Source organism: Dermacentor variabilis, chromosome 7 (genome assembly GCF_050947875.1).
Source record: "Dermacentor variabilis isolate Ectoservices chromosome 7, ASM5094787v1, whole genome shotgun sequence".
Classification (NCBI taxonomy): Eukaryota; Metazoa; Arthropoda; class Arachnida; order Ixodida; family Ixodidae; genus Dermacentor; species Dermacentor variabilis.
Genome location: NC_134574.1, coordinates 104,063,666 through 104,207,844, shown reverse-complemented (window position 1 = coordinate 104,207,844; position 144,179 = coordinate 104,063,666). Strand labels below are relative to the sequence as shown.

The following is a 144,179-nucleotide window of genomic DNA, read 5'->3' as shown; positions in this document are numbered from 1 at the left end:
TAACAATCAACATAGTGCCAGCAGAAACCACGTCCCTTCACTGAAAGCCAGGTTTGGTATCGAGACGCCCTCGATTGTGCTAGCTTTTATTGTATATGCTCACAATAAGCAAGGGCACCATAGCTGCAGCTCAACTGACATGTTTTTGTTTTGCATCGCTGGTAAGGACGCGTGCTTCTGATTAATTTTGGAGGAAACAGGATGTTTGAGGGGTAGTAATGAACTCAAGCGTGGTATCCAGCAACATGCATGGCATGTTGAACCTAGAGCGCTAATTATCGAGTGATTTTGACGGCAAAAATTCAAGTGCAGTTGAGCGGGGCACAATGAATATCAGCGCAATATGCATAATTTTGTACTTACCACTCCCTATATTCTAACTGCAGTACCAGTTTGCTTACAGCTGTCACTGCATTACTACTGTGCTTGATCAGAAATCATTCGTGATTGCGAAATGGAAATTAGAGGGAGAAATGCGCGCTGGGTGCTCGTGTGTTGTAACCCTCACAAAAATAGCCAGAAATCAGTTCATCTTATTTTCGAAGCGAAGTCAACACAGTCCCGGTACAGTTCTCAATCAACAATTTTTTTTTCTCTTCACTAGCTACGCCTCGCAGAAGTTTTAGCTCGCTGCTTCTTAATATTCACAGTGGCAACATTATTTGAGCAACACTATCTATTAAAAATCTTAATTGCTTGTAGCTGCTTCATACTATTTACCTCTTCTCCTATAGAACGGTTCGGGCATACAAGAGAGAGATATCCCATGCGGCTACCGCCCAAAATAGCAGGCAATGAGCACACCACGGTTAAATGCCAGCGCTAGCAACACGCCCGCACATTGCCGTGCCCTATCTCTCACTTACTCAACTCCTTCTCCTCAATCCACTATCTAAACCTCTTTGGGAACTATGACTACTCCTTGTAATGGCTGCTATGAATAGACTATTACCCACACGTGCGGAGTCGTGGTGCTAACTGCGTCAACCCGTGACACGACTCCTGACCGTATTCCGTATCCGCCGCCTTTAACTGTCCTTCGGGTCGTACCTACACCTGGGCCCTCCAAGACGCATAAATCTGCGGCGACCGGTTTAACATGAACCGACTTTCGCGCTTCTCTGCCACGTCCGCTGTTCCGTGCAGTTCGTCGTCGGGTGTCTTCAGCACCACTAGTTTCCAGGGGCCGTTTCCTCCTCGGCACGAGCCAGGCAGCCAACCGTGCCCTTCGAGTGTTCCACTTTAACTGTTGAGATGTGACACACTGAAAGAGCAGACTTCTATGACGTCACACGCCCTCAGCGCCAAAGACAAGAGGGGCCTCGCACGGCAGCTGGCTTCGTTGGCTTCTTCAGCTTACGGCTACGTGATCAATCAATCGCACCATCCCAATCTCACCAAGGGCATCGCGACATTGCCCTGTGCGTTATGACACTGTGTAAACCTGTTGGGAGGGTGGCGTCTGCCTGTTTCGCACACTTCTTGCAACCATACCTTGCATCACCCGTCCGCAGTGCCACTTTCAGCCTCGACACCAGACAACTTCGTTCTTCCCCTTCGCTTCTAGACCGACTTTATGCGGGATGCCTAAATGGACACCGATAACTGCCGGTTCTGTGCAGATTCTTTCTTTTTGTTGGGCTTGTTTTCTATTTACGTTTCAATCGTATTATGCCTTAGGGAGGGGTGGCGGGAGCTGGCGAGCCTCTACGGCAGCGTTACAGCTAGATACAGCAGCATTGAGGAAAACTACCACCACTTGTAGATTTGTTATGCGGATAAGAGCACGATTACTCGCCCGATCCGAACGGTCGCGTCTACTTACTACTCCCGAAACTATCGCTACTATGGCTGACCGGTTTCGTTAATGTGTTGCTGTGGCCGCTGTCTAGGACTTCGGCCTTAAAATACTCAAACTAAAACAAAATAAAACGCTGAACCAAAAACAATGGGCTATAAACAAGTCCCATATATCAAATACTATTAAACCTTACGAGTAGAAAATTAGCACAAAGAATGATCAGGGCACCGCAACATTACGGTGCCTAAAACCGATAATGTGACTGTCAAACACATAAGTAAAAAAGCCACCTTGCTGCTCATATTCTCCGTATATGCATAGGGTTCTTTACCCAATAAGTAAGCTACCCATGGTACCGTTTGCTGTGTAATACGCGAGATATCAAGCATATATTGTATGCTTTATACAATATATGTGTGTACAAAGTAGGTACAAAATATCAACTCGAATTATTGTAACTATCATTTCTCACGATTTATGCTTCATGTCAGCACTGTTGAAACAAATCTCAAATTTTTGATAAAATGCCGTCTTGATAACTGTACATCATAAAAATGCACCTAATCTCTAACTAGTCCACACATATTCAATATAGCCACAATGTTCACCATATTATGTGCAACTTGTTTTTCTTTCATTCCAATAATTATCATTTCTCTCGAGGAGATGAGCAAGTATTGCTTGTTCATATATATAGTCAGCGTTATACCGAGAAAATGATCGGTATTTATCTTCAGAGTTTCTTTCTCTTGCGTTTTTCTGCGTGTGTGTGCGTGTTTTTCTCCTAGCTATTTCTATACGCCTTTGTATGTTGATGACCACATATATTTTCCTACCTGGCATCATTTCTACAAAGAAAATTACAAATGACACCTGAACGTAAAATTTGGTCGAACCATGGACAACAACCACAAATAAAGCAACCCGCGTCGCTTAGGATGGTAGGATATCTACGCATACATGAACTTCTAATATTTATAAGATTTAACTTTCGAAACTTCAAGAAATTTTTTATCACGAACAGAACTACAACGGTGAGAACTTACCGCATAAAATTGCAAGAAAGATCACAAAAATCACCAGTAAAAGGCGCATTCTTCCTGATGGGAACCGCAATATCTTCTGTGCTTTGACCAGTCGAAATGTACAACCTGTCTTGTGAGGAAGACTATATAAAGGATACAAGAACGTCTCTTGGCCAGCGACATACGAATAAATGATATTAAAGGAATAAAGCAAAAACAAACGAGCATCATGGAGCACGGTCCCGTAAAAATGACAGCTGCACCGCTGCATTTATTTTTTTTATTGGGTATTGACCTGGTGTCTTTGACGTTATCACATTGAGAAAAAAAGAACATCGCTGACGTTGTCCAACCGTAAGGGTAATTAGGAGGACATTGCTCTTAAAAAATAACAAATACGCGCGCGTTACTTCTGGCTGCGCCTGCATGTGGTCGCAAAGACGGGAGCGAGCTGATATTTAGTGACGTCGTGAAGCACCCACCTTTTGAAAACAAAACTTACTCGAAGAAACAAGTATTTGCGTAAATTACTGAGGATCCTCTGACCATTTACAAGAAATTTCCTACGCGGTATATTACACGCCAGTACTCCGTTTAAATTTGTTTAAACACATTTACGCTAGGAGTTAGGAGGATTATATTGTGGACCAATCATCTTCCGCAGTTATAGACTGCTTGCTGCATTTATTTAATGCACGGATCACGGTAGTGCCACCAGGGCTATGACCAGTTTGGTGATTTTTTTTAAATCATTGGTGACATGTCGGCCTCTTAGATACGACCTCCATTTGTCAACTTGTGAAAATAGTTTTGACATTGATACGTGCTGTTACAGGAGTATCTGTTACTAACACTCAAAGGAATCTCGGTAATGATGCCATTGCATTTACTTGTAATATTGCTCCTCAGCAAATGCTTTCTCGATGTTTGGTTAAGGTTCTAGAAACCGATTCCTTACGTAATAGTTCAAGATTAGCTGCCTCAAAGTATGGTCTAAAGAAGGTTACCGCTCTGCTACTATTTTAAAATATCCGAGTGCTGTTGGTGGCGAGGCATCCGCAGACAGCTCAGTAAAACGAGAACCTCGTTCTGACCTAACGAAGGTGGGATCCACAGCGGAAAACAGAAATGCAAGACGAACAAAATCTGCGGCAGCTGGTTTCTTAAAGCAGCTAAACTTATATCTGCAATATGTTGTACATCGAAAATCAGAATAAACCCTCCTACTGCCGAACAATCCTGCATCAAACTGTTCTTCCTTACTCTATAACAGTTGATCGCTGTTTATTGAATGGGACAATAAATCGAAAAATATTTTTCCCTGTTTTATTAAAAACCAAATGATAATACCAAAACGCAAATCTAGGGAGATGTGTTCATGTTTGCTTGTGCATGCGTGACAGCACGCTTGTTAATTTAGATGGTATTGCTATGCTTACGGGTTTATACGGCCGATAAATCTACTATCATTACGTCATACAGATGTCTGATAATTTGCTATCGCAATCGATGCTTGGCCTTTAGGGGAGAAACTACGACTTCTTTTCGCTCCAACCGTTTTTCTGCACACCAGGGTCTCGAGGTAGTCCCGGAATGAATGGAGAGCACGTTGGACTCATGTTGCAACGGAACGGTGTTCGAAACCAACCAACCGAACAATGCGGGTTGCCGTGTATGTAGCAATGGGTATACGCCACTGTACCAATGACTTTTTATAGCTAAAGATTTACTACACACGTCGAGCCACGTTTCGACGTCGCCGCGAATTTCTCCTTCACTTTACTGCTGCTGCGCCGTAGCCTTGGCAACGCATCACGTGACTCGCCGCGCCGAGCTCCGCCGCCCCCGCCGCCGGTTTGGCGCATGCCCTCTCCGCAGCCGGGTTGCGGCTTGACCACCTGACTCGCCGCGCGCCTAGCCAATAGGAGCGCCGCGCTTACCTAGTCAGTGCGAAATTGGTCATAGATGAGAGCGAGGCCGGGCCGTCCTCTCAGCGTTGCGCGAGAGCTGGAGGCTTTGAGCCGACGTCGCCATGCGGCATCTTAGCACTCCGCGGATGTTGCCTGGATGTTGCCGGATGCTTGCTTCACTGGAAAAGGTCCGGAATGCAACAAGCGCCGCACCGTCGAGATCAGTCTAGCGACCGCGTTCGCGCCCTATCCGTCTGTGCTTCGACGCTGCGCATATTCGCACCATCTCTTTGCATGTCTAACACTTGCGCTTTCTCTGCAGCACAACAGGCGTCGCACCATAGAACGACACGCGTATACCCAAACCAAATGACCCCTTAGGCGCCTAGGCACCTAGGTACCTAGGCACCTAGGCAACCGACCTAGGCACCGCCGTCATACCTGGCTTAATTATGATTGTATACCTAAGATAATAATTACAGCTAAATCAAAGGTTAACAAAGTGAAAACAAGTCTTAACAAGGCTAAACCAAGCTTTCGCTTTGCATATCCGGGGTTAGCTGAGTTAAGCGCAGGAACATTTTAGGTCAACTTGGCAAAGGGCAACAATGTGCTGCTGGTGCCTATTCTGCCTCAGCGTACATGTGCCTAAGACTAAGGACCTCTGAAGATGTCGTTTTCCACGTAGAACCCGCGCCTTTCAGGAAGAGAGTGCAACGACTGCTGATTGCCTTTATGCGAGACACGGAGTTCTTCGACACCTGGTGATCCACATAGTGACACTCACATTAGGCTGAGGCTAACGAATTGTCGGCTATGTATGCCAGGCTAAGCCCCCTGTTGAAACACCGCTACCACCAGAACCACCAGACTAAGGCAATAAAATTCATATATTGAGAGAGAAATATAAGGGGTGTCAATGTAAGGGGTACTGAAACAGTGTCGCATTGTTGGCATTGTCAAATGATAATTCATTAATAGAGTTGAAATTATTTCTCCCTTCATTGTTCCAATAAATAAACGGTAATCAGCTGTTCTACGTTAAGGAATAAAAGTTTATGTCGTCGGGCTCCATAGTGGGACTGTTTATATGGGTTCTTGCTAGACGAAATTTTCCAGGTATGTGTTTAGCTGTTTTTAGCAACCATTTGTCGCGGATTTTTCTTCGAATTGCGCTGCTACTTTCCATTGTGGATACAAACGTGGTTACATCGAAATGAGATTCTCGGTTTGCTTTGATGTCTGACGTGATGCCTAAATGTCATTTGATGTCTGATGACTATTAACGACTAAGAATTAGTACTAATGATTTGTAATGACTACTCATGACTCCGAAATGACCAATATGTCTAACGACGGCTTGTAATGACCACAATTGATTAAAAATGACCAGAAACGTCTAGTAATGAGTAGTGATGACTGAAATGACTACTAATGAATTGTAATAACTACTAATGACTATGAACTGACCATTACGTCTAATGAAGGCTTGTAATGCCCATAATTGATTACAAATGGCTGAAAATTCTTACTAGTGAGCAGTAATGATTAATAATGACTGAAATGACGGAGTAATGACTACAAATGGCTAAAGATGCTCAGTAATGAGCAGTAATGACTAATAATGACTGAAATGACTTGTAATGACTAGTAATGACTACGAAATGACTAACATGTCTAACGACAAATTGTGACGACTACAATTGATTTCTAATGACTAAAAATGCTTAGTAGTGAGCAGTAATGACTAAAGAAAGAAGATAAATACAAGAGGCAAAGAGAATGAGGCGAATGATAAGACGAAGAAGAGTAGGCTTTCGCCGTTCACCTTTTAAGAGAGATATTAAAACAGCCTGTAATTTTTTAAGAGCAATGTCGTCCTAACTATCCTGACGGCTGGACCACGTCAGTGATCTTTTTTTGTCAGTGTCGAGATGTCAGGATAACGTCAAAGACACCAGGTCAGCCATTTGAAGTTCAGCTTATATATGAAACTCAAATATCCATTATCTGTTTTCTAACCGTCATTTCTGCTAGCTTTGCTCCGTTTACATGAGAACGAGCGTGTAGTTAGATTTCTACTCTTAATAAATTAAGTACCAATACCCCATTGAAAAATAATGCTTACCCTTCACTTTGATGTTCGTTTGTTCTTGCCCCATTTTTTTAATATCATTTACATGTCATTGGCCAAGAAACGTTCCTCATCATTTATATAATCTCTATAAGCCAGGTTTTACGTTTCGAGTGGAGTTCAAAGCACTCTACATTCTTCGGTTCTTACGAAGGAGAATACGCCTTTCACTCATATTTTTCTTGCAAATTTAGCGGTCTTAGAGTTGTTTCTATGTCCATGATAAAGAAATTGCTTGATTGCTGAGAGTTAAACCGGATAACTAGTTCAAGTACACCTGGCCACAAAATATCACGGACCACGAAATCTGAGAAACAGGTTAACATCTCCAACGCCATTGACTCGCTCTCTGTGACACGTCTCAAGAATCAGAGTCGAGCACCGGGAAGGCACTGTCTGCCGCCTGGCCTGCGCCGACGAAATTGTCCGTGGAAACTAGTGCCGCTGAAGATACCGACGACGAACAATCGCCACAAGAGTACTCTGACAACTTAATCCGCAGATGCCATCGACCTACTCCTCTCTTCTAGCTTACCGCGGCGCAGGTGGGTATACCTGCGGTGGCTGAGTGCATCGGAAGTTCTGCAGCTGAACTCCAGGTCGTGGGTATGAATCACTGCCGCGTGGGTGACATTCTTGCAGCGAAGCTGTTAAGTGCTACTTCCCCCAGGCTCCTGTCCATGTGTCGACAAATAACACCGAGCCTTCTCATCCGCGTCAGACACCAGCTGCGTTTTTCTAAAGTTTCTCGCGAACGCTCTGTAGCTCTCAATCTAATGCAGGTATCTTGTGAAAAATTATACTTAAATTGGCCGCTGAGGCCACTTCATACTTTTGCCGAGTTTCATTTACTTGTCATAATTTGTTAGTACATAGTGAAATTGTAAACATTAGAGAATTCCTGTCTTCTACCAATGCATGGCCGTCTACAGAGGGAGCATGGCTACAGAAAAAAATGTAACTCGTTTTAACAAAGCTGTCCCGAAATAAATTATATAAAAATTAGCCGCTAAGACAACTCGAACATCAGGCTGAGTTTAATACACTTTTAACGATTACGCAGGTCACACTGAAGTTGTAAATATTGTAGAATTCCCGTGTGTCATGCAGCGGTACTTGCACACGTCACTGCTTCATAAAAGCATAAGAATAAATCACTCCATTGTCAAAAGATCTTTTCGTTGCTATTCTCATTCAACAATCATAATGATGATAATAATTTTAATAATACCCGCATATACATAGATGCGTCGATTGAGGTAACACACGCCACAGCTTCGCTGCTCCTCCTTCTCCATAGAGTGGAAGGGCTGAAGAATTTTTTTTTATGGAGGGTACATGTAACAACTCTCATCTGGTTATATTGGAGTCTACGCTAAAGAAAACCAGGTGATCTAAATTAATCCGGTGCTTACAACTATAAGGCGTCAGTGTTAGCATGAATGTTGCATAGAGACATTGAAGGGACACAAAGGAGAAAAAAATGCTCAGCTGTTGTGGTTAATTAGCCTTCTGCAATGATAAACAAGCCACTCTTACAGTGAGCCAGACAGGGAGCGAGAAAGAAAGGCACCTGGCGACGCCACCATTGGGAAGTTTCGGCACTGGCTCACTGTGGTATCATGGAATTGCGACCGCGTCTGCTCTAAGGCCTAGAGGAGAAGGGGAAATAAATATTTACTGCGTGAACCACCGAGAAAGTATTCTTTTTTCGCCCTAGGAGGGCGGCTCTTTCAGTCTAGAACGCCGTTCGCTAATGCCGCGGCCCGGGCCCGGTCCACCAGACTATGCTGACCCTCCCGGCTCTGTGCTATAAACATTGCCTCCCCCGTTTCTTCGACGTCTTGTAGCGGTTCTAAATCTTCATCATCATTGTTGTTCTCGTGGGGTGAGCAAACCAACACAGTGTGCTAAAGGGTGTCTTTTTAAATCACAAAATCGGCATAGGTATGAGAATTTTTTGGGCTGCATCCGGTGCATGATAATTCCATGGATATGTGCTCTCGGTTGTAGTCTGCTTAGGGCGCTGGCTTCTTCCTTGCTAAATTTTGGATGTTGGAGTGGATATTGTCTGTATTCCAGTCAGTAAGGTTGCAATATTACGGCGTAATTGATGGGAATGCCCTCCACCCTGTCGCTTTGCGGAAAACATGCTGCAGGAAACCCATACTTGTATGCCCTCGGTTGACATGTGCTCCTTCGTTTCCTACCAGATGTTCATGCCCTGGAGTCCATGAGACGTAGGTTTCGGGGAGTTGTCTTGTTATGTCTTTTAGAATCTTCACTGCTCTCACAGAGATTCCGTCTTTTTGTAGTTATTATGGATGTGTCTTTCCATATAGCAACGCCTAGGACGATGGCCACAACCTCTGTAGTTTCTGGATTTCTGGCCGGTAGGGTGGCAACGACTAGCTCATTTTCGTCATGGTAGATCACGCTAATTACGTGTGCTCTTCTGCGTGGGTACTTCGCTGCATTCGTATATTTCGTGTTGCGGTTCTTTGAGAGTTTCTTGCTTAACACTCGAACTCTTGCTTGTCCTGCGTCTTTGTGGCGCGTTGTTTTCGTGTTGCGAAGTATTGGAGCTACTGAGATAAGATCTCCGAGAAGTGGTGCTAATCCTGCTTTCACATCTGATTCTGCTATGAAGTTTTCGGTCTATGCGAATTTTCGATGTACTGCTCTGCCTGTTTGAGTATGCTTAAGGCGTTCCAGATGGATGGCACTGTGAGCTTCATTCATTTCTTCCCAGGTCTTATGCAGGCCAAGGTTGAGGAGTGTCGTGGTTGAATTCTTACTACGAAGTCCTCGTGTGCTCTGGAGTTTTTCTGATGATAATGCTGAGTTTTTCAAGTTCAGCTTTCATGAGGAGTAGAAACGGGGTGCCATATGGGATCCGGTTTAGGAGAAGAGTTCCGATTATTTGGACGGTTTATTGCTTTTAGGTCCTCTTCTTTCGCCTTGTCTACGACAAGTTTGCTCTTGATTTTTTGCGAACCTTTTTGCCCAGTTCCTGAATGGGAGTGAATGATTTTATTGAGGTCACGCCTTTATTCGGCCTCGCTTTTAGTGGTAACTAGAAGAGTTTGCCATATATGCCAGGTCTTTGTGCTGAGTGTGCCACGAAGTTGGTCGCACAGCTTTTGCGAGATCTGACTGCTGAGCGGATCTTCGTATTCTTTCGCTTCCTTTGCCATGTGGATGATTCGTTTTTATTACGATTGTGTTTAATATTTTTCCTCCTTCTCGGTAGTTGTGGCCTCCCAAAGATGCAGGAGGTGAGAGCCTACTGCCGGTGTGTTCATTGTGAGTTGGATGTATTTAGCGTGCTTCTCCGCCGTCGTGAGCACTTCCATGAGCCACTCTTCAATATTTTCGATGTTCTCTTGTATGTCATCTTCTGGGAAGGTCTTCCAGTCCATCACCCTTGCCTTTCCGGCTCTGCTTGCGGCTGCTTATGATGCAGGATTTCAAGCTGCAGGAGGCGGAGTTCACTACCGAGATTCTCTTTCAGTCTTGTCCAATCATCTTTAAAGATTCCCGCTGTAAAAGTCAGGTTGGGATTTGTATCCCTATATACACGGTTGCCTATTCGAGTCGTTATTTTAGGATTATTGCAGAAGATTAGGTGACTCTGCTGAACGTATTGTGGACTCTTGCTCCTTTCTTTGACGTGGGCTGGTGACCTCATGCTGTGTGGGGCCGATTAAAATCTCCCAGTATTACGAGTTTACGGCCTTTAGGCAGTGTTCTTCCGTTATGAAGTTGCCAAAGCCTCTATAGGCATAAGACTCATAGACTTTGGTGTGTCTTGTTCTCAGGTTGCACTTCCACAAGGGCGTGTTCTACGATTGTTCGCAGGATTGCGTGGTTTTGCGTGATGAGATTTTTCTTCGTTAGGATGACTGTTCTCTGGGATACGGTGTATGTATCGTATGCCTGTATGCGGAGATTGGTGTATTAAGTTTCTTGGATAGCGATGGTGTCTGTTATTTCTGCTTGGTCAGTTCCTGGAAATTTCTTCTTTTTCCAGAATTCCATTGTCACAGCTTCATTGTGAGTAGTAGGAATCTGTTCTTGATAATGATGAACGATATTTAATTCGCTATCTTGTTCAATATCGTTCTTTTCGCTCCGGGTCATGGATTGCGGTGTGGCCGCGTTGTGGAGGTCCTTACATGATTTCTTGCGAGTCGTGTCGTTGTTGAGTAGATTTTCTCATGTGGCTTCTGTTACGGGGCCCTGCTTGGCATAGGACATGAAGCTGCTGAGTTCTTGGAGGGTAGCATGGATAGGGGCCAGCTAAGCAGCGATGTGTTGTTGGAGCTGCTGAGTTATCTCCTTTGCAAAAGTGGTCATGGCCTCCTGTGTCTGCTTTCGCACCTCCGTTGTTATTATTTCCTTGATTTGTTCTTACGTAAGGGGTGGTGGGATGTTTAGTGTTCCTTGAGGTTTTGAGAGTTGATTGGCGGTGTCTTGTTCTTTGCACTTTTCTCTGAGCTTGTCATTAGGGTTTGCTGATTTTGTAATTGTGCTCGCGGATCTCGTTTGGTTTCCCTGAGCTCTTGTGCTTCCTTCTGCAGCGTCTGGATACATCACTTGCTTTTGTAGATTGGGTGTACAGGATCCAGACCGTGACCTTGACCGGGGATTGACCATGGATTGACTGGGGACTGTATCTTGATTTGCAGACGCTTCTGGATCTTTGTGGACGTCATAGTGACGTACTGCTTGATCCTGATAGTACCTGGAAATTGGAGTATGAATTTGAGTTCCATCTGGCGCTGCTGCTTGTGGATCTTGTTTTCCTACTGCAGTCTTATCTTGTACGGTGTTCTATTTGTTTTCAGTTTATGTTGTCACTCTTTCCTGCTGTTCCATGGTGTTGTTTACAGATTTTACATCTTGCTTGCCAGTAATCGCCTTCTGGTTGATTTTCTATCACGCATATAGGCAGAAGTTGAAAAGGGGTTTCGGGGAAATTTCTTGCCGGTGCCCTAGTTCTGCACAGGTTCGGCAGTATTGCACTGATTTTTAATACGGATTGCTGCAGTAGTCAAATCACTGATATATGATGTTGTTATGGGGCGCGTGATCCATCGAAGTAGATGACTGTTGTTGAACATCTTCCCAGCATGCACGCTGCCAGGGCTGCGTATATTGCGGATACTCGTAGCTATTGTAGTATTAGTTCTTCCCTCGTGCCTGGCGCGATGTTGTAGGTTACGCCTTTGCTGATGCCCTCTAGTGTCTTAACATTGGCAGTAACTTCGTAAATGGACCCTCCAATCTGGATACTGGTAATATTGAGGAGCATGTTGAACGCTATGTCTTTGTTTGGTGTACTTGCGATGATTAAATTCTCGACATGTTGCACTTGAACCCAAATGTTCTGACAGAAGTCTTTCGGGGACAACTTGCTAGCTAGGCCGCTGGCACGGGTCAGTGCCACCTCTGTCTACTTGGAAAGTTGTAGTCCCGCCTTTGGTGTGTGGACGATCTTCGTGTCGTCCCTTGGCAAAAGCGGCAGTCTCGGTTTTTATCATGTGGCATGTTTCCCGCGGTGGGATTTGTTCCTCTGTCTTTATGCGTACATTGGTGGTCTGCTACCTTTGTTTTGCGTTTTATATGCGCCTCTCCTTTCATCTCCTCTGTCATGTGTGCCATTTTTCATCAATGTTGATTGCCTTCCCGCTGCTTTACTCATACGTCCGCTCCGCTTGCAGTTGTTGCTGCTCTTGTGGCGTCGCGACATGCATGTTATTATCGTTGTTTTCCTGGCTCTGTTCTCGTGCAGTTTTTGCTGCGTCGGATGGGCCAGTCATTAGTACTTAGCGATGGTGCCGAGCCGCCCTCAACGAAATCGAAGGGTGGCTCATGAGCACTCACGAGCCACGAGCCACGGGTCACGTGCCACGGGTCACGCGCGAACAGCCGGCCACTTACATTAGATCCGTTAGGGTGGCGTAAAACCTTCAAGCGACAAAGAAGGACGGCAACTTCATGTACCGCTCAAAAGCTTGGCATCCTCCGGTTCCACTTTCCTGGCCAATTCTGCCGATGCCACATTTTCGATCAATAAAGGCACGCATCCGGAAAATTGCCGAATAATGCAGGATCCCATGCGAAGCGCGTTCACAATCATTAAACCCCTCTATAGGACCCAGAGAAATATCTTCCTGCTAAATCTGGGACTACACTATATTCTAAAAGCACGAATTACTGAACTTATAAGAGTGACATGAACGTTTACTGAGTCATTTCTATAGCGCTGCTGATACTCTTGATAAAGTTTAAAGGTATAAGATCTCGACAATGCGTCGTTATGCCCTCATCTTGCTCCATATAACTCGCCCACTATAACATCTGATGGTGACACGCACAGCCAAACACGCAGACACACACGCACGAAAGAATATAAAAAAATATTGCAGCCGCTCCAAGTTGCAACTATCGCCCCTTCCACCGAGAGACATTTGTTGTCTTTTTGCGACAGGTGTCGATCCTTTGTTGTTATGGAATGAGTTGCTACGGTTAAAGTACAGATGGCGTGCCAACAACACACTGTCTGCGCCTGGCCTTGCGGCACGTCTGCGCTTGCCCCTATTCCTTGACATCATTTATATATGTGTCGTTAACCCATCGACGCTTCCCACTGTTCAGTTTTAATTTGCTCTTTTTAAAGAAGATTCGACGTGCCGCGGCCATGGATTGTATCGCAAAAAGATTTTCCCGACACGCTAGAAGAACACTATCCTTTACTCATGGTCGTTGTTGCAAATGCGTGCAGTTAAGTATACAGACGAATTTTTGCGTTGCTTCACAAGGACTGACTTTAGCTTGTGAACATGTTTTTATTATATGTGGGTAGGAAATACGGCCATCTGCCATCGAGAGTGGTCGCAGAGACTGTTTTTCACTTGTAGCGCATGATTTGAGTGATCGTCATTTTGAAGTAAAAGTGGCAAGAATTTTACTATAAGTCATTGAAGTGCTCAAAATATTGCATTTGTTTGAATAACTTTTCCAACAGCGAAGTGTCACGTAAAATCAGCCAAAGGCAAAATATACTTCATCAAAAGAACTGTGAAGGGAGATGTGCACGATGCTCTCGGTAAAATACTTAATGCTCTCTATCTTAATAGCTGAGGAATCAATGCTGACTGGTTGGCCCAGAATATAAGCTGACGTTCAGAATAAAACAAAAATTAATAGGAGCCGCTGTGATTAAAAGAGGCCATATCTGAAATCCGCACATGATGCACCGTCATATACTATAGCACGCGAGGGAGCAAGCAAGCAGACAATCGTGATATTTCGCACTTTGGGAGGAGGATATCTATTGCATATTATATCGCCAAAAAACAATAATGTTCAATTATTCCATATGGTGATGAACTGGCCACAAGAATCAAACTGCAATCTTCAGATGAAATATGTTGACATTCATTTCAGTTGTTCAACCTAATTAACAATCGGGTGACATAACTGCCTCAGGAAATACGTACGTGTTCTAGAGCAAGTGGTATAATGAACATGTAGAAGCCCGAAATGGATACATCGTTTTGCTTGAAAACAACAACTTTTTGCATTTAATTAGCACAGAGGGACATTTTTTCAGGCGGATTTCACAGGCATATTTTGTCATTTAAAACTGTAATGCGCTGATAGCCTTTACTTTCTGCATGGTAATTTTGTAGCGACATGCTTGAGCACCATTTATAGCCACTTTGCTTGTCTATACCAAAATGAGTGATCATGCCAATTTCAGAGATCCACCGTTCAGAGGTGATACAAAGTCTTCAAAAGTACCCATGCAGCGCGTTCAAACCCAACATTTTGCTGTGTCTTGGCGTAACTTTTGTAGGCTACCATACACATTTTATAACAATAGCATATCATTGCCACAGGTGCTTCATCAGACCTTTCCAATAGCGCTAAGGTGAATATTCGTGTCTGTCACAGTTACCATCGCATTCACTTGCCAAAAACTTCGCTAAAAAAAGAAAAGTTCATTTTTTATAATCAAGCATTTGGTATGAGCTTTTAATGGTAAGCGTGTTAACACTGAGCTGGGTGAACAAGCCCCCTTAGGTGCAAGCATTTTCTCTGTGCATTTCACTCGCATATAATTGTTTACAGACCGGGACCGCTTGCCTATCGCGCTAAAAAATCGTTTCACTGTTGTTTTATTGCACAAACGGATGCATGGACGACAAGTATTTCTCTTTATGAATCAAAAGCTGCACGAATAGCACAACTACGTGTATACAAGTAACGCTTTCCGACTAAATCGCTGGCTCAATTAGGCTAAAGTTTCTCACACAGCTACGATTTCACATTGCACGCAGTTTTATTGCAGATTTGTTTGCATTAGTTTCCTCATTTGTTCAAAATAAAGTCAAGGTGCGTTTTGCGTTTTACCTGTGGCGATCCTCTATACAAAACCGTTTCGAATTCGCTGCAAGTAGAGAACCTTCATGCAGCTTCAAGATGAGGGCGCTCCGGCTGCAACATAGAGTTAACCCAGACAACACAATGACATCCTCAAGACATCCTCAGGACGTATTACTGAGTAGGTTTGAGACTACATGAGCCTCAAGACATCCCATCAGGTTTATTTATCCAGCCTCAGCCCCTCCTCACGATGTTCTTGCAGGAGCATTTGAGGATATTTTTAGTAGGCGTTCAGGACATTTTGAAGATTATACATAGCTGTGCCCAGTGCAAATCCCTTATTTTATGAAATGAACTCCTCTGTTTTCCGTCTAGGAAGTGAAAATTTTGGCTTCAAGCTAAAGCATGTACTTACTGCTTGACAGAGCATACTTTTGACCCTTGTTGCAGAGGGCTCAATCTAACGTGGTCAGCGGAAGTTTTGCTACGACGCCTTTTAATGACCACCAAGAGCACAAAAACTGCTTTTTGCATCGTGCAATCTATGTTTTGTTAACAGAAATCCCAACTGTGCATAAATTATCAGGCTAGGTCGCTACTAGCTGGCACTAAAATTATGCACAGGAGTGGCTTTTCGCATTGCATGATAATAAATACAACTTCTAGGCGTATTCAACTATCTTACTCAAAATTTGAATAGCATACAACGCTTTGCGCCATGAAATTGGTAGCGATGAAGTTGCTTAAGCTCGTTTTATGTGAGTGTGTTCGATACCATTCGTGTACAGAGACAATAGTTCGTGACTGTGCTACCTCGCGCCTTCATGATAGACCATGGTCCGAGCAAGCCATTTTGAAAGGCCATGTGCATCAGCCGTCGCAGCAAAAGGCGAGAAAGGCAATGCTACCATACTTACGGACAAAAATACCGCAGAAACAAATTCACCACAAATTGTTATTCAGTTCTGTGAGCGTGTACTCTAAATGGGTGTCATCGTATGTATCTGTTCTTTGCATCTCGCTTTGTTTTTGGATTTTCAGCTCCCCCGCCCTCCGGTGTAGGGGATCATAGCTGATTTTCCGTTCTGGTTAACTGATATTTCGCCTTTCATACATCTGCCTCTCTCTCTCTCTCTCTCTCTCTATCAAGAAATTGTAAAATGCTTTTGTGAATGATACTGCTGCAGAAATGCAGAAGTGAAACTGTGGCGCCATCTTTCACATTAAGCATGAAACAACGTTTCCCGTGGCGTTTCGTCCAAATGTTGACAGATGGCGTGACATCGCCCTTTACAGTCAGAGCCCCTTTACGCTAAAGTTTCATAAAGGCTCTCAAGTTGCAGAGAATTCGAAACGCTTTTGTCTAGCGTCGCCGCAGACGAAACATACTATCAATTTATTCTGAACGGATCGGGACAACAAGACACCCAAATGTGCCATTGCACTGCGTACAACGGGATATTGTAGCTCTCTGAAAAAGTTGAGCGCTTATGAGCCAACTACTTCGCCGGAAAGCGCTACTTCTATACACCTGGCCTTACTATACATAACTACACAACCCATAAACATAAATACTTTTATGTAACATAAACTCTACATAAACATAAATATAGAGAAGCATATACATAAACGGAAATAATTTGCACCCGTGCCCGCATTTGTGCATTGAAAGATCTCTGAAGCGCTTTTTTTAACACCTTAGGCAAACGGTTCCTGTCTGTAAACAACGCTGTGCGAGTCAAAAACACAGTAAACATGTTTGCATCTATATGTGGCTTGTTCCTCCTATTCAGGGCTAATATCTTTGCCCATTAAAGACTAAGATCGTATGGTAGATTATACATATAGAGTTTTATTTTTTGGCGGCATTTTGTGGCCAGTAAACGTGATGGCAATTACGACAGGCACTCAAATTCGCCTTCCAGTTATTCGAAAGGCCTAATGAAACACATGTGACAATGGCAGCCTAATGTTATAAAAACTGCATGACTGCCTGTAAAAGTTTCGCTAAGTCACAGCAAAATGTAAAGTTCGGACGCGCAGCACGTGGACGATTCACGACTTCTTATGACCTCCGAATGATGGACCTCTGACATTTACATCATGAATTATTTTGGTATGAGCAAGCAATGCGTTCTTCAAGTGGAGCAGTCATACTCAAGCGAGACGCTACACAGAGACCATGAAGAAAGTGAGCGCATTACAGTTTTAAATGCCATAATATGTCACATGAGATCCACACGAAGAAATGCCACTGTGTAGTAATCATAATCTCGATGTCCTTCTCTCTAAGTGCGAACCAGCTTGCTTGCATGCTTGCCTGCTTGCTTGCTGTAGTATACGACGATGTATGTATAGTATACGATGTATCCAGATATACTTCACATATGACCTCTTTTAACCAGTGCAGCTCCCATTTATTTTTGTTTCATTATAAACGTCAGCTTCTGTTCTGAGTCGACCAAGCATTAATTGTTCATCTCTTTGAACCGACGCCATCAAGTAAGACACCTAGAGCATCACAAGCATCTCTCTGCACATTTGTTTTGAGGAAATACGTTTTGCCTTTAGCTGTTTTCACGTGACACTGCCTGCTGGGAAAATAGTTTCAACAATGCAAAATTTTAGTTAGTTGAATAACTTATAGCAAAGACCTTGCGACTTTCGCTTCCAAATGACAATTTGCCAAACCATGTGCTACAAGGGAGCAAGAGTCGCTGACGCCACTCTCGACGACATTGCTTCCTGCCCAAATGTAATAGAATCATTTTCGCAAGCTAAACCTTGTTCTTGATAAGCAACGTGGAAATTAGACTCTTAACCTACTGCGTGCACTTGCAACAACTCCCACCAGTAAAGGATAGAGTGTTTTTCCTGCGTGTCGAGAAAATCTTTTTGCGATACAATGGACGGCCGCGGCAAGTTGACCGCGGCAAGTCCAAGCCGCTGGCGTTAGTGGGTTAATGACATGTATCTAATTGATATCAACGAATAGAGGCACGCACAAACACACCGCAAGGCAAAACGTAAACAGCGTCTTGTAGGCATGCCATCTGCACTTGAGCCGTCGCAACTATCTTCATTAAAAAAAGGAGCTGCACCTGCTGTAAATAAACAACAAAGCGTGCCATTGTAAGCACTGTGCCGGACTCTCGGTGAAATTCCCGATTGTTGCAAATTGGAGCGGCTGCAAGATTTTTTTTATTTTCCTTTGTGTGCAGGCGTGTGTGTGTGTTTTTGGCTGAGTGTGTCGCCATCAGATGTTCTAGGGAGCGAGTTATATGGAGCAAGATCATGACATAACGAAGCCTTCTCGTGATCTCACACCTTTAAAATTTATCAGCAGTATCAACAGCGTTACAAAAATGACAGCCATGTGGCAGTAGAATCAATCTGCACAAAGTCCGCTACCCGAACATCGAGATAGATACCTTGTTGTAATTAACGGGAACTTATCGAAAACCGGCACAATTGCCAGGAAGCCTTATCTTTGCAATATTTGTGTAAAACCATATGGACGAACCTTTATTAAGCGTTGTCGAACAGAGCAACAAGAAATTGTCGCTTCAGTATTGTCGCGCCAATATTTCAGTGACTGAAAGGCAGATGAACGAAACAATACTATTGAGTGGGCACTCTTCCTTCCGCCGAGGTGTGCAGCACTAAGCAGGAGATGCGCTTGCGGGTTTTCTTTTTCAATATTTTTCAGTGACCCCATCATCAAAAACACTACACGACAAACAATTTTATATTGTCGTGCTCAGAAGCGCAATGGCGAAATGCCACATGTCAAGAAAACTAGCTATGTCGTAGCTGTAGTGCGATATGTACACGTTGTGCTGCTTCAGTTAAAGGATGCGATAAATGCGAAACACACGCTGTTATTTTTGTACGAGCCGTGAACACATTATTTGAGGGCGAAAACAGTATACGTTCTCGTACAACTTTAACGCATTCCTCATGTCTATTAGTAACTAAATCGTTAAATTTGTTTTGGCAGTGGCAGAAGGTTGTCTTTGATAACAACGACTTTTCATAATTAACACTAAATAATGTAATTATATGACACAGGAATACATTTATTTAACCTTGCTTATCTCTAGAAGTGCATATGGTTAAGTTAGTGGGCGTCAATTAGATCAAAGTTCGAGGATAAAGTTGGAAGTTCATAGTTAAAGTTTAATTGTTTTTATTTCGCCCCGAGCACAGAGTTCTGGCAGGTCAACGTGACGTCACGGATATGAAAGCATCTGAGCCGTTGTGGCTGAGTAAAAGTTCTTACGACCTTTTCAGTTCAGACTTTCGCCGTTTTATAATAATATGCGTAGTGTACCTTCAGTGTTTAAAAAATTAGCTAGACTTATATGTCGTTAAAGTCCATAACGTCATTTCGAATTGGGGAATGGACTTCAAGCTGGCGCGTCCTTCTTTCGTCTCAGCTCTTTTTTGTGGCATACCAAGCTTTTAGCTCATTGTACGAGTGTTTTTTTTTATTATTATAGAAAGTATCCCCTTCGGGGGAAGCGCATAGCGTGTCAAGCCCGGCTGCAGATTACATAATTCTACGAGTACCTTATTGTAACCCTGCTGCAGCGATTTGCAAAGCCAACGAATGGTGCTTAGGTCAGGTAACGAAACGCACCTGCGTCAATGTACATATAACGTAAGACCTCCTACATGCTAAGCTCCTGATACGCTGTTGTACATTCCTCAGTCGTTACACCACCAATTCTGAGAAGTCAGCCAACTCCCTGATCCGAGAAGCAGCCCCCACGCCGTCACATTTCCTCATACTTTCTTTGAAGCTGGAACTATGTAGCGGCGATCAAACATAGCTACTTTGGGACGTCGCATGTAACGAATACCGTCGCTCTCGAAGAGAGAACTACTCGAGCTCATCTGAGCAGGGGCATTTTCTCAGTGCTTATGAGTGCGCTTTACTGAGGTATCTATTTGGACCTGCTGCCACGGAATAATTATGTGCAGAGATGCACATAAGGGACACGGACACAAGAAAGAACGATCGGACACGCGATGCGCTACACTTACAACAATTTTATTTGGCAAAGAACGCGACCCTTTCCTACACTTGGTAAAACACAGAGCATGTCCAGAGAAATGCCTTTCTACACATTTCCATCCATTCAAAAAAAGCTATCATTTTCGCTGATAGTGCAACAGACGCCTCACTGACGCACCTATCTCCTTTTTTATAAATATTATGTGCTTCTATTATCAAAGGAGCCATTCTTGTTTTTGCTTCTTGCTATTATTGTGCACCGGTCAAGCCTCATTTTGCAACTGCAATCTCCGAAGTAAAGGTCTAACCAGCCCCCTGTCTTATATTTAATATTATTCGCATGCTCACGCAGTCTGTCATTAATGCACCGACCTGATTGTCCTATGAAAAATCGTTTACAGGATAGTGGTATACTGTAGACTACGCCTTTATTACACGCTATATAATTGGTGTGATGCTGGGTGTTGTACAATTTCATTGCCCTATTTTTTGTCTCCGTCATTTTGCATAACTTTGCCAGTTTATCGGGGGCAGAGAACAACAGCTTCATGTCAGCACGTTGGGCTACCTTCTTTAAATCGTGCGGCAACCTATGAATATGAATATGAATGAATATCTTTCATTTTTCTTTGTGCGCTGGACGTGCAGCATTACTGGCAGTACTTATGGCCTTGAAAAGGTTTTCGGCTACAGAAATTAACATCTGTTTCGTGTGCTCTATCTCTGGGAGACGAGGGCATTGTTGGTTCCAAGTGGTAGTCATTACGTGGGTGCATGATTTTTCGAAAGCATTCTTGAGGCAGAGATTTAAAATCGCCCTCTTAATTAGTTTTGAATGTGCGGAGTTAAGTGCGAGCATGGGCTTGTTAGCTCGGGGCTCGAAGCTCTAACACAGTGATCATCGTTAAAAATGAACTTCAAAGAACCGGATGCTTTCGTTACTGGGTACTTCGGGCGTCATTTGTAGGAGCTTCAGACGTTTTCCTGCGATGGACAGAACTCGTGCAACTTCTCGGTTAAAATCTGATGGGTTGCATTCTAAAAGAAACAAAAAAATCGTCGACGTATCTAAAACCCTATACACACCATTGTTGTTTATAGTTCGGCGGCGAGTGTTCTGTTGCGGTGTGTGCAATACATGACCCAATGCATATTCCCGCCTCTGTTGAATGTCGACGTAAAGTAAAATTTATCAAGCTCTAAAAAAGTTCCCGCACGCAAGTCCGGACTCGGATTCGAAGGCTATCCCTCCGAATTCGTCAGTAGCTCCTTCTAAGCAGAGAAGAATAACGTCGTGAGGTAAAGAGTATTAAAGATTGATAATGCCGATTGAAAAGGCTTTAATATTCTTGTCTGGATGTGAGCTTACGAAGTGCAAAACGTTGTATGAATTCTTTATAAGAAATGGGTCATTTACAGGTAGGACTGTTAGTTTTTTCGGTAAAAACGAGGCTATTGGCTTCTGCCAAGTGTCGCGCTCTGGAACTATAATCCTCAGGGGTGCGTGAATTTTATGCATTTCCACTTTAAGAAGCCCATTTAGATGATCATTAGTACTCTTTCCTATACTTTGCCGGAGTCTAGGACGATTCGGTCGCGTGCATATCTTCTTTGCCTCGCATTTCAATTTCTGCAAGAACATGCCCTCGTGGCTATTGAGCAATTTAGAAATAGCCTGTCTGACCTTATTGCCAAGCGTGCCGGATTTACAAATTGCGAAACCGCCCTCTTAATCAAACAAAACACATAAGGCATGGTGCGCTAGGTATCGCGTGACACGTTTAGCAGAAAACAATGAACTCGGCTGCTTACAGCATGAAAGAATGTCCCCTCCTTAACAAATTCAGGGCTGTGCTTCGTCGCTGGGAGAAAGACGCGAAACCTGCCGAACGTGGGAAAGCGATTCCATAATTCTTTCTTGTGTCCGTACATGCTTATGAGTGCGGATGAAATACAGTATTGTCCCCATTCTGGTTGCAGCAATCGTTGTTGCTTTCAAATGTTTTTTTGTGTGTGTGTGCGTACGTTACGACCGAGAGATCCCTGTCGACGTGTGACGGTCATTGCAGAGAGAGAGCAGTCATGTCCAAAGGTTATAATCCGTAAATACTTTCACCAGCTGCTAGCGTAGATTCGTACTGCTTGCTCTAACAATCATGCTGTCGATAGCCAGATACGCCTATTATGTCGTCCGTCAGAAGCACGTGTGGAAACACTTCCCCTCAGATTGTTTCTTTGACACTCGGGGAAATTATACATTGGTCCGAGATGTCCGGCAATGGATTCTTCACAGAAAACCATGAATATGATCTCTTTGTTCACGCCCGAGCAGGACCGTCCACACATATGGTCAGTTGCAGAAAGAATGGTCAAAGATATTCGAAACAGTCGCCGACAATTTGCTGACATCCTTGCTTCATAACTGCGCAGTTGTAATCGAGACAAATGGCATCTTTACATAATACTAAAAATGTTTCTTCTCATTCTTCCTTTTTTGGAGTGGGGGGGGGGGGGAGTTCTGTTTTGTCCTACGTTTATTCCCTTTGTGATCAGGGCTTAGTCACTAACATGTGTCAAGTACTAATAGGCACGTATGTTTTTCTTTCTCAAAAAAAAGCTATTGAGAAACAGGGCAACTTTTTATTCGTTAAAATATCCACGTCTCTCATGAAAACACACTTCTGTATTCACCTTCTAATTTGTTTACTTATATTAGGGTTCTACTGCTTTGTAAGACCAAAAATGAAAAACAACTTACCCTTTTTGTTCACTACGTAGAGTTCATAAACAAAAACACTCACATGGCGCCCTTCGCAGCAGTACAAAATGCTTGGCACTTAAACACTTGCAACAATACAAAAAACAATCATGTCTCCTCCTGAGCTGAAGGATATTAGGCTTTAGCGGTTTTTGTCGAGAAACTGGGGCTAAAAGCAAATGCGTAAAGACACATCTGTGTTCTTCTGTGCCATTGGAACGCAGGCTATACTTAAAACAGTGAACTTCACATGCAAAAAAAAAGTAAGCAGAAACAAGATGAGTCAACTATGCAGAAAATTATCATGGATACGTAGGCTTTATAGAAAAATGGGAAATTCACCTCGCATGTCAGCGTAGGGCCACGTCGCTTTGACGACGTCTAGATGTGTGGAAATTAGAAGGCCTATGGAGCAGGCAGAGGAGGGGAAGGAGGAAGGAAAGATCGAAAGGCAGAGAGATCAACCACGCATGCGTCCAGTTTGCTACCCTACAGACTTCAAAGAGAGAAAAAAATTCATTGAGGGAGGCGGTAAGGAATGGAATCAACAGCACTGCGCACGCGTGAGGCTACCCAACTCACCTACGATCACTCAGGGAAGCCAGTCTATTTCAGAAATTGTAGCGATGACCACGTTACTTTGTCAGCATGGGACAGATGAGGCCTTTTTCTAAAGAAATATTTCCCTCTATAAGTTTCCCACAGTCCAGCTCGCTCAACAGAGTACAAAAAAATATTGCGCTTGGTGGTATAACGTGCACAAAAACAATGTGCGTTCTACTGCATTTTCACAGCTGCATGAGTCGGATATGGGTGTGTGCCATGCCATTTCAATCATGGATAAGTAGGTTTGCGCAAATCGGGTAGCATCATCAGCAAGGTCGTTACCTATGATGCCACAGTCATCAGGCAGCCATTGAAATATGGCGCATCCTTTAAACGAAGCTTCATGAAGAATTTCCCTAATCTCTGTTATCTACCCACGCGTCCTGCGTGGTAGGGCTTATTGTAAACTCTAAAGGGGCGCCTTCCAATCCCGAATGACAACCCAGAATGTAGACTGAGCTTGCAGGATGTAATTGACAGCAGCAAGTAAGCGCCAAGTGTTGGTACTGTAGAAGGCGTGACACATGATAACTTGATTTGATTCTGACAAGTTTGGGTGGTATGACTACGGCAGGAACCTGGAAGGAGATTGATTGGAGGAGGCTAAGTGGGGGGAGACTGATTCATCGGTGTAGATTTAACATCCTCTTCACATATAATTCGTTCAATAACAAAAGCGGCATCACTTGTAGGTCCACCCATGAATAATCAGCCTTCGCAATCCCCAAACTCGTGAGGCATTCTTGTGGTTGCCGAAGGCCCGACAGGGCGGATCTATGTCTTACTACTGGCGTAAAATTAGACGAAAGACCGCTTTAATGACATACTCGTACGCAGACAGGTGTCCCAGAATGCATAGCGAGCATAGTGCTTTAGCGTGTCACACCAGCCCAGCTTAGTGAGACCATGTGAATTGTAGCTTTTCCTGGTCGGGGACTCTGGGGTTCGTGCTCTGTATCACATATGTCATTCCTTATTTTTTCGAGTTCGTGACAGTTAGTTCGAAGCGTAACCTGCGTGATGCCAGATTAATCTAAATCTTTGTACTGACGAGTGGGGTACGCTCGATTCATTAAGCTTGAGTAAGATAAGGATATGAGGCTTGAAGGAGGGCATGGGGTTGAGTTTAAGTTCGGAAACAAGAATCAGCGCAGTGCGCTTTGCACTGTTTATTTTCGGAATAGCTCGAGAGTCGACGTGAAGGCCCCCTCACCCAACTTTCAATACTACTACAGTCTCAATGTTTCTTGCCAAGTCGGCAATATAAGCGGAACGCGCTCAGAGATTAACTTACAAAATATATTCTTTCTTAGGGCTAACTAGAAGTCAACTTACCAAAATTGTACTCAGCGGGTTTCAGTGAGAAACAGACTCGTTAGAATTCTACTAAGCCAGGCTCACTTGGACCGAGACTCAAGGATCGGTTTCACTCGAAGTGAGTCCACTCATCAGTGCCTTTGCCGACCTATGCACAGCCACTGATAAACAAAAAGTCAAGGCGAATGCATGACTCCTATTTTTTTCTCATTAGTTCGTCTCGATGAGATCTCTCCATGGCCTATGTTGTAGTGAGAAAAAGTCAAAAAGGGTAGTGAGATGAGAGGTCGGGAAAACTTTATACTGGGGCGCTATAACGTAAAGCTATTCCAAACTTTTCTATTCCAATTCTGCAATCAGCCTTCCGCGATTGGTCAAAAACTTTTTGAACCACCCCCCCCCCCTTCACCCGTCTGTCATGCGACGTCACGAGAACCGTAGCCATCTGATATGAAGCGTACACACTGATTATGCAACATTGGAGGGAACAAAAAAAGAACAAAAAAAGAGAAAGTTTCTATCTCTTATGATGCATGGTCCACAACACCATTTTAGATACAAAAAGGGATCATGCGGACGCCGGTCGTGAGATTCGGGGTGTGACTTCTTGACTATAAAACGTGGGAGACCAAGCCAGGCAAGGATTGTAGTGCGTATATGGCTTGAAGTTTCAAATTACTAACGGCAACTTACCGACATCCTGAAAAGAAAAGTAAATAATGCGTTCCATCAATATTAACATATGTAACTAACATTACGATGATAAATGAACGTTAGAGCGCTCGAAGAAATGTGCAGCGAGCGATGCAACGAAAAATAGAAGGCGTAACAACGATACTCAAGAATCCAGTGTACGGCTTAGATAGCATAACGGAGGTAGATATTACAGTTAAGATTATAAGGAAGAAATCGAATAAGGTAGGCTGTGTTTGCTTTTCCTTGCGCACTTGTACACTTGCTTGCTTCCTTGTTGCACAATTTGAACCTTCCAATAGTGGTCGTACAGACATCTTTATTCATATCTTCGCCTGCGTATCTGCCCTTCACCCACCGTGGTTGCTTAGTGACTGTGGCGCAACGGTGCTAAGGACGAGTACGCGGGATCAAATCGCGGCCGTGGCGGCCCCATTTAGAAGGAGGCGACATGCATAAGCGCCAGTGTACCCTGCGTTGGATGCACGCTAAAGAACCCCGGGTGATTAAAACTAACGCGCAGACCCCCACTAAGGCGTGCCTCAAAATGAGATCGTGCTTTTGGCACGTAAAACGCTAGAATCCGATTCAACCAAACACTTGTCTCCATCTCCTGTAACATGGAATTCAGGAAAAACAAGACACCCGGAAGTAAGGGAACAGCGAATTGTGATGACGGTCGTGCGCCCTTGATGCGAGGTCATCGGGGTCACTGCGAGAGACGCGCGGTCGTGGAAGGTTACTTCTCGCGACATCTTCCGCTGAAGGTGCACTTCGAGTGCTGGGTCAGCTATGTCGACATTGCATTCTGCGCCACGACAGAGGGACAAGCTTGCATTCTGGCAGGTTAATCACCATATCGCGGTAGTCCCTGCCGCTGTACTTCAACAATGGCAGGTGCGAGCTTGTTTTGGAGGCGAAGGTACCTTAAAAGCAGCTCTCCTTTTCTCTGCGTGCAGTGCGGAGTAATAGCAACACTGCACGGACGTATACGATATGCCTTCTGTCGATCTTTCTTGTGTACTTCCAGTAATAAAAATATGCGACGTACTAAAATATTCGACGTACTATAAGCTCAAAGTCTAAGAGAAACAGGTCGAAGACAAGGATAATGAGTGTTTGCGTGTCCAGGTTAGGGTGTATTTGTAGCAGCAGAATGGTTTTAGTATTAGGAAAAGGGTTTCATTACTTTATTCTTTGCAAATTTTTTGTGCTACTTGTCACGCTGAAATATGTCAAAATAAATATATTACTGAACATTTCAAATAGTGTCCCACGTTGTTATCGCCTCGGCAGTATTGGTGTCCTAACCCATAACAAAGATGTCCACTGTAGAATGGAGAACAATGATTTATATTTTCTGGTGTGGGAACATTGTGAAAAGAGGCGCATATAATGCTTCTTTTCAGGAATTCGAAAGATGTGAAAGAATTCAAGGATTGGGGGAGGGAGACGAAATATCTGCTCATGCCGTGAAATAACGTTATCTTCTTTGCCGGCCACAGTAACTAATGCGAAAAAACTAGTAATAATGAATCACTGCAGGATCGGCACAAATTCAATCCCAAGCAAGTCACAACCTACTGCAAGACGCCCTCGATTTTCGAATCTTGCTGCGTTTTTAGCCATGACCGAATCTTAAGCTTAAATCGTAGATTCGTGAGAAACATCACGGTTAGAAACAGGTTGCAGAAAAATGTGTCCGCCGATTACGATACTCGCTAATGCGAAATTTTAGTGCAGCTGCATATGTGTTTTCATTTCGCGATATATTTAGGCAAAGAATTTCAGATGGAAATCGCCGCACCGACTTGCAGTGGTCGAGTGCCATCAGTACCTTCGCAGAGGAAAAGGCAGTAAAAGGCAGTATGGGAACGCTGGCATGATGAGCGGCATCGGAGCCAGCTGTGGAAGAAGACGACGAGGAAAGCGCGAGCAGCGGCATGAGCGTTGCAGCTACACTCCGTTTCAGACATCAAGTGCAACGCTTTGGAAGCCACAGATACTTCTTGCAGTGGCCACGCCCGCACTTGGAAATAGTTTGACGTTCTCGATCGTAACTGTACGAAACTGTTCTTTATATAGGCTCAATATTAAATGGAAAACGTTTTAATCCTTCGAAACAAACTGTGGTATATGGTTATTTAAGGCATTGTTTTAGATCAATTTGTTTTTCAGTGCGTTTCCTTTTGGTCTTTCTTGTTTGTTTGTTGTTGTTGGCAGCCGGTCGCGGCAGCATCGCGTGTACGCTCGCGCGAGCATACGCCTTTGGCACGCAGCGCTGCATGCACGCAACGCGCGGAGTGATACATTTCCGTCACAGGACTTCTTGCGTAGCTTCCACAGCGTTGCATCTGATGTCTGAAACGGAGTACTATACGCTCTAAAACAACACGAACGTCGCATTCCAATGTTGTTGATTGTAACAGATGTTTTCATCAGCTTTTCGTTGTTCCTGCTCGCGTTGCAATTTATCCTGATAGCACTTCGCTGTTACTATTACCTTCGCTCTCGCGTTTGCTGAATGCCGCATTACAAGTGCGTAACTGAGCCAATTATTTGCACTGCTGGTTTAATGTGGATGGGCAGCCATCCATTCTGACCAACACTTAAAAAGTAAAATATTTGTTGCGGCTATGTTGCCGGGCTACGTTGTGCAATGTTTGCTGAAAATTTTGTTGCAGACAATAAGTGAATCGCTGATTTTGATCATTTCAGTAGGAAATAATGCGACATATTGTCACATATTGTGCGAGCTTCGCAGATGACGCATATATATCGGAGGAACATTAAAGAAATCGAAGTGAACCATGCGATATTTCCTTCGTCCTACCTCCGTATTTAGACTTCCATTGCAGGGGCTGCAAACGCATCGTTTTCCCAAACGTTATGAGACATCTGCGTGTTTGGTCACTTCCAGGCGCAATTGAACGCCCTCCACTGCAGAGCGTGGCATGCCTAACAAACAGCATCAGTGCCAGTTTTTTATCATTTGAATCTCGTACGAGGCAGCGGTGTCGTGGCGGCGGCGACGAGCACACAGTTCCACGCTCGTCGAAGAGGGCGAGAGGGGCTCCACCACAACGCACGTAGCACGAGTGATGACGTACGAAGTGTGCGTTTTTCCACCTTCCGGTGCTCAGTTGCAGGTGCTTTGAGAAATTTCCGCGACACGACCACTTCGCACCGGCGGAAAAATCCCCCACCGCAGGACGGGGACGCGCGATGACTCATGTCAACAGCTAGTCGCCTTCGATAGCTGTAGGCCACGCGCAAATTCGCTCGCTTCGGTATCGCCTTATCCGTTTGCTTGGGAGGCGGCGAATTCGCTTCGCTGGAAATTTACCGCACCCTTTCTCATCTCCAGCCGGCGGCCGTCAGACCCAATTAGGTCGTTGTAAACCTTGCTCGCATTCTTGTTCCGATATATTGCAGTGCAGACTATGAAGGAAACGCTAGAGATCAATGATAACGCAATGCGGATTGATCAGCTGCATGTTTGGAATATCGAGAATGTAGGCTTTACGCTTTGCCGAGAATATTAGTTCATTCATTAATTCATTCATTCATTCATTCGTTCATTCACTTATTCCTTTATTCACTGATTCATAAATTTATTCACGTGCTTTAAAGGGACACTGATCATAAATACTAAATCACTTAAACCGATAAAATACTCATTTTTTTTTCAAAACATCATGTACATTAATTTAGCAGCAATCACGCGATAATTAGAGAAAATGGTCAATGTTTCATGTTTTAACGTTCGCGGAGAAACTCCTATCTCCCGTCCGTCAGTGTAACGTCCACAGGTTTCAGTCTTTTATTCGTATTTCAACCGTTGTAACTCACGAAATGTTCGCGACACTTGCTTTAAGTTCGGGCATTGGTGCTTTCATACTGCAGTGTAGTCCAATGTTTCCCTTTCCCTTAGAGAGAGAGAGAGAGAGAGAGAGATTTTCCTAGCCCCTATAGCAGACGCGTCACAATTCCATCACTTCACGATGAGCTGGTGCCGAAACTTCCAAATGGCATCGCCGCCAATAGCCTTTAGATTTTGCGCCTTGTCTGGCTTGCCAAGGTGTTTCTCACTGTAAGAGCGGTTTCTTTAGTATAGCAGAAGGGCTAATTCACCGCAACAGTTCGACTAATTTTGTTTCTCTGTTTTTTTTTTTTGGCCCTTTAATGACTCACAGTCACAATTGGGTTAACAGTGACGCCACAGTGGAAAGATCCGGATTAATGTCGACCACACCTGGTGTTCTTTAGCACGGAACCGAATTTAACTACGTAAGAGCTCTGGCATGTATCCTCCATAAAAAAATGACACCACGGTGGCTGTGAACAAAATCCCCGACCTCGAGTTCGGCACCAGAACCTTTTATGTACTGAGTCATCGTCAGTATACATACCGTGCGCTGAGGAAAGCGAGAAAAGACGAGTAAGCTAGCGGCACATTCGGGCTGTAGTTTCAGAGCACTCTGGTAGCTCTACCAAGGACACGCGTTAGAGCAGCTATGCGTCAAGGCTAGCACATAAGCGGACTCCACCTGATGATAACGAAGCAAGATCGTCACTTCCATAAGCGGTTTTTCTGGGAATGAAGCTTTAACTCTCGTTTTCGCCATGTTCGTAGAATGGCCACAGCGCTCTCGAGGCACCACTTGAATATGCGACATGAAAGTTCCCGCGCTGGCTGAACTATACCGTACTTGCATTTCCCGTGTACACCAGCGTCAGAGCTCTCTCTAGTAATATGTTCTACGAAACCATCTCTCGGGAGGTGGAGCTGGCACCGTTGTGTTTTCTTCCGCTTTTCTTTTCTTTCTGCTTTATTTCTGTGCCTCGTGGTGCTGCTTTCTTCTTCAGTTTTCTTTTTCTGTGCCTCATGGTGCCGCTTCTTCGACGTTACGCAATGCACCTTGCAAGGCGAGTTTGTGAAGCCCAACGCATCGCCCGGACAACGTGCTTTCGGTTCTTTATGCTCGCACCGTCTCGAATATCGACCCGGCTGATGTAAACAGCGTTCGGCGTACGACCGAAGGACGAGCAGACGACGGCGCAGTCTCACGTGTGGGATGTGCAGACTCCGCAGCGACGCCACACATCCTGACAGTACAGGGCGGTGGCGCACTTGCTGCAACAAGAGAATAGCAGGCTATAAGCGTATAAAAACCAGCGCATAACAGCCAAGCAAATAGCAACGACGCACCGTGCCTGTCCTCTACATGCATTCCTTCCGCGTTGTGTCTCGTCTTCAAGGGCAGAGCGACCGTGGCCATGGAGCAGACGTTCCCTAGCACGGTGTTTGCGAGGGTGAATTGCGTGGCCGTAATGGCGTTCACGAGGAATCATTTACCATAAGGCGACGCGATGCGCGCCCTGTTCATGTCGTCTCGTTATGCCAGCGAGGGAAATGCCAGGCGTAGGCGAGAAAGACTCTGTTGACAGACGCTTGTTTTCGAAGTGGAGGACGGCGTCGGTAGCACAGATGGCGGTTCTGACGCCGAGCTGCGTCGTCTGGGGCCAGACGAAGGCAGGAAGCAAATGTTCATGTACAGGAAGAAACGATTGCTTGAGAGCGTGTCCTCGTAATGTCTACGGCAAAGCACAGAACCAATGATTGTTGTGAGAGTGCCATGCGAAAGTCAGCCGCAAAGTTCGGCACTAACGAGCAATTCCTGGGAAAGAATGACCTTCAATAACTGGCATTAAGGCCCGCATTCACAGACACTTCTTACGCTAGAATTGTTCGTATAGGAGAAAATTTCTGTCAATCTCGATGCTTGGCATGGTACTAGCGAAGGCGTCCGACTCACGGTGAAAAATCCCATGCGAAAGAAGAGATTTGTGACTTGTGCCCCAATGATCCCTACAACATATCTAAAGAATGAAAGATCTTACAGTTGAATAACAATGAAAAAATCCTAACCAACATTCCTTGGCTTTGTTCAACACGCAGTAGCCTAGGCACTGCATCCATGTAAACAGAACGGGCTTTGGAGCAAGATTCTGAGACGCAAACGGCGTTGCGAATGAATCAACCTATAGAAACGAAACACCCTTAGATATCAGTTAGGATTGATTGATTGATTGATTGATTGATTGATTTTAACGACTCGAAGCAACACTAGTACTATGAGAGAGGCCGTATATATATATATAGTGGGGGAGTTAATTTGAGCTAGCTGGGTCTGTTTAGGATGCACTTAAATCTAAGTACACGAGAATTCGCTCCATTTCGCCCCCATCGAAAGGCGCCTGCCGTGACCGGGTATCCAACCCGCGACCTCCTGCTTTGGCCGTAGACCGCTATAGTCACATAGGTGCCGCGGCGTCTGCATATAGTACACCAAGAATACCGTCGTGAAAAATAGTGGGGGGAGTGAGGAGTGGGGAGGGGGGCAGATAACGAAGTCGTTTGTTAGTGACGAATACTGTAGATGTGTTTATTTCAATCAGAAGTGTTGATGTACACCAACTAGCTGTACCATTAGTCGCATTGAACTCGATTGCGTGTATTATATGTGCTTCAGCACTACACTCACTTGAAATCAATGCGGGCTTTCTATTTCCATTTTCACGAATGGGCGGGTGGCACGGCAACAGCTGGCTCAGTCCTGGATAGGTGCCTCTTAAACGGCTTCCTAGCACTGCCAAATTTTATCACATTTTTCTTTTAGCCTGCAGTAGTACTTGCTATTATACGAAGCCTCTGTCATATATGAACACAACAATAGATGGCAATGAGCATGAACTGTATAACAGTCTCCCATCACCCTACCTGCTGCGTCATGACGAGCCGAATCCACTGGAGCAAACCCAGCACAGAAGATGAATTGAACTCCGTTGTATTGGACTCGCGTAAGGCTAAACATCATGAAACATTTATCGTGAACAGTTGGGGAATGATGGCGCAACAAATTCAAGTCTAGTCCCGTTACTGGTGAGGTAGGTGTACAGCGTGTGGGAATTTTTGGTATTTACTTCCGGTTATATCAGTACATAGAGCCGATGTTACAAGTAAGCACCAAGTTCACTACTCGGGTTATGCCATCCAATGTTAGTCTGGTAATATATACGATAAAAACTGGTAATATATACGATTCTTCGTCATACGGTCACCATTTTTGTACATTTTCTTAAACCAGAGTACTTTTTCTGCACTGATATTACCTAGGTAATCAGAAAAAAATTAACAATTTTTATATATTGTTGTAAGGTTTGTCTTCCTATGAGAAAGCTGTTATTTCGTCCTAGAACATGAAATTATGTCGTTTTCATTGCGCAAGTAAGCAGTAGACAGCAATTATCCATGTGAAGGAAGAGAACTGATGACCAGTTTCTAGGTCTCACGAACATATACTGTACCAGTCTTTTGTTTTTCTTTAAGCATTTTGTCTAATGTTAGGCGTGACACCGTGCGTACTCGCCATGCGTGCTTTTAATCTCGATTCACCACAGCACATTCGCAACTTGCGTAATAGTTTTGGCCGAATGCAACTGTAGGGCTGAGCCAAATAGTTCGTAGGCAACCAACGTGTCAATGCGGGGTCGCCGGTGACCTTCACCGCATATTGTTCAACGACTGTTCAAAATAAGCACATCTCTGAGGCTATGGGTATTCAGTTTCATGGCATCATTGAAAGGCTGCTCGAGAGGGATCCAGTAGTGCTTTAACGGTCGTATGAGGGGGCAGTTTGGGCGAGTTGGTATGTCATGACTTTTTTTAGGCTTGTAGCGCAGCTCAGAAAGAGCAAAAAAGGAAAGAGGTAGGAGCAATGAAAGGGAACGGAAAACATAGTGAGCGCTGCCCCCTTACTGAGCGCTACCCCTACCTCCTTTCTTTTTTGCTCTTTCTGAGCTGCGCTACAAGGCTAAAAGAAGAGATAGTCACTATAAGCTTTATTAAGGCACTAACGCGGACGAAATTGTTAAGCCTTCATAATAAATAACCAGTGTCTAAAAGATGCGAACGTTTGTTTGAAGTTTTGTCCTAGCTCGCTTTACTAAACGCGCTACTACCAGCAGTACCTGGCTCAGGTTTAAATTAAAAGCGGCTGATTATCATCCTTTGCAGCAGGCTTCACCTCGGAACACACCATCAATGCAGCCTTACGCGATTGTTTAGTGCGGGCAGAGTGTTCCGAATCGGCCATTCGAAGATACCGCCTTATCCACGTGTTATCACGGTATCAAAAAAAGAAAACCATGTCAACTTGAGTACGGTATAACGGATGATAACCCGCTCGAGTGACACGGTCGCTTCAATTATCAGCCCAGAGCTAACTCAAATAAAATGCACACGTACAACCCCATCATCTCGAGGTAAATAATATCCGAACGCTCGTACTGCATGCGACAAAAGTGAAATAAAGTAACAGACTGCCGGATGCTTGCGGCGGATATGTTTTTTTTTTTTTTCGAACGCGAAAGGGGGTGTGTATACATACGTCGTTGTTCCCGTCTCATGGCTCTGGTGCATTTCAGGGAAAACATGCAACGTGGGGCTTTCTTTCTTTTCTTTTTTTTTTTTTTTTTTTGCTGACGTCAAGGTCGCGCCTTGAATTAACCAGGAACGTCTCGCGCACTTACAAAAGAAAAAAAAAGCTACAGCCGGATCTGTCTCACTCCTCGAGCATTTCAGACGATGCAGGCAGCATATATTTAGCCACAGCCTTCGGGTAAAGACGGCGGTTTTGCGAAACCGATGCGTAGGTCTCTAACCTGGGTAGCGTGGGAAGCAGCAAAACTGCTGCTAAATGGCACGTGCCCCCCGGTTGATTGTTATCGAATGCACTGTCAGCGTTTAGGAGACCTTACGACTTTCAAGAAAGGCCGGCTGCATTTTCTTTCTTTTGTTTTGCTTAGAACCACGTACCATTATATACTGTTTTGCACAAAAATACTTTTGTCTGAACGAGGCCTCGCTGTCGCGTCGCACAATACTGCTTGTTAACTAAGCCACTCATTCCCTACTGGAAGTGACATGCCACCATGGGCATTTGTAAAAAAGCGCTTGGGACCTATAAAATTATTTCGTTTTACAACGTCACTTCGACGTTGTAAGATCGCGCACCGTACTGCTCCCAATAGAACAAGCTAAGCACCTATAACAATTTACCCGGTATGAAGACGGCCTGTTTCCATATTCAGCTCTGTAGAAAACAAGCTAATCGACTCCCCACAATTCGGCCTACGTCAGAGTAAATTTCGTGATCGTCTTGACACCTCAAGTGGGCCCTTGTCTATGAGTAAATAAACTGCTCTCCCCCTGGTCCTATTTCTATATTCGAAGAGAAGCGATAACAGGAAAGCTTAGTCCGGTTTTTTTTTTTTTTTTGGAGGTGAATGGCCTCATTCATCGCTCGGATATACTGGTATTTGTGCAACAGAGTTTTTTAACAAACGGTAGCATTTTGATGACTTTGACATTTAGTGTTATGTGGTGGGACGCTCTCCTTTTTTTGTCACTTCATTGCAATGACATGACAACATTTCTAGCCTTTCCTTTGCTAGCATGTTCTGAGCAAGGAGAGGGGGAGCTAGGATGAAAAGGGGGTGAAAAGGAGACAGAGAGAAGTTAGGCAGTGTAGGGTCAGAATTGCGCGCAAACTATCCGCGGTGCTTACTGCCCACTCAAAGTTGGCCGCGCGCTCAAGTCTTCCTAAACAGCCACAGAAGCGCACTGGCATGGCTATCAGAGGAGAAACTGATACCCGACGCCATCGACCATATTTCTTAACAATACTTTTCCGTTTTTTATTATTATTATCTTTGCCCTTTATCACTAAGTAGGACGCCGATCGCGGCACTGTTTCGGCAAGGATCGGCCTCTCAGCCCGACGGACAATAAAAAAAAATGAAGAATGCAAAATGAAAGAAATCGCATTGTACACAACATAGCCTACAGGCTTCCAATACATTTAGTTGCGGGAGTGGTCTGTCGTACACTCAAAAAGCGGCAGGCAGAGAATGTCTTTGGTCGTCAAAATGTGCGTTGTTTTAAAACAGTGATCGATCAAGAGAATGGCCCCCAGATCAATGCATTTCGATTACGCGGATCTGCTGTGGTAGCCGAGTGGCCATGGAATTTTGGCGCAGAGCACGAGTTGAAAGGTTTGACTCCCGTTCATGCCGGCTGCATTTATGTTCAGCCGAAATGCAAAAAGAGAAAAAAAAAGCAGTACGAAGAAAGTAAATCTTAATTTATGTCTACCTAGGGTGCGCGCTAGAAGAACCCTGTCTGCCCTGAATCATTCCGATGGCCTCCGCATGCAGAGTTCCTAATAGATGTCGAGTTCGTTTCGGGGCGTTAGTAGATAGTAATTAAAAACATGAAGTTGAGATTTATTAATGAAATTATGGAAGATGCAACGCGCTGGTTGGAAACCAACGTTAAGCGGAGCTTTCAAGAAACGTTTCCACGTAAATGCTCAGCCGGGGGCGCATGACGCGTACAATGTTATTGCACACTTAGGTAAAGGAAATAAACTGTTCGCGCTCATCTTCCCATGGCAGAAGTTTAGCATCGTCTGGCTTCGTAGTGCTCATGTATCTATTGCTGTTATGCACCGCGTTTAGCAGCACAGCGAACACGTGCCTGCCTGGCAAGGCGGCAAGAGGCGGAAGTCTCCCGCAACGCCACACCCACGTGACCAAGGATGCTGCAAACTACACTGTCCCCCAGATCAGGCCGCGTTACTCGGCAAGATACCCGCAGGGCAGACGCTCCAACCTTCCAGACGGATTTCCCAGAAAGTTACGTTTTAATGAAGGAATTGTGCACACGGAGGCGTGTACTTGTTCCAGAGAGGATAGTTAGGTGTTGTCAGTTGTATCGTTGCTTAACTCCGCAGACAACAGAGCCGGTTCTCAGCTTATCATTATGGGCGATACTGGGGCCTTACAGGGAAGTAGACTTGTCACGTGTGCTTTCCTGTGCGTGAGCTATACAACGCGACGGCAGCCGCAGGCAGTCCTGGTCAGCAAAGCTTAGAACGTTTCGCAAGAAACAACTTCGGTTTAAGAAGTTGCGCACTTGCCTGACGCTGCAAATTTTGAGACCATCTGCTGGGCACCATGTATACACGTTTATCGCCAGACAGATTTTCTTGCACTGTATAATGACACAAAATACCCAGCATAGGAAGATTTTAAAACATTTATTTTCTTTCTTTTCTTTTTTTTTGTGTGTAGGTCAGAACGTAACATATGCGATAAAATATTTATACTTTCGTGACGTCACATTCACGTACCCCTACAGAGTTCAGCGCCAAATATTTTCTCTAGTTCTCGTCGTAACTTGAATCGAGTTTATATATAGTTTCAGCGCCGTGCGCTGGGAGACTCGTTACTGATTTCATTGATCGCCTCACATGACACATTGCTTGATAGCTGAATTATAATGGTACTTCCGATGCTGGCACGTGACATTGCAACGCTGTATATCTACGATTAAAACGGTTGCAGCAGGATGTGATCTATCCCCATTTCGTTGTCAAGACTATATAGTCCAGGGTGCTTGAGGTCTTTCAGTACAATTTGGGGCTGTTCTTTTGCCTGCCCTCGTCTACTCTATGCAAAGAATAAAAGAATGAAGAAAAACAAATTAAAGAACAGGGAGAAGAGTATACAGCCTCTTTCTCGCTCTTAAATATAATTATCTTTCCATCCAGCGAATGGGAGAGGCTTTGAAAGAGTAATTCACCCGTCAAGTACTGCTTTTCTCGGCATAATCGCTAAATCTCCAAGCTATATCCATTAAGAACTGGCCATTTCGATGCAGCCGGACGTGGAGCGGGATTTGAGATCGCTCCGGAACACGCGAAAGCGACCAACCGTGGCGGCCCCGCGTAATCGACCACGTAGAGCCGGGCTCTTCACACCCACACGACATCGTAGGAAGTTACGAAGGGAGCGCCGCGGTGTATCTTTCGCCGCGCGAAGCGGCTTAGCGACACGGCAACTGCATCTGGGTCGCCTCGCCCAGCGGGCGTTGGCGCTTCTGTGCTTTCCCGCCGCTGCCGTGGCTCTTCCCTTTCGAGCGTCATTGCTCGACCTTCGTTTGCATGCCGAACACGAAAACGCGAGGACTTCTGCCTCCTTGTCGCCAGTCTTAAGGTGGCGCGACGCTTGCGCGGGGCCGGTGTGATGTAATCGTGCTCGTTTTCTTTTAATGCTTGAACAGTCGGCGCGCACGGAACGTGGGCTAGGCATAATCAGCGAAATTACCATATTGGGGGGTATACTCTGGCGCTAGGATCGTTCCGTTACCATTAGGCAATAATAGAGAGTAGATGCACTCTTCTAATATTCGAACCTCTGCCTTCGATCGTTCCTGCGGCGTTATTTGTTACGATCTATCTTCTCTAAATGTCCGAGCACTCATGTTTTTTTATTTCTTTTTTTTTGGGGGGGGGGGGGCAGGGTAAGGGGGAGGGCACAGACAGTAAGCCTCTGCATAACATTACCTGTTGAGGATGTCGGAGGGCTTTGAGGGTGTTGGCACCATGGCTTCATTTATTAAGCCTGATTACTCTAAATTACCAAACAATCATGTTTTTTTTTTCATAGCAAGGTAATATAAGGCTCTGGAAAAAAATATTCTGGGACTTAAGTGCCGAAACTGCGGTTTGATTACGAGGCACGCCGTAGTGAGGAGAATCCAGAGTAATTTTGACCACTTTGGGGGTTTTTTTCGACCTGCGCCCAAGCCCTAAGTACGCGAGGGCTTTTGAATTTCACCCTTCACGAAATGGGGCCGCCGTGGCCGGCAACCGAACCTACGACCTCGCGGTAGAGCAGCGCGACGTTATAGCCACTAAGCCATCATGGCTGCCACGGATCGCGCGCATGATAATTTCGAATCGCTGCATTTATAACTCAATAATTTCGCGAAAAAAAAATTATTATATTGACGAAGTCGATTGCAAAGCCGTTTCCAGCCACGGGCACGAAGCTTAGGAAAATCCATGTGCCATACCCATCAAAAGTCCCACGCTGGCCGAGCCGTCATGCTCAACGCGTCAGAGTTCGCTCTTGAAACTTTTATTGCATACCTCTAATGTTTCGCTTCGTGCGTACCGAACCCGAAAGCGCGAGGTACAATAGCCTCGTGGACGGCGCCGGCGTTTAGGGCGGTGCGGCGCCTTCCAGGGCCGTTTGGTGATGCAACCGATTCTCGTTGTTCGCGCTGAAACAATTCGCGCGCCCGAGAGACTCGGTCCACGATGAACGGCATGCGTAGCCGCATGCTCTCACGTTGTTCTATTGAGCAACCACGCCAATTACGCGTGCCGGAGCGCGCTAATGCGCGCGCCATGCCGGTGGTAGGAGAATATTTGGCGGGATTTTTTTTCTTGGGATATTTCTTCGTGAGCACCGAGGACGGGCGCACTTCTTTACATTGCACCAACTGTGGCGCCCTCCCAAGGGGGTCGTACTGAGCCCGGCGTTGTTTATTCTCACGCTTATCGGTCTCCTTGATCACCTTCCACGCACAATTAAATTATCGATCTACGCACAGACGGCATATGGCTTTGGGCGTCCGGAGTGGCATGCTTACAAGTGCGCGGGAGGCTAAAAAAAAGAACAAAGTACTCAATCGTACACTACGTACTCTACTACGTACTCAATCAAGGCCTGGAGATTTGGTCGCGAATAAATGTGCACTTGTGGCATTTTACGCGTACGCCCATGACAAACTACAGTGCATTAATCAATGGGCAGATGTTATCATCTGTACGGTTATGCAAATTTTTGGCAGTCACAATTGACTGAGACATCTTCCGGAGCGCCCATGTGTTGCACACGAAAACGCGGTTGACAGGCATCTGTCACCTTCTGAAGTTCTTCGCCGGAAAGACCTGGGGAATATACACAAGCGCTATGATGCAACTATATAGGGTACTTTTCCTCGGATTCTTGCAGTACAGCTTGCCAGCATTGACTAACGCAAGTAAAACATTCTTACGTACTATAAAAAGTTCTCAGGCCCAGGCGCTCGAGATTCGATTTGTCTAGGCCTTCCTCAAACTGTGATAACGGCGGCAACTGTTGCAACTCCAGGAACCACTTCATCAAGACCCCCATTACAGTTTAAGCATCAAAGTATACGTAAGGTACCTTTCTCGCACTCCTTTGCATCATCTAGCCTCTTTACCTGCGGCGAGACCACGTGCCTGGTTCTGCAGAACGGTACCCGCGCGCCGTGAGGATATAGCATCTTGCTTCACACTTGCTGCGAGACCGTCGACTCCTTCTTGGTGTCTCATTCAGCCAAAGATCAACCTAGCAATACCTGGCGTCCGGAAAAAGAACAGATATGTCATCGCCGGCTCTTAAAAAGCTTAACTTACTCCTAATATGTGCGAAGTAATGGAATTACACTCACATATACACCAACGGCTGCGTCCTTCCGAACAGCTCTACCGCAGCTGTCGTCATGCTAGCAAAAGCCATCACTATCAAGTTTAAAAGGTATCGCTTCACGACGTCGACGGCAGCAAAAGTCACAGCGCTTCCAATCGCACTAGACTTTATTTATGAAGAACCAACATACAGATGGTCGATCTTCTGCTGCTCGAAGTCGGCACAGCAGTGTTCCCTGTCAGCGTTACGGCGCTGTCGACATGATCAGTTGGTATTCGCAATCACAGAGGTCATACAACACCTGACCGAGACGGGACATGAAATATTTTCCAGTGGCTGCCAAGTCACTTTAGTATCATCGGCAATGAACGTCCCGATCGAGCTGCTCATTCATTCACCAATTTTGATTTCTTGCACACAATAAAAGAAATCTAGAATTGTCAGTGAAAGCGCAGCGAGTGAGGAAGCCGGGAAAAGCAGTGATTAAAACGAAACAGAACTAATATTTGAAATACGGAAATTCAATTTTGCTAAGCCAAACCGGGTCGGTACTCTCTGTCGATCACTTTCTGTTATACAATCACTCTCGTGAGTTATAGCGTGACATGTGCACTAGCTTCTATTCCAAAATTGTCAAATTATGCCGCGTTATCAAATTCGCCATCTTGTCAGCTCTGATTGGCTCAGGGGGCTTCTTCGACCTCTCCGATTGGCCCGAAACGCCGCCACTGCGCCATTTCACAAAACAAGGAGAAATTTGGGTATGTCTAATCCAGCGCCCCCTGGGGGTGTCGACTTGTATGCGGGCGAGAGCATTCGTGCCAAAGTACCAAACACGATGTCTTCGATGAATGTCAGCAACGTTGTCACCTGTCAGGGGCTTTATAGTTAGGCGAAATCTGGAGAAAGGTATTTCGGCCCTTGCTCAGTGCGACCACATACCAACTCGCCCCAGCTTGCACTGCTTTCACCGATCGATTCTTATGTCATGACATCTTTACCATCCACCACAACAAAGTGGCCTATCCCAGTGATATCTTCAGTGAAACCGCTGACAAGGAACGAAAATTACATAGAACAAAATCGTAAAATCATAAACAACGTGAGGCTATCTGTGCTAAGCAAGCTACTGCTGGCTATATCCACCGAAGGTCAAGAACGAGAGAGAGAAACCTTAACAATTAGCGGGATGCATTAGCCTACACACATGCCAGATCATTAATATGCTGGCACATGAAAATGAAACAAAAGGAAACCAAAATAAGAAAGAAGGATAGCAAATGAAAAACGCACAAGTTCGCACACTCACTGCCAATAACCGTTTTCAAAAGAAAGATAAACACTGGAGAGGAATCTGAAGGAACTAGTTTAGAAAGCTTACCATAGGGTAGAAATCCAAACTAGAGAGACGTTCCCAGTAAGGAGACTTAAAATCAACAGAGATTAGACCTTAGACAATGGGTATAGACAAACGCCAACGTTTAGACATCGCGACTTCCTGCAGCCAGGCTTGTTGTTTTGCTTGTTCGTACCAGTTCATCTTGGAAAAACTTGCATACAAGTAGACTAAACGAAAAACTAACTGACCGGAGGCACCGGACCTGCCGTTTGGTGGTGGTGGTAACAACTTTATTGCGATTCTGCTCAGTGGCAGGCCCGAGTCCGAGGATGGCCCCTCACGAGGAGGGACCCTTTCGGCCCAGGCAACGAAGGCTTTTTGCAGTTTTTCATCCGGCGTTCTGAGGAGCTCCTCCCACGTCTGTTCTGAGGGAGCTGGCAGGAGCGACCTGGGAGGGGCTAAGCCCTCGCACCTCCAAAGTTTAGTTAGGTATCGTCTACTTCTGTGTCATTTCTTTCACTCGGGTTTGGCTTCGTCAGGACAACAGCTGCTTGCCTCGGCAACGTTTATGGTACAGCCGACCGGGCCTCATCGTCAAGTCTGAACGATTCCTTTTTACGATTGCCGTTGATTTCCACATTGAGCGCGCCGCGCGCGAGAGGCGCGCGACAAATGCGCGACGCTTTTCACGTTCGTCGCTCGACAACTCGCTTGCCGCAACTTGCTCTCACTCGAGGACGCCATCTCGCCGTGCTCAAACGTAAAACCCCGCGCATAAAATGCCACGCGGAACCCACCACCTGGCACCCCTCCCGCCGTATAATAGCTTCCCGCGCGCATCGTGTAAATGCGGAGAGAGCAAACCGCGTTTCGCTGACGACCGTCAGATCGCGCTCGCACTCGGCTTGCCGGGGTCGGCGGAGGCCGGAGCCGCGTGTGTTACAGCAATCATTAGGCATCTGTGTCATCGGCCCACGGCGTGGCGCACACACTATGCACTCAGCGCGCTCACGCGTGGCAAACGCATCCGACGCGCTTGCCGGGTCCCGACGCGCTGATACGACTATCTCGGCGCCGGCAACACGTAGAGGAAAGGGGGCGGGGGGCTTCCGCACGTGACACAATCCAGTGCCGACTCCAACGTACCTCACCGTCAGATGCCGGCGAACTCATTCTTAAATCTACTGCCACAACAAGTTCTCTTGAGAAAGTGCAACAACTTTCGAATTAAGCTTCCAGCTAGTTGGCTGAACCTATGTGGAACGCGTCCATGATGTTCCGGTTAGCGAAACATGGGTGTCACGATAGATACCGAGAGTGTTGTACTGTATCACTGGCGAGAAGCTCGAGCCAAGGAACAGGAGGCAATCCAATGCATTTGTTCCCCATTCGTTCCATTGGGTGCGTGGAACATCATTGCTAAGATGTTCCACTTAGCGGTTAAGTCTGTGTGGAACGAGATTAACAGCGTGCGCGTGGTCGTGTGTAGCTAACGAAGGTCCAACTTCCATGAGCACTGAGGTTTAAGGGTGGTGGCCGCGTTAACTGGTTAAGAGTTGGATGTTAGCAAGAGATGATTGGAGTGCTGGCGGAAAAGAACGCAGAGAACTAATGGAGACAGAATCGTCACGGGCATAAGTCTCTTTGGGAGATAAAGCAAAGAGATGCAGATAGCTGTATTACGATACGGTAACACGCAAGTATAGGTCATACGAACCAGCATACTGTTTGTCTTAATCTCCATTGAAATGAGATGCTCTACGCGTTCACCATCGTCATTCTGCATTCCGCCGTTGCCCATTGTCTTTGCCAGGTGGCAGCGAACGTGCTGAAGGTCGGAGCCTAAGCAACCTTTGAAAATGACAGCAAAGTTCAAAGCTTAAGTTGTTTAAGTTAATAGTTCATGTTCACCGTCGGCAAAAGTTTGGCGTGCAAAAGAAAGAGTGACGAAAGCGACAAATTGATGGCGACGTCGCCTCAAAATTTTCGCCGCCTCTCCTCGTCACGTGACAAAATCTGGCAGGGCCTGTTCGCTGTTACTAAAGGGCTAAGACTGACGAAAATTATGGCTGCAGTTTATCCGAGAAAGAAAAATAACCCTCCGTGGCAACTTTTGTTCACTTTCCTATTACAAAAAACGACCTAAACAAGCAACATCAAATTATTACGCGATGACGTTACAGTAATGATGTCACAGCAGCCACTTGAGGGCCAAATTCAAAAGGTACAAAGTGCCTTTACTTTCAATTGCTACGGAGTAAATCTACTAGTGCCAGAAAAAAGAAACACACACACACACACACACGGGTTTTGGAAGAGTGACCTCTTAGTTCGGCTTGTTATTCTTGTTTCGCTCTAGCATTCATTTCAACGCGGGAGGGAGCCGACTGCGTCAGTGGTGGAATTGCGGCAATGCGTCGTCTCGTATTCAAACCTCCGGACTCAACACTTTCAGTGGTTCTCCTGCGCAGCGCAAACCGGCTCACTTACAGCAGCTGGCGCTTCGCTACAAGACGTGCAAGACCAATCATCTCGACGTTTCCCTACCACGGACATCGTGACGGCACGGGCCAGCTCGGAGAGGAGCGCTGCTCGCCCGTGTGGCAGGTGAGCCCCCCCCCCCTACCCCCCACTGAGAAAGGGGCGCGTGTGTAAGGGCAACCGGATGAGAATGAGGAAGAAGACAGTCGGGGGTGGGGGGGGTTTCGCCCTACCGAGACTTGGGCCAAGCCTTTTCAACTTCCGCCGATTGAAAAAGTGACGTAAGGCCGGCGACTTTCGCATTACTGCGAATCTCCTGCACGCAAAATGGCCCCGCGGTGAAAGTGGTTTCCTTCACCCGTGGCCGGTTGCCCGCTCTCTCTCTCTCTCTCTCTGGCTTTTGTCCTTTTGTCTTCCGTCCCGTTATTCCACTCTCTCTCTCTGCCCCTTTCCTTCCTTTCTTCTTCCTCCTCTCAGCTTCCTTCCTTTTTTTTTTCCGCTCGCTCCGACGCCGGCCCGACCAGCGCGAGTTAGCCGCCAGCGCTCTTGGTACGCGCGCACCGCACCGCCGCTCTCTTCACGTTTTGTGGGTCATGTTTGTAGCTGTTCGTCTGTACTCGCAACGTTGCAAGCCGGACCGCGTTCAGCCGTCGACAGCGTCTTGAGAGGACGCAAGATTGCCGTGCGTTTCTTATTCTTTTCGTTTGTTTCGTTCTCTTCTCGTTCGTGCTGACTGCGCCTTGTGTTTTTGCTCGGTCCGCACCAGTAAGTCTTCTCGTTCACCCTCCCGCGCGTGCGAGTGTTTCTGTGTGCGTGTGTGTGTGTTTCGTATCAGCACCTGTTCCCACCTGACCGGCTTGTTCTGCTGTTCTCTTCGGTGTCATCGCGAGTCGCAGTGTGAGTATACGCTCGATTCTCTTTTGTTTTTTCTTTGCGTGGTCGAACTTCTTTTGTCTCACCGTAGACGCGGGACGGGCCAGCGAAACGAGCTGCAAGCTAGCGTAAATTAAACGATATCGCCCTGTGCTGCATACGTTCTGGCATCATCCTGCTGCGGGTCAAGCATGTGGCTGTCACATGGGGCGGTCTCCTACGAGGTCCTGCATACGGTTAGCGCGAGGCAATCGGGCACGACTGCGGTATGCCCGCTCACGTCCGACCTGCCGCTCGCTGCCGGTGGTGTGCACGTAACATACAACGCTTTACCTGCAGTCCGCCGCAAAAGCTGACGTGACACGATATTTGAGAGAGAGAGAAAAAAAACGCATTACCAGCGACGCCTTGACAAATAGCCTCGCATTTCAAGTTGCAGTGTGTAGTAGGCTTCGCGACGCATGCGCATTCGTCTATTGAGTTAGAAGAGCCATCCTTTGGCGTAGCAGAAATTCGTACATGTCATGCGACTCGCGCGTCCTAAAAACAAAACAAAAACGTTCCTGACGGCCTGTAGGTATACTGTAGCGCCCTAACTTCAAGTTTGCGTCGTCTTTTCGGATATTCTGGTCTCCTTGTCACGTTCACTGGCATCCCACTGAACAGAACCACGTACCAAGTTACCCGACGAGCTCCTGGACAGTGACGGTCGCTCTAATGGACGATTGGCTGCTTAGTTAATCGGTTTCATGTTACTTTGTTGGCGGATTACTATTGTCAGATTAGGCTGCGGTCATGCGTCACACTATTGAGCATGCGCAAGGGGATATCCTTCAGTCTTTTAAAGACATATCTTTGCTCCGATCGAGAAGACGTCAGTTGCTTGTCGGCGAGCGATCCTGGCTTTTCAGTGCCCCCTTTAGCCTTTGTCCTTTGTGCTGCAGAAATACTGACGCTTTCCTCTCAGTTATGCGTGTTTCTGAACGGCCCACGCGTATAGTTTCAGCGAAGACAACCAAGTTCGCGCGGCAAGCGATCAGCGCCCCACCAGCCGCGCCACCTCCGGCGGATCCAGGCACCGTCACTCTTCCGGCGGGGAGTGGAAACTTTCCGGCTTCGTAGTGGGTGACGCGCCGAAGGTGCTTTCGGTTTCGGTGCCCAACCCCGCCTATACGCGGTGCGTCATGCTCCCGCCGGTATGCGCCTCGCGTTACGAGTTCCAGGTACCGCTCGCTCGCTTGTCCGCACTTAAGGCGAGCAACAGTCCTGCACGTACCCCCTCGAGCAATAAGAAGTCAAACGCCCAGGTTGCTTTCCAGAAGCCGCCGTTGCTGGACACTCGTGGGCCGCGTAAAAGTGTGCAACGACACCAGGTGTTCAACGGGCAAAAGCTGCGTGTTTCGTGGTTATGAGTTGTGAGCTTCGGATTCATTCACCAGAAGTAAGAGTTGTCTATTAAAAAAAAGAAAAGGTCGTCGTTTCCTTTCATATTGCTCTCGCCAGTCTCTCAAAAAAAAAAAAAAAAGACGTGCTCTCGCGTTTGCGCGGTAACGGTATATAGACCACACCCTCCACGTACTCTTCGCCCAGACCACATGCTCACGCGTGCTAACGATTCCCGCGTGACTTTGTGTGTTTACTAGACCCTGCTATGACATCGCTCTCTCGTGGGTTCGTTGTAACAGTATAGACCACCCTGTGCGCGCAGTTTTCTCGGTGACGACTTCGCGCTCCCATGTTCACGATAATACTGGATACTCAAACAAACCGCCTTCCCGCGTCTTCACGACTACTAAACACCATGTACATTACACACGTGCTCGCTCGCAAGTTAACGTTCAATCTAGGACAGCACTTTCGCTGTAAGAAAACTTCCAATGCGCTCCCATAGCGAACGCGCGTTCGACATTGAATCAACGATATTTATGCAAGGGTCGCCGCATTATAAAATTCGTTCTAAACAAAGTGAGCGACAATGTCTGCACTCACTTTGCGCTCACTAAACGCTCATTAAACGAAAATAAATTAGTAGATCATGTTGTGCTTCCACAGAGTCTCTGTTCTCTCGAATAGTTTTCTTTTCTTTTTTTGTTAAGAGGCAATTCAAGATCATGTGTAATTTTTGCTAGGCCTTGCATTCACCCTTGCGACAAGGTCCCGTCACGCTCAAAGTCCAGATACTTTTCGCAAAGACTGTGCGTTGGAAGGTGATATATATATATATATATATATATATATATATATATATATATATATATATATATATATATATATATATATATATATATATATATATATATATATATATATATATGTTTGGCGCATATTTTAACGAAACCACGGTTCCCATTCACTCGGTCATATTTGCTCTTGGCGAAAGGCGGGTGGTCGCTTAACGTATCCTGGCCCCGTCATGTCTCCACATTATTCTAATGGCCCGAGTAATTTTTGCCTCGCCGCAAGCGTGGCTTCGACGAATGACCTTGCCAGGAAGTCTGCGCCCACGCTTGAGCGAAGACAGGAGTGAACGCGCCCCACCCCAAGGCCGCACCTGACAGGCTATCTTTTACCGGGCCGGTTATTTCGCAACACTATGGCGCGTGCTAAGAAAGGCTGCATATTGTCTCGAGCGGGGTCTCGACAATGGCGCATCCAGAATTATCTACACGCGCTGTGACGAAGCTCAGCGGGATCTCGACAATGGCGCATCCAGAATTATCTACACGCGCTGTGACGAAGCTCAGCGTCGCCACCGCCGCCACGCCCAGAAGTTGTTGCGCTTGCCTTTCTTTTTTTTTTTCAAAGTACCGTGTTTTCCGGGATACTGCCCGCAGACTGTAAATTTCGTGAACGATTATTTTAATCAATTTTGGGGCTTTATGCGTCAAATCGCGATCTGATTGCGAGGCATGCCGTAGCGTGGGAGTGCGCATTATTTTCGGCCATCTGGGGTTTCTTAACCCGTACTTGAAGCACACGAGCATTTTCGCATTTTCCCTCTGTCTACACACTGTCGCTGTGGCCAGAATCGAACAGATGTCCTTGAGCTCAGCAGCGCAATGCTTTCGCCCCTATGATACAGGGCAAGGCTGTTTGGAAGACTGAGATTTTTCTTTGGACGGGCTACTTTCAGTTGCGAACTGGGCTGAGTTGTACCCGCGTGTAGAAAAAAAAATCTCGACGACACAGAAATCCCAGGCCGACCCACGGCGGAGGGGCAGTTCTTCATTAGGGAGCAGCTACGATTAGGGAGCAGCTACGTCAGCTACGTCATTAGGGAGCAGCTACGTCATTAGGGAGCAGCAGCAACATACGCAGCTTCGCTGCTCATCCTTCTTCACAGAGTGGAAGAGCACTGACTCTTTTTCTTTTATGTTTTTTTCTAACAGCGCATTTGTTATACGCTAGGTTCTGGCGGTTTGTGTGCGTAGGCAAGACAGATGGCGATCACCCTAGACATAAAGGGGCTAAAGCGTACAGTAAAAGCGTGTCGCCGGCTATGCCCCAGCTGCGCTTAATCGCGAGAAGTGTCAACGCCTATTGTGGTTAAAGAAAATATCCCAATGAAAGAATGCAAAACCGCAATAGACGCTGCTTAGTGTGGATTGCGGTTTGACGTCGCGGGCTCTATAGTCAAACCAGGTAACCTTATCTCAGTTCACTTCCACACGTGCAATGGGTAGGCCGCGAGCGGCGAGTTCTGCGGAAGAACAGCGCGCCTACGAATAACACCGTCGTGAAGAGTAACAGGAATGTGCGCGGCGACGGCGGGGCGGCACGTAATATGGACGAATATCGTGCGGCAAAAGCCTAGCGCATGCACCTTTGGTTCGATCACCCCGACCGACTCCACTCCCGTCGTAATTGTAGATGATGTCAACATAGACGTGTCCCGGCCAAATGGAAAGTTGTTCGTGACGTGTCTGCAACGAGGACCTATGACCAAGATACACAACTAAAGGCCGTCCAGCAGGTCTCGGCAGCTCTAGAGAGGCAGCGACCTCGCGAAACCGATGAGAAGGGGAGCAGCACCCCCAGGAAAGGGGTGGCGGCCCTCTCGGATCCGCGGAAGTAGCGAGGAACCAAGACCTCGAGGAGCACAATGCACGAGACTGACGTAGTGGCCGCGTCGCGGTAAAAGCTTGTCCTCCCTGCGTGGAGGGAGCCTAACCGACTCTGCAGGCATATTTACTAAAGTTGTTCTCTCTCTCTCTCTCTCTTGGAAAGCTTTTGCATTCAATGTTAGACAAACATCAGTGTGCCCAGGACGCGTCATCGGTCGTGTATAGACCTCGCGTTGGCCAAGAACTTTTCCAATGTCGCCACAGAGATAATGGCCGTATGTCACAGCGACCATAAATCGATAGCCAACGGGGGGACCAAATAAGGAATAAAGATGGGAAACAAAAGATGGGTAAAAATTAAACAAGCATTGGGTATGTAATTGAATAAAACAACGAAAAGTCGAGAAAAAATGACATTCATTGTGGTGTGTATATCTTATTTTCAATCAACATATTCATTATCAACATATTTATCACCATATATGCAGCGTCGCTGCTCATCCACCTTCACAGACTGGAATGACTCTGCATTTTTTTTATTATTTTGAAGTGCTTTCGTTCGAACCTTAACGGTTGTTATTGTAAGAACACTTTCGAGCTTCATATTGGCGTTTTGATTTGTTTTCATCGCGCAGGCGATCACTTTTTACGCTCGTAAACTGCCGCTTCATCATGCCTCGAGGAAATCTTAAGAATCTATGCTATATAGACACACGGACAGCGACTTCAATAAAGTCCGACTGCAGCCCTCCGATGTACCGAAGCAAACAAATACAGTCAGTTAGACAATGGCGATTCCTTTCCATCTCAAATGTTTCTCGCGGGCAGGTAGCGCATAGCAATCGTTGGATATGTGCCTCCTTGGGTGGCACTTGTTCTTCTTTAATTGCATTCAGGTTTTCTTCTCCTAAATAGACTACTGTGAGTCAGTTATACCAAATGTGAACTCTATTCTTAACATTACGCTAATAACAAAAATACCGTGCAAAATCGTGCGGAGCATCACGGTATCCTCAACCGTGTATACCAAGAAGCACTCCGGTAGTGAAAAAAAATATCATGTAACATAGAACCTAATCTCTCTATTACGACAATAAGCTGGGTCTGTTCTGTATTAGTAAGGTCGGTAATATGAGTCAGCGTTCTTGGTTATTTCCGAAATGCAATTTTAATGAGCGTCTTTCACGATTAGTTAGCGTTGCTGGACCGCTATGAAAGGGCCCGTTGGTGATATCGTCAGATACAGTTTGATAACTGATGTCAATGAGCCCAATGGTGAACGCGGTTGTACACTAAACGCGAGCACGCCTTTGGAACAGTGGAAACGTCTTGTTCAAGTTCAGCGTAGGGCAATATTCGAATTCTTGTTTTCGCATCATCACATGAACATTGAGATCCACCAAATTTAGCGGTCAATATTAGCTTTTGAAATTCACGCGATGCCGGAAACTCCTTGTCACTATTTACTTCTTCCGCCTATATTCAGCCTTCTAAAGTCCAGCCTACTGGAAAACAAAAGATTAGCGGCAGCGACTTTTGGCCCGAGCAGTGATATCGGCAACCATTGGGGTCTTAGTCACGAACACATCGATAGCAAGACCGTTCCCACGCATCAGTTGTTTTGCGGTTCGGTCAGAAGCAACAGTTATCGCTCCAACTGCCTTCTCGGAAGCCGGTCTCTTGTCAGAAGAGCAGTTCTACGTAAATCGTAGCGGCCTTCCAGACCGACCGACCACTGTCGAACTACAGTCTCCCTGTAGGTCACCTGTTGACTGGCAGGAAAACGAAATTCGTCGTTAACCGCCAGACACCGAATTCTCGAAGCTATTCTTTCGTAAGTGATCTTTCCTATTCACCGGCCACTTTAGTTAATGATGTGGCCAGCATCAGGATTGGCCGAAGTTTTCTCTTAGTAAAAAAATATATATAGGCTAACAACGGTTCGTGAATGCGGGCCCAGGTTAAGTGAGCGAAGTTGTCCTCACCGCAACTCAGCAAAGAGGTCTTTGACGAACGGTGTCGTTAGGAGCAGGACGTTGCGACCGCTATTCCTTTTGAAGAAATGTATTTCAAAAGCGTCTCAAATTTAGCCTAGCCTAAACCAACTTAACTTCAACGCGAACAACTGACAGTGGCCTTACCGTAATCACATGTTCTATACACTCGTGACACATTACTCGGTGAAAGTTTTAGCGTTAGGTCTCGAGATATTCTACCCATATGAACAACCTCTGCCCTTACAGACTCACGCTTATTTTGTTGTTGTTGCTGACGAATGTCGATAGACTGCCTCCGAAGAAGTCGACCTGAATGAATTTTGTGGGTAGACATAAACCAAAAGGACGAATTATTAGGAACACAAAGTTCGTATTCTTTTTTTTTTTTGCCAAAGAATGGGACACTTGAAGGAATCTTGAAAACAGCGAATTGCTCGGCCTGTTACTCACATATTTGCAGTTTTAACTAGTAACAATAACGTTTGGCAACACCTAGGCACCAGCGCGGTAGATTGGGCCATGTTTTTTATGCGACTTGTTAGCGTATATCTCCAAACTTCTTGAGACAAGGGCACTTTGGGCAGGACACAAACAAACGCTCATGCGTGAGCCCACTATACAACCCATGTATGAATACCAGATGCTAACTGCCTTGCGCGGCAGCCCGTCTGCTCAGTTCGCCTAAGACAGCAGGCAAACTGTTACGCAAAAGGCTCGTCTGCGCTGCATAAGAAGTCCTGCCTACGTACGTCTGCCATTTTCGTTTCTTTGCTTTTTCGCAGTGTGTAGACCTGTTCTGCCTGGAACGTGCCTTTCGACATGGATTACGGGTTCCTCACTCTCATCCTGGTGGCGTGCATTGCTCCGCAAGGTACATCCCCATTTTCTTTCTCTCTCTCTCTCTCCTAGCGGTCGTTTGCAAAAGAAAGAAGGAAAAAAACCTATAGCGACGGTGGTGCATGGCCGTTCTTAGTTGCTGAACCGATTCGTCTGGTTAATTCCGACAACGAACGAGAGACTGTAACATATAGGTGCGGGGTTGCTGGCACCTTGCAACCTTCTTAGAGGGACAAATGGCTCCTATGCCACAGGAAACGGAGCAGTAACAGGTCTCTGTGATGCCCTTGGATGTCCGGGACCGCACGCGCGTTGCGATGATTGAAGTGGTGCGCCTTTATCTCCGTCTGAGAAAACTAGGCAAACCGTGGAACTTCTTTCGTGATTGGGACAGGGGATTGCAATTGTTCCCCTCGAATGAGGAATGTCCACTAAGAGGGGAGTCGTGAGCTCGTGGTGATTACGTCCCTACCCTTTGTGCATACCGTCCCGTCGCTATAATACCGATTAACTGATTTAGTGAGGTCACCGGACCGATGTCCGGTGCGGCCTTTCGGTTGAGCCGGTCTGTTGGAAAGACAACCAAACTTGAACGTTAGAGCAAGTAAAAGTCGTAGCAAGGTGCAAGGTACAGCCACCCTTTTTTTTTTCTTTTTCCTACCGGTCTTTGATGAAACAAATAAAAGGCTGTATTAACGAAGTTATATGCCATGCTGCGGGGTATTGAACGGAATGCGATACACGTTACAGGGAAGCGTCTCCTAGTGGGTAACTTCAATTTTCATACTCATATGTACGTAAAAGTCAGAAATGCTGTCGATATAACAACCTGTGGACCTATCTGGAGACTTTTGGTACAGCGGAGAGCGTAATAGGTGGTGCAGTTTTCCCATTCACCTGTTGTAGCTAACGCAATTTTTATTCATTGTACAAATTATTTAACGAAAATTACTGGCTACCGATAAACGAGAAGCGAGGCGGTTAGCCGAGGGGCGCAATTTTTATTAATCATATCAGGAGAAGCCAAGAAAGAAACACCGAGGACAACATAGGGGAAATAACTTGTACTTACTTATACTAACTGAATTAAATAAATGATAAATTAATGGCGGTGAAAGGGGATCAAAAAACAACTTGCCGCAAGTTGGGAGGGATCCCGCGTCTTCGCGTTACGCGTGCGACGCTCTAACTGAGCTACCGCCGGCGTCGTTTTCCCATCCACTTTCTTCGGTATATATGTTTTACTACTGGAACTAACCTTGGGAGTGTTAGCAAAGAAAGTGGATGGGAAAACTGCGCCGGCGCAAGCTCAATTGGTTAGGGCATCGCACGCGTAATGCAAAGTCTACCTTTATCTTGAGCACCGTAGAAAACTGCCTTCGTGTGCGGCTGCTCATGACTCACCAGACAAAGAAAAAAAAAGAACAAATCAAACACGAGGTCGATCGAAAGAGCGCATACAAGAAGACAAGGGCGACAAGGACAAAATGCCAGCAATCACTTTGGATAAGGATACGGCTATTGCCATGCGCCCGACAAACACGCCGTAGGTTGCCAGACGATGAGTCACATTCTGCTGATATAAGACGCGGGGTGACTTTATTCAGTTTTATTTTTGTTCAATAAGATGTCTCGACTTATATTCCGGTTTATGTGGTATATAGTTTTTATCGCTCACTTTCCGTTCATTTTTTTTTTCTACAGTGCACCATTCTGTACGTGATTCACTTTGCTGTTATGATGTCATTTACTTTCTCCTTTGTTCCCATTGCCCTTAAGCGAAGGCAGAGACAAAACTTCTGTGGCCGACTTCACCGCCTTTTTCATATTGAAAGTATTTTTCCTTGTCCCCTTTTTATATAAGCTTTTTTGTAAACCCAGTCGCATACAACATTTTATTATTCAGGCATAACCAGCGATAACCATGATTCCCTGCCTATTTCTCACAGGCATCTCGGGTGCCTACCACGGCAAGACTATCGGCCCAGTCACCACGCTCGCCCACAGCTTTAGTGGCAACGTGTTCGCTGCCAGCGATAATAGCATCGTCATCACGAACCTCAACTACGATGGCAATGGTCCCGGTAAGAGATGCTTACTTCACACTGCCATGGGTGGCTCTGTTCGCATCCATCGTCTTTTTTTTTTTTTGCCATACAACCGTGTACTCCACAGCAGCCATGTTCAAAAACATTGCACTGCTAACTGAACATGGCTTAGGGCTCGCCCCGCTTACACTTCATGCGCTATCACACTGCAGAGAAAAGCGTTGATTTCGCGTTTTTCGTAAGCTAGATCACCAGAGAAGTGAAGGACGCGCGCTCAGCTTGACTGCGAAACGACAAAGAATCAAAATGGCCGCTCCGTTACGCTCCCCTCCATTGGCTGGGTAAAGAATCAAGCGTAGCGTCCTGCCTTCCGCGGCCGGCGCGTGAGCGCAGTGCGCATGCGCTCTGGCCTTGCTTATGAACCACAGCACCCTAATTCATAGCATGAACAGTGGGCTTCTTCGGTTATGCAGTCGAGGACTGTCCACAAACCTTCCCCGGCTTCCGGCCTGACTAGCCCTGACAGAAGGGCGGTCATGACACAATCACGGGATCCAGCTGCCGGGAAGTGCCCGAGGTTTCAGTGGAAAGCACCGTCACCTGGCAATCATTGTCCTGGCCGCTATCGTTTGCTCGAAGCTCCTGGGTAGATTCCAAGACTGTGAAGCCTTCTGACGCGCTTCTGACGATTCTCTCACTAGTGCGCTGAGCTTCCGAAGCTGTCCGAGCAAAATCGAATGCGACACAGCAGTCCCAAGCAGTCCGGGACTGTCAGGGACTCATAATTGAACAGGCCCACTGGTATGAGCAGAACAAACAGTAAACGTCAAGGTAGATCTGTCAGTTAAACAGAAGTCCGGCAACGAGCGCCTTTCTTTGTTAATTACCTTTGGGAGTACGGCGATTTACGAAATAAGCTGCTGTTTATTTTGGTATGCGCAAGTAATCTTTGTGTTCGTAAAATAGGTCGTATTTTGTTCTTACGACCAGATATGTATTAATATGCAGGGCCTCTTATGTAGCTCCAACTCTAAATGTAAAAAAGGGGATTCACCTTGCCCGAATCAAACCGGAGGCACATTTTTCAGTGTCGTAAAAAACTTCACATGACACCTTGATTTTTGTTTTGCTTACTATGCTGAATGGTCTAAATAAATCATGTAATGTTTGAGATGCGCCAAGTATGACGTATACATACATGGCACATGTAGATGTCCTGCATCGTGTTCAGATCCTGCATCGTGTTCCATGCCTTATCTTTTACTAGCTTTTTTTGGGTGTAAGAAAAAATTCATGCTATATAAATGAATGAAAATAATACGTGATGTCCCCAATTATTTGTGCACTCATTGTCACAATATATTCAAACGCGCTATGGACTAGCAACTCCGCATATGATAAAAGTTTCAATCGCCTTTCGACGCTGGCCCATCACTTCTCAGTTCAGACCATCGCAGCTTACGTCAACACAACAAAGCTTACCGCGTGTTTGTCTGGCTTATATGCTGAATGCCAGCATTGGACGTGGCTTATGCTGATAAGAAAACGTTTTACAAGGCCACTGTTTTAATTATTCAGCCAGTACTAACAGTAAAATTACCATAGAAAAGTTTTGTCCATGGTATTGTGATGCGTGATGAGAGTATGCAGCCAAGGACGCCTCGCTGATTTCGCGGACTGAATGGGAAATCCTGGTATGAATTATATTTTCACGATACAATAAAGTAGCACATAATATTAGTTTAGAGGCAAACATATTATGTCTATATGTATGTCAGAAACCTGATCAATAACATATTAATAAAGCCCAAATTCAATGTTTTGGATTTCTTAATCAATTTTGTGCAAGAACCGTGAGAATTCTTCCGCCGACTTAAAGTCGCGGACTTCACATCTTTTTCAAATATTTCAGTAGTCTCCGAGTACAGTGTGATACTGATGTGTTGATACAAATTAACTTGTCTAAAGCCACACTTCCGTAAGTCAACGGCGCTGAACATAGTCGGACAAAGAACACATGCTACAAGACGTGCGTATGTGTCCTCTCTCTGTGTTAGTCCTGCGCTGTTAATTTTCTCAAATATGGCTCTACACCAAGCTCAAACCAAAATACTAGTGTAGAGCACGCTGCAAAAGTCTATGGCGTCGCGACGTGGAAACTTCTGGGTAAGTCACCATGACTTTCTAGTTTTTCGCGTGCTAGCTGTTTGGCGAGGGCGAACGCGTAGCAGCGCTGACCTGTTCAGCATTTCAGAGCGGTAGTACAGCAGGGTAAGTTAATGCAATAATTTCCTTTCGGTGTTTCCGTGAAGCCAGTCGTGCTGCTTTGATCGAATGGCGCTGAACACGTCCTTCCGATTCGCCCTCGCAGCGGCCTACTTCTGGGGCAGCTTCGGCCCTGAACTGGACGACAAAGGAGAACAGCTGCCCGACGAGAACGGAAGGTCAGTGGAATGTCTCGTTTTACTGTTTTGTTGCTTCGTGTCCGAGAGAAACTGGCTACACGAAACGACGCCGCTCGTTCGCCTTCCAAGGGTATGTGTCAGTGGAGTGCGACACGGGAAAGTGTTTGTGCGTAACAACGCAGCCGAACATACCGTGTGCACTGAAGTAGGCACTGCAGAGAAAATTTCTATTATGAGCCGACCTGTAGTGTGAGCGCCACTTCCTCAAGGTCCTGTTTTTGAACTCCGTGCGGGGTCTGTTGCAGACGCCAGAGGCACAGCGTCTCAACGACAGCGTCTCAAGACGCCAGCTGTCACGGGGGAAGAATGCGAGAACGGTCCACTTACCATCGCTACCACCGCATGGTGGTGCCGTATCACTGCGCGGTCTTTACCGCTGCGTTAGTCTGCACTATCTTTGAAATGAACCAACGAAAACGGTAGAAAAATCGCCGGTTAGTTTCGGCGATGTTTAAGTTAGTTCCGGTGAGGAAGCGAAACGCTTTAGGATCAGCGGAGCCCTCGCAGATGCCGGAATTAGTTATAAACGAAACTTTTTCATTGTTTACTTACAGGTTTTCACTTTTTGACATTTAGGTAGCGCGTCGTTTCATACGAAGCGAACGCTTTCTTTCCTATTGATTAGTTTGGTTGATTTTCCTCTACGGGCATGCCCTATTGGCTATCGGGGATAGGGCAAGCATCGGGTGTGTTAGGAAAATAATTGTCGTGTGTAAACGGACATACTAATGAGAAATTTTGAAAAGATAAATAGAAGAGAGATAGAATAGAGAAATAATGAAGTCAGGTAAAGAGTTAAGATTATATAAAGGTTCTGATTCAGTTATAAACCTCTCAACAGGCTGCAACAACATCCCAATGACAATGTCCTAGAGAGGACGCTCCCATAGATCCATAGATCCATAAATTTCGGGAATGACTGGAATCAATCTAGCGTGGCGAAATTGTCCTTCTAAAGTGTGTCTTGTTGCTGATCAACGTCGGCATGACGAAAAAGAGGTGCTCTATTGTCTCATCCTCACTATAACATGGGCATAAGGAGGTGGGTACCAGAACAGATCGATTCAGGTAATAAGCTATCCGACAGCGTTATTAGGCATAAAGGACTGCAATTTTTCTACTGCTGCAGAAGTTTGTACTCCGATGGAATATGAGGTGCCGGTAATCATTTAAATTTGTTAATTATAGGTTCCGAGAGTTTGCATGACTGCACGTCTCCTAAGCCTAGCAAAAGCTGACCCAGGAAAGACCGAAAGAATGGGACCACTAAAGGGCCGCTCTCGCCAAGCCTGTCGGCTGATTCATTGATAATTCGTTCTTTTTGACTTGGTACCGATACCAATTTTAATTATTGATGAGTCAGAAGGTATCAGGTAATTTATTCACTTAACTTCACACTCGGCTGCTTCTGTTACTTGCTTCGTCTTCCCTTCTCTATTGGCTACTTCTTACTTCTTTGCAGCTCAGCCCTCCTAGCCCGATGCATACGCGAATTTGTTCCACCCAATTCTATCTCCGCACATGGCTGCTTTTGAGCCCTTTGTTATTGCAAATTGCATGGACGCTCGAGGCAAATTTTCGCCATTTCCCTAATGTTCCCTACAGATATTTATTTATCAATTATTTATTTACACAACACTGCGGACGCAAGGTCCAAGCAGCGCGGGAGTGATACAAAGTACAGAATAGTGATAAGAATCGTACAAATGCGCTAAATAAAGCAGATATTTTGTTCATTGCATAATAATGTCAACAAAAATATATGCTATAAAGGTATATATTTAAATAAATAAACATATATAAGGCTGTCCGACAACTGGATTCGAACAAAGCACATCCAGCACAGAAGCCCGATACTCTAACCTTTAGGCCTCGAACTTTTGTTTCAGCAAGCGGCATAGGACACCCTTGAGAATTTTCCACCTGCAAGAGACATTTTCGTAGCTGCCGAGGCACTGTTCACTCTTCCCGGAAGGAGTTGTCTTGCGGGCTGCATCAGGCCAATATGGCGCGCCCGTGTATAGTATGAACACGACTCGAGGAGTCGTTGCTGTTGTGGTTGTTGTCCCTACAACTCGTGGCTTGGTGCCGTACTTGGTGTCACATACCCAGTTGCATATGCCTAGTGGCTCAAGTTGTATAACTAGCAAGACAGCAGCAGGCCAGCACACGTAAAGTGGGAGGAAGGGACAAATAACTTACGCTTGAAAGAACTGCAATATCTACGCGGGTGCTCCAGAGACCGTTACAGTTGGCGTCAACTCATGTATAATGACGTTTATAGCGACGGAGATTAGAGCGCAGACAGAGAATGGGGCTTGACACCAATTGCTGGTCGCTTTTCTGCGCTCCCAACATTTCTGCGCCACTTAACCAAGCACCATTGACATTTTGTAAATCTGTACACCTTGGTTGCGCTAAGTAAATAACCATCCCTCTAACTGTTTTCTTTTTCTGACTTTGCAGCATGAACGTCCTCAAGGGCTACCACAATGCGCAGGTGCTCCTGAAGCTCCCTAAGAAGATCACTGAATACAAGTCTATTGGGATGTACTGCAAGAAGTTTGCGGTAAACGGCGCCCTTCATATGTGCTTTGCTCACCTGTTTATTTAACAGTGAAAAGACGCGAAAGCAATAGGCAGAATCAAATTCGGTTTATATAAAAAGTAACATATTTAGAAGTGTAAACCGTTTCCTGTATCGCCGGAGATGACTTATCGATATAGTTATTAATTCACTGAGTGATTCATTCACCGTACATATTCATCGAGGCCCTGAAAGGGGCAGTAGGAAGGGAAGTAGACAAAAGGAAATTACGTCATATAAGGTGTTCTAGGGAAACTTCGAATGAGATGTCCCCACATTTTTGTCGCGAAATTACGATCGCCAGCAAAGTACGTGCAAATTCTGTCGTAGCTGCACCTGTGATCACGGAGGTGTTGCTCTACAGAGAGCAACTGTGCCCTTTTCTTCAAACGCCCACGCTGAGAGGGCGCCACAATGTGGAAACTTGTTTTATTTCATTTTAATTATTCTTATTTGGGTAAGCAGTCTACCACCACGTTAGAAAGGAACTGGTCACGAATTATAATCAATATCATCGCCATAATAGACAAAAAATTAGTTTTGAAGAAACGTTCAGGAACATCGGTGGGAAGAAATATGTGCCTAATGCTTGGACACCGAATCAAGGAAATGATCAAAACATTTGGCTGTCAAGTACGGTGTAAATGATGCTTCGACTGTACAGGCCGGAGTTGTCAAACAGAATGTGAGAAAAACAGAGATAGCAAATTTGAAAGAAAAGATGGTAACAGAGATTTCCGTGCAGGTCGACAAATATGGCAGGAAAGAAGCCGGGAGAGAAAATCCGTACAATAACACACTTAGCAGTGCCTCACTAATTGAGGCCCGAGCAGGCTGATTTGCAACGGGTTGAGGCGTGTGTCTGCTGCAGCATAATTCCGGAGATGACTCAGCACATCATAATGGAATGCCAAATATCCTCCTAGCAAGAATTTCAGGAAGCTCCCACCTTACAGAAACACTGGGTTTCAACGCAGGTGTGAGCGTTAACGGGTCAGCGCTGGAGATGAGCAAGATATGTTTAAATGCTTGATGGAAAAAAAAAAGGTCAAGAAACATATTCGTAGAACAAAAGTCGTTACAGGTATAGGTAACTGGTAATATAGACATAGAGGTTTTAATGAAGAAAGCAAAATCGAAGAGCGATATACGCGAAAGTCTGAAGTACAATAACTGTACAACCTCATTAACACGAGCCTGCTAGGTGGCTATTGGGTCCGCGTCGTTTTGAAGGGGGTGCCAGTAGAAATAAGCCTCGTCATGGTGCCGGGAGAGCAGCGTCCGAACAATGACATTATCACGGTGTCGACAGGAAGAGCAACAGTGAGCCTTGTGAAAAAAAAAAAGTGCGCTGAGTCAGCCAAAGTTCATTCTCTTTCTAGTTGAAAGCAACGTAATTACCGTTTTTGTACGTTTTATCACTGATTTGCTGCAACGTACCACTTATAAACGCGACATAATACGTCGACGGAGCTGGTGGCCCATTTAGTAGGTCCTGCAGCGGCAGTCCTATTCTACAGGTCGCACAATTTTGGTCCCTCTCAGGGCTTAACCAATCCCTACCATTTCCGTAAACTCCGTAAAGAGACAGTGCCCAAAATAATAACACCTTCCCAAAGAGTAAAAAAGCGAGGTCATCTGTTCTTTATTTTTTTTTCTTGTATTAAGCAACCACTCTTGTGTTATTATCGTCACTGGCAGTCAACTCATGGGTGCAGTAAAAGTTCCGCTTATCTAAACTGACCCCACCTGAATTAGTGGCGCAATTTGCATAGTTTTACGGTCATCAATATTACACAATGGCTGAAACGCTGGCACATCTGTCGAGCATTCGTCTAAGAATTGGTTATGATTTCTTGGAGCCTGTCAGTGTAGCTTCTCCCTCGCTTCCCGAAGACTCCTACAAGGTGCAACGCACAATTTTTTTTACCTCATCAATCGCAGCATCTTCATATCATGGCAGTAAATGCGACGCCGAGCGAAGGGGCCGGGAGGGTGTGGGTGACTGATAGTCTGGAATGAATATGCTGTAACGAGATGGTGAAATAATGCACTACAACGGTACATCCTGCAAATGTGACTTCACCCAATAAATGCGGTACAATTGCTGTAAATGCCGAGAAGCATATACGGCAGGCATTTCGAAAGTCGATCCAAGCCCCTGCTCAGTTTAGTTCTGCCAAACGGCCAATTCCGCTGTCGTTCACTTTTATTCCAGTAAATATATTAATGGGCTTCATAGATAGCGACTAGTGGAAACAGTAACTCCAAAGAAGAATACAGTCGCCGCAACTATTTTTGCGATTTGCTATAGCAAAACAAATAGGAAATGCTGAAACATGTATCACAGGGCAATGTGCACGGAAACAATTCAGTGAGAGAGATAATGAAACAAAGAACTGGGAGAATAGAGCCCCCTCTAGTAGCTAGAAAAACGAAATTCATTCATTCATTCATTCATTCATTCATTCATTCATTCATTCATTCATTCATTCATTCATTCATGTTCTGAAAATTGGTTACACAGACGAAGTGTTCTCGGGGAAACAATGACTTACTAAGAATATTGGCGGTTTCGCGTATAGTGTACGTTTTGTCGCATTCTGTGCATGATCCAGAACAGCTTAATGTGTACTGTTGGATGTAGAAAAACGCGAGTCACATGAAAGTAATTCTATTCACTGAGATTCCTTTTCCTTCTCTTCCCAATGTGCCATTCTCTTTCAATAATTGTTAGATGTGGTTGCTACTGTCAGGCTATCATTTAGTCGTTAGTAGCATATTCGTGTGTAGTCAACACTTCATTCCTGTTGAGTAGGGTGGTTTTCTGGGCAACTTGGTGTATAATGGTAGCCTGATGTTTCCAGCAGGTATAAACGCGAGCACAAGTAAAAAATCTGCAAGACAATGCTGGACTTACAACCACTGTTAAAACAGTGGTTGTAAAACAGTCCAGCGTTGTCCTGCGTGTGTGTGTGTGTGTGTGTGTGCGTGCGTGCGTGCGTGCGTGCGTGCGTGCGTGCGTGCGTGCGTGCGTGCGTGCGTGCGTGCGTGCGTGCGTGCGTGCGTGCGTGCGTGCGTGCGTGTGTGTGTGTGTGTGTGTGTGTGTGTGTGTGTGTGTGTGTGTGTGTGTGTGTGTGTGTGTGTGTGTGTGTGTGTGTGTGTGTGTGTGTGTGTGTGTGTGTGTGTGTGTGTGTGTGTGTGTGTGTGTGTGTGTTGTGATCACCAGCTGAAGCCATCATACTATGTACTTTATTCCTGGTTTGTCAACATGCAGAATGCAAAACTTTTCGGTCTGTCGTTGATCGCCACTTTTGTTCCACCTATTTTCCACCTAGTTTTAATTCATCCCTTCCGTCTTGGTGTTGCCTCTATTCTAGAACTCTTCTTTTTTTTCCTATTCACCATACGCTCTGTGCATCGTGTGACTTTGCTACAGCGAACGAGCATATAGATCACGCGTCGCTGAACTACCCTCATTGTGCCCCGCAAAAGTACCAGCTATGCTACGAACTTAAGACGCCGGATCATTGTCACACAGAACAATAGTTATATCATGACCAGGTATTGACCTCTAAATGAGAGCTTTCCATCCGGAGAAATCCTTCTATTCTAGAATCGCCTTTCCGCTTCTGCTGTTTTTTAATTGTATGCTGTTCATTTCAAACAAATCGTTGAACAGTCCATACAATGACTGTACTAAACCACATCTCATGTCATACCCCTTCGGGGGACTTTAAAATGTTGGAACTGAATAAGTAAATTGCATTTTTCATTGGTGTGGGCATGTACTCTGCAAAGTATTAGTGGCGATTTTATATGCACTGACTCGCGTTTGCCGTAGTTTTGCACTTCTCTCTCTCTCTCTCTCTCATACAAGCAGGTGTTAGTAGTTGCGTGGGTAAACGGGTCCTATTTACATCATTTTTTGCACATTTTTTAGCCAATTGAAACATCGTAGCCAGCAGCATGCTGCTTCAGGTACACTGCCAAGTTTAACGACGGTTAACCCTTAATGCCCGTGCCTTATCGGCCTCCGCTCAGATCTTCAACTGCATATTCTTTTCGCGTGGTCACTCGCACTGCAGGCCGACTTCGGCCACGTCAAGATTCCAGCAGACTACGAGCTGCCCAAGCAGCAGAGCCTGGGCAAGCTCTACCCCAAGCAACAGAGTACCATGGCTGCCGAGGTTATCCTGAAGGACAGCGCTACCATGATGCTCAGGCAATTCGAGTACGGAGGAAATTGCCCAGGGTGTGAGTATTGTCCAATTTTTTTTTCCACTTGCACTGTGTGCAAGTTCTACGAATGGTGAATGAACAGGCTTCTCGTGCATATCTGCTGCGCGTACAGAAATACAAATATTTACGTAATCTGGAGACTGCAATCAATCGATAGCATCTACCATAAATGCAGTGAGAAATAGAATACCTTTAACTGCTTAGGCATCCTGTGTACCTAATTGTACATGTCCACGCCACAACGTGTACATTTGTCATATATAGTCACTTCTGTTTCAGCTCACATGCTACATTCGGAAGAAATGTTTGCTGTTCGGAAGAAATGTGTGTTCTAATTGGAAAATTTTCTATCCATCCTAGACCAAGGTGACTACGTCGTGCCATAAGAACGTCCTGGGGTTTTTATGTGTGTCTTTCTTCTCTATCTATATTTTACTGTCCCTACTGTACTGTTCAGTCTCCCCACTGCATAGAAATTATTGTTGAAAAATGCACACAGTAATGAAGTAAACGCAGTTTTGCAAGACGAGTATAATGCGAAGCATGACATCTTTCCTGCACAGTACGATGTCTTCATGTCACGCCAAACGAAGGCTCAGTAAACATCAAACCAGGCAGGGCAGCCTATGCTGCCCTGCCGAACACTATCCTGCTGGCATTCATGCACGTAAATCCTATTTACCCGATGTGCTTCAATAAGCCATCACTTCTGTCAAAGAGGGCAGACAACTTGGTTATAACACCACGATATGCCTGAGTGCTTGAATAATAATTGATTGCTTGACCTGTTCTACTAAGTTGCATTTGCGGTCTTGTTCCTGGTCTTTTGTTGCGCACTTATTATCGTAATAGGCACTGCGTGGGATCATTATGGGCAGTGCTTGGATTGGTCGAAAATGCCTCCGAACAGAGGAGGAGAAAGCGTCTCGAAAGAGAAGGCGCACAGAGCAGAAAGTATTTTCGTATGGAGCAAAGCGCGTCGTCGAGCGTCAGCAGGATGCTTGAGAAAAAACGCGAATAAAGTGTCATGCAGTATCGGCGACAGACCAGGAGCCATGATAATTGATTATTGAAGCGTAGCGCGAAGATTACTACACATAGTCGCATATGCTTCATACACCTTCTCCTCGGAAGGTCGCATTGCCTCCGTGACGTTTGTAAATCACCCAATTGCACGTGGTCAAAGGTAAAGGGTGTATAGGCAAGCATTCGACACCGCTTTCGCATCTTTAGACACCACATTGTGAATCAGCACACGGTATTTAAGCGTTTCGGGTCCGGCCTTGAAGCGTTTAACGCTGCAGTGCAATGCACTGAATATTAAATATCCCGTTGCCTGTGACATCGAAGCTGACACTGCATTGCAGTTGGCAAAACACACACGTCAGCTCCTTTCAACCAACATTTTCCGAGCCCCACGATAGCTATACGTCCTTCAGACACCAACATGAACATTGGGTCTACATATATATTTATTTACCCATATACATAAATAAGGGTGCCGCTGGCCCGTCAAGATTATGTTTATGAGATGAACATGGGCAAAATAGGCAATGATTGTAATGCCAATGAGGCATTCAAATGGTCAACAAACGCGCTCTTACCGAACGAGACATGTTATATTCTTTCACTACAGCATGTGGTTCCTTTGGATCATATCTGTTCGACTTCTCGCGACGTTGCTGTCTAGAGACTGGTACGAAATTCACCATGCTGATTTGTCGTCGTGCCATTATGTTCGCGATTTTGTACCAGAGGTAATGTCCAACGACAAGTCAGAGCACCTACAAACATTGTGCGCTCTCGAATTTCCTCACAGCTGCCTTCTTCGTGGCGGGTCCCAGTGCAAACCCTCCGGTAGAGCAGCTGACCCACCTGATGTACGACGACGGAAAGTAAGTAGCACTCTGGCTGCACGGATTCCATGACAACTCTTACGGCATAGTACTTTTACTGCATCGGTTGCTAAAGTCCTCGGCCGAATCATATTGCATCATCGTTAAACCAAAAAAGGCACCTGCCTTCTATCATCGAAACACAAGTACATTGGTTGCTTGTACTTTCTCTCTGAATAATGTAGCACTGTAGCTGAAGCTACATGGCGTGCTCAAAGCACTCGATACTAATCTGAAAACTGTTCTGAAGACATAGCAAGCAATTCTATGAGCCGAAGGACACGCGTACTCGTATTCTCATGATATTGATAATGCTACTAGATTACGTATCATTGTTGCTCCGTCTCCATGTATTCCCAGCCGTAATCTGAAAACTGTTCTGAAGACATGACAAGCAATGCTATGCCGCTGAAGGACACGCCAACTCGTATCATCGTGAAATTGATAATGCTACTATAGTGGTATCTGTGTTTCTCTGTCTCCATGTGTTTCCAGCCGTAGGCTGATTGCCGTACTGCGTGTTAGCTTCAGCATATTGACTGCTTGGTAGGAAATTAGGGTCATCAGACAAATATTTTGGCAAAATGTAGGATGATTTCGTAAGTCCCGGCATTTTTCTTTATGTTGTTTGGAGGCTAACCTCAGCCAAAAGTCAGGAAAATCACAAAATCTGGTCCCCTCTACGCGTTCAAACCAACCATACTTTTAGAAGTTTTTCGTTGATTGACTCAAGAATTCGTGTTATAATAGGAAGAGATGCCGGTGAGTTAGAATGAGATAGGTGGAGGGCGCGTAGCAATTGGTCCTGCTCTTATCCTTCCCTCACTCTGGCACAGAGGCTGAAGTATCTTCTCTGGTGTGACAGTTGTAAAAGAAAGGAAAGCAGAATAGACTTGGAGCTCCAATCGTCAACGCCGTTCGCATAGTAAAGACAGCTTTAGCAGTGACTGGCCGTAACTGTGCAAATATGAGCGTCGAAGGACAACGTGATGAACTGCATTGAAAGCAAATGCACTGAAGAATAAAAGTGCACTGACGTGTTCTTTAAAAATGCTTAAGCAGACTTTTTCACTTTCTTTGTCTGTTCGTCTTCGTTATAGCTGTGCATGACAGCACAAGTTCAGGAATCAAGTGCTAATTATCACCTCTTGGGCCCCGTCCTTTCTTAAGATACTGAACAGTTGGTAGTTTCTGCTCTTGGTAGTACAATCTTCAAAACATTATCTTAGGCGCAATTGCAGTGGTTTCCTGAACGATTCAATTTTAGCTATAAAATATAGCTTGACAAAGGTACATGTGACGCAAGTTACATGAAACTTATTTCGAAAAGTTGCTTCTTTCAATTACTTAGCAATTTCGGACGGTTATGCTGACGCTCTGTCATTAATTGTTATTGTTTTTCTTTGGTAATTTCTGGAACTGGAATGGCAAAACGTAGTGTTCTTGTGAAGTCTGCATAAGGTAATATAAGATATTTCAGGCCATAGGATAGGGTCCTTTTGAAAGATTCGTTGGAAGTAATGGTATGCTCGTCTTTTATGTTAATAGAAATTCGGCTTAGGGCGGGTCTTTTTATGTTTGCAGTGTTTAGCATAGCTCACACCCTAGAATATGATTACGACGACTGCGACCGCTCAACTGCGCAATGTCCTGTGAATATTAAAATTATATTCGTTTATAATAAGCTATGATCCCGTTACTGAATTTCAAAGATGTGGGGAGGAGCCACAGAGAACTTAGGTGGAGAAACGAGCACGTCAGTAAAAAAAAATGGATATAAGAACACACAATAGGCTATCATATGAACATGATACAACGCAAATTAACATGAGACACGAAACATGAACAAATGAACACACAATAGGCTATTAAAAATGAACATGAAGTACATCGAAAGGAGACATATGCTTGAACATTTCACTATGAACGCTCAACAGTTGAAATGTAAGAAGAAAAGCTCACGCGCAGTATTTCGTCTGGACCGAGGCACCGGCTTTGAGAGACAGCGTTGCAGTATCGGAATGAATTCGTGAATTAAACATGTGTCAACAATAAAACAATGAAAAATCACCAGTACACTCATATAAATACTAATAGACCAAAAAGTGCAAGAAAAACTTTAATAGAAGAGCATGGATCACTTAAACATGATGCCTAGGAGGTTACACTGGGGTCCCATCCTTTCTTTGATAAAAGCACTTAAGGTGAGTTGTATTTTTTCGTCAGTGTCTTGTACTTTCGCCAATGATAGAGTAGGTACCGTACATTTTAGCGCTATACTTATTTAACTTTACATGAAAAGATTTGTTTGGCCAGTCCCTTCTTAATCGTACTGGAAATACTTTTTCATACAGCTGGCCCCTCACCGAGGAAGAAAGGAAGGAACCTTGATGTGATAGATGGTTTATTATAGCGAATGCAGCCGTATCTTGGTTTATTTATTTTATATATATATATAGAAATAAACCTTTCCAAATTCTTAAAGTTAGCAACCCCACAAAGCTGTTCTAAAACCAAAAACTATAGTCCCTAGATAACATTTCTCCCTCTCAGTACGGTCCTCCCAGGGACAAAGGCCAAACAAAAAGGCTTTCAGGCAATTGCTCTCGGAAAATTTTATATCATCGAGTTTCTGCAGACGGGTTCTCCTTACCAAGATGGTTATTCTTCGATAGCTCGTACCAGTGCCGAAGCGCTGCAGAGTTGAATCATGTGGGGAGATTTGTGGTGGTAAAAGTGAAGCTGCTGAATTGGAACATGATTTTGTTTTACTTGTCTGTGGTCTAGGGTAGTCTAGATATTGGTTCAGGGCCCACCATTCTGACACAAGCGTGGCATCATTTCCGTAAATAATCCCTCCTGCTTGTTCAAATCCTCGCTGGGCCCTTGCCGTAATAGCAACAAGGTATTACCCAAAGAAGTCCTAGATTTTAAGAAAAGAATTGTGTCAGTACAGCGAGCTTACGTTCAACACGTTAGGCAAAAATGATATAGTAACAAAGCTTCGTGATCGAGCCCGCCTCTGTCATCACAGCGTTCTGCCTCCATAGGCCTTTTCAGCATGAGTGTTAACAGATACAAAGGAAGCGCACCCCAACCTTCGAGTATGTGCACTTTGTGTTTTTATGCACGTTGGGCACTGACCCAAGGCTTGTGAAAATGTGCTTCACTAACGGCTCAAGCATATCCCACTGTCAGAGGAACGTCGTTTCTGCGATTCACGACTGAGTGACCCCTGACGACGCCGTTATTCACCTTTCAGAGCTTGATTGCCGCATCGAAAGCATGTTCACCAGCGGACCAGATCATACGAAGGGGCAACTGCGTGCATTCAATTCTACGAGCTTAGTGCGAATATCCTTAGCCTTGTTACACCCTTGAAATGCTGCAAACGGAAGCTGCTACTTTGAATATGCTGAAAGGCGGCTCCCTTTTGTATGAGACTCCTTAGGGGCAACTTGCGTAACAATAATGAGCAACGCGTCTATCTCTGCTAAACTACAGGCGCACGCTCTAAGTTTCGAGATGGTTAGTGCACCGGTGTTCCTATGTTTTAAACGTTGAAAATCAGAACCTTGACTTCAAACTAACACGAAGCAGTTTTAGAGTTCAATAAAAAAAAGACTAACTCGTATCTGTCAGATACTTCCGAGTCATAAATTATTTTGCCACGTGCAAACAACGCCGAAAAATATTCCCGGGTATTACGTGCCAAAACCACGGTCTATTTATGAGGCAAACGGTAATAGGAGACTCCGGAATAATTTTGACCGCCTGAGGTTCTTTAATGTGCATCTGAGGCTCTTTAAGTGGCACCAGTGGTTTTACATTTCTCCCCCATCTAAATGCCACGCCACGCCGGAACTGAATCCGCGACTTCGGGGTCAGCAGCGCAATGCCACAAACATTAAGGTACCACCACGGACAATATGAAGCTGAAATGTGGTAAAAACAATGCATTGTGGTCAATGTTAACATCTAGTGCCAAAGCCGTGAGAATACAAGTAAGAAATTATAAACTGAAGAATGAGAAAATAAAGAAAGACTACTATATGTATCAATAAGCAAAAGCGATTGGTTCTTTATTTTCTTGAAATTAATGAGCTTGGGTAGGCCTTGCGATGTGTTTTAATGACAAACCGTGGTATATCCGAGTTGCACAGTGGCTGCAAAGGTTCGATGACGCAGTGGAGGGCGACAGAGAAATATACCTTAAGAGACGAGAGGGAGTCAGCTCACCCAAGGCAAGGGTAGTCGTAGGTTGTTGAGAGAGGTATTCATCGTCAGGAGACGGCAACGTGACGGTGATGATCTTGACGGTCGTGCTTTATGAGTGTCTATGCTTATACGTCGTTTCGCGCATCCAGGACCGGCAAGCTGGAGCGCTATGACAGGAAGGACGTGATGGTCAAGCTGCCCCTCGGTCACCACTGGAACGAGTACAGGTGGTTCTCGGTGTACTGTATGGACACGAAGCAGAGTTACGCCGACATCGGCATCGACATGGCTGTGGCAGAGAAGCTGCCCCTGTACGACCCCAGCTCGGCCGGTCCCCCTTCATCGTCAGGTACGCAAGCATCGCTTTGCCAGGTTCAGGATAATTTGTCGAGGAACGCACTTCAGCGATCATTTCAGGTCATAAGATTCCTCCCTATTTTTGTGATCTCCTCATGAGATGGCCGCTCTAGAATTTTTTTGTCTATCGTAGCTTCCCACCTTGCTAACCCCCATTTTACCTTCATACGTATTTAAGCTGCCCTTACCTGGAGTTCCAGGCAGGCCCTCAAAAGCTCATTGATAGTGCCCTTATCTCAAACATTCTGTTACTCCACACCAGATAACTGCATGCAATTATGTAGCATCACTCAAAACTCCATACAATAACGTGGTGCTACTGAATAAAGGGGAAGTCCGAGCTGATGTTTCCATGTTTCTTCTTAATAGCGACAGATCGGTAGAATCGACTGCCGTTGTTTTGATCAAGGCGAGACCTAACGTATATATTTCAATTGTCTCAAGTTTGAACAAAAAGGGTATTAAGGACCGTCGACGTGCTTTGGAAATTTTTTCTCGCCGTGAAAAATAAAATATCGATAGACTGCTTTTGCTACAAGGTGAGCGCACAGTGTATAAAGATGGCAGGGTCATCCACACTACATGCAGTGGTACCCCGTTATTATGACCCTCGTTAACGGTGGCTCGAATTAGGGACAATTCTCAGGGGTGCCAAACTTTTCTAGTGTATGTTATGCAATGTTACTGGGGAAACTCGCTGTCTAAACAATGAACAGGGAATGAAAGCACATAGCCCGTAGAAGACCATGAGTTTTGGCACGATAATATTGCTACGAAGCGCTGCAGGAGCTAACGACAGTGAGGGGACTGACGAAGATGACGATCGCCGATAGTCAGGGACACAGGCTCCATCTTGTATGCCTGTCTTGTGCTCGTTGTACAGGTCTCGTAAATATATTGTCGAGCATCTTTTCTCCCCATAACAATAGAGAGTTTTAGAATACAAGACCGAAACGTTTTGGAGCCCCAAGGAAATAGCGTCGAAGCCACTGCGCATGCGCGAGACGCAAACTGTGTTTGGGTTTTGCGTTGGGAAAGCTATTTCACTGATTTAGCGCGAGGCCAAGTAGCGGCCCCAAAAGCTTTGCGTTAGCAAACAAGGCGACACCCATCGAAGCGACGGCTCTAACCTAGCACAAAACTGGGTTCGATTCATGGTGACGCGTGAAGTTTGCAAGCTAGAAGTGACTGCGATTATCGCTTTCTCTCAATTAGCGTGTGTTATGAAGATTGATTCATTAGACGCCGCTGATTCTGAATTCGATTGTGGATTTTACGGCTCGTAGGCCCAACACGGCTAAGCTTGGCTGGTGAAGGCACGTAATGTTGGTTTGCTCAAAACTAAGCGCAATTAATTGTTTGCTGCTTACAGAGTAACCTCTACATTGTAATTAAACGCGAATACACGCAAGTAAAAATTACCATTCCTATCATAAAATGGTATATTTGATTTATTTATTTCTAATAGCCTTTCTTTGACGCCGTAGAGGCGCTGTCAGCGCAAGACGCTATCCTCAAACGTAAATCCCTATTCTAAAACTCTTCACTCCTGTGTGCCCCAACGCTAACGCCCGCAAAGTTCTTTGGGGCCCCAAGTTGTTGGGGCCTCTATTCTAAAACTCTCCAATATAGAAAGCGAATAGACGCGCTGAGGTAGCTTAGCGGCTATGGTGTTGCGCTACCAAGCGTGAGGTTGCGGGATCAGATCCCAGCCACAGCACCTGCATATCGATGTGGGCGAAATGCAAACACGCCCCTGTCCCATGCAATGCGGGATGTTAAAGATCCTGGCAGTCCAAATCAATCCGAAGTCCCCCACTACGGCGCACATCATGGTCAAATCATGGTTTTGGTATACGTAAAACCCCAGAATTCAATCCTGAAAGCATAGAGGGGAAGTGGAATGAAGGGACTTCCTGTTAAGGAAACAAGCCGCATATCTACTGCCGCAGCAAGCTCATGATAGCTTAGCTTCTCCCACCCTTCTGGAATTGTGCCTGCCTTTTGAGATTAAATGTGGACTTTCAGTGAAGCAGCTGTTTCACTGGAATTTTATACGCAGATTTCAATTGGAACGTGGTAGACATTCCTACTATGTACTAGCTTCGCCAGCAAGTTTGGGTGTCTCCTACTGCACTAGAATTAAAGAAAACTTTACGCACATTGCTGCGTATCTTGTTCCCAAATAATAATCGTCGTCTCTGGAGTGGGCAAAAAATACTCTCGAGAAAGGTAACCACATGGGAAGAACTTCATTGGGTGTTTCTGAGTTCGCTGTGACTCCTCAAATGTGACTGATGGTCTAAAATGAATATTCAAGAATTGTCATAATGAACCTTAAGTAGCTAAATAATCGAACTTCAAAAACAGCGTCATCCCCGACGACTACGAATAATATGCGGTTGGTCTCACTCTTGTATGCTGAAACGCTCTAAACTTGTAGTTTGGCTCAAGTTGCGTAAAGCACACCGTATGTGGCCAACCTCAGAGAATGGCGATCAAATGGGCAATTGTTGAAATTGCCTTTTTTTTCTTCTTTTGCAGCTTCAACCGCCTCCCCCCCTTCTAGATTTTTAAATTTAACTACGGTTTTCATCACAACAGCCTTGTATGGGGCTAATGAGCTCTCTGGGGCTCTAATTCCTCTATTACACAATTTCTCATCCCTCTAAACTATCATAAAAAATAATTGCACATGACGAGGCTTGCTAACAAAGCATAAACTACATTTAGGGTCACACAAAGCCCTAATGCCTCGGTTAAACTACGTGATGATTAGTAATGTGGATTAACTTTTTATGCAGAATGACTAAGTGCGCCAAAGAAACGGTCAAGGGCAAGCAGTAAAAAGCATGCATGGGCCCTAACACCTAAAACTATTCCAATGTGTTTATATTCCAATCTCCTGAGGTCAAAATTGCGTAACCGTCGACGCAAGCATCCTACCATGGTACGCAGTGTTGCCTCAGCAGCCCAATCAAACGCCCTCTTAGTTTATAGGAGGTCACTTTTCTTGCTTTCAAAACGAATAACATTGCCTAGGTTGAGCGCTTTTTCGTACGTAATTGGCTGCCAGTAGGTGAGGAGCACACTCAAGTGGAGATGGTTTCGATGGGGCCGAGCCAATGCACCGAAAATAGACAACCAGATAAAAGGGGTGGTGCCGGCACCTACGATTGGTCCGCTTCCCCGTAGCTTGCTATGGCTGGTCGAAAATAGCGGCGGCATGCAACGGAAGGTTGAAAATGCCGCTAAAACGGATCCTCAGCAAGGAAGAGTTGGCAGAACGAGGTCTTAAACATACGGAAAGTGCTCGAAAACGTTACGCGTCCACGCAGAAAGGCTTATTATACGCGAACAAACTCATGCTCTCCGGCAGGTGCGAGTAGCCAGTGCCTGAGCGATCGGTGGCAGCCGTCTTTTGTTCCTTTCGGAACGGGGCAGCCTGCGGCTATTCAGAAAAAAATTCGGTTTTGTTCGGCATATCAATGCATCTTCAACGCGTGCATGTCACTGTGACGCAGTGAGTTTTCGCGGTTTTGTGGCGTCGTGTGACAGGCAGGTGAAGTGGGCGCAGCCGGAAAACTTTTGACCAGTAGCCGTGGGCTAATGGCGAAAAGGCGTCGAATAAGAAATAACCATTTTTCTTTTTTTTCGGTTGAAAACTGCATGATCAGGGTGTGCACGTCATATTAGATGGGGAGCTATAACGGTTTTCGTGACGTCGCGTGACAGACAGGTAAAGTGGGGGTGGTCCAATAAAGTCTTTTACCAATTGCGCATGTCTGATTGCAGAATTGGAAGAGAAAAGTTAGGAATAGTTTTACGTTATTGCGCCCATATATAACGTATATGATGGAATATATGTGAAATTAAACGTTAGTGAAGAGGTAATAACATTACATATAACAAGATGAGGCACGTACAATTGTGCTTCATTTCCTGTTACAGAACGTGTCTTCTCATGCAATGTTTATATTGATGCACCCCACAGGTCAGGATTGTATTCTCACGCAAGTTTTAGGTTTACGAAAGGAAAAATTGTCATCCACTCGACAGTCCATTCAACCAAACGGGTTGCTCACACTGTACCTTCCACCCGAATGTACTCGTTACTGCTGCAGTCAGGTGGGACAACTTTTCCTTTCGTGAACCTTCCTCTGCACCTTGCGGCTTTCCGCAGAATAAATTTGCCATAGCTTTGTGTCCAAGCACTGCACCGTTTACCAAGAGAAGCTTGGTTTTAACATACGCCACAGTATGCTTTCTGTCAACGAATCCGTTTCAAATGGCAGAGCCATTCATGCGATACTGAATATTTCAGTGGTTCCGGAACGCTTACAGCGCCAGTCTTCTCTCGGTAGCATTAGGCCTGTAGATTTCCGGCTGCTGTAGCTGCACTGACTCGGGATTTACTTTAAAAGCGACGTGAGCGGCTCTAAAATATGTCCATGTTTACATTGACGCAGGCTCGCTCTTTGGTCCACTCTCGGCGCTGTCTACGCTTAGTATGAGCGTGGCCATGCTGCTGGCAGCTATCGTACTCCTGCGATGAAATGGTGAGTACTTTTCTATCTCTCTCTGTTTAGTTATTTCTCTGGCACATAAATACTAGGCCGGGGTTCCCTGAAAGAACAACTCATTGGAAAAGCACGTGGCGAATGGCAATTTCACGAAAGAACCACATACTTAGCGGGTAAACTTAGAAGTGGTACTTAACTGATTAAGTATGCCCGCATTTCGCAATGTTTCCTTACATCTTCATTCACATTTTATTATCACTTATCACGTGTATCGTGAGCCTGGCTCTGAGGACAACTATCGTGGGGCGTATGTGGGGCGTATACGGCGTATGTGCCAATGATGACAGCAAAAATAAGGAATGATTGCAATTAATCGTTTAAGTAGTCGCAGTTACGCGCTACAGGGGGCGCATTGTTTGCGACAGCAGATTATTGGACAGCTATACCAAGTAATGCTAATGTGTTATCATCTCCTGTGAAACTGCTGTGAAACATGAACGCATCTCAATCGACGGCCACGGAGACTCGCTGTCGCTGTCGTGCTGAAGAGCGGCAGCAGCGGCGAGCGAATTTCCCCTTCGTGCTTCCTCAAGCTTCAATGCAAACCCGACGCGCGAGAACACAGCGCACATGGAGCCATCAGCTATTTCGCGTCGCCTAGCCTTCGAACCCAGCGCGAAGTACCTCCACGAGAGGACGCGCGTGACAGCGCTCAGCCGCTCCGTGCGCAACCGCAGCCGGAGTGGAAGAGGAAATACGCGCCAACGTAGCCCCTTCCACCTTCGCTCTTAATGCGCGCATTTCTTCCCGCCTTCCGCCCTGACCTGCGCGAGAAGATGCCGCTGCATCAAGCCATCATCCTTCTCGCCTAATCCTTGGAAGCTTTAATTCGCACCTACAGCATGCGGCGCGTTGCCGCGATCTCATTACAATTGGACGTTATAGAAAATCTCACGGCAACGCCGACGGTGACGGCAAAATGACGACAGGAATTCGCCTACAGTGCCCATATATTTGCCATCGCAATAAAATATCGCCGCAAGTTTCTTTCAAAGCGAAATTTTAATTCACCTCTGTGTACCGTATGTTCCCTCAACTTGAATGCAAAGATGAATTCATTGATCATGACTGCTGTACTGGTTCTATGTCCAGACCAGTTGTATTATTATACGTTATGCGTCTATTGTTATCATATTAACTAAGCGTCAGGAAATTGCAAACTTACAATGGAAATACAGAGTTCTTCACTCCTCTAACAGTGCTGTCCTTTATTCCAGGGACCGATCATCGCTTGAAAATTTGCTGATGGTGGCTGCTTTTTTCAGTAAGGTACGTCTAGTCCCACACAGCTATGCTGTCGATGAGCGCTTCTTGCCTTGAAACTTTCTCTTGCCTTGAAACACACACACACTACATATATACGAGAAGAAAGGTAGAACTGAGGGCTGAGAGAGCCGATTTTCGTTAGTCGAAGCATAGGAAGTGAATAGCAAATTACTCCAAAGAAAGCACAGAGAAAATTACTCGTTTACTTGAACTGTTCAAATGATAAACGAAGGGAAATGAAAGTAGACGAGTAAACAACTGACTGCGGGTGGGATACGAATCCACGTCTTCGCGTTACACGTACGCGCGTCAGGTAACGCTAGCTCCCGCGGCATTTCCTTCTTTTTTAGAATTAATTGCTCCGAGCCTCCAATATTCCTGCGAACTTCTCGAATGATGTCGTTAATAGCTCGTACTATTTTGTTTCTCGGCCACAAAACGCGCTATGAACGCCACAGCCACAAACGAAGCGGGGTAAAGTAAGCGAATATATTTCTATTAGAAAGCTGCACCTAAGCACACTGCCAACAACACTAAGCTTGCTGAAATGCGGTGACCGAGCACTGTTGCAAGGCGAGAGCTTTGCTTCTCGGGCTGTCGGTAAGGACGTTACCTTGTAGCAAAGTCGCGCTCAGTCTTCAGATCCTATGGACAGCTAACACGCCTGATGTGCTTAGATGGACAGCTAATAATCAATAGTGCGCTCCGCGCACTGATGGTTCGTGTCATTGTCGTAAGACAGGCCTCACACAAATCTCATAGTTTTACCATTCGAAAGAATCGCGCCTAATTCCCGCACTGAGTATGCTTCAAAGATTATGTCTTATGCGGGAACATGTCGCTTGGACCCCGCGCCAGCACACATCTGCATCCCAGCCTACAAAAACGCTTATGAATCTTCCTTCGTTTCGACTGTTGTCTCAACCAGATATTTCAGTTAGTTGTGAATGACAAAAAAGAGTCATAATTATATGAATATAACAAAGTATGGAGTCAAGAAATACATAGGGGAGATTATGTGGGGTTTTGTAATGGAAATGTACTAATTAATAAGGAAAATCAGAAACAAAATAGGCGAACAGACAACTTGATACCAGTGGACGCTAAACCCACACCTTCCACATAACACGTGCAATGCTCTTCAAATTGAGCTAAGCTGGCGGCTGTCCTATCGTCGCCCTTCTTGACTATCTTTGTTTGTGCGCTAGATCTGGGCGTGAAATTGTTACCCAGTGCCACTCGTGGCTACGGATGGTGCTTTTTTTTTAACCACGGACATCACGTGGTACACGAACTCAGCAGCACGGGACCAGCCAATAAGCCCTCGTATGCCACCTGAACACATCAAGGCTTCAAGAGTCGCGAGACTCGCTATGCAGTGAACGCTGTAGTGCGCATAAATAGTTTCATGCAGTGTATGTTGTTGCGTGCGTTTTCTGTGTATGGTGAATGTCAATTGGTTTTCTTCTACACGTTTCATTTCTCATCGCAGTTATGTAGAGTAGCTTCTCTCATGTCTATAGCTTTCATTATTCTCTGACAAAATTCCTTGTCGTTTCTGAGCTTCCTGCTCTGTGTTCCTCTAAGGAACGATGTGGGTGCAATCAGGCAAGACTAATTTTCGGTCTCTCTTTAACGAGCTAGACTCCCGCAGACTACGGCGTGGTTCAGTGTATTGTAATGTTTTAGCGACAGTCCTTGACTGAACTTCCGTGTGCCGGCAAACTGGCGCTATCTAATCGTAAGTAGACAAGGGCACCGCGTTCAACATCTGGCGCAGAAAGTTATGCGCTGAAACCACCTGTACACTGGACAGCTTTGCGGCTTCATGCTGGCTGTAACAGCTATGCGCAGCAGCTTTTTTCCACTTGTAACTTGAGTAATTTAAAGAATTCAACCGCTGACGCATGGCTAGATGTCTATTTTGCGCGCATATGAGCTACAGCTCCGCCGTAGTGAGCTCCGTCGCAGATGCTTAGAGTCGTGTGCATGACATCAACCAGATTTCTTTGGTTCTTGCTTTCCTTGTTTATTTTTTTTAACCCAGCCCTAAGGTATCCGGAAGCAGTGATTCCAGTAATCGGAAGCGATCGCAAGGGCAAATATTTTAGCTATTGCGAGGTGAAACCTCTGCCATTCTAGATCACCGCGTGGGATCGCCTCACCTGTATACGTATCGCAGCGTGCCCCCATTTCCTGGTTTCCTAACCTCTTCTTTCGCGTAGTTTCCTCTGACAGAATCTGGTTGGGCGTAACGCTCGAATACCGACCACAGCAGCTGGGACGACTTTTGCGTTTGCAGGGCACGGCTATGGCGGCGAGAATGCTGCGTATGTGAGAACAGCGCAGCAAACTCAGTGCGACCTGCACGCGCTGTTTCTATGCGCGTCCTACGAACCGTTTCTATGCGCGTTCTGTTGGCACACACGTCTATCCTTTCGATATGGCGGTAACCGTCAGCGCGCGGCGAGCTCATGCACCGTCGATAGGGTTCTGGTCACCCTACCGATGATAGGGTGAGCACGAGGGCGTGAACGCGCCTTGAATGGCCGTGTGTTTGGTATCGCAATAAAGCCACAGAAATTCATTATATGCTTTCCAGTGAAAGAGCCGTTCTCTCCGTTTCAGCTAAGCGTAGGCATTTCCTAGCGTCAGCTGCCGTTTGCTTTGCGTAAGGTTACCACGAGCGGCACAAGGTTTCAGAATAACCGAAGATATAGCAAGGTGGTAGGGAATTGTGGCACGGAAAAAATCTGCAGATCCGATGCGCTGTGGGAATCAATGCTAGGCGAAGTATTTTGCAGGTAGCTGGCAACCCAGCACCGTCTGGGGTTCTTCGAAGAGTTACCTAATGGACCAACATGTTTGTGCAAAGCAAGCTGTTTATTTGACGGGAGTCTATTCAAAGCATTAGCTGCAGCGAGGCTGGAATGGGAGAAGCTGACGCTCCCACTCATGACGCAAAGAGTATTGAGACTGCTCTCATTGCCTGTAGCCTAATGTAATCTAGCCGGCGCGCATGAGCTCGTGCCATCTGATGCGATGCACGCACAGCTGTCTCAAACAGCTATCTGGCATTTCCGCGAGATCGTGGCGTAATGCTTAGAGCATCGAGCTGCTGCGCTCAGCGTCACCAGTTTGATCCCAACGTCAGATGCTTTAATTTCCTTTTTGAATTCCTCAGGCTGAGCACTCGGAAAATCTGTCCGTGAGTCCGTAAAGCGTAACACGATGCGCTCCACAAAGCCGAAAAATTCGGCAGGGACACTTGATAAGGCTTACGTGTGAGAATGCGAAAGCATTGTACCGTTTGCAGACCTGGGAACGTCAGGAGCGCGCTCGTGTTATACACTCCCGACGTGGTGCCACCTCCTCCCCATTGGCTGCGCCGTCACCTACCCAATGACGCACGTACTAGGCCACACCTTCAGTCGGCCCGCTCTCTGTGACGTGCCGTGTGCAATAACGCACGCCCTAGACACGCCTTTAGTCAACGCGAACCGTGGAGCCTCCGCGGCGTCGAGGGAGCCTGCTTTGTCTGGCACCCCGGAAGCCCGGGTTCGGTTTCCACCCAGACCGAAACGTACCGAGTTTTTCCTTCAAGGCCATCAATTTATTTTGCTTACAAGAACCTCCCTGAGAAATTTGACGTCAAACCAAGCATTGTTTTTTTCACATGTTTTTACACTTTGTGCAGTCGGCCATTTTAGACACCATCTTCCGGTCACCCTGACGCCGACTGATTTTCGCATAATGGGGCATATAATGTTTTACCATTAAAATAAAATCAGAACGATGCATTTGAATGGGAAAGCGTTGGCGGTGATGAGTTAAGAACCTACGACCCCGTGCTCACAAGCCGAGTGGCTTATCCTCTGGGCTACACACCCACTTTCTTATATTACTAGGGAGCAGTGGGTAGTACGTACGCTGAACAAGAAACGGTGCCGGACTGGATGTCTTTTTTGGACGTGCGTGCTTTTCTGACCTTTGATTGTTCTTTCATTCACCTTAAATTTCTAGAGCGCTTTCTTTATGGTGTTTTGCTTAAAATTCTGGGCTAAACACCCACGCTTGCAGAAGTTGAATGTATCTAAACCATATGAATGGATTGTGCCGGCAATACAAAACAAATATGAAGGAGAACAGTGTTTATGAAGACATTCTTGAAAGATTTGGTGATGATGGAATAAAAGCCATCTATAGGACCTCATGTAGAGGAGACTTCGAGCCTTGTAAATATCAGGAAAATTCCAGTTTTGCCAACACTTCATGCCGAACACTTCACATACCCGATGCGTTTCGGGGGTCGCAGGATTCACCTTCCTTTGGGTTGTTCTTTCACCGACCGAAATGTCACCGACCTCTGAGGGCACATGCTTCGCGTTGCGCAACACACACAGATAAGCAGTGAATAAGTTGGTAAGGAAGATAAGGAGTGATGAGGGGTTATGCGGGTCTTATTACAGTGGATAATGGCTCGACGTCGATGGGTAAGGTGCTAAAGAGTGATAAGTGCTTACAATAGTCGGAGCATTTCATATAAAGTATCATTATAAGGATTGATAAGTGTCGGATCAAGTCAGGTAATACTGATAATGGTTGGATCATGTCTGATAAGGTTAATAAGGACAGAGAAGGATTGATAAGGGTTGGATCGAGTTCGATAGGGTTGATAACAACTCGTAATGGTTGATATGTGTCGCGTCCAGTCGGATAAGGTTGATAACGACCGATATGGGTGATACTGGTCGGATAAAATTTGATAAGATTGATAATGACACCAGGCAATGTGGAGATGACCAAGTGGCAAAATAATTACATATACTTGGACAACTCCAATGAAGTTTCTGCAGAATTTTGTTTTTCAGCCTCTAATAGCTCTTTTTTCAATGTTCCTGACCTAGCTTCCACACTTCTGAGATTGTATTCGTACAGGTACTTGTTGGTTCCTTCGATGTACGATTATGTGAGACACCTCCTATTGGCAGTGAGAGAGATAGAGAGAATCTGCAGATTATATTGTACGATGTATATCCGGACAACGCCAAACACCTTTCATACATTCTGTTAAATGGGCTATTACAAGATCACTTTTATGAAACCAGGTGAGACAGGAGCCTACCTACCTACCACAAACTGCCGCGAATGAGCCAAAGAATTTTTTCCACAACAAATAGGTCATGAGTGTAAACACCGACACAAGTACATAGAACGAACGTTTTACGCCTGCCTTTCCATATATTTTACGCAATTCTGTTTCGTGAATTTTGACGGCAGTTTACGTATTATTTTCGCTCTCGACGTGTGCTTAGGTCGCACCGCAGGAATGGATACCTCGCCTGATCTCCGTAGTTCATTTAGGTATCTATGAGAAGGTTGCCTAAATGTTATTTCAACACCCATGACACTTGTAAGGCACAAATCGGCATAAGAATTATATCGCAACCATGGTTGCTTTAACCTAAAGTCGTCGTTGCGGCATTACTGGGTTGTTTAAGTTCACCATCGCAAGATGTCGTCGGTAGCACATGCAATTATAAAAAAGTAGCTACATGTGATTCTAAAACTATAGGACCTGTTTTATTACGATCACAAAACACAGACATTCAAGGTATTGCGTTTGCACCGTATAGGCGCCTTCACGCTGTACTTCATCGACAGCTCTTGTACAGCTTGCGCGCGGAAAGTTAGGTCGCCACCACAAACAGACCAGTTAGGTGCGTTTGGCTTCAAAATCGACGAAGCGAAGTCAACGCACCGTGATGGGTAGCTCAATCGGCTCGGCAAGGGCGGCATCAGCGGCCTTTGCTGACATCAGCGTTGTGCGAAAGCGTATTGGCGCTCTTGTTTTAGAGCAATGTTCATGTTGGACAATTGCGCACTGGTCTCGGCGGAACGTGCAACGTACGCTAAGTCAAAGGCGATGTCCAGATCCACGTCTCGTAAGATGGCGCCCTCTTTATTTAAATTGCGGATCTTAAAGGCTATGCTTTTCTTGGTTGAATGGAGCGGGAGCGACTTTGAGAGCTGGAAACTCGTCAAAGACATCGGGTTTTCGACAGCTTCCATTAGGCGCTGGTTTTCAATGGGTCTCATCTTACGCGCCCTGGAGGTGTGACACCAGCAACGATGCTGTCAGCGTTTCTCATTGTGTCAGAGTTGTGACCCGCCTGGTACCTCTTTGGTGCTCTTCCTGGTGCGTGCAACATCGCATCATGTCACATCGCGTAGTGTTATAGCACACGTGCTAGAAGCAAAGCCAACGCAAAACCTTGCAGCCCCTTACAATTTCTGGACTTTCTATGAAACTGACATGCTTTTTCTTTCCCACTGAAGCTAAGTTGCCGTTCATTCCGCGCTCAATGTGACTATACTAATGCAAAATATATGTACATCACCGAAATACTGACACCAGGTAGAAACCTAGTTTTTAAACCCTTTTTAGAAGAGAAGACAGTAAAATGCAAGGAATAAGGAACTTTGAAACCCACCTTAACAACTGAAGCTGTAACAACTCAAAATTGCAAGTGGAGGAACAGCCACCGCCTTTGACGGTGCCGAAGAAGTTTTCAATTTGGTTCGTTCTATGCTTAACAAAAGGTATTGATTTTTTTTCTGTATTTCCGTCTTCTGCCCAGCGTGGCATCCAGCCTATGTGAAACAACTTTGAAAAAGAAGACACCACGGTTGTTATATCAAAAAATGAAACGGGAACTGTGTTAGTGCTCAAGGGCTTCTGTTAACCCAAGCACGTGCTCGAAATTTATTACTGCTTTTTCTTCTATACTTTTGTGCAAAATATAATGCCGTCATGCCGTACGTTCCATGCAGGTGCCAGTGCACCATGGCCGTGTTCGCGCAAGCAACCAGGAATCAAGTGCGGTGGAGTGATGGACCCAGTTGATGTCAAATCCTTGACAGCGTGCATAGAAGATGGACTTTGGTGGTGCTAGCGTGTCCGTGCTGTCGCGAATAAAAGCTCTCCTGTAGAGCCCATTTTTATCTGTTGCGTCATAGAACGTGATCATGTTTGCGATCGTAGTGACCTGAACCTTGAATCAAACCAGCTGTGGTGGCTCAGAAGCAGTAGCGCGTTATACTACTGTCCCATCCGACCATTTTGATCACTTTGAAACATCGTTCCAGTGCACAATTGAACAAGGACGAGAAGAGAAAGACAACACGAACGCCGGAAAAAAAACTTCTCGTCCTTGTTCAATTGTGCGCTGGAACGATGTTTCATAATGCTAATCATAACCAACTAGCCCAGCTGTCCATACTTAGCATTTTGATCCCGATGGATCCCAATCCGGATCAAATTTCTCGATCGCTCCGTTCCTCCACCTCACCAAGGAAACGAATCCCGATGGAGATATTCAATTTCGATCGGACCTGATCACGATCGAAAATACCCCTATCAAAAAATCTCATATGACACGTATGCCACATACCCAATAATCTTGTATGATCATATGAGAACACTTATCTTTCATATGCGTTGTCATATGGCCATACAGATTATTGAATGTGTGGCATACGTGTCATATGCGATTTTCTGATAGGGACCTTGTGGCCGCATTCCGATAGGTATACGTGATCTAAGCGCGTCCTTAGATATCGAGTTGATATCGAGTTGACATCTATTCTGGTGCTTACCGCAGCACTTTTAGACAGACAGCCAAAAGAAGACACACACGCGAACATATTTTTCTTGTTCTGTCAGCAGTTGTTCATTAAACAATCGATGGTTTAATACACAGGTTCGTGCACGCAAGACCATTCACATACAACACAACGGGAAGGCAACACATACCCTACACATACTCCGCCTACAAATCACCCAAGTAAAGCACATCATTAAGAGCAGTACAAACTGCCGACAAGGACTGCAAGAAAAAGATGCACACCGAATCTTGCAAGCCCTCATAATTAGCAGATTAACCTACCACCTCCCATATCATAACCTGACTCAGACCGAGATGCACCAGATGGGCACCCTCCTCCCTACAGCACTAAAGCCAGAGCTGGGCCTACCCCAACATGCGTCCACGCAGCTCCTCCTATGACTCCGGGTGCACAACACCATCCGCGAACTAGCCGAAGGTCATCTTAACAGCCAATTGCAACGTTTACAACAAACAACGCAAGGGTGCCTCATTCTATCCTGGCTAGGATACCAAGCACCAAGAACACCACAACACAAAGGCCGCACAATTCTTGCGCTTAGCATTCCCAACAAAATTCACGTGGCCCCAATTCCCCGGAATAGGCACTCTGACCGCCATAAAGACCAAAGAAATGCATGAGCACAAGCCCTGGCTAGACCCTTTGGTGGCGATGACACGTCGAACGCATCGGTCCTATGCACCGACGTGGCCCGCTGCCCACAGAGTCGTGCCCTATATATATATATATATATATATATATATATATATATATATATATATATATATATATATATATATATATATATATATATATATATATATATATATATATATATATATATATATAGATAGATATATATATATATATATAGTCGTACTAGATAGTACCGAAATTTTGAGGGCTTCGGCCTCACTCAACACTGTGGACAGCGGCACAGCGGAAGAGGCTGCTGTTGCCCTAGCCATCGTACAAGCTTCAACCATACCGGCACCGGATGGACCTATCACACCCGACACACACCGCATCCTTAGATCATTACAACCCACAGCGTTACACGGGGTGCGTATCGTCTGGACACCTAGACACGCCTCTCCCCATGGTAATGAACGCGCTAATGCGGTAGCCCGAGAGCTCACTAACCGGGCTCCATTGGAAGAACTGTCCAACTCAGACGACGCACCGACAGAACCACTGAGCTACACTGAAACTCTACAACACTACACGCATAGCAGGAGACACTTCTCCCACCACATAATTCCCTTAACCGAGAAGATGCCGTCGCGTGGCCGACAGCTTCAAAATAATTAACTTCGCTGCCATTTTACCTTCAGCTCTTCCACCCCACACAATATCGCTCATACTGTCCCTAGTGTGGAGCAAAGCCCACAGTATAACATTGCATCTTTGAGGGCCCACTCCCTCCGTGTTACTCCCCTATTCCTTTACCTTCACCTGCCTCCTGGGAGACTGCGAAGACCAGCTCAGACCCGCAAGAGCAGCGACGGCTGGTCCGGCGGGCACGCGGAGTCATCATCATCATCATCCTGGTTACGCCCACTGCAGGGCAAAGGCCTCTCCCATACTTCTCCAACAACCCCGTTCATGTACTAATTGTGGCCATGCCATGCCTGCAAACTTCTTAATCACATCCGCCCACCTAACTTTCTGCCGCCCCCTGCTACGCTTCCCTTCCCTTGGGATCCAGTCCGTAACCCTTAATGACCATCGGTTATCTTCCCTCCTCATTACATGTCCTGCCCATGCCCATTTCTTTTTCTTGATTTCAACTAAGATGTCATTAACTCGCGTTTGTTCCCTCACCCAATCTGCTCTTTTCTTATCCCTTAACGTTACACCTATCATCCTTCTTTCCATAGCTCGTTGCGTCGTCCTCAATTTGAGAAGAACCCTTTTCGTAAGCCTCCAGGTTTCTGCCCCGTAGGTGAGTACTGGTAAGACACAGCTATTATATACTTTTCTCTTGAGGGATAATGGCAACCTGCTGTTCATGATCTGAGAATGCCTGCCAAACGCACCCCAGCCCATTCTTATTCTTCTGATTATTTCCGTCTCATGATCCGGATCCGCCGTCACTACCTGCCCTAAGTAGATGTATTCCCTTACCACTTCCAGTGGCTCGCGGCCTATTGTAAATTGCTGTTCTCTACCGAGACTGTTAAGCATTACTGTATTTTTCTGCAGATTAATTTTTAGACCCACTCTTCTGCTTTGCCTCTCCAGGTCAGTGAGCATGCATTGCAATTGGTCCCCTGAGTTACTAAACAAGGCAATATCATCAGTGAATCGCAAGCTACTAAGGTATTCTCCATTAACTTTTATCCCCAATTCTTCCCAATCCAGGTCTCTGAATACCTCCTGTAAACACGCTGTGAATAGCATTGGAGATATCGCATCTCCCTGCCTGACGCCTTTCTTTATTGGGATTTTGTTGCTTGCTTTATGGAGGACTACGGTGGCTGTGGAGCCGCTGTAGATATCTTTCAGTATTTTTACATACGGCTCGTCTACACCCTGATTCCGTAATGCCTCTATGACTGCTGAGGTTTCGACAGAATCAAACGCTTTCTCGTAATCAATGAAAGCTATATATAAGGGTTGGTTATATTCCGCACATTTCTCTGTCACCTGATTGATAGTGTGAATAAGATCTATTGTTGAGTAGCCTTTACGGAATCCTGCCTGGTCCTTTGCTTGACAGAAGTCTAAGGTGTTCCTGATTCTATTTGCGATTACCTTAGTAAATAGTTTGTAGGCAACGGACAGTAAGCTGATCGGTCTATAATTTTTCAAGTCTTTGGCGTCCCCTTTCTTATGGATTAGGATTACGTTAGCGTTCTTCCAAGATTACGGTACGCTCGAGGTCATGAGGCATTGCGTACACGCGGAGTGGCGCGAGCCAATAGGACCCTGAGCTAGGGGCTCCGCCCTACGAGGAAGTCACCCCAAGTCATTGCAAATAAGTGTTTCTTCCTCTCTCTCTCGGTCACCAGGGCGTGCCTCATAACGAAATCTTGCTTTTAGCACTTAAATCCCCACAATTCATTCCTTCACTACCTTCACTATAGCACCTGAGGTCGTAGGTTCGACACCCACAAAAGATCCAAGGCTCATAACCACTTCGGTCCAAGCCGATGTTCCGCCTCCTATGATCCATAGAATATGTAAATATAGAAACAAATAAGCAAATAAATAAATGGACGCCCTTATCAGCGTTTGCATGCACCCGCGCCACGGATTTCGGACACCAAGCGCGGACTTCGGGGCAGTAGCACTAGATCGCTCCGAGTGTTGTTAGGGAAGCGAGAAAAAGGAGACCCACTGCAGCACACCTGTCATACATGTCTCGCATCGACAATGGCAATAGTTTGTCAGTACATCACTTCAATGCTAGACTTATTACCGTTGATCGTTGCCGAGGGATGGATTCTGCCGCAAGTTCTTGTGGAGCTTGCGTACTTTATTTTAATGGTAACAGCACAGATATCTTCTACATAAGTTTTTTTATAATTTTCAATGTACTTTACAGCGTCTGAATTAAAAAATTTTTGACATCATACTTCGAATGTTTCCAAAATATGTTTGTTAGTCAATTTTTCTCGTACTCAGTTTTTTTTTACACAGCGGACGCTTGGGCGAGCTTAAAGTGCGTAATTTTCAACGTACCGTGCACTCAGCGACGAATAATATACATTGGCACATGCACAAAGTGGTGACTTCCATCTAATAGATTTACGAGTACGAAGTCTCAATACTCTTTACTGCTTTGTTATTCCGTGTAGGTCCAGTATATGTTTTAGGTGCGAGTCAGCGTTGTGTGCTTATGCCATTCTGTGTGTCAGGCCATTTTTGTGCGCCATACATGGAAAACATTTCAGTTGCTGGGTAGAACTGTGAACATTACCAAGTTGTTTGAAATGTTGTGTCGCATATCTGGAGTCAAGACTCGGCAACAGTTAGGTCAAGCTCCTCATAGAGTAAGCGTTTTTCGGCATTCTCCAGTGTAGCATTAAGAGGTAATATTCTGCTTTGGCTGTCTAACTTCAACACAACACGCGACTTCTCGTCTTTGCTGTCCTGTTCCTGAGGTGGGAGGGTGCTGCTTAATGTATCACACGCGGTACCTATAGTCTTACGGCATAACATTCATTTTTTACATGTTATTGCTTGACTGTTCATTTTCGCAGTGGCAACAGTTCCAACACGCGCAGCCACTTCCGAAGCTGCAGCAGCGCCTCTGCGGAATCCAGCGAAAGGTTGTTCGGGAAAACACCTCGTGATCTTCGCGCCATCTGCACCAGATTTAAGTGGTTTGCACTGCTACAGACTAACGTTTAATTCCCCGGTGCATGTCGCTGTTTGGGTAACATTTTCTGTGCTTTCTTTGTGTGCGTGCGTTGGTGTGTACGTGTGTGTGCGTACCTTTCTTGAGTGCCGCATGTCTTCAGTGAAGCCACCCGAGTACATCCGGAGGCGATTGATGTAGAAAAAAAAACTATCGACTTGGTTGTTCATTCTTGATGGCTTTCACAATTCGCTATTTCTGGGCTCAATTGTTAGAATACGCACAACGCAAGTGTGGAAAAAGATATGTAAAGCTTCATTTCTTTTTTTTGTAATATTCACTTGTAACGCAAGCAGCGAGAAATGAGACTCGGATGACTATTACAGCCTCTCGCTTAGCCTCTCGCTTGTCGGCTTTCTTGTGTCCCTGTCAGGGGAAAAAAAATGTGGGCCAATCCCGGAAGTCGTGCAATACTTAGCTGACCCGCAGCGAAAGTGAAGCAGGCTTCAAGCACTCACCAAAGGAAAGCGAAAAGTGCATACGTTCTGTGGAATCACTCATATAAAATACAGAACAGCATCCGTTTCAATACCGAGCAAGCATTCTAAACAAGCGTTTGAATCATGCAATCGGTGATCTGGGTTTCCTCAGAATAGTGAAAAACGCGAAGCGCTCCGCGCGTACGTTTCTTGTAAGAATTGCCAGCTGCCGCGGTGACAGTGGCTCGTAACATGGGCATGACGTCACTAGCCCTTCATATATATATATGAAGGGCTTCATATATATATATATATATATATATATATATATATATATATATATATATATATATATATATATATATATATATATACATGCTGTAATAAAGGTATGGGGTTGTGCGCGCCAAATCCGCTTTCTTATTATGGCGCACTTATTATGGGCCGTAGTGGGGGAGTCGGGAAATTTCGACCACCTGGGGATATATATATATATATATATATATATGTTAGAATCAGCCTAGTAAATTGTTTCATTATTGTTCCAGCACGTCTATGTGTTGGCAGTACATACTTAGGACTCCCGAGGAGCACCTTGAATACTAGGGAAGTAACGGCAGTACGAACAGTGGCGGCGTTCGACTGCCATTACTACCATTACCATAAATTACGTGTATTATTACCCTAAAGCACTCGCCCCTCAGCAGTTGCAGTGGCGGTTTTCAAACGCTCGGCTCGACTTCGACTTTCGCCGGGCCGGGATGGTGAGTCTGTCCTTTTTCTTGAGCATTGAAATGTTTCAGGTGTATTGGAACCGAGTGTCAGGCATGTGAATAGTTGTCAAGAACATCGTCTTTGAAATACAATGTGGTGGCGCATTTTTTGTCTGGGATATCGAGGTGTCACACTTGTACTTCTCCAATAGAAAGTTACATGTTTCCATTTAAGCCTTTGATACTGATGATTAGCTTACCTCACAGTTCAACAGCACCACGGTCGATTTCGTTTAGTCAAAACTTTTGCGATTTATGCAGCCTGTACATATATTACTCCGGACAATATATGGAAAAAGTGAAACTCAGTAGACAAGTCATCACAAACACGCATTGTGAAGTACACAAAACTCAAAAATAAAAGCATGACTTGTATTTATTGTTCTACAACAGTAAGCCGACTATGTTTTTGTTAAATAAGCAGTGAATAGCGTCACAATCTTCATGAAGTCGACGGAGACTGCTTCTGACGGGGAAGCCTATCCCGAAACAAACTTCTGACTATATTCGTAGTAGAACTTCCTGAACTCCTTCAAGCGTTCGAAAGGACCTCCAGTGAAGCAGCGCTTAGTAACGTCGGTTAGGTGCACGTTGAGCAACAACCAACTGAACTTGTGCTCTCTGTCCTTGCTGCTCATAGTCAATTCAGCCTGAGCGAGGAAATAAATAGCACACGATTAGTACTTCAGAGGCAACAGAATTATAGTGCAAATACTTGAACAAGGGAACACGTACTCCAAGAGAGGGTTCGACCGCAGTCTAGTTCGTATATCCTTGCCTAATGTCTTTCGCAATATTTTCCCACTGTTTATTGTGGCGCTCGCTTGACAATTGGTGATGCAGCGCCTCGTGGATATTGACTTTTTCAACATGCACTGCTCGCGGACCCAACTTCGCATGCTGCTGCACTTTCTAGCGATGCGCCGCTTGTGGATATATTGGCGTGGTTCTTCGTTTTTTTTTTAATTTTCCGGAATTATATGCATGAAACATGTCGAGAAGATAATTAAGGAAGAAACCAAAATCTACCCACGTATTGTGCCATGACTGCCTCCCGTGTTGAGCTGTCATAACCTAAGCAATATGTTCCACTGCTATTCTTTCCCGTTTTTCGTCAGTTGATCCAGCGGCACTTCGTCTGCAGGATAACTTCGTATTCAGCATTAAGCTACACTCAGTAATGCGAGCGAGGGATATGTTTCACGTGAAATACTGAAAGTGTGGCGCCTTCGCAGACGAACGTCTCGGCAAAGCAGGAATACAACGCACCTTGGATTTCAAGGTATGCGCTGTTTCATAGGTGTAGAAGTAAGTCGTCCCCCGAACACTGCTGATGCCAGCCATGGTCCTTTCTTTTAGCAGTTCCACGTCCTGTTGCTCGCATGCCTAGAGGTAAAATAGAGGCACGAAAGTTCACTGCGGTGTTCACATCATATGAATTTTTTCTCAATGAGTTGTAGAGTATAATAGTTTTACGATCTCCATGCCTGGAGATGTCAAATAACTGCACCCCTCGGTCGGGACAATACTTTGCAGCTTGCGTGCGACATCAATAGCGTGGGTACAGGGCTCACTGGTCTGCGCGTTAGAACAAAAGATATATATTGCATTTTCCAGCTCCGAGTAAATGAAGGACCTACGAACCCAGAAGGCTTGGCTCTCTGCCATTGTTGCCGGCATGATTGAGCGCAGTTCTTTTCCATTCAGCCGCCTCCTTCGTCTGCATCAAGAATTACATTCCTTGTAGCCACTCTTGTCTGTACTTCGACTTTAATGGAGGCATAATTCGTGTGCACTTCTCGTACACTATAAATCCAAGGCGCCAATATACACGGGCGGTCGGGAACAGTAATCTCGACATCCATGGAATTGTCCAATACTGAACTAACACATACCCATCTTGAGAACGCTTAGAAAAAAGTTGTAATTCGTAGAAATCTTTGTTTTAATAGCCAAACTGCACTTGTAATATCGCGGAAATAATGAAGTATTCTCTTAATTTGCAAGTTTACTTTTGTTGATATCAATTTAAATTGTTTAGTGATCTGACAGGAAGTTACAAGGCATCTTTCTTTTTAAGGAAAAATAGTCTGTCACTATTGAGCCCATTTTCATGGACACAGTATTTTCTCCTGCTCTGTTGGCGACGGGAGAGCGATTCACAGCGACACTGCTAGCACAGTGTAATCAGAGTCCACGCTAACACTCTCGCCACCTGAGATATTAGAGACTTTTAGCATGTCGGCTATTCCGACAAACTGGGGCGGTCTGGGCGGATTACCGGATGGTCAGGGGCGTAAACGTGAGCGGCCGGAGCGGTGAAGCCACCTGGTGGTGTAGAGCTCAACCAGACAAACACGGAGCTAAAATTGCAGTAACCTACTTTATTCTGCTTATCTGCTGGTGCAAATTTCGGCAGTGGCATAATTGTGTTCACAATTACGCCGATGATGAAAACTTACACACCAGCAAAGACGAATATAGTAATTGGCTCTGTGTTTAGGTGGTTGAGCTTTGCGTAACAAGCTGGCGCCACCAATCTGGCAGCTCACGTTTACGCCCCCAGCCATCTGGTAATCCGCCAAAACCGCCCCAGTTTGCCGGAATTGCGGACACACTAAAAGTGTCTATTCGAGAATTAGCGGGTCCGGTAACTGCAAGCGGATTACCGGTTGATGGGAAGCGTAAACGTGATCAGCGCTGGGATGGGTACGGTGTGCGCCGTTCCTGCTGAGTCTCTTGCTTCTGCTTGACCACTGCGTTAGCCGCTCCCAGTCCACAGCCAGTACTCGGTATTTTTAAGACGACCTCGCTGGAACTACGTTCCCGCACGCTACCGTCTACGATGCCTGACGACGTATCTCCGCGGACGCCTCTTCCCAAATCAGTCCTGTGTCCCGGTGCGCACCACCAAGGGCCCCTGCTGCTTTCAGCGGCGCGAATGACAACAAGTGGATGATGTGGTGTCGTCGTAAGTGAGGGCATGGCAGAAAATTGAACCACGCGATTTTCTACCTAGCGGTTGTGGCCAGCCTCTGGTACAACAACCATGAGAGGAATTTCCAGACATGGTCAGCGTTTAAGACCTCTTTCGTAGATGTGTTTGGCCGCCCTGTTGTTCGCAAGCTGCGCGCAGAGCAGCGTTTGCAGGAATGAGCTGATATGCTGGGTGAATCATTCACGAGGTACACTGAAGGCAAGTTAGACTTTTGCAAGAGAGTCGACGCGACCATGTCCGAGACAGACCGAATAAAAAATGTTATGAATGAAATAGAGCGCGACATTTAAACATGCTGCTCGCGAAGAATTCACACGCTGTGGCAGAAATAAGCACTGTGTGCCAAAGCACGAAGAGCTGCGGAGGCGGCGCTCACTGACCCGACGACCTTCTTGGCAAGAACAGTGTCTGGCTGGATTGGCTGCCATTTACGTCTAGTCAACGCTTCTCGCTGCGATAAAGGCGTTTGTGGGTGAGCAAGTTGCGCCCCCGCTCTCCTTAGTGCTCAGCCGCAGCATATTAAACAGCCTGCTCCAGATTTTACGCCTTCACTCAGCCAGGCAATTAAGAAAGACTTGCCGAGGTCTTGCCTCGCCACCGCCAACAGATCCCTGAAGTGGGGTTTCTCAGTTATCCTGCGTCACTAGGCCCCGAACATCCTCTGCCGCAGCAGCGCGGCCCTTAATCCCGCCGACGGGGTACCTAGGCCCCCACACCGGCCGCAGTCCCTTTGATTGAGCATACGCCACGTCCAACGCGTCCTGTCACCTGGACTGGACATGCCGTCACAAGCTCGGACCGTGCGTACGACGATCGGTCAATATGATTTGCCTGTGTCTACGCTGCTCCGATCGCCGGCTTTTGTCGGCGCGCTCAATTGAATACTGACGCATCACTTGTGACGTTCCATAATACAGACGTGCCAAGACCATTTTTTAGCTCTTACGACTCATACTTGGCACCGTCAGCCTTTCGACCGATGGCCGTTACCCATCGTTCACATTCTCCGCGTCGCCGCTCAATGTCACCGATGCGACCAGGTCCTGTGGCTCGAGAAGAGGAAAACGCATTGTCGCAGTCCATGAGGCAAGGACTGCGGTGCTGTCGGGATGCAAAAATCTTCGCTGTCACCCATCAAATGCCGCAGCTGTTTCTGTCTTCCATAGTCCTCAGTCGTTCTACATTATTAATTTGACTGTGAGCTTCCCTTACTTCAAAACTTGCCCAGCTTCATTTGCAGTCTTGCCGTGAGCGCCCATTCGATGCGTCCCATTGACCTTAGGCTCCCATCGAGTCTTCTTTCAACTCTTTATTTGAAGAAAGCACCCGCATTCCCAAATCTACGTCCTGGAATTATTAGACTTTTCCACATACCCTGGAGCACCTCGTACCTATTGTATCCCCTGAGCACTATGGCAGCATTCCTATTCCCCTTTACTGTTATTGTGTTTTCCTGTGTTTCACATATCCATCTACTCCGTTTGTCAATATACCAATACATTCATATTATTTTACGCTAGGTATTTCCTAGCCCTGTATTGTCACTGTCTGTTTGGTGTTTTCATTGAACACTACAACACCTGTTGTTTAACGCTAAACTGCAGACCTCACTTATCGCCTTGCTGTCCACAGACGTCGCATATCGCTTAGCTTGTTTGCTAGAAACACAATGTCGTCCGCATAAAACAAACCTGCAAGCTGCTGCTCTAGTACTGTACCCGCCTATTTGTATGAAAGATTAAAGATTATGTTGCTTCTTTCTAGCGCTCTTTCTATCCTCACCATGTACATTATAAGCAGCAGTGGGGATAAAGGGCACCCCTGCCTCAGTCTCTTGCTGATATCAACTTTCTCCTTGCTCCTCATTCCTTCCCATTCAACGCAAACGCTATTTTTCTAAGTAAATCTCTCTTAAACGCACAACACAATAGCCGCCTGCGCCTACCCTTTCCAGAATACCCAACAAAATGCTGTGTTATACGTTGTCATAAGCTCCTGTAATGTCTAAAAAGGCCACATATGACGGTCTCCTTTGTACTCTTGGTATTACAATACACTGAGTAAGGACAAATAAATTATCATCCAAATGCCTACCTATTGTGAAGCCACTCTAAAGATCTCCCAAAATACCATTCTTCTATGTCCATGCTTGCTGCTTTACCTTAATTGCCCTCATTCCTAATCTGTATGTTGCCGATGTTATGGTCATTGGTTAACGGATGTAATGGTCAACGATTAAATTGATTCTACTTTGCCTTCAACTGCCTGCTATTCTTCTATCTTCTAGACTTTTTTGTACTGTTTCAACAGAGCTTCCATACTTTTTGATCCTAGTTCACTAATCAGCCTAACGGAAACCGCGTTTTGCCCTGTGGATGTGCGCTTCGGAATATTCTAATTCGGCTATTTTCCAGGTTGAAATTTGTCAGCACCAGCTGGCTTTTCCATCTGGTTCTCTTTCATGCGCCTTTCTTCCACAACTAGAACTCCGTCACTGCTTTGGAAAGATTCTCATGTTATTTTTCGGATGTAGCATAATGCCGCGTGGCCTTACAGTTTGTTTCCATCTTAGTCTATAGGATATGTTCTTGTTTTGTTACAGACTTCCTGCCTAATATTTATATGTTGCTCCAAAATTGTCTATGTCCGGCCTTCATTTTGTCCCTTATTTCTGGCAACCAATGTTAACTTTCACCTTTTGTCTTTGCTTGCGCCAGTATTTGAACCATAGATTTTTCTCCCGGTATATTTCCCATTTTCTGGTGACTTCATCCTGCGGCAGCTGCGCTTTTTTGCCAGCCTGTGCTCTCGGGATGCTTTCTGTCTTTCGGCGTTCGCCTCTAGTATCTCTCTGTTCCCCCAGCGTTTCGGTTTCTTTTTCTTTTGTTTTCGAACAAATATGTTGCTTCTCATTCCGTATGTCTGTCGATATTGCACTTGGAAGCTAACTATATTCTCACTCTTTGCTTGGCAATTTTCCAAGTTCCTCCTCAACTCTATAGAATATATTTGTTATTCGATTGCAGTCATCACCGACATTGCCATTCATGAAACCGTTTCTTAACTTGTTTTTCTTTACCTGCATATTTTGCTCCGTTTTACTGTGCAAATATTTTATTCACCACTCCTTCATTTAATGCCTCGGACCTTGGAAGTATGCTAAATAAATAAATAAATAAATAAATAAGTAAATAAATAAATAAATAAATTTGTTCAGTATTCAAATTAAGACTGGACATTTTGCACTGCTTGCACTCTTCGCCAACTGCATATCCCATTTTCAAAATAATGCCTTTATAGTCACTCCCTATGCTGCTATACCCTTCGTCGTCAATGACCATTTCTCTTCAATTATCGTGAACTCCTTCTCTCATTAGTCAGTAATCACTGGACGACTGCTGGTTTCCTACTTCCCGCGTCGTCTTCTCATCACACTTAGCCCCTGTGTTCACAACAAGGTTGTGTTGCTCACAATGATCTGTCATTGACTTCCCTTTGTTGTCGGTATAGCCGTCTATATCCTGCACGTTTCGCATTCGTGTCACCCAATAGGGCAATTTCGACATCATTCCCGAAACCCTTAGTATCAGCACTTGGCCGCGGATGTTCGGAGACCAGAGCCGTCCGGTGGTGAAGCAACGAACCCATCGGTGGTGACACACACCTCCTCCGTTGTGATTGGTTGGCCTATTTACTCACATATTTGAAGAGGTAGCTTAGCGCAAATAAACCCACGGACACAAGGAAGACAGACAAGGACAAGCGCTACTCACAACTGTTTAATGGAAGGAAGGATGGTGCATAAATATATACATCCTCTTGTCACGCATGCGCCTACCAAGCAGAAGTGAAGCCGGTACATGCACATCAAAGGCGGTCGCGCATGAAGTTAAATTCGGCATCCAGTAAAGTGATGGAAGGCTCACTCACACATCTATCTCTATTCGTCTTGATAAAGAAGGCCTCAAGAGCGAGCCTGGAAGACGCGTTGCCGCTCCTGCCAAGAATAGTTGTCGCAGAAAATCGAGCGTCGCAACCACACGCGGTAACATGAGCCACCAAATGTGCGCCCTTATCCTCCTTTTTCTTTAGTTTTTGCGCATGTTCCCTTAAACGGTCATTCACACAACGCTCAGTTTGACCAATGTAGAGCTGCCCACAAGGGTGCAAGGGTATTGCATAAACAACCCCTCTGGAGCACTCAACAAAGGGCTTCTCATGCCTCGTGCGGCAGCCCCGCCTGCTCTTACAGCAAACTCGAGAACACAGCTTCGAAAGCTTGTTGGGCTCAGAGAAAACCAGAGGAATACCATGACGGTTAGCAACCTTTTTAAGGTTGTGTGACACCTTGTGTACATAGGGAATAACCTCTGGTCTTACCTTCTGTCGTTCGACTTCTGCGATCGCCCTTCGTGCTCCAAGCTTTACTTTTTGCAGAAGAGACTCTACTATAGCATTGACGACCGTCAAAGGGAAACCAGCTGCCAAGAGGCGTCCAACTTGGTTCGTAAAACTAGACCGCATTTGGTGTGCGCACGATTTCCGCAAAGCCGATTCCAAGCAAAGACTACCAACTGCTCGCTTCACCACTTTAGAGTGTGCGGAATCGTACGGCAGCAATTGCTTCATGGCTCGCGGTTGATAGGACCAGCAGACGTGGCCAACTTCAAAAGACAATTTTAAATCTAAGAACTGCAGGCCTGTGTCGTCAGGAAGTTCATGGGTAAAAACAAGCCCTTGGCCTTGGTTGTTAAAAGCTTCTAAAATAAAAGCAGGGGATGTAAAGTCACCCTTATTGTTTAAAAGCACTAAAAAATCATCAACATACCTAAAAACTTTTAAAACCTGCCCCCCATTAAAAACCAGCTCTAAAGACCTAAAGTGGTGAAGCGAGCAGTTGGTAGTCTTTGCTTGGAATCGGCTATGCGGAAATCGTGCGCACACCAAATGCGGTCTAGTTTTACGAACCAAGTTGGACGCCTCTTGGCAGCTGGTTTCCCTTTGACGGTCGTCAATGCTATAGTAGAGTCTCTTCTGCAAAAAGTAAAGCTTGGAGCACGAAGGGCGAGCGCAGAAGTCGAACGACAGAAGGTAAGACCAGAGGTTATTCCCTATGTACACAAGGTGTCACACAACCTTAAAAAGGTTGCTAACCGTCATGGTATTCCTCTGGTTTTCTCTGCGCCCAACAAGCTTTCGAAGCTGTGTTCTCGAGTTTGCTGTAAGAGCAGGCGGGGCTGCCGCACGAGGCATGAGAAGCCCTTTGTTGAGTGCTCCAGAGGGGTTGTTTATGCAATACCCTTGCACCCTTGTGGGCAGCTCTACATTGGTCAAACTGAGCGTTGTGTGAATGACCGTTTAAGGGAACATGCGCAAAAACTAAAGAAAAAAGAGGATAAGGGCGCACATTTGGTGGCTCATGTTACCGCGTGTGGTTGCGACGCTCGATTTTCTGCGACAACTATTCTTGGCAGGAGCGGCAACGCGTCTTCCAGGCTCGCTCTTGAGGCCTTCTTTATCAAGACGAATAGAGATAGGTGTGTGAGTGAGCCTTCCATCACTTTACTGGATGCCGAATTTAACTTCATGCGCGACCGCCTTTGATGTGCATGTACCGGCTTCACTTCTGCTTGGTAGGCGCATGTGTGACAAGAGGATATATATATTTATGCACCATCCTTCCTTCCATTAAACAGTTGTGAGTAGCGCTTGTCCTTGTCTGTCTTCCTTGTGTCCGTGGGTTTATTTGCGCTAAGCTACCTCTTCAAATATGGACGACCAACTAGCCCAACAGTCAACTCTTCTATTTACTCACTGCGCAGCCATGCAGCTCCCACGGTCACAAATACCCGGCGATGTTCGCAAACAACAAAGGCTTCGCTTTTAAATAGGGAGGGCATATCCCAAACGATCCGCTATTTGGTGGACGTTGCTGGATCGCTACAACCCTCAAACAGAGCCGTGTTTTACTTGCAGTTTATATTACGACCCCCAACACAGGCTCGCAGGTTGTTTACCAGCATCCGACGGTCGTCTGTACTGGCGCCCTTGGTAAATGCGGATGTTGTTTCTAGAGCAGTACAGACCACCAGATTGTGCAAGCTGTGCAAGATGGTCGTCCGCGGGCGGTAACAGTATGGACTAAATAAATAAACGTGTTGCTTTGTTTGGGCGAGGGCACGCACCGTTTTTGTCTGCGTCTGTGCATCAGCCCAAACAGAAACAAACTACGACCGCCATGCAAGCGGGAGAGACAGTAAAAAAAAAAGGCTCTTTGCTTCAAGATTCGAAGTAGTTAAACGTTCCTTCACAGCGCTTTGACAAATGTGCATAGCGGAAACTTGGCTGTGCGCCTCATTGGGCCCCATTATAGTTTTCTACTTCCGATCAGAAATATTCCCACCTGTGATACACTTGACATGGTAAAGCCGCCGCATTTATTATAGACTGCATCAGTCGGCGTTAGATAGGTTTTGCTCATATTGTAGTTCAGCACGCCCATCTGGAATGCAAACGCCACTATACTTGCATTCGTTGTGAACGCGGAACCTTTTAGAGGCAGAAACTCGACCTGCGGAAAGGAATGCATTGAATTGATGAATGTTTTCTGAAAAATACGAGAGTCTCCATGCGAAGAAAAACAAACACAAAAAAAGATAAAACAATAAGTACGCGAAGATCTCCCTGAAATTGAGGCACACGTATAAGTATTATTGGTCTATACTCCTTTCAACAGCCTAAAAAAACTGTTGTAAAAGAATACGAACGAAAAATGAATCAGGCTAACTTTCATGTTGTGCGCTGCAACTGAAACTTGTCGTGAAAATGTGTCTTTTGATGCTGTAATATTACTGTGGAGGCAGCATGAAAGCGGTAAAAGCATTGCTCTCACTCTCTTGTCTGTGAGATGTTTCAAGGCAAAACGACGCATGCATCGAGGAACCGATGTGTACTTTCCTCAATGTAATAGAGGCCTTGGTGCAGGTTGTCCTTGTTATACAGTTAAAATAAATCATCTAAGTCATGCAAAAAACAAAATAAAATGTGCCTATAGTCTCATACAAGTCGAGAGTTGGACAGCATTGACTTTGGCACCAAAAACAGTCTCTCATGAACCCGCACTGCGGTATCTGAGTTGGTACCACATAACACCACCACTTTTATGGCACACTTCTTTCAGCTTATCATAGCCTACATTTTTAATAGTCTTGAGCTTTTTGCGTGATGGGGCTAAATTTTCAATGAGTGATGAAAAAATAGTTTATTGTGGCAGAGGAATAATGCAATGTCCTGAATTACAGTTTGCTTGAAAACTCGGTTAGGCACAGATTTCGCCAGAGTCTACGCTCTACATTTTCTCTTATTTTCTATCCATTACCATCTGTTACCCACTTCTCAACTGTAAAAGGCATTGCACTCTGCTGCAGCTGATAAGAAAAGTTATAAGGGGACCAAAAACTCGTTTCCAGAGTTTTATCCTGGTACCTATACTGCCTGCGATCGTGTGCCTGTATTAGAAAAGTTCATGCACTAGAACTCTTTTAGCATGTCCTATCGGCCAATCGCTATTTCGGACATATTACCAGGCCGGTCAGTCACAAACATTACTCACGAACGAAAAGCGTTGCGATTTAGAATCCGAGGCCAAATTCACAATGCCTTTCGTTCACAAAACATTCACCCGCCGCCTTCTCTAGTTGTATGTCCAGCGTCTGGATTGGTTGTCATTTGTCCTTAGGAACTGTCCTGGGGTAATAGGTCTTTGAGAAAACTGGCCACTGTACGTGCAGTCACCAACAGAAGTTCCCGGATCATGGAATCGACAAGAAAAAAAAAAGACCTCACCATCCCTGCAGCTTTGGAACTTAGCCTGCTTTTTTTAATCTCCAGCCTATAGTGTTATATAGGAACAACACGACTTTCTCTAACTTTACTGGGCTCGTTCACAAGATACTCGGAAATTGAATATCTTCTTTCCGATCATGTGGTGGTACGCTATAAGGCTTGGGGCTTCAAGCAACAATAGAAAAGCTTGTAACATGGTCCATATCAACGAATTCAATGTAAAAAAATTATTAAGGTGCCAGGTTGCTTTCTTTAAAAAAGAACGTTCACGTATTGAGACAGAAGATTAATTTCCTGCTACACACCGGATTGTGAACACGTGTTGAAGTCGTGAAGGTGCGGTAAGCGTTATTGCCAACAAAGCCGAAGCCCGGCAGATAGCACCAGGTCGAAAAGGCTATAAAGAGCTGACGGACATGGGAGTATCAAAGAGTTGTCCTGCTACTTCCCGTACTGAGCCACGAATTAAAGGACAAGTGCGTGCTTTATACTGGTGATAGAGTTCTTGCGCGGCCGGTAATCTGGCATACACAGGCGGGTTGGATGGATGACCCCGTGAGCGGAGGCGTAAATCTGAGCAGGTGGTTTGCTGGCGCCACCTGGAGACGCTAAGCTCCACCAGACGAAGACAGCTAATACCGAGGTACCCAAGTGGATTTTGTTTCACTGCTGGCGTAAATTTTCAGTAGCTGCCTAATCGTGAACACGCTGTCTTTCAATACGTTATTCTTCACTAGCAGCGGCGTAGAACAGTTTCAGTTACTGCAATACCAGTTCCCTTTTTTTTTGTGTGGTTGAACTCTCACACCAGGTGACGCAAGCAATCGGCACGCTCACGTTTACATCTCCGCTAACCTGGAGATTGTCCCAATCTACATGCGTACACCATAATACGGGACACACAAAGCTCTCCAATGCCCCACCGGTATGGCGTGTCCGCCAAACAAACACGACAATTGCGGACCTAGGCACAACTTCCACACCAAGAAGTTAAACCTGTCTTTTGAGGTTCCCAAACCCACTGAGGTTCCCATTCATGCGGCCTCACCCGACGCAGCACTACGGCAAATTCCCCGCTCCAGTAGTTTTCGGAGAAGAAAAAGAAATAGTGAAGAAAATCCACCCTTCGAAATTCTGAATGAATATGTGTCAATGGCTTCCAGAAGATGGCGAGTTTAAATAACGTGTTGCGAAGGATTCCCGTCTCACATTGGAAATTATTTTAGATAGGTTGAGATACAGTTTTATTCTTCGTTCAAAGTGACCCAACCAATTCTACTTGAGCTCAGAAATGGCTGCTTTTTCCTGGGGCAAGCCTTGTGACGACATATATCTTTTTTTTAAATTTATCATCAGACACATCTCAAAACAGATACCATACAGCGGAGGCACACTTCATAATTGGAGAAATGTATGCTTTAAATTGTACTACTTTTTTTATACCGAAGTTTCTGCATCTTTTGAACTTCATTGCAAGAAACAAGGTCTATTCATCTCCTGATTGTCACTGTGGCAAAAAATACTGACCATAAATGGCTTTTCTTCGTATATAACCCTAAGCGCTATCCGGAAAGAAAAACGTCTCAGTTTGCCCGAACGTTGACTGCGCTGGTGCTGATTCGCTTGAACACTACCACGGCGCACTCACCAACTCTGAAGTAGCTTTATCCGGAGATTTCCACGCATTAGTGGGCAGGGCTTTGCACGTGAACGGATCCGGCATTGTCAATATGCACGTGAGGAAAACCACGATGGTCACGTCGTTCCTGTAAAGCATGGCAGCGTGCTATGAGTGCGTGCCTTAGGTGGTCTTTCTGCCTCCGTGAAAAACTAATCGCTCATCCTCTATAGACCCCAGGGAGGGGGGTGAGGGCACAGAAGGCTGGTATGCTCACTGCCAAGGTGTTCTCGGGATTGCCTTTGCGCCTTCCACTTCGAGCAGAGCCTGGCCCTATTAAACTCCACGGTGGTATTCATTTTGCGATAGACGAAATAAAATTCCTGTAGCCGATCACGAGGTAGCGTTGGCAAGTGGCACACGGTTGTGGCCACTAGTGATATGTTAAATCCTGCAGCGCGCATATCGCCATCGACACGAACTTGCCGACACTTCTTTTTGTTCAGGCACTTTTATTCCACAGGAGCGCTGTTTTTCGCACTTGTAGTGCCTGTTTTTGCCGTCTTGCGCTAACTTCAGTGCGAATATATATATATATATATATATATATATATATATATATATACAGTTATTACACAAATTACAGTTATTACAGTTACACAAAGTTATTATATATATTAATATATAATTTTTTCTGTACCTAATATGCCTGATTCAGCGTGAAGATGCACAAATGTTTTTTCGCACTTCTAGTGCTTGTTTTTGCCGACTGGCGCTAACTTCAGTGCGAATACACCAATTGGAAATTAGACATGTAACCAAAGAACACTGGATTTAGGGCGTACCCTTAACCTTGAGAAACGCGCTTTTTTTAGCAAAACCTCGCAGAAATATATATATATATATATATATATATATATATATATATATATATATATATATATATATATATATATATATATATATATATATATATATATATATATATATATATATATATTCTAAGCACTATTAACATAGTTTGTCGTTTTCATTTGTACATAGCGCTCATTATCTTCCCTGTTCTACTGCTTCGCGCATGAGCTGGGGCGTTCGCTTTTTTTTATAAACAGCGTTTGACAGCTTGGTCGGTCTCGGTCTTATAATAGATAGATAGATAGATAGATAGATAGATAGATAGATAGATAGATAGATAGATAGATAGATAGATAGATAGATAGATAGATAGATAGATAGATAGATATATAGATATATAGATATATAGATAGATAGATAGATAGATAGATAGATAGATAGATAGATAGATAGATAGATAGATAGATAGATAGATAGATAGACAGACAGATATATAGATATATAGATAGATAGATAGATAGATAGATAGATAGATAGATAGATAGATAGACAGACAGACAGACAGACAGACAGACAGACAGACAGACAGACAGACAGACAGACAGACAGACAGACAGACAGACAGACAGACAGACAGACAGATAGATAGATAGATAGATAGATAGATAGATAGATAGATAGATAGATAGATAGATAGATAGATAGATAGATAGATAGATAGATAGATAGATAGATAGATAGATAGATAGATAGATAGATAGAATTTTTTCTGTGCCTAATATGCCTGATTCAGGGTGACGATGCATTGCTGCTGTGATAAGGGGGGTTCCACCAAACCTTCATAAATCTATACAAAAACAATTAAAAGAACACCATACCGGATGCGGTCTTAAGACCTACGTTGTTCGGCCGTCACAGCTCAGAAAATTCACCACTTTAATTGTAATTTTAACAATCATTATTAAATATCTTTTTTCCTGAACATCTCAACCAGCGTTAGCTGGGACAAGCGGTATACAACATGGGATCCATAAGTACGGTGAATGGTAGGCTTCCTGGTTTCCTTGCAGCAAAGCCTGTACATATATTCAGTATTTCAGCCGATCCCCCTCAAACACGTTCGCATACCATGGATATGCAATTTAGAGAGCGCACGTAGAAGTCTAGCGTACATTAGGCGAAGACTGCGTGTTCTCTGCGACTGAGTTCATTCTTCGCATTGAGTTAGGCGGTAATATTCAAGAAACGCTGTCCTTATAAGTGTTTCTCTAAGGGAAGTCATAGAAAATAATTGACAGAGGCCACATCTGATAAAAATAGGGGGGCAGGGGATTCGCAGCATTCTGGGTGCACACAAATCTGATCCTGTTCAGAAGGCGATCCAAGATCTTCACCTACGTGGTGCTGTCCAGGAATAGTTCTTTCAGCATCAGAGAAGGTAATCAGCATCGCCCTTATGCGCCACATCTCTCCCCAAAATTTTCTTGGATTGCGGTTACCTTGGACCGGCGGCAGCCCACGCTTCGCCTCTTTGAGTCTGGGTCTTACTACACACTACACGACTCATCGCTCGCGACGATCCGCTCAGAAAAGGTGGTTTCACTATTCACCTTGCCGTTAAAGTCCCCGCACTCCTCCATCCTTCCTTACTTCTCATCACGAGTGAAGTCGCGAGCCACCAACTGTGCACGAAGTTTATACTAACCCAAGTTTTGTCTATAATTGTGTATGCCACCCCATCCGGTACTCCTGTGGCCTCCACCAATATTCCAACCGCCGGTAGGCAATATACTGTCTCATGACTTGAGAAATTACTGAAATCTTTTTTCACCGGTGCATGACTTCATCAGCGAACATGGTATGTTCACGTATTTAACGCAGTCCTGACCGTTACGCAAGCGCTTGTACCACTTTTACATATACTATTTTGATAAGGCGCTGTGTTCACATAACTGGTGCAGCATATCGTGATATTCCTTTGGCGTTCTCAGAAGTTTCATGCAGAATTTAAGGGGTCGTACGTTATCCCATTTCGTCAATAAATGCAGTTATTGATGAAATTACACCTTACTTACATCTTACTGATTACTTCTTACTGCATATTTGCACGCATGGAGAAGCACATGGCTTCGCTCACGATGATTGGCTATTTCAGCATTCACCGAGCAGACCGTCAAGCAGCAATATTAACTATAGTGACTTCATCGGAAAACCTGTTATTTTCACGTCTTTAAGCACTCCTCACGGTTACTTAAGTGCTTGTACCGCTTCTACATGTACATGAACCAGAGTTTTCCCGTTTTGCGCATAGGTAGGTCTTTTACGTTAGGGACTGTAAGAAGACGAATTCTTCGCTAAGAAGCCTGAATGAACGTATGACTATCATGAGGTTGACACAAATCAGCTCAACGAAGCACTCAGGCGATGACACTGCAAGCTATATGTATGGTTGCATTTCTTGTTCGGATAATTACGTCCCCCTTGTCATCGCAGCAACTCTTGTCACTTTTATTTTCATATATGGGCATAAATACATCATTTTTATGTGCTGGCGACGCACTCGCAAGGCTATCAGAAAAGACTGATCCAATTAGGCCTACACCATTATTGTAGTTTCTAAATTACAATGAAAATTACTTTTTAGAAGCAACGAAGCTGCCTATTAATATGGCCAGAACATCCCACGAACTTCATAGCACTGGTTCATCTTCCGTACAACTAAAAATACATTTATAGCCCATATGGGACCTAAAATATGCCCGAACAATGCCAAACAAATTTTGTAGTTCTTGCCCACATTTGTCGTTAAGTGACTTGTTTTCTCGGCTCAATCCATGAAATGATCTTGTTTTCCTTTTTCGCACGGTGTGCTTGTCATACAAAAATAGCGGCATCAAAACAGCGCCGTTTCGAAGTTGAATATACTTTGTGACGAAGGCCATATGTGCCACAGCCGTCTTTTCTCGCTACAGCTTCGATGAACTCAGAACGCGGGGGCTTCCTGTCAGAGATTAGTGGAAATACGTTGACCGCTCGAAGAGCTGTTCTTTACTTTTATAAAAGTTTACACCGTTCGGGGCGCATCTCGTCGCCAAACAGTAATCGTCGTGCGCTTCTGTTACACTTATTTCTTTCGAAGTTGTGAATAAGATATTTTCCTGCCAAACGCAGTCTCACGGAGATATGCACGCATCTCTCGTGGTCCGGGAGCACTGCACACACAGCTGAAAGAATGAACGCAAGGCGCGCCAAAATGAATCACCCTTATTGTTTTCAAGTGCTTAATATTCAAATTGACGCGAGCGCTCCGAAAGTGTCGGTATTTATACACCGAGCTTTGACAAAGCCAGCGAAAATGCGGACAGCGATTGGTAAAATGGAATGCCTGAGTTCGAAATCGAGTGGCTTCAAAGCATTCTTTCTTTTTTTTTTCGTACACGCGTTGGCACGGAGAATTTTTTCCCCTCATTCTCTGGGGCATAGATGATTACGAGAATTCAATACTGAGAACAACGCCGTACGATGCTTACGCAGTGTTCTGCTCCGCATAATGTTGAAGAAAATAATGAGCGTTGGGGGCGTCATATCGGTCTATTCCGAAACCGAGGATAATGTGCGACGATACTCCCCAGTTCGTGTCTCCGATGAGCGACTTAAATATCTGTAAAAGAAAAAAAAGCACATGATTGGCGTGTATTTGATAAAGCGTAAATAATGATATGAGCAAATATAGTCATTATTAAGGGCTGGAGGTGACAGAAAAAATGGCAGTCATTGAGCAGTGGACCGAAATTTGCAGCGTAATGGGTTTGTGCCGAAACTCAATGTAAGGCCTGTTGAACTAATTAACAGTGAAAACGCTCATGAAAATGGATATGGTATAAAGATTTACTACGTTTTGGCTTCCATAAAGAGGCCTTGTTTACAGAGAATTTTAGTGCCTCAGTTCTCGTTATTGTTCTCATTCGCTGCTCGTTCACAGTTTAACATGCCTTCTCCCGACCAGACTAGTCGACGAACCATCGTATAAATCTCACGCTGGACACTTATATTGAGGGAGACATTGGAATAGAATACTACATTAAGCGCAACGCAGTGTTCAAAAATTTACAGAAACCATGTCAACGAGAAGTGCTGCTAAGGACAATCTCCTACAAGAATCACTTTATCATTTCTTGTGATTTCCTTCTACGAAGCCTATTGTGGTTTAAACATTATTGCTGATGATTCGTATCTATTACGTGACTCGCTCTAGCTATTATGACCTGTTGAGTATTTCACGTTTTAAACAGTTTGGATTACTAACATACCTAACGACGAACAAACAGTCATGTTCCTTTATAAGAACCCTAACTGAAGTATAAGATGCGTCCAAGTAATAAACATTCTCTATACTTTCTCTCTATGAGGAGTTGTATAGGTTAACATATCGCTGCAATTTAGTAAAGTGCAGTCCCCAGAGAACTAGCCGGAATAGACGAGCAATTAAAAGCACATTTTGTAAAACTATTACTCGAAACAGCCGTTATAAAGAAAGTTTTCTAGCCACATTTTATTTATTGTGCACTGACTTTTGTGCGTTCTAGCTGAATAATAGGTAGTAAATTTTGTTCGGTAATTACTGTATGGATGGTTGCTGCAGCAATTGTATAGATGCATTCTTTTGTCGATGAGGCTCTCTAGGCTAACCAATGTGTGGCAATGTAGCAATAAATGCGAGATAAACGAGCATTACGTCCCACCTCTTCCAGCTCCCGGACGTAGGATTTAGACCGGGTTAACATCATTGCAAAAGATTTATCCAGGAGCTCACTCGAAATACGTCCTCTCCTTTAGAGGAGTGATGTGCAACCGATGGCCACGTATGTTTCACGCCTGAGCTGATTTCTACACACTTCACTGTACTTTCGCAGTTCTAATGCTAAGACATTTCTATGATATGAAACGATTGTTGCAGATAAGCCGACTGACGAGCACGGGCGTTCTGATCATTACAATATTTCTTTTGGTGTTAAGTGGGGCCCATTATTTTTCCAGTGTACATAACAGCCGCAGCCTGCATACATTTCGACTGGTGCACTTCATTCAGAATGTTATGGAAAATAGCCCTTTACGGGGCTGCAACAGCACATCATATTTTCCGGAGACTGGTAGTATGGCGTACTTTAAATCTTGCCTGTAGCTGACATTAAGCGGACGTCGTTCAAGCTAACAGTTTACACGGGATGTGCCTGCAAATGCAAAAGTAAAAAGTGCAGGTGCCCATCTTACTAAACTGTTTTTAGGATACAACGAGAGAAACCATCGTATTTAATAAAATACATTCTTACTGACGCTTCGGCATATGTTTCAGCAACAATCTTTCGAGCTTACTTTTGAGTATTTGGGAACAGGCAAAGATGTAGGTGGGAAATGTTGCCTGACCATAACTTCCAACAACATGGCTGATCATATGTAAGTGCGCCCGCATTGTAGCACGAGGAGGGCAGAATTTTCAGTTGAAATAAGAGAAACCCCCTACAGGGAATGTGAAAGATCGATCAGAGACGTGGCACTTGTTCAAGCAGCTCTATGAGTGCTACTGACAATTCTGGAGCAGATATTATTTTTGAAACTTACTTTCTGTAGTTTTACTTGCCGTAATAACCGTGTCACTATGAAATGCATAATATGCATTGCGCATTATACACGGGAAATAGATGAACTGTACACAACACGTGTGAGAAAAGACACACGAAAATGAGGAATACACTAAGCGCTGACGGCCAAGCAAACTTAAATATAGGCGAAACATGTATACGCATACACCATAGGGCGCGCACTCGTACAGAAGGGCTACAGAAAAAAATCAAATGAACATGAAGTCCTGTCACAATACAAAGTACAGAAGTGACATGGTCAGATCGAGGTAAAAAAAGAGCACCTGCGAAATTATTAGCGGTAGCCTTGGAATATTTTAAAACAATTTTTTGTGACATGATCGCCCGTTTTATTGGTCACCCGTAGCCTTGAGGTTTCTCGATGCGCACATGCCTCTTCGCGTACGTATATATGCGACACCTGCTAGTAAGCTTTGATGGAAGTGAACAATTTGTACCATCTCGTTTTTTTTTTCTGTGTGGTTTCACCTGCGCGCTGCCTATCATCGATCACAGAATACAGCAAGCACTTGAAGTTTACGGTCCCATGCTGGAGTAACATGTGTGTCTCATAACCAAATGGGCATTGAATAAATCAAACTAGAAGCCCCAGCTGCCAGATGAGCTACCAACTTCCACGACGCTCCACGACGCGTTCTTTCCCAGTAGATGCACTGCGCCTATACTGGGCTGACACATTTGTGGAAACGGACTGGAGCAGAATACACCCTTTGTCTTATCGAGAACATCGTTAATGTATAGTTCAAAAATGCTCTGTAGTTAGTTCTTTCAAAAGAATAAGAAAGAAAGACGCACCTATTCTTGGCAGCTAACTGCATCGAAAAGAAGCACCTATTTAGAACATCCGACAGTAGTTCGGTTGGGTTACTTGTAAAGAAATTTGAGTAGAATAAATTACCTCATATATCAGAGTATGTTTAGCGCATAGGCGCCTTCGTTATAACGCTGTTTCGATTGTACATTTCTTGATACTTACTAAACATAAAATGCGTGAGTAGGGAATTTCTACGAAGCAAACTCGATTACTGCATCACAGCTTCCGGCAGCGAAAAAAGCATCTTAACGCCTATTCTTGCAACATGGAAGCGCCCTGAAACCATATGATGTGCACCACTTTACCTTGGTTATAACCCCGAAATCCGCTGAATACTTCGAGACATCTTGGACATTGCCGTAAATGTTCAGAATACCATAATGCTTGATATTATGCTTTCGAAGCCCTTGGAGGCTTTGCATTATATTTATCGTCAACTGGTCATGCTTGATGTACCTGAAAGAACACCCAACGCATTTGTCTATTCAAGTCTAAGTTTACCGCTAGAGCGTTCTGATATTTGCAACAGCGCCAGTGATCATGCAACACAATGCACCCTGATCTCTAGCGATCTATTGGGCGCCGGCGCCCCATTGTGTGGATACATCGCAGGCTTCTACTGCCTCATAAAGTTAATTAAGAAAGCTTATGGTGTGCGCTGCTCTATTAGCTGCTTTCAGCTCTCTTAAGGCGCGCTTTATTCAGAGAATATCGCGCGCTCAGAGCACATGCGCTCGGTTTTCACAGCGTAGATTTTATGCGCTACGCTCTGGCGGTTTGTGTGCTTAAGCAAAAAAGATGGTGGCCACCCCAGAGCTAAAATAGCTAGAGCATAAGGCAAACACTCATCGGCCGGTGTACTCCAGCTGCGTTTGATCGCGAGAAGTGTCAAAACGTGTTGTGATAAATAATATCGTAATCAAAAAGTAAAACCGGAATAGACGCTGCTTAGTATGGGTTATGGTTTGACACAAAGAGCTCTATAGGCAAACCACGTAACCTTATCTCAGTTCTATTCCACCCGTACAATGGCTAGACAGCATGGGGTGATGACTATGGAAGAACAGCACGCCTACGAAGAATACCGTCGGGAACAGAAGCGAGAACGGCAGGCGGCGCGTAATACGGATGAGAATCGTGCCGAAAACGCCAAGCGTATGCAACTTTGGTTGCATTAGCCCTACACACTCCACTCCCATTGTAATTGTGGGTGATTTCAACATAGATGTGTCTCAGACAGGCGGAAAGGACTTCGTGGTGTTTCTCTTGGAGAAGAACGGCATTTAATGCCACACAAACGTCAGTGTGCCCACGACTCGGGATGGGTCGTGTATAGACTTCACATTGGCCACGAACCTTCCACAGTGAACCTTTCCACCACATTACCACATGGCCACTGGCTCTACATGCCCGCGATCAGAAGCGATAGTCACCTTAGTGAGCAAAAATGAAATCCAAGAAAGCAAACAAAAGAAAGGTAAAATGAAAGAAAAACTTTGAGCATGCAATTTAATCAAACAACAAAAAAATCTGGTCAAACTAAATTCATTGCCATATGTATATTATTTTCAATCAACACATTTATTATCAGCATTTTTGTCACCAGATTATACAGTACCGTTGCTACATGGCGCTGTTTGTCCTGAGATAACGACAGAGGGCGTTGACTGCGTGCTCGCCTCATATATGACGTGTTTCCAGGGTAGGAAAACGGTTTGTCATTTGACTGGTTCTTTCATGACACCATTTGAGCGTCGGCATGTACTGTGAGGTGGGTTCCGCCAGAACGTGTGTCTACATAAGTTTTGAGGTTGTCGAGCCAAGAGGCTAAAGCAGCAATATGCAGACAGTTTTTATTCGCCCTCTCTATTGTTACAACGACGCTTGGTACTCGGTAGGGGACAATTCAATGTATTATTAACACTCAGCTCGAGCAGCGCGCATTATCACTACGAACGGGAACGTTCTTTTCGAAGACCCGTAGACTCAAGTGACCATTGCTACTGCTCAGTGGAGCTGTGGGTGCTGTCTTGCTACACAACCAAGACGAAGGACAGACCTCGCAAAACAAATTCGCTCATTTGTAGCCCTCTACGGCTCCTACAAATGGTGGCCAGCTTATTACTATACGCAGTTGGGAAATAAAAGGTGACTTATATTTATTTATCCTCTGCGCCACAAATATGAATCCCTAACAAGCACGCAGTTTCTCCGTCATGCCGACGCTGTCTATGCCTTGTGTTTAAGAGTTAGAGCATGTACTTGATCTATTGCTGGCCGACGTAACCGTGACCACTCCGTCTTGAACACTCTTTAATCCGCGGTCACAGGAATCGACGCATCTTGTGGTCTTTCAGGGCAGGTGCATATTTTGTATGCTTAAAAACATGATGTAGATCGGCAATTATTCAACACCTAAAATGTTTCCCGAAATTTCCGCGGCAGATAGTTTTTAACATATGCATTACATATGCATATCTATTTTTTGTTCTAACCAGCACGCTTCTATCGATTGGGCTGCTTATTTGCCTTAGAAGTTTATTTGCCATGAAACAGGGCAACGCGGTAATCTAGTTCTGCGTTGCGCAAGTCTATGACGTCAGCTTGGATACACTCACCTTGCGTCGAACGATATCCCACCACTCGTCTTCGAATACCGCGAAACACAGAGGTTCTGGAACGTGATGTAACTCTCTCGATAAACGAGAGGCTCCAATATGCCGTTTAGTATTACCAAGTGAGTGAAGATAAGGATGTCACAGATGCCGTCATCCGGGTACGTAAGTGGCTGGATGGCCGTTTCGCTGACCGAGCACATCAGGGGCGGGGTCGTCGCTGCGTTGACGTCACAATGTTTAACTGTGATGTCACTTGTAGAAAAGGGTGTTGTTTTAAATTCGTGAAAATAATTTAACCAGAAGGTCAACAACGTCGATGACAAATCGTAGCTAGAGAGTGGTTATTTTGTTCAATTGATACTAGTGTAAGTTTCTTTTTGGTTGGATTGTTTCTCAATCAGTGAAAATTTCATTATGTGTACCGCTGAGCGACAAAATACCGAAAAAGCAAGAACGTATTCCGTCAGGCGATTACGGCACTCCAATGAAACTGTATAGCAGCTACTAAATGTCTCAGAACAGCATTTGATTTTCCAGACTTCTCATTTGACAATCGTTATGGTGAAAAATAAATACTGCCACATATTATTTAACAGCATCTTTAGCGCCACCCTAAGTATTACACAACGTGCTTAAAGGGCGCCTCACCCGATCTGGCGATCTTGAGCTGACAAGCGCAGAGCATACATTGCATGATAACGATCGTGTCTGCGAAGAGTTACATCGAAACGCGCCGCGGAAAGATCTGAAATTTAAACCGAACGCCGTTTTTCCTTCTCCTCGCGGCCGCCGCGCTCCAAGCCTGAAGATGACGTACTTCTGTCCTTGCGCCTACGTACTCAAGTCGGCAGTGTGACGTCGTTCTTGGTGACACGTGACTTCGAGAATTATTCAAGGCACCATCCGTTATTTGTGTGACGTGTTGCTTGAATTGACGAATTGAAGTTTAGAGAAATAATAAAACACACAAACACAATGTCTGCGTATTTCTTTCTTTACTTCGCACTGAAGCAAGCGAGATGTACTTTCGCTTCGTCTCCTTTCTCGCACGGTCGTGCGGTCACGTGCGCAGGTACCGAAACTACGCCATTTTCTACCGTGTTCAAGCACGTGATCATGCTCTGCGATCCGTTTGTTCTGCTGTAGTATTCGTGTAGCACTGAATTATACCGCTAGTAATGTGTCCTTGTACAAAGCGCGAAAAATCGTGCGTTGCATGAACGACACAACAGCTCGCCCACAACGTCGCCAGCGGAAATGCGCATCGCCGAAAAAAAGCGAGGTGAAAAAATTGGAGGACGCTTAAGCTTAGCCTTCAAGTGTGCAACACAATAGCGTTATCGCGCCCCGTTCGCACCGCCAACTCAAACGATCTACGCGAGCCAAACGTCGCGATCAGCACGCGACGGGCCGGGCCGCGACGCGCCTTAAGGCAGACGCGATCGTGGGGCGAGTGGCGCACCACGTGTCGGGGCAACGCCGTACATTGCAAGGAGGGGGTCTTCTGTGTTTGCCGCAAGATGGCTCTGCGTGTGCGCAGAGCGCAGAAGAAATGTAGCGGAAACGTACTTCGCTACTCGTCAAACTGCGACTTCTGTAATTTGCATAGTCATATTTACCGATATACACCGCAGTATAACTTTCTACGGCTCGTTTCTAAGGCAACACCGCATTCACTAGAGGCGATTTTATCCAGTTTTGAACGATCGAACTCGTGGCTGAGCGATAGCGTCTCACACTCCGGAGACCCTGGTTCGATTCCTATCAGCCGATCTTGCAAGATGTTTTTTATTTATGAAGTGCCTTCTGGGATTTATCGCTCACGGCCAACGCCGCTGACGCCGACGCGGACGACACCGGCTTTTCTGTGACACGAGCTGCTTAACGCTGCCGCGTTGAAGAGAAGGCAGGGCCCGTGATCTATGTGTCACGCGATCTCCGAGGTCAAGCATGGGAGAACGAAAGGAATTTCGCTTGAGAAGGCAAGACGGAGCGAGAGGAGAGGGAATCCCGCTATGCAGTGGCGCCCGCCTGCTGAAATCAGGGGTTCGCGGCACTTGAATATTTCTATCTCGGCGATTAATGAGCTGATTTGAAAAATCTGTTGTGACAGAACGCTCTGTAGAGGACACGTAAAAACTTCCAGCGTATTACCAAAATTTGCTATGGGGTCTAGTGAGGGGCTTATTAAACATTTAGAAAAAAACAATGGGCCGGACCTTACAATCACTGTCGACGCTCACTTTTGCATTGAATCAGTACTTCGACACGATGTTTTATTGCGATAGCTATTATAAGAACACTCCAGCCATATAGTTGCCGTCGGCGTGGCTGTGATGTCCCGTATAAAGACGAAGGGTGATAATTAACACTGCCGCTGTGTGTGGTGCGCTGTATGTCACACGGAAAGTAGGCGAGGGAAGCCGACAATTGCAGCTCAATGTGGCGCGCGCGAAGGATGAGAGCGGAAAGCAAAAGCGGCCGTATTCCGTCGCGCGAAATGCCGTGGGGGGATGGCAGGGAGGGAATGGGGACGGCGTTGTGCTTCGGCAGCAACTGCGCATTTCGCGGCTGGTCGCAAGGGGAACTGACGATCGTGGCTCAATCGCGCCCGCCGTAAATGGAGGAAAGCGGGGAGGCAGCGCGCAAGGCCAGCTTCGACAGCGTCACAGGTGCGTACTTTACATGGCCGCCCGTGGTCGCACGCGTTGTTCTTGAAAGCCATCTGCAGACGACTCATACTTTTCTGCCACGCTGTGTTCTCGCCACTCTTCCGTTGAAGCGATAGACCAAACGAGGGTCAGTTCGCTCGCTGCTGCTGCCGCGTTTGTTCACACCAGCGTTTTTAACATGAAAGTCCGCACCCATCGAGAGTGATCTGTTCATGTTTGCTCGTGCGCGCTGACACCACGCTTGTTAATTCAGTTATTAAGGGAATGTTTCCAAGTTGATGCGGCCGATCAAACTACTATCCTTACTTCATATAGCTCTCTGATAATTTGCTATCGCAATCGATGCTTCAACATTCAGGCGAAACTGCGACTTTATTCCCCTGTCGAAAGAAGTTATGTATCAGTTGTCTACTACAGCGGTACTCCTCTCTCGCAATTCCCGAAGAAAGCCCGGTGCCATCAATCGTCGCTCTCGCGAAGCCTTAGCGTGGCCTCCGAAATTTGTACATGATGCCCCGGCACAGGGAAATGCTGAGAAACGCATCACGCAGTGACCGGGTTCCATCGCGTAGGTGTCGGACGTAGTTCTGGCTTCGCAAAAATCCAGACTAGAGAATATTTCGGCGGGCAGAGCCATCCTCCGGCGGAACGGAGCGGTAACTCAGCTTCACGCCCTCGATAGGAAACGATCTCTCCCGGCCGAGGGGAGAAGCAGGATCAAGGTGAGCCCCATCCCGAAGCACATGAGTTACATGAAGGCCGACGTAGGGCTCGCGTCGACAGACAGCGCTGACAATTCAAGGGTGAACCGTACATAACGCACGGGGATGTGCGGCGTACCGCGGCGTCTTCGCGGTACCTGCCGTGATTTCTTGATCCTCGCGGCCTCCTTTAGGACAGAGGCCGCAGCTGCTGCTGAGACCATAGCCGCAACTCTAGTAACAAAGCAACAAGACAGAGAGGGCAGGGAAGTTCACATTCTTACCGACTCGCAACAGACCTGTAGCAACTTTACCAACGGATGAGCGCCGCTGCTGGCGGCTATGACCCTAGGCACGCGGATGGAAGGATACCATCGAATCCCGTGGATGCCGCGCTAAACAGGACTGGAGGGCAACGAAAGAGTGAACGCCTTATCTTGTGCGCTAACCAATTCAGCTAGGCCAAACCAATCGTCCGTTCAATCCCCTCCATTTATCTTCGTTCCCCTTGCATTAAATTATGGCGAACGCCTTGAGATCCAGCGGCTCAACTGCAAGATTTATCCTCCCCCTTATAGTAAGCTCAGCCCTGATGAGCCAGTAGCTCTCAGACTTATTCAAATAAATACATTCTCAAACTTACACGGATACAGCAAAATGTACCCACTAACACTGTATTTCGCGGCATATGCCTCTGGCGTGGCGAGACACGCCTTACACTCTTCCCCATCTCGTAGGGGTTAGGGGCATACCTCAATACTTAAAGACACGTAGCACGGCATTTGAGCGGTGGGAGGCACAGCTCACCAGCGATACCCTGGTGGGCCGAGAAGCGCCGGTACAGCAAGTTTATCGATCAACCATGGCCAGCGCAGTCTTCGAATGAGGACACCGCCCACTACACCTCAAAAGCAACGACATCAGTGGCTGGAATAAATGTTTTATCCCTCTCGCTCTCTCTCGCATGCGTCTTTACTCGCTGCTCAACCTACAGGCGCTGCCAAGAAGGCTGGCGAAATGACGGAAAAGATCATTTCACTTCTCCGATGCTGTCCCGACAACAATCTTCAACAGAAACAATGAGCATGTGCGGTTTTTTAATTAACCTCTTTCAAAACAGCGCTTTAGCGAGCCGCGCTATTAATGGCACTCTTCTGTTTACGTCGCGGCCTTCAATAACCTTCTCGTCAACTTGGGACAGTCCGTATATTCTATCGGGCGTGCGACAAGCGAGGGAACTATCTCCAGCACTCGCAGGCAATGGCGCGCTACGCTTCTCATCTAGCACGCCACGCGCACACTTCTCGGCAGCGCCACTAGATGGTGCAGAGTGTCCCCAAAGAAGCGCGAGATAAATGCGTGGCGCGCCAGTACGTGCTCAGAGCTGAGAAGCGCGGAATGCGGCAGCCGCATACTGTAGCAAATACTTTCAAGAAGATGCATTGTTGCACTGCAGCGAAAATCCGGACCACATCATAATGGAACGCGAAGGGATTCGCCCAGTGAGACGCGTAGGTAACGTACACCTCCCAGAAGGAGACGGAATCACGAACCGGTCAGCAGTCTACATAACCAAAGGACCTTTATTGAATTACTCAAAGAAATCACGGAAGTTATTTATATTGTTACGTAGGAAGACGCAGACGAAAAGCTATATACAAGTATATTTACAAGGGAATACGCCGCACTTGGCCAAGAGGCAACAGCCCGCGCTAGCCTCTAATCATCGTCGTCGTCTTCTCACTGCTCGCCTCTTCGTCATTGGAAATACTGTTCCGTAGCACTACCCCCGGCGGCAGAATCGCCGTCCCGGAGCGACAAAAGGCCGGACTCGGAAGCAGTGTAGTACGCCTTGAGCCTACTGAAGTGCAGGACATCACTAGATGCCAGAATGGAGGACGAGGTTGAGCTCACTGGAGCAATTTCGTACGTCACAGGCGTCACCTGGCGCAGCACGCGGTAGGGCCCAGCGTATCGCGAATGGAGCTTTTCTGAAAGTCTGACGTGACGAAAGGGTGACCACAGTAACACGAGCGCACCAGGCGAAAACTGTACATCACGGTGGCGGGCGCTGTACTGACGCTGCTCAGTGGTTTGCGAGGTCGTCAGTCGAGCACGGGAAAGCTGGCGTACATAGTCAGCGAGGGCGATGGCGTCGCGTGCATACTCGCTTGTTTAGATCGCAGCAGGAGGAAGTGCCGTGTTTAGGGGCAAGATCGGTCCGTGAACGTACAGTAGATAAAATGGACGAAATTCGGCGGTGTCGTGCCGGGAAGAACTATACGCAAATGTGACGTAAGGAAGGGCAATGTCCCAGTCGTCGTGGGGGTCCTTGGAAACGTACTTGGACAGCATATCGGTAAGAGTACGGTTTAACCGCTCTGTCAGGCCATTGCTTTGAGGATGGTAGGAGGTAGTCAGCTTGTGCTGAGTGGAGCAGGAACGCACAATGTCGGCGATAGCTTTCGAGAGGAAGTTATGACCACGGTCACTAAGCAGCTGTCGCGGGGCGCCATGAAGTAAGATAATGTCACGTAAGAGAAAGTCCGCGACGTCAGTGGCGCAACTGGTAGGGAGAGCCCGCGTCGTAGCGTATCGGGTGGCGTAGTCACTTGCGATGGCTACCCATTTGTTCCCAGAGGGTGACATGGCAAAGGGACCGAGGAGGTCTAATCCAACACGAAAGAACGGTTCCACAGGGACGGTGATCGACTGGAGATGACCGGCAGGTAGCACCTCAGGTGCTTTCCGACGCTGGCAGGGATCACAGGCAGCAACATAGCGTCGGCGGGGCAAGCGAGACCACGCCAATATAAGCGGTGGTGTACGCGGTCGTACGTGCGGGTTACCCCAAGATGTCCTGCAGTGGGTGCGTCATGCATCTCAAAGAGCACAGTCTGTTGTAGATGTTTTGGCACGACAAAAATAAGATCATATCCGTCAGGGAGGAAGTTCCTTCGGCAGAGAATGCCGTTGGCAGTTCCTTCGGAAGTTCCTTCGGTAGAGAATGCCGTTGGCAGTACTACTGTCGGCGTCGTCAGGTTCGTCTACCGGGTAGCGAGACAGGCAGTCAGCGTCCTTGTGTAGTCAGCCAGATTTGGAGGTGAAAGTATACGAATATGCTCGGAGGTGTAAGGCCCAGCGACCAAGTCTTCCTGTAGGATTTTTCAGTGCGCATAACCAGCAAAGTGCGTGATGGTTTGTGACAATGGAAAAGGGTCGGCCATATAAGTATGGGCGGAACTTCGCAACCGCCCAAACTAGGGCCAGACACTCACGCTAAGTGATGGAATAGTTGCGCTCAGCGGGTGAGAGGAGCCTGCTGGCGTACGCGATAACACTGCCGTGGCCGCGCTGGCGTTGAGCCTGTACTGCGCCAATTCCGTGACCGCTGGCATCAGTACGGACTTCGGTAGGCTCAGAAGAATCGAAATGGCCCAGAACGGGAGGCGTTGTGCGAAGGTCGATTAGAAGCGAGAATGCAGAGGCCTCGTTTCGCCCCACTGGAGAGGTACATTGCAGTCGGTACAAGTCACCGACTGCAATGGTAGAGGAGGATGGGCTGAATTGTCGTCTACTGCAATAGATGCTACTGATTGATCCTCGAATGAGCAAAGCTGGGCCAGAGACATCCTACATGGTAGCGCTTGTGTCGTCAAGCCAAAATTGACCACTGGCAGGCACAGGCAATTGGCCGTAATAGATAAAACTGTATTAGATACTGTGATCCCGTGTGTAAGGAGGACGTCTTGCATAGAAGTCGCAATGTAGGGACCATCGGGGTCTGCTGGGGATGACACTAAGTCAAGGTAAGTCAGTGCCGAAGGTGGCAAGCGAACGAAGTTGACGGAACTGAGGCGACTGGGGTGTGCTTCAGCGGGATCCAGAACAGGTGGAGAGTACTGGCGGAACAATCGATGAGAGCAAATGTGCGGAGAGGAAGTCTAAGCCGACGATGATGTCGTGGGGACAGTGGGCGATGACTGTGAATAGCACGATAGTGGAACGCTCGGCGAAGGAGACGCGGGCGGCACACATACCAATTACAGGGGTTGTTCCGCCATCGGTGACACGGACAACAGGCGTCATGGCGGGCGTGGTTATTTTCCTCAGCCGGTTATGAAGGTCAGCGCTCATTACCGACAAATTTGTCCCAGTGTCTATAAGAGCAGATACAGAAACACCGTCGACTGGCACGTCAAGAAGGCTCAGATGAGTGGGCAACGTCAGTAGAGGATTTGGCGGCGTAGTAAGCAATGAAGCGTCACCTGGAGGCGCTGCATCCTCTAGTTTTGCGGCTGGGAGCGGCGTCCGAAGAGAGTCGGCGAATAGGAGCGACGGTGCTGTGGGGAGCGAGATTGACGTCGTTGGGGCGAAGGCGAACGAGAATAGGGGCGGTTCGGCGCAGGAGAATCTGTGGCGGCATTATCGGAGCTGGCGGCATAGGGACGAGAAGGGTCGCCTGGGAGGCGAGAGTAGGCAGTATAAGTAGACCGATTCGGGGAACTCCAGCGACTGCGACAGTGCCGAGAAATGTGCCCGATTAGATGGCAGTGAAAACAAATGGGCTTGTCGTCAGCAGTGCGCCATTCAGACGGGTTGCGGAAACGTGGTAGGTAAGAAGATGCGGGACGGGGCGGAATCGACGAAGCCGGGTGGGTATCAGGGCGATGGGCAGAGCAGATGGTGTGAACTCTTGGCGGACAACTGCCTGGATCAGGGAAACCATGACTGCAAGTGCGTTGGAGGGGCTGGAGTCGAAGGCAGCCGGATAACCGGCCTCGATCTGACGCCGGACGATTCAGGTAACATCGCCAGTGTTGTTGGGACGAGGAGCGTCGGCACAGGAAGATGTCGCTGGGGTGTTGGGCAGACGGGCAAATTGCTGGTCGATACGTCGGCTTTTAGTGAGTTCCAGGCGGCGGCACTCTTATACAACTGCATCCACCGTCGCCACGTTATTGAAAACGAGCAAGTTGAAGGCGTCATCGGCAATGCCTTTGAGGATGTGGGAAACCTTGTCTGGCTCAGTCATATGTGTGTCTACTTTACGGCACAGAGCCAAGACGTCCTGAATATACGTGACGTAGGGCTCTGTTGACGTCCGCACGCGGCCGGAAAGCGCCTTCTGCGCGGCAACTTGGTGACCGTAGGGGTTGCCGAACAAGTCTCGGAGGTTTTCCTTAAGCGAATCCCAACTGGTGCGCTCATCTTCGTGCGTCCGAAACCAAACTCGAGGTGTGCCACCGAGGTAAAACACTACGTTGGCGAGCATGATAGTAGGGCCCCGCCGGTTATTGCGGCTGCCGTGTTCGTACACGCTGATCCAGTCCTCGACGTCTTCCCCATCTTCGCCCGAGAATACGTCAGGATCACGGGGAGCGCGCAGAGTGATGTAGGTCGTCGAAGTGGCAGCAGGTGTCGGAGCCGGCATAGCCGAGTTGTCGCCGCCGGGAGCCATGAAGGAAGGCTCGACGTACCATCTACTGCGACGTTCCGTGACGAGGTACAGGAAACGTTCATTTCCACCAGGTATGTTACGTAGGAAGACGCAGACGAAAAGCTATATACAAGTATATTTACAAGGGAATACGCCGCACTTGGCCAAGAGGCAACAGCCCGCGCTAGCCTCTAATCGTCGTCGTCTTCACCCTGCTTGCCTCTATGTCATCGCAAATACTGTTCCGTAGCGATATGATCGGATCCGTCACAGGCATATGTAGGTTCACAAAAGACGAGGCCGACACGCCCAGCACGCTGACGGTGCGCGAGCAGTGCAATTGGTGGAACCGGGCTTCTGCCTGATTGAGCAGGCTAGGCGAAAATGTTTATGTGCGCCAGGCGCCAGCAGCTGTCTGATTTTTCTGCGCCGACAAATTGGTGACCCGGACGTCGCGTCATCGCTCTCAGCTCCGGGTGCCTCACCCGTTTCACTGCGCCTACCGCCTCAAGGAGCTCAAGCCCCGCTGTCTCCGCACTCCGCCATCCAGTCAGTCATGGTCTCGGATTCTCCCGATGAAGTAGTGCCGTCAACCCTACTACACCGCGATCCCGAGGTCCCCGTCCTTGCTCGGGCTCGTTGCCTCGCACCGGATCGTCTAGCTGTCGCCAAAAGGGAGCTTGAACCTATGCTTGACCTTGGCTTCATTCATCCCTCCTGCATTCATTGGGCCTCGCCACTCCATATGATGGTGAAGAACACCGATGACTGGCGCCCGTGTGGGGATTACCATGCTCTCAACAAGGCCACTGCCCTGGGCCGGAACCCAATACGTCACATTCAGGACTTTACGTCGGCACTGCATGGCTGCACCGCTTTTAGCAAGGTTGACCTGTTGAAAGCCTACCACCAGATTCCCATGGCATCCAGAGGTATTCTCAAGAACACCATTTCAACGCCCTTCGGTCTGCTTGAATATCTACGCGTACCCTTCGGTCTTCGTAATGCGGCCCAGACCATTCAGTGTTTCATCTAGCAGGTATTAAGTGGCTTGGCGTGTTGTTTTGCCTGTCTTCATGGCATCCTCCTCTAGAGTACCACCGCCGAATCTTTCAATCTCCATCTACGTCAAGCGCTCGCAAGATTCAGCTGCATTTGTTCTTGTCATTACCGCTCAGAAGAGCGATTTCAGTGTTACGGAGTTGCATTTCCCCGGACATCGCGTCAACGCACACGGCATTCGTCCACTCCTGGCCCGCGTCACAGCCATCGGTGAGTTTCCTCAGATATCCACCACCAGACAACTGCGCGAATTTCTTGGCATCACCAACTATTACCGCCACTTCATGCTTGGCTGCACCAATGTACCCCACCTCTTACCTGCCCCGCTACCCTACCCCATCCCTCATCCACCCTTACCGAGCGATGGGAGACCTTGCTAACCAGCACCGCCCTGGAAGACCAGCTCGTCCTGATCTCCAGGGGCCAGGCGGCTAGGGAAGTATATGGGTCCCGTGAAGAGGGAACCACTTCCATCGTCTAAGAAGATGTTGAGCTCGGCTCAATAAAGTTGTTTCTCTCTCTCTCTCTCTCTGTACACTGCAGCCTCTACACGACCTTCACTCGGGCTTCAAGACACCGAACACTCCCGTACCCTGGAACGACACCACTGACTACGCGTTTAGAGGCATCAAATCTTTTGCCGGCGTGACGCTCCTCGTCCATCCCAAGTGCGATGGCTCAACATCTGTTATCGTTGGCGCATCAGACACTGTTGTCGGTGCAGTCTTCCAGCAGTTCCGTGTTGGTGCTTGCCACCTCATCGCCTTCTTTTCCAAGATGCTTGCGCCAGCTGAGCGCCGCTACAACACGTTTGGCTGAGAGCTCCTCGCCATCTATTTGGCTGTGAAGTACTTTCGACATTTTCTCATGGGTAGCTCCTTTCATGTCCTTCCCGACCATAAACCGCTGTCTTCCGCGCTAGCGTCCTGCAGCCCCTTCTAGGCTCCTAGAATACTCCCACAGCTCACCTACATTTCTAAATTCATCAGCGACATTCCTCACATCAGCGGAAAACCCAACGCCGTTGCGGACGCTCTTTCTGGCGCCACCATCTATGCAACAGACCACGGCTGGCCAGTCATCGACATGACGGTGATGGCTACCACGCAGGGTATCGATGCCGAGCTTCAGCTGCTTAGCACGAGCGGTACCTCTCTGGTGTTTGAAGATATATTGCTCCTTCACTGTGACGTGCCCCTCGTTTGTGATAATTTGATTGGATATACTCGTCCTTACGTGCCTCGCCCACAGCGCTGGATCGTCTTTCATAACTCTATTCTATCGCTCATTCTGGTATTCGCGCAGTACGATGACTCGTCACTTCTCCTTATGTGTGGCCGTGTATCTATGTCGACGTTCATGGTTGGTCACGCGCGTGCCTGAACTGCCAACAGTATAAAGTGCATCACCACGCTGCGACTCCTCATGGTACATTCCCGTCCGTGGACGCTCACTTCCTCCCTGCGGTAACCCTCGCTCCCTGTTAACCTGCATTAACAGGTTCACCAGATAGCTTGAAGCGATGCCCCTCCTGGATAGTCGATAGCTCGAGCAATCATCACACTCTCGATTAGCCGCTGCGGTGCCCCTTCCACACTTACGAGTGACCGTGGTCGTCAATTCGAGTCAACCTTGTTCGCCAATGGATCTGTCTCAGCTACTCGGCGTCAATCACATCAATGCTACCTCTTAACACCCGATGTCCAATGGTATCATAGAATGTTTTCACCGCCAACTGAAAGTGTCACTCATGGCTTCGACTTTCCCTTTATGATGGATCGAGCGCCTTCCCTTTGCCATGGTTGCCATCTGCACCGCTATTCACAGTGTCTCTTCCACAAGCGCCGCCGAGCTTATGTTTCCTATCACTTTACGTGTCCCTGGCGAATCCTTCGACGACTCGACCGCCGCAGTTGCTGACGTTTCCGACTACGCCTACAGTCTTCGAAGCGGCATACATACTGTCGTTCCCACACAAAAATGATGTTCTTCCCGGCCTGTACACGTCAAGCCTGCAATTGGAACTGCACGCATGCCTTTGTGCGCCAGGACACGGTGCGTCCTCCCGTATGGCCCCCGTAGGATGGTCCGTTCAAAGTACTTAAGCGTGCACCTAAAAACGTTCTGTTGCTCAACTCCACAAAGTTACGGTCTCCGCAGACCGTCTCAAGCCAGCCTAGTTGGACTCTGACGCGTCTTCTGCTGTCACCTTCCCTCCCGGCCAGGCCAGTCTTACTGGCCGCGTGCGTCTCGCGCCAACTCCATCCGAGCTTCGCCATTCGTCCAGCTCACAGCTTCCTCGCTAGCGCACTACTACGTGACGACACGTCCAGCACGCTGACGCTGCGCAAGCAGTGGAATCGGCGGAATCAGGCTTATGCCTCATTGAGCGGGCTCGGCTAAAATATAACTTGTGGGCCCCAGGCACCAGCGTCTGTCTGGTTTTTGTTGATCCATAGTTACAATGTAGACAGAGAATTTTGACTGGAAACATGCTAAGGTGATGTATAAAATATGCTGGAATTAAAAGCATGCATGGCATACCTAATTATTTCAAGCAGGTTAGGTGACTATTTTTCACCGCCCTGTTTCATAGTGGGTGCAGATAAATCGTAATTATGATCGTTATCAAAGCACTGAAAAGGAGTCCCGCTGCAGTGCATGCCTCATACTTTACTGGTTTAGGCTGTAGCAATACACTGTGCCGCTATATTGATTCTATCTTAAATGAGTTACTGTCGACAGTCATCGGGACATGGGTTCTGCTGAACTTACTTTTCTAGATGTCATATAATTTTCGAGAAGAAATAACCAACTTTCAATAATGGGTTCTGTCAAAAATTAAGAACATCAGCGTCCCGTGACTGCATGAAGCAAAAACCATGTGAAACGTATTCACTCCCTTTTCTGTCCGTGGCGTCCTCCGTCTTCATCGAGACCATTTCAAGCCGAATAAAGCAGAGTGGTTCGTTGGCACTGATCAGCCTTTTATTCTTTATTTAGACAGTTTCCCGTATTTCCCGAAGGCGTAATGCATAGGTTAACAGACTTTAAAAAATCCATGCTCATTCAGGCTACCCGTGTGCTCATAGTCAATTCCATTGAGCTACAGATTTTACGAAAAATAGAATTTGCACCCACAGATATACACATTCACTCATGAATATCTTCCACTGACCAATAGTTCCGTTTGCTCCTCAGCCTGCAGGGGGGAAAAAATGAAACCTAATATGTTATTCTCAGCGTGGAGAATAACTTGGCTTTGAACAGGCTAGAACACGGAGCCTGCCTTATAGGTTGCACAGACAAAGCCGGTACAATGAAACATACCACTGTCATTTTTGTCACACAGGCGCACAGAGTAACGAGGGTTTCTGTACATTTTGCTACTAACCGCTTAGACAACAACCCCGACGGGACTCCCAACGGGATAAAAATTGGCCCACTATGGCTGATAAAACACGATATCTTGAAAGCAAGTACGGTTGTAGCTCAAAAGCGCGACTCACGTGTCGTCGTATTTGTCGTAGTCGTATTTGTAGTCGTATTTGAACTCGTAGTTGTTGTAGTACTATTGACTTCTGCTGGCACGCTGCTAGTCGGTTTCGGCGTAGTGGGAGCAGTCTCCTGGACAAAAAAAAAATATTTCTGAGATTCCCAAGATGTTTTGCCAAAATTGCTTGATATGAGACTGTAAAAGTGGGCATGACATCTTTTTCAACCTTAAGGAAGATATTTCTAGAATAGACAAAATAAAAGGTTGTACTGCACGCTAGTCTCATTTTTTGTTGTCGTTTCAGTGTGCATGGTAGCACTACATTTGTCCCCACGTACGCTATAATAAAGCCCTGAGTGGCCCATTTTACCGTCCACCACAGCTACTCTTGCGTGTTTGTTTTGGCTGTGGTAATATTGCCCAAAATAGTTTCCTCATACAAGTTACGACTGTGGCGCCATAACTACGCTAGATATCCTCATGTATCTAGAATCAATATTTTGTAGTTGTTTCTTATAATTCCGATTAGGATTCTTCGCGAGCGTCGCACAATTTCATGTGTGTTTGTCAATAAGTCTTCTTTGTAGCTATCTAACTTCGTTCGCGCCAACTTGGATCACTGAAGAGCATAGTGTCCAATTGATTCAGCATCGTGCCGCACGCCTCAGACAACCAGGCGCGAAACCGACCGTCAGACCAACTTGGAAAATAGGCTGTGTCATGACCATTGGCACACTATGCTCTTGGCAACCAAGTACAGGGTGACTGGAAACGCAAATAGATTACTAGTAGTCATCAAAAAGAAAGAGAAACAGACATAGCGAATTGGTTGCAAATATTGGAAATAAGAAATACCATGGAAATTAAAAGGAAAGAAAGAAAAGAACACGGCAGTGCCTTGCTTTCTGGGGCTCTCGCTGGTTGCCTAAGGAAATAACACACGGGAGCAAACATTCGCAACAAGATGATGCATCTATATGTTACAGCAAACATTCGGTGATCACTGGGCACATCTTAATTAAATGCGAAAGGAATTCACCCAGTGAGACTCGATAGTGACGTAGACCTTCCAAAAGCACATGTATTTAAAGTGTACGTACACACGAACCGGTAAACAGTCCAGATAAGAAAGAAACGTTTAGCATACGGGTGGAAAAAAAAGCTGGGAAGAAATTGATGACACCAGATCTGTCACAGGCATAGGTAGCGGTGCAAGGTAGACAGACAAGTTCTGGAAATTCTAGAATGTAAACTGTAAACACGCAAATGTTCGAATGTGAGACCTGTACCGCATACCTGAATAAACCAAACAGACAAAGTGACTACTGGTCACCGTCCCGTTAAAAAAGGGGATGCCAATCAATAACATCATCGAGGCACGTTAGAGGAGCGCTGCAGCTGTACACGTTTTAATGGCCTCGTGCGTTGCTGTTTCGAGCCTAACATTTTGGGGTATCTACGGAAGGAGGCTGCGAAAAGCGTGCGTAGCCTGCACGCAGTGACGTAGTGCTTAGTTGAGCGTTTGGAAGTGAAAAAGTCGAGTGCGCGCCCAAGATTGTCACTTCTATGTGTGATTGCGGTTATTGTATTCGCATAGGAAACACTCAAAGCACTCCGTAACTATCAAAGGCAGATGTTTTCCCATTATTGCGGCAATATTGTAGAGGCTGCAGCACTGAGTAATAATAGTGGGCTCACGTATTTCCATAGAAAGGCGTCACACATGTATGTCTATCTCAATGTATTCGCTATCTTGGAATAGTGACGTTGATTATCCCCTCGAAACTTTCTTGGTGGTTTTCAAACCTATTTTTGTTCTTCTCGCAGTCTTCATGAACTGAGCCTGCGCGTTACAGAAATTATATCCGGCGCCTGTGACATTTTGGACGTCACTGTGCACGTCATTCGCAATGGGAAGTAGGGGTTTCTATCAAACAGAAAAACAAGTAGCTACCATGTTGTGAGTGTGTTTTTTCTAGCACTGAGTAGTCAGGGTTTTCACCGATCTTTTGTCATGCTACTGGCGAGCTAGTGTATTTCTCGTGCATGTCAAAGTTTAAAAAAACAAACAAAGCAAACACCGTATTTATATTCCCAAAAGATTTCTAGATGTGCTGCCTTAATTTCGTAAAGTGACTTAAACTACAAGTTTGCGGAGATGGGTCCGACTATCGAAACGTTGGCCAGCCTATCTGAGGCCTTTATACTGTAACATTTATAGCACAATTTTCAAACATATTATTCGAAATAGAGCTCAAATCAACTACGCTAAACGCGTATCGGTAAGTCGCCTAACGCTAATACTGAGGCGCCTTGTTTCGCAACATATGGCAGAGGAAATGAAAGAAAGCTTTGTTTTCTGAAGTTACTAACGAAGTCATCAGTGCACATGTTACCAATACGCGCAAGAGTGCTCTGTATGAAGCATTTACCGGGATATTTAAATGTAGCAGGAGAATATTAGTGGGCACACACTAGCCAATGCTTGCTTGCACACTTGGGTCTGATAGCTGATGCGCGTAACGCAGTTTAGTGTGCGTTGTGCGAATTAGCCAGTGCGCATTAAGTTGCCGCGGCAAGGGTAATACTTTTACGCTTTTCTAAAGAAAGATGGTGATGTTTTGTACCGTCTTCAAGCCGCAAAGTGGCCGCAGCAGCTGCCAATCTTGAGTCTCCCACAGGCGCATATGGTGTCTTACTCAATATCTGTGGATCACTTGAGAAATGACACGGGGCGACAACGAGCAGTAACGTCCCCATAACCGCGCACACCACCCATGCAGGACGGGTTTAGAGGGTCGCAACAAGATTTGTCGCTATTTTGCTTGAGTGATAACAAAATTACCGTCTGCAGCCTTCTTGAGAATAATTATGCAAGCAATTTTATGTGCCATAACATCGCAAGGTATCTCACCTTATCCTTAGTAATAGGAACTTTATGTCAATTTATGTAGTTGAAATGTACGTTACGAAAGACTTAGTCATGCCGAAGCTGCTTTTCCTACGAAGTTGTCCTTGGGTCCTAAGATTGTTTGTATTACGGCAGCTCCGGAAAATGCGCAATAACATCAAACACAACTTTTAGATTCCCTTGGGAAATATTGCACTCAAGACCACCCCGTGGAACGCGCCACTCCACGCAAAAAAAAGAAAAGAAAAAAGAAAATTAGAGTGGCGGAGGTTACCCAAATGGGGATGGCAACAGGCAAAAGTGGCGGGTCCCCGGTGCCGACGTGAGACGGGGATTTAGGACCCGGCTTGTGGATCCGTGTTGAGGCAACGAGGAGATAGTCTGATTTGGTAAAATTCGCTGACATCATTCAATACTGGCCTCTAAGGATTCCGTTTGCAGTCGCAGCCACCACTACTGAACATTTTTCTCGAATACGTTGCGGTACAAGGCTCCGTGGGTGGCACCTCATACTGTTCGTATAGACCAAGCATTCTTGACGGGTTGTTGCGTATGGCACTCTAACAGTCCATACTGGGTGAAGAATTGTTTGAGGATTCCATTTGGGTAAATGTACTGGTAAGTGTCGCTGGTTATGCGTACTGGCCTGGTGTCATTATCAATGTTATGAATTTGATCCTACCAGCATGAACGACAGCGCTGTGGCGGATGGCGGAGAAAGGCTAATTAATGACGCAAGCAAACTACTGGAGGGGGTGACGCCAAGTGTGCGGATGACGTTCCCATCATTATAAGCCGGTATCGCTCCTTAGCACCTTATCCATCCCCGACGAACCATTATGACCCGTGACCAACCGTACTCCGGCGGCGGCTACGTATGGCGCGGTCGCTAGGGCCCCTGTCTTGAAAGCCAGGCGCGACGGGGACACAGTGCGGCCCGTGTTGATTGTTTCGTGCTGCTGAGTTCTCGTCCCTTAGTTTGCGTTGAAGCGAGACGCACGGGCCCTTATCTTGAAAACGATCTGAGACGGCGGCAGAGACTACGGCGACTCCTGATAGCTTCGGGAGCACTGTGTTCTCGCGGCTTAGTACGTGTTGAAGCGAAAGGCAGCACGAAAGTGAGTTCGATCGCTGCTGCGATCCCTTTTATGAAAGCGATCGTCCTATGGAATAGAAGGACGGACGGATGGTGTTTCTCGTTGGGTAGGCTGAGAAGTCCTTACGCAGTGAAAAAAAGTATTTGACAGAAATCTACAGCAACCACGCTTTGGGGCTGCGCATTTATCGAAGCATAACCGGCATGTTTCCGTAAAAATACATGTCGAGTACATGACAAGCACACAACAGCAGGAGGATTACAAAAATGCTTCGCCTGTCGATACGCGTCGTTGCGCGCATGATCCGCAATTGGGGTCTAGCGGCAATGGCGGTGTGTTGTTTAGCACGAGGTCGCGAGGCCAAACTCCTGCCCGTGCAGCCGCGTTTGAACTGGGGCTAAATGCAAAAACGCCTATGTACTGTGCATGGTGGGCACTCTAAGGAAGGCTAGGTGGTGAAAAATTAATCCGAAATTCCCCACTACAGCTTGCATCATAATGAGATCAGGGTTCTGATGCGCAAAACCCCAGAACGTAAACTTCCGCTGACGCACTGCTGTGTCTCACGGGAAGCGATATTGCAGCGATGCCTTTTTTTGTTCCTTTGCCTTCTTGCCACTTTTTCGAAGATTGCCAGAGTAACACTGGGCGAACGATGCCAACGAGCTTTGAACGGAATATAATAAGAGTGGCACAGAATCGTTGCAACATAACAGCCATGATTATGTGGCTTTTGGGTGTTGCTTGATGCTGCTGATGTTTGGCCGAATAGCTGACAATTACGCATAAATTAATTAGGTTCTCGGTGGTGTGATTGAACCTCGATTCCCCCCCCCCCTCGAAGTGGCTCGATAGGTACTTAACAAAGCCTAACTTAATCAGTAAGCCCCAGTCGCGCGTACACTTTATCGCACCAGCTCCAAGGCCAATTTTCTTTTTCCGCAACAAACAGCAATGAAACAGGCAAATTAATAGAACATGAATAACTGCTTCAAGAAAGATTTCATTAACATAAATTTCCTATGTTCGTCGGATGTACGCGTTTTCTTTTGTTCTTTCCGCCTCGCGAAATAGAAGGGTGAAACAAAAAAAGATATGTAGCAGTGCTACGGGGACTAATCATGCACACTTCCCAAGCCAGAGATCTCAAAACTTTAGATAATCACCAAAATTGCACTGTAAAGAGTTGCCATCCAAAGCAGCTTACTCTTTTTCGCTGCTACGGAACTTCCTTAAAGTGATTGTCGGTGTGAGTGCAACCAGGTTTTGTAGAAAAGATACGTAATACGCTGGTAGCGATGCCCATGTTCACTATAGGTTGTTCAATGGAGATTCCGGTTATGACGCAGGGCTGACAGCCACTCACATTTTTCTCGGTCTGCGTGCCACGTTGCGGAGCAGGACGTTTAGCGTAAGGGAAATCACCAGTGCCACTAGGGCCACCAGAGCCACCAGTGCCACCAGTGTCGCCACCGCCGTTATCAGCAGATTCCCCGCCGCCGCCATCCGTATCTTGAATGAAAAGAACAGGTAAAAAAAAACTGGTGAACGAAAAATGACCCTATTTGTCTTTATTCATATAAATGTGAAGTAAACATTCGCATAGAAGATACGCGAAAGGGTACACACTACGATAAAAACAAAAATAAAGCATTGGTGTCACACCAAATTCTCAGAAAAAGAAAGCACAAAAACTACTACGAAATATCGGATTTCTCTAGATTAAGACGACCTTTTTTATTTTCAAAATATGTCTCGTATCCAGCTTTTCTGGACATGAGGGTTTAGTTCGCGTGAGTGCCACCACGTGGCGTACTAACCTTAAACTTTTCAAACTTCCCGCGGTGACGCGTGATGACGTCAACCAAACAAAATAAACAAAAATAAAAGCTTTCCCTGCGCATTGAACTTCGCCACAATGCTTGTCCCGCCGGTGTTATCAGTGTTCTTGATCAAGCGTATTCGCTCGTCGCCTAGAAATTACTCGTCATCCTAAGAGCGTTTAGTCGCGACGAGCAATGGTTGATTCTGGGCTTTTGATGCGGTTCTTTCTTTTTTTTTTCCTTTTCTTTTTTTCATTCTACGGAGTAAAGAAGCTAGCCTAATCGTCAGAAGTACTTCGGGGCAGCCTTTCTTCAGTCGGCATACATTGTTAACGTCCGAACATCGCACAGCGCCTACTAGAGACGCCGTCGTGGACGGATTTTGATTTTCCACTATCGAATTCGTTAAGGTGCACAAAATTATTTCACTAGCGACATTGCAATGCGCACACATGGGCCACCGCCGCAGCTGCAAATCTAGATGTGCTTAAGCATTAAGACATATGCATGGATAAGTTGGTTTTTCACCTTAACACAAAAGTCACGATACAAGAGTTGAGCAAACTGTCCCTGTGTCGTCGCAGGCTGTGAGACCGGGCTAGTTGGTATTCCATGCTAAAGTGACTAGCGCAAGAGTGGACACGGGACACTAGAGGCGACAAGGATAAGCGCGCAAACATCCAACTGGGCGCTTGTCCTTGTAGCGTCTTTAGTGTTCCCTGTCCACTCTTGCACTAGTCACTTCAGTTTGTGTCGTTGTCCGTTAGCACGCTATAGCCGAAGCTGTTCGCAATATTACGTCTCCATTTACTGGCCACCAGGCCAGGTACACCATTGGGTACGACATATACAGTACTTGCAGTTAGTTTCCAAAGTAGTCTCCTATGGCGGTTGTCCACGTGCGTGAAGCAAGAACGATATTTAAAATTATTGTGCAGTAATATATGCGGGATTTGTGTGTTCTCCCCATTCTCTACCATGTTGCCGTTCCGCCTTTATTATATAGCCGCAATGTGGACTAGCAGCTATCGAACGCCATAAAGGCTATCCACATACTCAAAGACCTCGCGCACAACTCCTGACGCTTAATTGTACTCAAGAGTTGTGCGACTGCCCAGGACATCCTTAACGAATGTTACATAACACATTATGAGGTTTTACTTGCCAAAACCACGATTTCATTAGGAGGCACACCGTAGTGGAGGATTCGAGAATAATTTAGACCACTTGGGATTTTTTAACGTGTGCCTAGCCCTAAGTACGCGGGTTTTCGCATTTCACACCCATTGAAATACCGCTGCCGTGGTTGGGATTCGATCTCGAGACCTCGTGATTAGCAGCCGAACCCAATAAGAGCTAAGCAACTACGGAGGGGAAGGAATGTTGGCAGTAAGAGAAAGGTGACAGCCGGAAGGTGAGACAATTTGTTCCAATCCTCATTACGCGAAAATCGGTACCATCTGTTTTGTCGAAGAATGACACCGTAGAATGCACTGTATTCAATGAGTGAAAAAATTATGCGAATCCTATGTATGTGCGAATCGATGTAAGCAAAGCTTTCTGCGTTTGATGTCATTGTCATGCGTAATCTCCACAGAGTACGCAGGCACTCTCTAATGAAATGCTGTCAATGTTTGCCTGGTTACGCCTGCCATTGTGATGCAAATAAACGGGCGCCTTCAACTCTTTTTCTCAGAAAGAAACGCTGAATGAAATGCTGACGTGATCCTAAAGAAGATCAACAAGCGCCGAAGTGCTCGATCTTACGACGCCCATATTCGTAAGCTTATATTCGTGATTTTTTTTTTTGGGGGGGGGGGGTTGTGCTCTTGTACCCTAGAAATGTCCCTCGGACGTCTCTGACGTGCTCGTTTTTATTCTCAAGTACGCAATGAAAACTCTCATCACTGCAAGTTCATGATGTATTGGTGGCAGGCCACCATGGCGTGTCGCGCAAGTATGACCACGCTGATTCGTTTGGGTTGACATATACTATTTTGTGCGTCATACTTCCCCACATTCATTTTTCAAACTATGCCAGAGCTCGAAAAGGGCGGCCAACTCACTACGTCCCTTTCCTCTGTTTACTTCCGCAAAATGTGTGTTTATCGCTGTGGTTACCAAATACGCCCAGCGGTATGCTACGACACAAGCATTTCTGGCGGCTGAGCAACTGAAGTCGCAGGCTTTATTCAACATGGCGTCGACGTTCTATATGGCTATCCTCAATTACTTTTCGCGGACTTCGCTCACCGCCTTCTCTCCAGTGTCATCTCTTACGCTACTAGCTCCTGCTAGACACAACACAAACACGCAACGACCTTAATGAAGTATCAATTACACGCTAATTGACACACTGTCGACGTATATTTCCGCTGAGCACCAGGATGGGAGCGTTGTCCTGTCTATGGTGACATTATCCGTCTACAGCCTCGCTCAACAACACCGCTCGTTACTCATCACGTTTTTTTTTGTCGGCAAGAGTATAGTGTATTTCCTCCGAATGTGCTTTCGGCTTTAGACGTGACCTTGCACGCCCGCTTATTCTGTTACGTTGACGGCGACCGTTGTCGTCAGGATGCCGCCTCATTCTGAGCTTCGCAGTCACCAGAGACCACAGAAAGCTGTCTTCACAAACAAACCACCGAGATTCGAGCCCATCTCCCAAATGCTCCATCTTGCATTTGGGAAATGGGCACGCTAACCATTACGCTACCACCTGCCTCCACCAATTTCTGTTTATCTATCTGCCTGGAGCAATTGCCGGACTTGTTCGCCAGGCTAAACCCGCCTGCTGCTACAATTCACCACCACCACCACCACCATCCCACTTCACGTTTTTGCCGCAGACGCAGGCAGAATGGATGCAGAAACGAAAAAAAAGTAAAGATTGCTTGAGTGGCCAGGTGACACATGACCTTAACTTTGGCAGGTTATTCTCAGTGGAGCACATGTAGGCTTGCGGCTGTGTGCAGATTGTGGGTCGCCTTAGCTTTATTGTAAATTTGCTTTCACCGACTCTTTTCAGCTGGAACTCAAATGCCGGACAAAAATGATACCTACCGTTGAATATTTTTTTCTTGGTTTCAACCAAAAACGCTGATTTACACAAATAGTGATCTTTTTAAGAAATGGCATAAGGATACTACATTTCGGGTCATGTCGTTGTGTCAGTACGGGCCGGCACCACGTATCGACGAAAGGGCATCACAATGCCGATGCACGCGGCAGGTTACTGAATGAAGAAATCAGGAAGCGACTGTTTTTCAGTTCTCGCAACACATTGTAACAGATACGAAAGGCACGGACAAGAAGAGAAGAAAGAGAGGACGAAGAAAACGAGGAGTTAGAGAGGCCGGGCTGCGCTACGATCACGCTACCATCATCGTCCAATTCTCCTGTAAATAAAACCATTTCTTCGCAACTCCTCGTAACAGTTGTGGTGAAAGGTGCTGCGTAATCGACACCCGAAGACGGAGGCTGAACCACAAGTTCTTCGACGGAGCCGTCGCCTTGCTGGACTCCCACCGAATCTACCGGAGTTGAATATGTCCCACGACGCAGACGAACAGCGGCCCATTCCGACTGCTGCCCCAAGTTCTGCTCTGCAACTGAGAGATGCGCGTCCCTTCGCCGGAAGATCGGACGAAGACGTCGAGGAATGGCTCATCCATTATCACCGGGTGAGTGCCGCCAACAGGTGGAACAGCGCTTCTCAGCTTTCGAACGTCGTGTTCTTTCTAACCGATACTTCATTGGTGTGGTTCGAAAACCACGAGGAAACATTCACAACATGGGGAAGATCTGTTTCGGAAATCAAAGAGCGATTCGGTGACTCCGCGACGAAAAAGAAAAGGGCAGAACAGACGCTACTGCAACGTGCGCAAGTACCAGGCGAAACCTGCACGACCTACATTGAGGCAGTAATAAAGCTGTGTAGGATGGTGGACTCTGGAATGTCCGAGGAAGACAAAGTCGGGCACATCCTAAAAGGAATTGCCCAGGATGTTTACAATTTCCTCATTGCAAAAGACAGCCTGGCTTCCGTCGCTTACATCATTCGGCACTGTCGTACTTTCGAGCAACTAAAGACGAGGCGCATAACGCCGAAGTTTGGCAGGCTAGCCAATGTAACGACAGTTGCAAGCGTGGACAGCAACCAGCCCCTTGATCTTGAATCAACGATCCGGCAAATAGTTCGGGAAGAACTCAGCCTGCACGCGCAAGTGACATATCCAGGCACTCGTAGCTTCCGCCTACCACCAGATTTTGAGCCAAACGTGGCATCCTTCTCCCCGTATCCTGCGGCAAGGGGTACTGAGGATTATGAACTCGCGCCCCGACAGCAGTCACGTCTCTACGACAGAGGCCCTACTTATGGCGCTCGGCCACAACAAGAGCAGCCGCGTTTTTACCCCCGAGGCCCTGCGACTTCTGTCAGGCCACGACAAGAACAGCACCGACCCTACTACCACGACGCGACTTATGAAAGATATAACGGATTTCAGCAAGCAGCAGAGACACGTTATCCACATGACCACGAACTTTCTCGCCGCCCGCAGCCGTCTACCATTCGTTTCGAGGTAGACGCTGTGAACCGCGACCCTCCCGTGTGCTACAACTGTCGTTCCACAGGCCATATAGTTCGGTATTGTCGCCAAGCCCGTCAATCACGTAGGACACCATCGATGTTCTCGCCACCCAGAACCCGTACTTCATATGACCTGCGGACGACCGATTTGCTTCCAAGGGATCACTTCTCACACGAGACCAGACGCAGCGATTCGCCAGCATCTGAGCAGAGTTTCACGCCTCCAAATAGCCGTCCCCGTCGCTCTGCGTCCCCTCGGCGCCGTTCTTCCTGACCGCCCCCGGGAAACTAGCATCCGCGGCCAGTGGATGTGTGGTCGCAAGGACGGTCTTTGCAAGAAATACCTCTGCCTGTTGTGATGTTCAAAAACACAGTGAATGTCTCGATTGACGGAATACCGACCATGGCGTTAGTTGATACTGGGGCGACTGTGTCTGTGATGAGCCTCGCTTTGAAAAACCGGCAAGGCCACAAAGTTATGTTTTCTTGGAACGACGGTATTACCTTTCGTGGAGTAGGCGGCGAGTGGTTTCATCCCCTTGGTGTTTGTGCTGTGAGTGTTTTGTTGGCTGGGAAAGTGTTTGTGTCGGAATTCCTTGTTCTTTCTCGTTGTTCGCACGACGTTATTCTTGGTATCGATTTTCTTGAACAGTGCGGCGCTTCCGTGGACTGTGGTTGTGGCGAAATCTCATTGAACAAGTTATTTATATCAGCACATTCTGAACAAAGCTTGGGTAGTGAAGACAAGGACACAGACACAGTCAGTGTTCTTGATGAAGTGATTGTACCATCGTGGTGCCTGACGCCCGTTCGTGTTTCTACAACTACTGTTGATACTGATTGTGTTGACCGTGTAGTTAGGCCTCTCCGCATAAACGGTGCTAAAAAATATACTTGTGCCCTGCTCTGTCGTGTGAATGACGAAAGGAGTCGCCACATTGTGGGCGCTGAACTCTTCCGCCACGCCGGTTGTCCTTCCTCGCGGTATGAAAATCGCTCTTTTCGATGAAGCCGCATGTACTTCAATAGCGGCACTAACTACGGACGTTTCTACAGCTTACTTTCCTTGCGATAATCGCCATTCTGAAGAGCTAATGCTTGGCATGATCAGCAAGGCTCTCGGTACATCGGAACGGCAAGCACTGGTACAAGTCCTTGCCAGGCATGAGGCCGAATTTGATTTTACGCATGGAGATGCACCCCTTCATTTACCGTCATACCGCGTCCTGCGCTCGTCACAGAATAGATACTGGCTCAGCACACCCCATCCGCCAGAAGCCCTACCGAGTGCCATCGTCCGAGCGCAAAGTTATTGCCGAGCAAGTCAAGGAGATGATGAACAAAAGTGTCGTTCAAGAGTAATCTAGTCCATGGGCAGCCCCAGTAATCCTGGTCCGAAAAAAAGATGGCTCCTGGAGATTCTGCGTGGATTACAGACATCTAAACGCAGTGACGAAGAAGGATGTCTATCCACTACCGCGAATCGATGACGTCAGTGATTGCTTACACGCTGCTTCTTACTTCTCAACACTTGATTTGCGATTGGGGTACTGGCAAATACCTATGGACCCTGCCGACAAGGAAAAGATCGCTTTCGTGACTCCAGATGGCCTATTCGAATTTAATGTTATGCCTTTTGGCCTTTGCAATGCTCCTGCCACCTTTGAAAGATTCATGGACACAGTACTACGCGGTCTAAAGTGGGAGATATGCATGTGTTACCTCGATGATGTTGTAATCTTTGACCGCACGTTTGAAGAACATAACGAACGCCTCAGCCTCGTTCTCGACTGCATTGAGAAAGCTGGACTGGTCCTAAACTCAAAAAAGTGTCGGTTCGACGAACGTCAAACACTGGTCCTGGGACACTTAGTCGACAAGGATGGCGTCAGACCCGATCCTCGTAAGATTGAAGCAGTGAGCTCCTTCAAGCCACCGCAGTCAACACGAGAACTCCGCTCATTCATTGGCCTATGTTCGTATTTTCGTCGTTTTCTTCCCCGGTATGCCGACATCGTTTACCCGTTGACAAGTATTTTGTGACAAAATGCATCCTTCAATTGGACGCCAGAGTGTGACGCATCATTCTCTCAACTGAAGTTTATACTAACGTTAGCACTCCTCTTGCGTCACTTCGATCCATCTTGCCCGACTGAAGTTCACACTGATGCGAGGGGAATCGGGATAAAAGCGGTGCTTGTACAACGTCACAGTGGTGCAGAACAGGTTGTCGCATATGCCAGCCGTTGTCTGAGCAAATCTGAACGCAATTATACGGTCACGGAACAGGAATGCCTGGCAGCCGTTTTCGCCGTACAAAAGTTTCGATGTTATCTTTACGGTAGACCATTCAAGATTATCAACGACCATCATTCTTTATGCTGGCTGGTCGGTTTGCGTGATCCCTCTGGTCGCCTCGCACGTTAGGCGCTGCGCCTCCAGGAATACGACTTTGTGGGTACAAGAGTGGCCGTCGTCACGCTGACGCAGACTGCTTCTCTCGGATTCCTCTTGCGACTACCGACTGCGATGCTGAGAATTTTGACGACTGTCTCGCTGCTGTTACTCCTACGTTCCCTGACGCGGCAGACTTTCAGCGAGAACAACGGGATGATGTTACCCTTGATCCGCTTTTTGTCGCCGCCCGTACTTCTAAAGGCAGCGGTCGTTTTACTGTCCGTGATAAATTGCTGTACAAAACTAATTACTCCGGGCATGGAGCGCGTTTTCTGCTTCTTGTCCCCGAGAGTCTCCGCTCCGAGGTTCTACGCGCCATGCATGACGATGTGACATCCGGCCATTTCGGCTTCGTACGAACGCTGCACCGCACGCAGGAGCGCTTTTACTGGCCCAAGATGTACGAAGCAACCAAGCGCTATGTCGCTATGTCGCTAGTTGTGAAACATGCCAACGTCACAAGCGACCGACCACCGCAGCCCCGGGTCCCCTTCGGCCATTGACATCGCCCAGTATGCCGTTCGAGCAAGTAGGCATTGACCTTCTGGGTCCATTCCCGCCATCTAACAACAGGAACCGCTGGATAATTGTCTGCGTAGACCATCTTACACGGTATGCAGAAACTGCAGCCATACCGTCTTCCACCGCTGCTTGCGTGGCGGCCTTCCTTCTCCGTTCCGTGGTCCTTCGTCATGGCCCACCACGTGTCATCATCAGCGACCGTGGTCACCGTGGTCGCCAGTTCACGGCTGATGCCATTGAAGAGTTACTTCGTTTGTGCACTTCGCAGTTCCGTCATTCCATGCCATATCATCCACAGACCAATGGCCTCGTTGAAAGGACAAACAGAACGCTGACTAACATGCTTGCTATGTACGTCTCCTCCAATCATAAGAACTGGGACGACGTGCTGCCCTTCATCGCTTATGCATACAACACTGCGAAGCACGAAACCACGATTTATAGCCCATTTTACCTCCTGTATGCAAGGTTGCTGCGAAGCCCTCAGGACACTTTCCTACCCTTCGTTCTGTACAGTGATGATTCTGTATCGAAGACTTTGTGTCTCGCTGAAGAAGCGCGTCGAATAGCTCGTCTTCGTACTCTGGCCTCGCAAAGTCATTCGAAAGAGCGATACGACGACCGTCACGTACAAGTATCGCTGCAAAAAGGTGACTTATTCCTCCTTTGGACACCGCAACGCAAGCGTGGATTGTACCAAAAGTTCTTGTCACAATATTCAGGCCCATTTGTAGTTGTGGACCGCCTGAGCGAACTCACTTACGTCATAGCTCGCCTCCTGTGCAATGGTCGGCGATCAAGCAGAACTCAGCTGACTCATATTGCTCGCCTGAAGCCTTTCTACCCTGCTTGTACATCCTGACTCGCCCCACGGGCTTCGTCTGCTTGCGGGGAAATTTAACAGATACGAAAGGCACGGACAGGAAGAGAAGAAAGAGAGGACGAAGAAAACGAGGAGTTAGAGAGGCCGGGCTGCACTACGATCACGCTACCATCATCGTCCAATTCTCCTGTAAATAAAACCATTTCTTCGCAACTCCTCGTAACAATATTGTACACAGCACACTAGGCAGCCACCACCATGACATTTTATTTTTGACAACTGCGACACCAAATGGCGGACTGATATACTTCCTAAAGTGGTTTAACTTTATTTTTTCATCGCAGAACCGCAAGCACAGGTTGCGTCGCGCGTATACCGCAGCCACGTACTGTGGCCGCACTCCTTTTCCTCTAACAATGTGGCCCCCGGCGGCTTCACGCGCTCCCGTAGGTGGCGGATTGGACTGTCACTCCAGAAGTTTAAATACACAACCTCTTTGCATAGAAACGACGGCATGATTGTTAACATATTGTTGGCTTGGATATGTTTGGCACGAGGCCCAAGACCCTGTCTTCTAACACGTTCTTATGTTTGCGTTCGCGTCTCTGTCTTGAAGGGACTCACACCGTGACATGCTACAATGGTGCTTGCGTTGGGCGTATGTAAGGCGAAAAACGCGGTTCTAAAATGTCTGTTCACTAACTTGTGCACTAAACCCATGTTTATAGTATTCGCGCAGTATAGTAGTAGCATAGTAAGAGTCACGAGTATGGCATTCGTAACCGCAAGTGCCACGTTATGGTCGTAACTTGTCGGGACAGCGTAGATGTAATCCACAGACCCTGCCACTAAGGAATACGTGGCTAGGCATGGCTGATGAATAAGTAATTGCGAAGGTTGGTTTTCAGTAAAGGTTTGTTACCAAGAACGGTGGGAGCTTATACTGCCGCAAAGGACGGATGCTGGGCGGTGACTCCAATCATTTACTCGGCACATCACACATCTACACTGGAATTCAACTGGTTTCGCCCACTCTTGCTTATATTCTCTCGCCTCGAAGCTGCGACTTCGCCTGCCACCCAGGCCCCAGCTTTTCCTCTTTGTCCCCCGCTTCTTTCCCAGTCTGCTGAGACGTGCTTCCACTGAGTCTTGCTCCTCCTTTTTCTCAATAAATAAAGGCATTCATCCATGCATGCCTAGGTTACTGCAGAAAATAGCGTGTCTTTATCTCCATAACCACCCCGTCTCTCACCTGGACTCTCCCATCGCAAAACAAAGCTGCTGTGTTCCAAATGGCTGGGCGTCACATATACAATTTTCTAGGAAAGGCCAGTAGCACGGCGGGCAATTTTCGGTGGGTGACGAGACATTATATAGAACACCTTCTCTGCCATATCCACACTCAGTGCTCTGCTTCGTGAGCTACTATTAGCCGCTACGACGATGTACGAAATGAAAGAAACCTAGCTGGGCTGGTCGCGCGCAGCTCTTTTTGGATTCGTGATGCGTCGGTTTAAAATAATAATATTTCTTATCTAAGCCTAAATGACAGCGATATAGGCGAGGTGAGTTACGGTAGCTAGTTCGCTTGGACTAACGACGCTCTTCAAGCAGCACTTTCGTCTTATGCGTGTTTGCGAACGGGAATGAAAGACAGGAGGGTAACACGCCTTCCTGAAATGAAACATTCGGAATGACCCTTTCTTTGGCGGTTGGACATATGTCGAGGGTGCCCAATACGAACAATCTGCAAGTCTGTATTACCTTGCAAAGGGGAACTCAGATGAAACGCTGTCAAACAGATAGGCTTTTAATTATCGTAAGTAGATCTTTATTGGAATTCTTTACCATGAAGTGAAAGCCAACTAATAAGCATTTAAATTTTCTTTGTTAATAAAACATCCTGTTAGTAAAAGGTTGCTGTGCTTTACAGCCCCCTAAATTAAAACGTAAGTTATGGAAAATAAATTGGTGTGGTTAATGTGTAAACGCATACGCAAGAAAAGGCCTAGTCCATTTCCCAGTATTCTCTCAATGAAGATGGAGCACCTCTATACTCTCACGTTGTAGTGATGTGAAGAACAAAACACTTCCAAAAGAGTCAGTCACGAATGTTACTCATTATAAGATGAGCTTGCGCTGGAAAAGAAAATAACACTCAAAGATACCGATGGCTGCGCGCAAAGTGCTTCCTCTGATTCCGATCTACGGATCAAGGCATCGGTTCGTCAGATTGGAATGCTCGTACATCGCAGCGCAATCTCGGGTCGGCAAATGTGATGGAGAATGTACGCCAGTATTCGCTTCACGCGCGCAATCTGATAAGATAGCGCTCTTTCGCTATTGAATCGGTGCCAACATACTGGATATTAGAAACACATGCAGGCGCATCTTGAGCTAACTGATAACTTTGGAACTGTGGTTAGACGCTAACCCCCCCCCCCCCCTTAAAAGAAGGAATACAGTTGCTTTCAATATTAGCTGAAACATAGTGCTGGTGGTATAAAAAGGGCCCACAACACTGCACAGCGGCGCCGATTGACATACAGGAAATTCAAGAGCGAGCCACTTTACAATTACTGGTATTTATCAAACCAGCATATCGTGGTTTAATGTAGCCCTGTATTCCAGGGGCCAGTTCCAACACGGGTACTGTGTCGGAGCTCATATTTCATGTCAGCATTATTTGTCACAAAATCAAAGCATTTTTTTCTTTAGATCTTAACATTAGACAGCCAAAATACATGCAGCGAAACCCTCACCTTAATATTTCAGTACTTTTCGTTCTAACGTACATATCCGTGCTGATCCATATGTTACAAAGTGCTGAAAATGTACCCAATGCTTTCCTCCAGGAAGCTGTTTTTATTCCTTATGATGCCAGGAAACCGAGTCTGATGCCACCAACGCTCAGAAACCTAGTCGGGAGAGCGCACAATGTTCTCGCACACCTTGTGGGATGTACCGTAGCGCTGAGGTGCTTCTTGTATAATGTATGAGAATCGGTTGTAAAGACAGACGTGCAAGGTTGGGTCATGTGCTTAAGCTCATGAAGTTGATTTGTGCCAAGATAACCTGTCCAAACTTTCACACTTACTTTATAAGAAGTCTACAGCACCATCAATATGCCGGCTGCTTTTAACTGCACAAAACAAAACCATTCGAACGATGCAAACAATGTTAACATCATTTTATCATTCAAGTGTTCAGATTGGTAACCTCTAGATGCGGAGTAAGTTGAGAAGTTGTTTGCGTAATTAACAAAGCTACGTAATTAAATTTTCAGTAAGGGTTTTTACGTGGTTAAAGAAAATGAGCAGTTTGGAGCCCGTCCTCGAGATTAAGCAGCCAAACGAACAAATTTCGACTAAATATGCTTCTGTAAGAGCAATGCGAACAAAAATTTTCCAAGTAAACACTCTTGGAAGACGTAACTGACGCAGAAAAAGAACATCTGTGAAGTCAAAGAAAGAACAGCACTTCACGACGGGACACACACAGGGGGAACCACACACCAACTGCGCTAACATTAAGTGCTGTTCTTAATGTGATAATGAAGCAACTAGCCCGTCAGTCTTTCCTTCCAAACCTGTAAAGCCAACCTGAACACATCTAGCCTTTTGTGGTGCTGTCATCAATAGTATGGCCCCGTGAACATGTTCCCCATGGTCACATAGTCGCGTTCCATTTTTATTCACGCTGCTTTCTCGAAGGCAAGCATTTTAAAGGTTTAGTGTCAATACGGCCGTGAACGTGTGCCGCCGAAAGCTTGCTTGGTCGCAGAAGCGATGCATGACGGAATGATGGTGCAGATTTAGCGTGTCGTCGGCATCAAGACAGTGCACTGCCGCCGAGCGAAGGAAGATAACGAAAGGGAACAGCTTGGTAGCTGCTCAGGAAGCCGTGCCGATGGTGCGATGCCATCATGACAAAATCTGAGGCGGCGATATTGACGGCTGAGGCGATTTTTTTTCTTTTATTCTTTTATTACTTTTTTTACAACGAAGTCGTTAAGAGTATGCTTTAACTCGGGGCCAATTCCGACGTGGCCTATTCACATAAATGTAAAACGCCGAAACGATTTTCTGAGATAACCCCTGGGCCGATTTTAATAAATTTTGCTGGATTCGGGAGAGAAAGGTAAATTCTAGTGACTATTAGAAGCGCAAATTTCTATTTAGGGCTTGAATTCTGGTAAAAGATTTTCAAAAATTCAAAAGTGCGAAAAATACAGAAGCACGAAGTTTACAAATTAATAACTCCGCATCAAGAACTGATATCGCGGTTATGTAAACAGAATCCTTTAGACAATTCAAAGCGGACAAATCCAATATGCCGATTTATATCTTACGTGAAGTCGTTACGTTGTGAACAAGGGTTGTGGAAAAGCTGCATTTCCACATTACTAATTTTTTTTAGATTCATGCGTATTATATCAATTTTGTCCGCTTTAGATGTGCTGTTAGATGCAATGTACAGAATTGTGATATCAGTTTTGATTGCCGAAAGACAGAGTTGTAAAGTTGGTTTCGTTTTCTGAAAATTTGTGATTTTTGTCAATTTTGAATAAACAAATGATGACCCAAATAAAAGATTTTAAACCAATAGTCACTAGATTTTAAGTATTTCTTTCAAGTGCAACAAACCTTGTAAAATTTGATGCAGTGGTTGTGGAGAAAAACGAGTTCTCCTTTTACATGTATTTATATAGGACCACCAGAGCTAAAGGTTCCTCTTAAGGGCTACTTTCCCCACTATTGCGTCCGCGTATAGAGCAAAATCCCGAAGATAGCATAATACCGGCCTGACCCGCAGCAGAGGTGCAGCAAACGTTCAGCTCTCCCCATACGTGGGCTGATCCCGAATGTAACGCCATGCCAGGCCGACCAGCGGCGGAGGTGAAGCAGGCATTAAGCACTCCCCATACGTGGGCCGATACCGAAGACAGTGCAACGCGGTGCCGACATACGGCGGAGGTGCAGTTCGCCATTAAGGGACCCACATACACAGCTTTGCGGGTCGTATTTCTTCAGAGAGTGGGAGGGCACTGAGATTTTTTACTTATCAAACATCAGGTCATCGACGGCGAAACTAGGGACACCAAAGCCGTCCTCGGGCTCCACTTAGAAAGCGCCTTCGACAAAGTTACGCACTCTGCCATCCTCGCGCAGGTATCGCATCTAAACCTAGGCGAGAGGTCGTACGAATATTTCAAAGGCATCCTCACCGGCAGATGGCGGAGCTCAGACTCGGCGACCTGAAGACGGACCAGAAGACATTAGGGAGCCAGGGCACTTCCCAAGGCTCCGTCATCTCACCCATGCTATTTATTCTTGCTATGATTCAAGTTGCCAAAAGACTACGCCAGCTTGAAGGACTGAAGCACACGATATACGCGGACGACATTACGCTGTGGGTGGACGGGGGCAGTGATGCCCGCACAAAATCCACGCCACAGACGGCAGTCGACACGATCGAAGAAAGCTTGGAAGGTACGGGACTGCGTTGCTCCCCAAGTAAGTTGGAGCTCCTGCTTTACCAACCGATCAAAACGCACAGAATCAAGAAGCAAAGGAAACACGAAAAGATCAAGATCCGCACCAGGGATGGTAACACAATACCGACGGTCAGCAAGATCCGAGTCCTGGGCATGACGATCGAAGC

The 144,179-nt window shown here is 46.1% G+C and overlaps 2 protein-coding genes and 3 long non-coding RNA genes across 7 annotated transcripts in view; 1 reads left to right on the top strand and 4 right to left on the bottom strand.

The window, feature by feature from the left end:
• The window catches only part of LOC142586994 (uncharacterized), a 15,046-nt gene extending 12,040 nt beyond the window's left edge, over positions 1-3,006 (bottom strand). Inside the window, exon 1 of the long non-coding RNA XR_012829326.1 lies at positions 2,848-3,006. This is a non-coding gene — a long non-coding RNA (uncharacterized LOC142586994). The remainder of the gene's footprint in view (positions 1-2,847) is intronic.
• A 20,381-nt stretch (positions 3,007-23,387) lies between these two features.
• LOC142587734 (uncharacterized) lies at positions 23,388-40,181 on the bottom strand. The gene is made up of 3 exons (XR_012829615.1): positions 40,057-40,181; positions 39,826-39,963; positions 23,388-23,450 (listed from the first exon to the last, which is right to left on the bottom strand). It is a non-coding gene; the product is annotated as an uncharacterized LOC142587734 (long non-coding RNA).
• A 3,780-nt stretch (positions 40,182-43,961) lies between these two features.
• Positions 43,962-82,291, top strand: LOC142587732 (protein Skeletor, isoforms B/C-like). Of its 3 annotated transcripts, none has more exons than XM_075698937.1 (11): positions 43,962-43,980; positions 51,571-51,659; positions 53,575-53,709; positions 56,045-56,117; positions 58,605-58,707; positions 62,814-62,982; positions 64,787-64,862; positions 69,230-69,429; positions 73,907-73,996; positions 75,238-75,289; positions 82,121-82,291. In XM_075698937.1, the coding sequence occupies exons 2-9, from the start codon at positions 51,608-51,610 to the stop codon at positions 73,990-73,992; spliced, it is 894 nt and encodes a 297-aa protein (XP_075555052.1). In that variant the 5' UTR covers positions 43,962-43,980; positions 51,571-51,607; the 3' UTR covers positions 73,993-73,996; positions 75,238-75,289; positions 82,121-82,291. The 3 variants fall into 3 exon arrangements, with proteins under 3 accessions (XP_075555052.1, XP_075555051.1, XP_075555050.1); XM_075698936.1 differs by lacking the exon at positions 43,962-43,980 and adding an exon at positions 44,240-44,536; XM_075698935.1 differs by lacking the exon at positions 43,962-43,980 and adding an exon at positions 44,242-44,751.
• Positions 82,292-88,991: 6,700 nt separating this feature from the next.
• Positions 88,992-108,687, bottom strand: LOC142588763 (uncharacterized). Its single transcript, XM_075700582.1, has 5 exons — positions 108,608-108,687; positions 105,359-105,489; positions 101,004-101,121; positions 89,782-89,898; positions 88,992-89,162 (listed from the first exon to the last, which is right to left on the bottom strand). Exons 3-5 carry the CDS (start codon positions 101,076-101,078, stop codon positions 88,992-88,994), a joined length of 363 nt encoding a protein of 120 aa, XP_075556697.1. The 5' UTR covers positions 101,079-101,121; positions 105,359-105,489; positions 108,608-108,687.
• Positions 108,688-111,037: 2,350 nt separating this feature from the next.
• On the bottom strand, positions 111,038-129,797 carry LOC142586993 (uncharacterized). Its single transcript, XR_012829325.1, has 3 exons — positions 129,666-129,797; positions 124,305-124,422; positions 111,038-111,137 (listed from the first exon to the last, which is right to left on the bottom strand). It is a non-coding gene; the product is annotated as an uncharacterized LOC142586993 (long non-coding RNA).
• Between the last annotated feature and the right edge of the window lie 14,382 nt (positions 129,798-144,179).

What these genes read in the sequence shown, in the direction of transcription:
- LOC142587732 (XM_075698937.1), top strand. Translation starts at nt 51,608, where the DNA reads ATGGATTACGGGTTCCTCACTCTCATCCTGGTGGCGTGCATTGCTCCG. An exon ending in GGCGTGCATTGCTCCGCAAG is followed by an intron (nt 51,660 to 53,574) that starts GTACATCCCCAT and finishes TATTTCTCACAG; the next exon opens with GCATCTCGGGTGCCTACCAC. An exon ending in TGTACTGCAAGAAGTTTGCG is followed by an intron (nt 58,708 to 62,813) that starts GTAAACGGCGCC and finishes CTCGCACTGCAG; the next exon opens with GCCGACTTCGGCCACGTCAA.
- LOC142588763 (XM_075700582.1), bottom strand. Translation starts at nt 101,078, where the DNA reads ATGCCGGATCCGTTCACGTGCAAAGCCCTGCCCACTAATGCGTGGAAA. An exon ending in ATAAAGCTACTTCAGAGTTG is followed by an intron (nt 89,899 to 101,003) that starts GTGAGTGCGCCG and finishes TTTTACCTCTAG; the next exon opens with GCATGCGAGCAACAGGACGT. An exon ending in CGCATACCTTGAAATCCAAG is followed by an intron (nt 89,163 to 89,781) that starts GTGCGTTGTATT and finishes TTCCTCGCTCAG; the next exon opens with GCTGAATTGACTATGAGCAG.